General features: G+C 36.1%; 1 protein-coding gene across 5 annotated transcripts; it reads right to left on the bottom strand.

The window, feature by feature from the left end:
- Nucleotides 1-57,019: 57,019 nt before the first annotated feature.
- On the bottom strand, nt 57,020-115,869 carry LOC131062522 (uncharacterized). Of its 5 annotated transcripts, none has more exons than XM_057996222.2 (6): nt 115,038-115,865; nt 113,984-114,154; nt 113,793-113,870; nt 58,402-58,467; nt 58,170-58,235; nt 57,020-58,053 (listed from the first exon to the last, which is right to left on the bottom strand). In XM_057996222.2, exons 1-6 carry the CDS (start codon nt 115,392-115,394, stop codon nt 57,124-57,126), a joined length of 1,668 nt encoding a protein of 555 aa, XP_057852205.1. In that variant the 5' UTR covers nt 115,395-115,865; the 3' UTR covers nt 57,020-57,123. The 5 variants fall into 5 exon arrangements, with proteins under 5 accessions (XP_057852205.1, XP_057852196.1, XP_057852218.1 ...); XM_057996213.2 differs by having other exon boundaries at nt 113,984-114,160; nt 115,038-115,859; XM_057996235.2 differs by having other exon boundaries at nt 57,020-58,038; nt 115,038-115,858.
- Between the last annotated feature and the right edge of the window lie 28,310 nt (nt 115,870-144,179).

The following is a 144,179-nucleotide window of genomic DNA, read 5'->3' as shown; positions in this document are numbered from 1 at the left end:
TGAATCAGTATCTAACTGGTTTGATGAATTTCTTAACTTAAAACATGTGGAGAAAATTAAAACTGTGTACCGGTAAACAGACAGTAATGCAATAAAAAGAGATAGAAATAACCACATGAAAAACACACCATAACACAGTAGTTTAACGAGGAAACCTAGTGTGGGAAAAACCTTGGTGGGATTTGTGACCCACAATATTCACTTACTGGCCAATAAGAGAATATTACTACTACAAGAGGGGCCTGCACATGCAGGAAGGCCAAGTGCCTAGAGCTCACTACTCAATTACAAAATGGGAAGTCTCACTGACTTACAAAATGGATTATATAAATCCAATGTGATGTACTGCTTCAAAATAGCATCTACTATGCTAGATCCAGTACCGGTTTATAGCTCTACTTCTTACATAAAACCCTTAACCTATAATTCGCATAATAGGTCTACCTTATTTCACCTAATTACATTCCTCCATACATACATTATTCTTCCTCTTACAATGTCATACAATGAACTCTCTTATATAAGAGTCATTTTATAACTTTCCAAGCTGGCTTACAATGATTTTACAATAATAAACAAAATATATAATCAACAAAATTCTTGTCGGCCTCTGTGTCAGTATGCTTCCTTTCACTATCGGTGTCAGTGTCTATGTGTTGGTGTAGAATCTGATCTTGCTAGTGTCGGTGAATTGCCTTGCCGGTGTCATAGGATTGTAAGGTTGCCATCAATGACAAAACTTTCAATCACTAACAATGTCTCATTGGAGTGTGCATTTGCCAACAGGAATAACATATTTTCTTGTTAGAGTATCAATAAGTATTTCATCCTGATTGGAATTCTTGAGAATAGGAAAAGAGATATCTTTTGCAGACATCATTCGGGCTTTTCCAGAATGAAAAATGAAGTTACAATTATCACATTTCATTAGTCCATTTTCTAGTTCAGAAAAGTGAACATGAGTGCAGGAGGATGTACCAGGTCCTAACATAGGGTCTTTGCCTTTTGGTAAGAAGTTAAAATTACAAGAATTGTGACCATCAGGAACCCCTTTGTGTATTAAACCCTTTGGGAATTGAAAAATGTGTTCCCAGCCAGGTGTAGTCTGAAAATGATCTTGAAGTAATATCAAAAGACATTATTGCAAATGGAGCTCTATCCTAGTTATAGTTGAATACTCTTCCAGCCCACACAGACTGGCATCGAGTAACAGTTGGGACTAAAAAATTTAAGATGGCCTTATCATCAATTTCCTGAATACTAACCCCTTGTAACTATGAAGGTTTTTTGTGTTGTGCTTCTTCACTCCATAACTCAAGTGCCATGAAGTTAGCATCTTGATGTCTTTATGTTTTATCATATGCAGAGCTCTTAGCTAGGTTGTTGGACTAGTGGACTTCCAAACTGTGGAAAAAGATTCTTCAAGAGATAGAGCTTTCCTTGGGTTATTCATTAACAGAAGGGATTTTTTATATCACCGGTAATGGACCAAGAAAACTAGGGTATGATCAACAAATTTGTTTTTCATATACAAGTTCATGGTTTTAAACTAGTATGTCGGGACATCGTCAATATTTGCATCCTTTAAACTGATAGAATAATCCAATAAATAGTAAATATATATTGGACCATTTTCCATAGAGTCACAGGCTCCTCCTCAGAGTGCATGGGAGGTTTTGGTAATTTTAGTATCCTTTAATAGCATCAAGACGATGATAGGTAATCCTTTTCTGTAATAACCTATGATCCCTATTCTTACATATGACAAATGCATTTATTGAAAGTTTCAGGGATCAGCTCTTGCCTAACACTGGAGCTCTTCGATTTTGGTTTCAATGAATAACTTTAAGTTCCCTTTGTTGGTATTTTGGTATGGTTTTGTCATTGATGTCAACACCTACTAAATACACCTAATTTGGAGATCCAGCAACATTCACCGGCAAACAGTAAATTGTGCAACAGTTACCAGCATATGGTTAACCGGCAGAATATAATGTTCACCGGTACCTGCAATGACATGGAAGACACTTGGTAATGTCGAAGACATCATGTGGACACTTTATTTTGAAGTAATAATCATTAGTATATTCTTATTTGCATATTTGCTTTTACCTGCAAATAGGTCCAGGTTATCTAGGGTTACACTGGCAGGTTTATCTTTTCCAGATCAGCATGGCACGCTATGGAGATGATTTATTATTGTTGTAAATGCATTAAGCCGACGTGTTCAATCGGTTATTGCATCGGATATTGTATTGTTTGTAAAATGTTTTTATTGTAATATCTTGTAAAGCCGACCTACTAAAATTGGTCTCAGGGTATGATATAAATGTAAGATCTTATTTGTAAGATCAAATGTGGAATGCGAAAAAGATTTAAGGAAGGGTATATGCGAGTTCAAGTAGGGATATACACGAAGACATCATTTGAAGGTGAAGTTAGGTTTTTGTAGAAGCATATCAGCACTACACCGGTACTGAATCCAGCATATGAAGATACTATTTTGTACAGTACATTCTTATTGGATTTAACCATCCAACTGTAGTCAGTGTGACTCCCATTTGTGATTGAGCAGTGAGCTCTAGGCTATTGGCCTTTCTACATGTGCAGACCTCTCTTTGTACACTTACTATCTGCAGTAGTATCATCTGATTGTGGGTAAGGTTTCCCACTATGGTTTTTCCCCTTACAGGGTTTCCACGTACAAATATTGGTGTCATGTGTTGTGGATGACTTTGTGCTTATGTTTCATGTATTAATTCTTACCGATATAGCAATTTTCTATTATCACTGTTTACCGGCATACTTAACTGCCTTACCAATATTAAGCATTAAGTTGGTTAATAAGATTTTGGTTTGAATTTATTTGACAACTGATTTACACCCCCCCCCTCTCAGTTGTCTCTGGGACCTACATTTGGTATCAGAGCTTAGTCCTCTCTTTGCAGAAGTTTAACAACTTGAGGAGATCCAATGTCTACTAATTATTTCAGAAAGGATAGTCCTAAACTTGATGGAACCAACAATGGGATATGGAAAATCAGAATGGAGACACATCTGAATTGCATTGGTAAAGACGTCTAGGAAGTTACTAAGAATGGTTATACTACTATTGTAGTTGGTCAGACTGCTCCCATTACTTTAGCTAAAGATGAAGAAAATGATTGCAAAGCAAGAGAAGCACTTTTGAGCGCATTATCAGATCAATAAATCATGGGATTATCAGATAGGTCCACTGCAAAAGCTATCTGGGATCATTTGGAAACATTGAATGAAGGGGATTCCATAGTCAAAATTGCAAAACTTGAAAGCTTCTGAGTCAGGTATGAACATCTGAAAATGGAAGAAGATGAAAGGATTTTTGCTTTTATGGAAAGAGTAAATGAAATTGTTTTGGGTATCAAATTTTGTGGAGGAACCTTGAGTGAAGATGAGATTGTTTCAAAAATATTAAGAGGTTTGCCACCGGCATATAAAATGAAGGTTACTGCTATAAATGAGTTGAGAACAATGCCTAATACATCAGTAACTAGGGATACACTGATTGGAAAACTTTCAGCTTTTGAAATTGAGGAATTTGGTCCTGTTCCTACTATAAAAACTGATTTGGTCTTCAAAGCATCAACATCATCTGCTCCATCCTTTGACAAATCAGACTGGAGAGCCTTTTTATGCAAGAGAACTTAAAGAAACTAGGAAGGAGAATGAAGAGCTTGAAGAACTTGAAGCACTATTTGCAAGAAAAATGCCAAAAGGTCCAATTGGAAGTAAGTATGAAGGTAAAGCACCCTTTAAATGTTTCAACTGCAATAAGATTGGTCATATGGCTTCAAGATTCCCTGATAGACATGCTAGACTAAGAGAAGAAGCTAGAAAGACATACAAACCTAATCTTGAATATCAGATATACAAATTTAAGAAAAACAAAGATAAATCTTGTTACATTGTTGATGAAGGTGTGACTGATGATTCTGATGAGGATCCAGTAGACAACGGATGGGTCTTTGTTGCTATAACAGAAGATCAACTGGTACCTATTGCTCAACCGGTAGAACAAGCCCTAGCAGCTAAAGTTGAATCAAAGGATGAATGGATTATTGACTCAGGATGGTCACATCACATGACTGGAGACAAAGGTAAATTCTTGAACTTTCAAGAATACAATGGAGGTTTAGTAAGATTCAGAGATGACAAAGCCTATTCAATCAAAGGTAAGGGTTCAATATCTCTTGATGGTAAACATAACACTGACAATGTCTACTATGTTGAAGGGTTAAAACATAATCTTTTAAGTGTTGGTCAATTAGTCGAGAAAGGTTTTCAGTTACAATTTAAAATAGGAAAATGCAAAATCATGAATAGAACTAGTTTGGAAATTGCAACCGGTAATCAGACTAGAGGTAATATCTTTCATTTGAATAACAGTGAAAAGGCATGCTTAATTGCACATATAGATGAAAGTTGGCTATGGCATAAAAGACTATGTCATGTAAATTTTCATTGCATGGTAAAAATCAGTACTTCTAAGGCAGTTAGAGATCTACCTAAAATTGTGAAACCTCATAATACAATTTGCAAGGAATGTCAATTTGGAAAACAAGTTAGAGCTAGTTTCAAAAGTATTCCAGAAAAATCCAATAATGCCCTTGATTTAATTCATACTAATTTATGTGGTCCAGCTAGAACTAAAAGCTTACAAGGTGATAGATATTTCATGCTAATTATTGATGATTATTCTAGAATGTGTTGGGTTAACTTTCTCAGAGAAAAATCAGAAGCACTCGGGAAGTTCAAACTATTCAAAGCAATGGTTGAAAATGAAACCAATAAGAAAATTAAATGTCTAAGATCAGATCAAGGAGGAGAATTCACATCTAGAGATTTTAATACATTATGTGAAGTAAATGGAATCAAAAGACAATTATCAACACCTTGGACACCACAATAGAATAGAGTTGTTGAAAGAAAAAACAGAACTATTTTGGATGCAGCAAGAAGTATGTTATCAGAAGCAAATATACCACATGTGTACTAGAGAGAGGCAGTAAGCACTACCATCTATACATTCAACAAAGTTCACATCAAAGGTGAAACCGGTAAGACCCCTCATGAACTATGGTTTGGTAATACTCCTACTCTTAAGTATTTCAGAATTTTTGGAAGTAAATGTTATATTAGAAGAGATGAGTATATTGGCAAGTTTGATCCTAGAAGTGATGAAGGAATATTTCTTGGTTATTCATCTAAGAGTAAAGCTTATAGATGTTTTAATAAAATATTACAAAAAATTGTTGAGAGTACAAATGTAAAGATTGATGAACAATCCAGAGGAACATCAAGGTATATAGACTCTGAACCGGTAATAGAAATTATAACAAATGAATCGACAATAATTCCACCGGTACAGAATGATGATCTAGTTACTCCGGTATCATCAGAAGATTCCACAGTAATTGAAGAACAACAATAGACTAAGACACCCCGGTATGTAAGATTGATTCATTTTGAAGATTAGATAATTGGAAGCAAATTTAAAGGAGTCATGACAAGAGGAAGATTGGCAAATGAAGAGGTATGTCTTATTTCTCAAATTGAACCATTATCTATCAATGGGGCATGTGAAGATAAATTTTGGATTAAAGCTATGGAAGAAGAATTAGGACAAATTGAGAAAAATAATACTTGGACATTAGTTCCCCGGCCTAAAAATAAAAATGTAATTGGAACCAAATGGGTATTTATAAACAAACTCAATGAATATGGTAAGGTTGTCAAAAATAAAGCAAGACTAGTGTGTAAGGGATATTCTTAGAAAGAAGGAGTTGATTACAATGAAACCTTTGCACCGGTAGCCAGAATTGAGGCAGTTAGATTATTCTTGGCCTTTGTAGCTCACAATGATTACAAAGTTTATCAAATGGATATTAAATGTGCATTTTTGAATGGAGATCTTGAAGAGGAAGTCTATATTGAACAACCTTATGGATTTTCCTTGACAGGTGACAATGATATGGTTTGCAGATTAAGAAAAGCTCTGTATGGATTAAAACAAGCTCCAAGAGCTTGGTATGCAAGATTGGATAAGTATCTTTTAAAGATTGGTTTTACTAAAGGAAATGCAGATAGCAATTTATATTACAAAGTAACTAATGATGACATCTTGATTATGGAAGTATTTGTTGATGATATAATCTTTGGAGGAGAAGATGGATTATGCAAAGAATTTTCTCTTGAAATGCAACATGAATTTGAAATGTCTATGATAGGAGAAATAAAATTCTTTTTAGGATTGGAGATTTTACAGACTGATAAAGGCATATTTTTGAGTCAATCAAAATACTTGAAAGAACTACTTAAGAAATTTGGGATGGAAAACTCTAAACCGGTAAGCACACCTATGACTACAAATGACAAATTATCTCAAAGGGATGAATCTACATCTATTAATCCAACTAGATACAAATCTATGATAGGAGGTTTACTATATTTGACACAAACCAGACCTGATATTAATGCAGTATGTATAGTTTCTAGATTTCAGAGTAATCCTAGGGAAAATCATGAATCAGCAGTAAAAAGGATTTTTCGGTACTTACAAGGCACAGCAAATCTTGGATTATGGTATCCTAAAGATGAAAATTTTGATTTATATGCATACACAGATGCAAATTGGGCAGGAGATGTGGATGATAGAAAAAGCACCATTGGAGGAGCATTCTTTCTTGGAAAGAGATTAGTTTTGTTGGTTAAGTAAGAAACAGAGTTGTACATCATTATCAACAGCAGAATCAGAATATGTTGCAGCAGCAACAAACTATACATAGGTACTTTGGCTTAAGCAAATGTTGAAAGACATAAAGGTAAAATGCAAGGAACCTATTACTATATATTGTGATAACACTGCAGCAATTGATATATCTAAGAATCCAGTATTACATTCTAAAACAAAACATGTTTCTATCAAACTGAATTTTCTAAGGGAAAAAGTTGAAGAAAAGGAGATAAAACTGGTTTATGTGAATACTAAAGAACAACTTGCATATATTTTTACAAAACCTTTGCCTAAGGAAACTTTTGAGTATCTCAGAGATCAGCTTGAAGTCTTACCTCCACCGTTAGAGACTTATATAGTTGATGATTGTCATCAACCGACAGAATTAAATGGACAAATCTTTTATTCCGATATTTGATGAGGAAGCTACTTCTCAGGGGGAGTAGTTGGTATATTGAATTGGTTGGTATTTTGTATAAACTTGACTTTTTTGTGACTTTGGCATTTTATGTCAAAGGGGGAGAGATATATGGAAAAACATTGGGGAGAGATGTATGAAAAATGCATTATCTTTTTTAGGAGAGATTGGTATAAACACATATCACTCCCAAGGGGAGAAATGGAGATTGTTGGTTTTTGTACTTGACATTTCTGAATGGAGATTGTTGGTTTTTGTACTTGGCATTTCTGTTTTGGCACTTTGATGGTTTTACCATCTTGTGTTGCCATCAATGCCAAAGGCGGAGATTGTTGGTATTTTGGTATGGTTTTGTCATTGATGTCAACACCTACTAAATACACCTACTTTGGAGATCCAGCAACATTCACCGGCAAACAGTAAACTATGCAATAGTTACCAGTATATGGTTAACTGGCAGGATATAATGTTCACTGATACCTGCAATGACATGGAAGACACTTGGTAATGTCGAAGACATCATGTGGACACTTTATTTTGAAGTAATAATCATTGGTATATTCTTATTTGCATATTTGCTTTTACCGGCAAATAGGTCCAAGTTATCTAGGGTTACACCGGTAGGTTTATCTTTTCCAGATCAGCATGGCACACTATGGAGATGATTTATTATTGTTATAAATGCATTAAGCCGACATGTTCAATCGGTTATTACGTCGGATATTGTATTGTTTGTAAAATGTTTTTATTGTAATATCTTGTAGAACCGGCCTACTAAAATTGGTCTCAGGGTATGATATAAATGTAAGATCTTATTTGTAAGATCAAATGTGGAATGCGAAAAAGATTTAAGGAAGGGTATATGCGAGATCAAGCAGGGATATACATGAAGACATCATTTGAAGGTGAAGTTAGGTTTTTGTAGAAGCATATCAGCACTACACCGGTACTGAATCCAGCATATGAAGATGCTATTTTGTGTAGTACATTCTTATTGGATTTAACCATCCAACTATAGTCAATGTGACTCCCATTTGTGATTGAGCAGTGAGCTCCAGGCTGTTGGCCTTTCTACATGTGCAGACCCCTCTTTGTACACTTACTATCTGTAGTAGTATCATCTGATTATGGGTAAGGTTTCCCACCATGGTTTTTCCCCTTACAGGGTTTCCACGTACAAATATTGGTGTCATGTGTTGTGGATGACTTTGTGCTTATGTTTCATGTATTAATTCTTACCAGTATAGCAATTTTCTGTTAACACTGTTTACCAGCATACTTAACTGTCTTACCAATATTAAGCATTAAGTTGGTTAATAAGATTTTGGTTTGAATTTATTTGACAACTAATTCACCCCCCCCCCCTCTCAGTTGTCTCTGGGACCTACACCCTTCAGACCCATTAGTTACTACATGTTGTAACTCTTCTACCTTACAAGGACTAGCGTTTTTATAAGCAAATAACTCTCTAAGACCCTTAGGGATGTCTCTGTAAATATCGATTGATTTTTTTCTAGGAACTCTAAATTCTTTATCAGTAAATATCATTATTATCTTCTAAAGCATTTGAAGAAGAACCTTGCAAAGAAAAATCTTATTCAGATTGTGCAAGGAAGTGCGTGAAACTTGCCTCGGCATTTCGTGCATCTGTCTAATCTTGATTACTTGTAAATGGATCCATAATCATCTTGAAATTTGCTTGAGGTATTGTGTTGTGGTTATTATGTTTAAAGTTATTTTAAATCTGATTTTATAGTCTTTGAGCTATAATACTGGATTTAGAGATAGTAATCAACATGTTAATTAGAGAAGGTTTGAAATATTTGAGCTACAAACTTTCTTTCCTTTATAAGTTTGAAGTTTTAATACACTTGAAACTCTTTGTGCTGATATATATTGCACATTTGTTATTTAATTTGTAATAAAGGGTGTAGAAGTCTTTCAGGATCTTGTGTTAGCTCTTGAAATCATATATTGCACTAGTACACACTATTGGAAAATGCACACTCCAATGAGAAATTGTAGGTGATTGAAGGTATTGTATTTGATGACAACCTTAAAATCCTATGGCACCGGCACCAACAGACTCTACATCGGCAGATAGTTTATCGGCAGTGGCAAAGATGATTACCGACACCCCAACAGACAGGATTTTGATTATTGCATTTTGTATTTAATTGTAATATATTTTTGTAAGCTGACAAGGTGAATTGTAATAGGACTCATATATAAGTATGAGATCTTATAGATCATTTGTGTAAGAATGTAAGAGGTAGATGCGAACATGCAAATATTAAGGCAAATTTTGGAGTAAGGTTTATGGATATTGTATGAGCTTAAACTGGTACTGAACCTAGCATAGCAGATGTTGAACCGAAGTAGTACATTATATTGGATTTGCATAATCCATTTTGTAAGTCAGTGAGACATCCTTTTTGTAATTAAGCAGTGATCTTTAGGCAGTTGACCTTCCTGCATGTGCAAGCCCCTATTGCAAGTAATATTCATTTATTGGCCAATGAGTGAATATTGTGGGTCACAAATCCCACCGAGGTTTTTCCCACACCAGGTTTCCTCATTAAAAAATCTTGTGTTATGGTGTGTTTTCTATGTTGTGCTTATTGTTCATATTTACTGCATTAATTATGGTTTACCGGTACACTGTTTTGGAATACATTCTATTTAATAAGATCAGAAAAATTGTTAACCAGCAAGATACTGATTCACCCCCCCCCCTCTCAATATCTTTGGGAATCCTAACAATTGGTATCAGAGATTGGTCCTCTTTTTTCAAAAGCCTAATAGCTTGAGGGAGATTCTGACACCGGTATAGATGGATAATTTGATAAAGCAATTGGAAACAACTCTTGCAGATTATGATGCAGAAAAGTTGAAGAATATCAAACTTGAAGATGATCTAAAGGCTGCACAAGAAATCATTCAAGGACTTTAGGAGAATCTTATTGTTGCTAGAAGCAAAAGAAGAGAACTTCATGAGAAGATACATAATGATGATGATGAAAAAGAAACTCTTAATGATCTTGTAAGCAAGATGAAGTAAGAAAACATGACCTTGAGGAACGAGATGCAAGATATGACTATGAGATTTTGTAAAGGCATTGAAGATAGAAAGAAGAATGAAGATGACGTGGCTAGGAGAATCAATGATGCTGGAAATGAAAATCTAAGAGTCAATCATGAAAATGATATGTTGAAGATAGATCTAATTCACTTGGAACATGATAAAACTGAACTCATGAGATAGAAAGATTTCTTGGAAAATGAGTTGGCTACTACAAATCAACATAAGGAGAAATTCAAGAAAAGTTCAGAAGAACTAGATGATATGTTGAAAAATCAGAAACCTAATGGAGATATTAATGGAATTGGCTTTGAAGTTGGTGAAAGCTCTGGTATTACAAACAATCATGATCATAGCAAACTGATAAGACAACCTAATGCTTACAAATTTAATGGGAAATGCTTTAACTGTAACAAGTATGGTCATAGAGAAAATCAGTGTAGATCTAGAAACTATCAAAACACTAATGCACCAATAGGTCAATGTTCTAAATGCAATAAAATTGGTCACAATTCAGAAAATTGTAGAATGAATGTAAGATGTTATTTTTGTGGAATATTTAGACACTTATCTAATCAATGCAAAATACATACCAGCATAGGATATGGAAAAGCTATTTAGAAAAATAGTGTGACTTGTTATGCTTGTAACAAGATTGGACATATTGAAAAAATTTGTAGAAGTAAGGCATCACTAACAAATAAAGGACCCAGTTTGAAAGGAAAAGAAAAGGTTGATGAGGTAAAGCAAGAATTTTCAAATAATGGATTAGAAAGACAGATCAGAATGTTGACGAGGCTATTCCTTCACTGGTAGAATAGAGTATCACTCCGTCGGTAGGAGATTATTCATCTAACTGAAAAGAAATCCCTTGGGGGTATGGCAACAAATTGAAAAAATACTAGTTTACCCTTAGTTGATGGTAAGAAGATGAAATGCTTCTTTACAGGCAAATGAGTTAAGTTTTCAATTAACCGGCAGGCATTTATTATGGTAGTTGGAGGAAATAATATTATAAAGCAAGTTTTTTTCACTCTTTTTCACTCATCAAGCATGCATATTTCCTTAGAACATGAAAAACCCGAGCGAAGGCATCCACAGCGAGAAGTGAAGCAAATCTATCAAGCATTCAAACCTAAAGGAAGATTAAGGTATTTATACAATGGCTTCCTCCTCTACATCTGAATTCATTGCAAACTACTGTAATTGAAGTGGTTAAATGTCCTAGGCCCATATTTAAGATAATACCTGAAGTTTTGAAGCAAGATGATACCCTAGGAGCATTTTCCAAAATACCCAAAGGAGTTGCTTATGTTGAAGACCCTAGGATATACATACATTGTCATATTGAGGAACTCGGTGCTGATGAGATAATGAACATGTATAGGACTATAATTTGTGATGAGAATGGTAATGTGAAACCAAAACACAAGATAATTGAAACCCTAGGTTTTGTGGAAATACTTACCATTCCTGATTTTCCCAAGGAAGTTATAAGAATTATACTTAGCAGAGTTCATGGGGAGTTCTTTTGCTTAGATTCCGTCCATAAGATTACAAAAGAAGCAGTTAGGGTAGTGACTATCTTACCTTCCACCGGTAGTAGACCAGAAAAAGGAAAGAAGGTCTCTAACGACACTGTGATGACCCTAACCGATGCAACCCATGACAATAGATCCTTGAGAGTCAATGATGTGAAAGATATAAACGTAAGATTCATTAGCATGATTCTAGGATACAAAGCTACACATGCTAATAGATTAAACTTTGTTTCTAGTTTATGTATCAAGAGTTTTTATGACATGGTGAATAGTAATACTAAGATTGACATATGTGAATGGTTAAAAGATGAATTGACTGATAATCTAAAGAAAATCAAAGGAGAAAAGAAAGGTACTTTCAGATTCGGTAATATACTTGTGTGCCTATTTCTATACATTACTAATAAATTTCCCGGTATAGGTAGAAAAGAATTTGGTTTTGACATACCGATAGGGAAACAACTTTTGGATATCTTTAACAACATGGGAGATGATAGGGAAAAGAACATAATTGAATACTTTATGGCATTTAAGGCTAGAATGAAATCTAGGGAAAGACTATCTCAAACCATAGTTGACAAATAGCAAAAGGAGACATGCTTTGTTATAAAGAAGGATGAAATCTGGATGGAAGCCGTGGTTCCTAGAACAATTTGGGTAACTAAAATAGGTTATGAGGTAGATGAAAACATAATAGAAACTATAGCTAGGAAATCGGAAATCATCACAAGCAATTCAATATAAGTCATAGCTCAATCACAAAAGCAGATTGCAATGATCAATCCTAACACACTCAATAGAGACATGAAAAGCAAAACATTCAAAACTAAAAACTAAGCAAACCAGATGCAGATTCGAATGTCTCCTTCATGCGGCTCCATTGTCCTTCTTTCTTCTCCAAATAGCCTTTTGTTTGTGGATCTCACCTTCAAGTGCATAAACCTAATGTGAAAGCAAGATTGACATTGGCACAAGAGTACTCAAAGCGTGATTGATTCGACAAAGTAATTATTATTAGCCGAGATTGAAGAAATTCATCCAATTTATAGACAAATTGGAGAGATGATCAAATTAGCATGATTCAATTCAAATGGAAATTGTAAATCAAAAATGTCAATTATGACAAATTTATGACAAATTATGCACTTTCTATGCAAAATTGATTGATTGTCAATTTATGACAAATTATGACAAATTTCTATGTCAAAATTGATTGATTGTCAATTATGACAAATTGAAATGTCATTCCCATGAAATTAGGAGAAAAATAGGAGGAAATTGAAATAAGGAATTAGAAAATTAGAAAATTGGGAAAATAGGAAATTAGGAATTAGAAAAAGAGGAAATTAGGAATTTAGTGAATTAATTAATAATTTTTCATTTATTAATCAATTCACAAAGAGGGAATTTAGAAATTGATGAAAAATTAGGTAAATTAATTAATAATTTGTCATTTATTAATTCACAAAAGGAGGAATAATTAGTTAATTAAATGAACATTTAATTGCGATGAGAAGACTTAGGATAAATAAATAATTTATTAATCCTAAAGTGAGAAATGACAAACAAGGTTAAATGATTAAATCACGAAACCCTAGAAGATGAATTAGCAATGCAAGGATGACAATTAGGTCTTGATGAAAGATAATTGACTCGATCATGATTCTGATTAACAGAGGACCAATGTGATAAAATGATTTGATTGATAAGTGTGCCAATTGATGAGGAATAATGACAAATTGATCCAAATTGACATGATTGAGAAGGACGATGATCGATGACAAATCGATCGCAAAAATGACAAAATTGACAAGAAGACAAGGATCAATGACAAAATAGATTGCAAAATGACAAGATTGAAAATGACAACGATCGATGACAAATCAATCACAAGATGACAAGATTGATAAGAGGACAAAATCCTAATTAGGATTGACGATGTCCAAAATGATGACAAATGAGCACGCACATTGATGCGACAGGATAAGATCGATCAAAATCATGACTGGATAGTGTTGTCGACAAGACCAAATTTGAGAGCGAGACGAATGAAGAATGTAGAAGAATGACTCGATGCTCGCAAATGATAAAAACCAAGTGCGAATCATAGGAGAAATGTTAATGCGACGCAAAATCCTAAAATGAGGCAATGCACAAATGTTAAAGTACGATTCCGCAAGCGTTGACCATTTTTAGGTGTCTACATTTTGCCCCTCTTTCAGACAATGCGATTTTAGCGTTCTTTCAAAGAACAATAATGACAATTCCCTAGACAATAACAATGACATATGCATGCCCCCTCGAGGAATTGGCCAGAAACATGCAAAAAAAGAGGCCAATTGATCGATAAAAATGATAGGATCGAACGGACTGACAATCGGAGATCGGATGCATAAAGGACAAGCAATGAAAGATGCAAAAGATCGTGACCAACATGAGATGGAGAGAGTGCACATCCATCTATGCACTAACAAAGATCTATAAATGAGGCAAAGAGAATGAAATTTGCTCATTTGCACTAGCCCAAGAAGAGGATTTATTGCTCTGGAAAAGGACACTTACAGAGAGATGGTGAACATTCCAAGGGAAGATCACCTCGGAGAATGTGTACGCACGTACAGATGACTGGACGATGCAGGAGCAACGGTATGTATCTCAAAAACCCATGTTTTCAATTTGATGAATTTGACTTGCTTGCGGGACATTGCGGGGCCCACAGGGGATGCAGAAAGGGACTCCTGTGCTTGTGTAGGGCGAATCTTGCACTTGTGTGATGTCTTCTGTGCTTGTGTAGGGAGACACAGGCGCAGGACATGTGACACAGGTGTAGGACTCATAACACAGGCGCAATTGTGCATTGGCAACCCTAATTTTGGTCAAAACAACATGTAAATGATCCGGAAAGGGGGGATAAGGGTAGGATAGGTCATAATAGCTTAGAAACACCCTCATTTGTGGATGAAAATGAGGAAATGCAACCTGTGGAGAAAACCCTAAAACTGACAAAATATGCCCCAATTGTGATGCAGAGTCGACTGTATCCATTGATCACACGGGAGAACCGACCAGACTGCTTCATGTTACGACATAGACTCAGAAGCACGGACAGAGATACATTAGCAAGACAAGGGATATACTATGTCACATTCATGCCCAAGATTAGGGCAAACAAAGGACTGCTTACCGCATTGGCAGAGCGATGGCATTCAGAGACCTCCTCATTCCATTTGATGACTGGATAGGCGACTGTGACTCTAGAGGATGTATGGCGTATCCTCTGCATTCTGATTCATGGAGAGATGGTAGAGTACGACCCAATGACAGGGAGAGATGCATTGTGTAGATTATTTGAGTGCGACGCAAATGATCTGGATATCGTAGAGAGGGAGATCGGCTAGGAGACCATGGCATCAGAGTATGATCGACGATACGTGGTGATAGCAGTGGTGATAGCATGTCTACTAGCAGGAGATAGACGAGGACATGGATTCCCTATTGGATGGGGAAGAGTGCTAGAGTGGATGGCGACAGAGGGGACAGTGTATGCATGGGGACCATGTGTACTTGCTATGCTATATTTTCAGTTGCATCAGATAGCATATCAGGGAGTGCAGACTTTGAGCTATGGAGTCACACTGCTACAGGTATGGGCATTCGAGCACATAGCCATATGTCGACCGATTATAGAGAGATAGGTAGTACCACATCCACCATATGTGTATTGCTATGGGGGAGCACTGAGACAAGGTCCTTTTGGATACATATTGTATTGGCGACATGAGCTAGACAGACTGAGAGAGTTCACATGGAGGCCATATCTTGATTGTCCGAGATGGTCAAATGATAGTGATGAGCTACCATATTGTAGACAGGAGAGGTACTTGATTGGGCAACTAGTGAATCGCCAGAGAGTGATTGAGTTGTACTTGCTAGAGAGAGTCAGACGATAGTTTGGAGAGAGGCAGGATGTACCTAGGAGGACTGCACACTTTGCCTGATCTCACAGAGAGACGAGTCAGTGGGGGAGTATGATTCAGCCACACATAGCATATGCTGACTTCTCAAAGCTACAGCAGAGACAATGGGATTGGAGATCAGATGTAGTGGATGTCGGGACGACAGAGGAGTATGAGAGATGGTTTGCACGACGGCGGCCAGTGCCATTGACAGATCCAAACATTCCAGTACCTAGGCGACGGGAGGACTTCCCACTCACTGGAGAGGAGGAGGGAGATGATGAGGATGAGGAGGCTAAGGGTGGTGATGAGGATGAGGGGGATGACGAGGATGAAGATGAGGATGGGGATGATGAGGATGAGCTAGATTCAGGCGAGCAGGAGGCATTGCAGGATATACCCATAAAGCCGGAGACAGCTAGCATAGAGGAGATGGAGATGTGCAGGGCTACCATAGCGAGTCAGCATGATCATATTGCGACTTTAGAGAGATAGAATGAGCAGTTCAGAGCGGAGATAGCTAGACTCATAGCAGCTCGAGATACAGCAATTGCTCAGGCACAGCGAGAGGAACAGAGAGTCACTGAGTACATTGGATCGATTCGGGATGCCAGTGCACGCGAGATGGCACAGATGTTGGTAGAGACCGGAGAGGAGATACACCATTGGAGGACATTATATGAGAGTGCAGTTCCACTAGAGCAGAGAGCAGCATCATATCGGGCACGATCGATGATAGAGAGCAAGGCATGCTCTCGGAGGTCATTGAGCAGCATGGGGGTGAGTGGACCTATGAGACCACCACAGCTAGGACCAGGAGGGACATCATCCGCGAGACATGGCAGGGATGAGGAGGACAGAGGGAGCACCCAATGATAGAGGCACATGCTCCTTAGGACAAATAGTGGACATTATGTAGTTTGACATTTTGTAGTCAGCCTGCGGGCCATACTTAGGACAGACAGTCCAATTTTGTACTCTGATATTATGTTGATATATGATATGATATGCATCGATATGATGGGATGCAATGTGTTATGACTTATGTTATTTTCCATGTATGGATGACTTATGCACTGTTTATGTATGTTTATGGATGTATGGATGTATTTTTATTTTTTTTTATGTGTTTTTGATGCATTGATAATATGAAATGAATAAAATGCTTGATGTGATGTTTGATATAATGCGAATGTACTAACCAAATGGATGCAGGATGCAGCATATGTGTTTGGGGAAATCGGAGCACTAGATCGAGCTGACTATCCGGACTGACGAAAGAAATGTTAGTAAGAAGAAAATGAGACAAAGAACAATTAGGGACGAAGAAAAACTTGCTTTCAGTAATGCACTTTGTAGGTGAGAACCTTTATTTTAATGTAGCAAAATGGATGCGTAGCATCATGGCATTGAAGGCCAGAGCTGAAATGCAACCCTTTTTGCAAAAGACAGACACATCACAGACAAACAACAATCACAACAAAAAAAGAAAAGGACCATGAACCATCCCGATCACTCTAAATCACTCAGTGACATCATCGAGCAACATAGGAACATGATCGAAGCCAAAGATAAATTAGTAAAAAGATAAGATGCACAAATTCCAACAAATCAAACAAGCATCTTGATCTTCATTGTCAAAAGTTGAAAGTGCTGATAGGACGATCATGCTATCTGGTTTTAGGACATGCGGTACCCCGTCTAAGACATGACACAGTCTGGTTTCGAGTATACCATACCCTGTATAAGACCCATGATAGTAGAGACAAGGACAAATGATTTTGAGGTTGATTGATATGACAATTTTGATCAGTTTGAATGTCTGGTTTGATTGAAAAAGTTCATCTGTTAATGCATGATTTCATTAAAGCACAATGTTGGATTACGTGTCGTTGGAGGTATGCTCAGTGATCTATCGTATGCACAGAGGGGATCATTTTATGTTTTTCTTTTCAAGATTTTATAATTTTTTGTTTGTTTTTTTAGGACTTTATTTGACTTTGTAGGGATTTTTTTCAGGACATTTTTTTATTTTTAGGGATTTTTTCAGGACATTTTTTTTATTTTTTTGAATTATTTCAGGACATTTTTCAATTTTTTTTTGGATTATTTCAGGACATTTTTCTTTTTCTTTTTTTTTTTTCTTTTTTTTTGAATTATTTCAGGACATTTTTCATTTTTTTTTTAATTATTTCAGGACATTTTTCAATTCAGAAGCTCCAGTGATTGATCATGACAAAGGGAGCGTACCCAATACATATCGGAAAGACATATATAGAAGCTCAGACTGAAATATATGCACAAGAAATAGAATATGCAAGACATTGATGTTGACCAATCACAAGCCTGGAACAGAACATTGGGTCAAGACAACGATAGACATGATAAACCGGCCAAGAGAAAGCATAGCTAGAGGTCATGACAAATGACGGAGCAATGATCTTGTTACACATGGCGCCTATTTGCCAGGTTTTCACAATGGTACTTGCCCAAAGCACCTATTTGCCAGGTTTTCACTAGAGGGCGAATCATTTTTCTTTACTTTTTTGCTCTTTTTCCTTTTTGCTTTTTTTTTCACTTTTTTGCTTTTTCAATTTTTTTGTATTTTTTCAAGATCATGCTTGAAGAAGTACTGATAGAAAATTATGCCCAGTACTTGCGAAGGTGCATGCTATTTACAAGATCGGACAAAGGTTCACCTTCTGGGGTGGCAAGCTGATATGCCCCCGAGCCATATGTTGCAGTTACTATGAAAGGCCCAACCCAATTAGGTTCAAACTTGCCTTTGATGATGTCAATAGACTGTGCATTCTTGGGGTTTGCCTTTAAAACTAGATCTCCCACTTCGAAGTGTCTCCCTTTGACCTTCTTATTATAAGAGCGACGAAGACGGTTTTGATATGCTTGCAAATGTGTCAGGGTTGTCTGACGTTTCTCATCTAACATTTCAAGCTGGTGCAACCAAGAGACTTTGTGTGTCTCATCATCAATCAGATGTTGCAAGGAAACACACAAGGAAGGAATCTCCACTTCCAAGGGTAAAATGGCTTCCACACCATACACCAAGGAATAAGGTGTTGCACCAGTAGGTGTGCGGATAGAAGTGCGATAGGCCCATAGTGCTGGATTCAACTAAACATGCCAATCTTGACCAGTGTCATTGACAACCTTTTTCAGGATCTTGATAATGGTTTTATTTGATGCTTTGGCTTGACCATTTCCCTGTGGATAGTAGGGACTGGAGAAACGGTGTTGGATATGAAACTTTTCACAGAGTTCCTTGACATCTTTATTCTTGAAGGGACGACCATTATCTGTGACTATGGCAAGGGGAACCCCATACCGGCATAGGATATAATTCAATAGGAATTTTGAAATTTGCACACCAGTAATATAGATCATGGGGATAGCCTCGATCCATTTTGTAAAATACTCTGTGGTTGTGATGATGAACTTGTGTCCATTTGCAGATGTCGGGTGAATCTTGCCAATAAGATCCAATCCCCATTGAGAAAAGGGCCACGAAGATATAATAGAATGAAGCTCTTGGGCTGGCACATGAATATAGTTTCCATGGATCTGGCATTTGTAGCACTTCTTAACAAAATCGTGAACATCTTTTTCCAAAGTGGGCCAATAATACCCAGCACGAATCAACTTTTTGGCTAAGCTCAAACCATTGAAATGGCCCCCACATATACCATCATGAACCTTGTTTAAAGCCGTTTGTGCTTCGTCATAATCCAAACAGCTGAGGAGGGTATGGTCAAAAGAACGACGGTAAAGGGTGTCGGCGATGATGACATATTTGGTTGTCTGTCGGATGAAGGTTCGGCATTGGTTAGCAGAAAGGTTAGGTGGTAAGATTTGGGATTTCAAATATTGATATATATCATTGTACCATGGGGAGTTGGGACCAACAAGAATGCACATCTCATCTGCTATCAGAATGTCAAAAGAAGGAACCAGCAATTGTTCAACTAAAAATTCACATTTGTCCATATTGTGGGGCATATTCAACATGGAAGCAATCGTAGCCATCGCATCTACCGACTTGTTTTGCATTCTTGGAACTTGATTGAAATGGATAGCTATGAATTTTGTCTTGAAGAAGTCTACCATATGCTTATAAGGAATAAGCTTTTCATCTTTTGTTTCGCAGTCATCATTCACTTGTTGGATGACTAACTGAGAATCTCCATAGACTTGTAAATGTGTGATATTCCAGTGGACCGCTACTCGGAGTCCTGTGACTAGTGCTTCATACTCTGCAATGTTATTGGTACACTAAAAAGTTATTCTGTAGGACTTGGGAATAGCATCACCTTGAGGGGTGACAAACAATATGCCTGCTCCAGACCCGAACTTGGTATGGGACCCATCAAAGTATAACTTCCATTCATTAGAAGATGTAAGAGCAAAGACTGATTCATCTGGAAAATCTATCAACATGGGATGATCATCATAAATAGGAGCCTCTGCAAGTTGATCTGCGATGACTTGTCCTTTTATCGCCTTTCGCTCCATATACTCAATGTCAAATTCACTGAGAATCATAACCCACTTTGCTAGGTGACCTGTCAAAGCTACTCTACTAAGCAAGTATTTTAGGGGATCAATTTTTGCAACCAGCAATGTTTGGTGATTTAACATATAATGTCAGAGCTTTTGTGTTGCAAATACCACTGCTAAGCATGCCCTTTCAATAGTAGAATAATTCAACTCATAGCCTACTAGTGTCCAACTGATATAATAAATAGCTTGCTCTTTGTCGTTCTCATCTTGTTGGGCCAAGAGAACTCCTAGTGTCGTTTCAATTGCAGAAATATACAATAAAAATGGCTTTCCTTCTATAGGAGGCATTAGGATAGGCGGCGACAACAAATAGTCTTTGAGAGCTTGAAAGGCTGATTGACATTGCTCAGTCCATTTAAAAGCGACACCTTTATGCAATAGATGCTGGAATGGGTGACATTTGTCGGCCAACTAAGCTATAAAGTGGCGGATTGACTGTAGCTTTCCTTGCAGACTTCTTAATTGCCGGAGATTTGAAGGTGGAGGCATATCCATTATTGCTTTAACCTTAGCAGGGTCAACCTCAATACCTCTGTGAGAAACAATGTACCCTAGTAATTTGCCAGCTGTGACACCAAACACACACTTCTTTGGATTGAGTTTGAGCTTGTATGTCTCCATTCGGTCAAAGATTGGGCCCAGGATGGCTAGATGACTATCTCTTGTGACAGATTTGCATAATAAGTCATCAACATAGTCTTCCATCAAAGTATGCATGAAATCATGGAAAATTGTCGTCATTGCTCTTTGATATGTTGCACCTGCATTTTTAAAACCAAAGGGCATCACATTCCAGCAATAGGTACCCCAAGCATAGGTGAATGTTGTCTTATGTTGATCTTCAGGAGCAATGCGAATTTGGTTATAGCCGGAGAAACCATCCATCAATGAAAGCATCTCATATCCAGCAGTCATGTCCACTATGATGTCTATGTTTGGTAGTGGAAAGTCATCTTTAGGGCATGCTTAATTGAGATCCCTAAAATCTATATAGATTCTGATGCCCCCAGTTACCTTGCTAACTAGTACTAAGTTTGAAATCCAATTTGCATAATCGATGGGTCTAATAAAGCCCACATCCAGTAATTTTTTCAGTTCTACCTTGACCAAAAGAGCCACTTGGGGATGCATCTTTCTAAGTTTCTGTTTGACAGGCTTGGCATCTGTTTTCAATGGCAAATGATGAAGGACTAATTCTGGATCGAGGCCAAGCATATCTACATAGGACCATGCAAAGCTAATCTTCTTCTCAAGAAAGAAATTGACAAAATCTATCTTTTCATGTTGTGATAGAGAAGCAGCAAAATGAATGACCTTAGGGTTGTCAAGTGTACCCAAATTGGTTTCCTCGATCATTTCCACAAGCAATGTTGATTTTTCCTGACTTGATAGGGGTATGTCCACTCTTCCACCTTTGGGCGCCTCAAAGAGGTTTTCACCCACAGGTACGTCTTTTATTTTTACTTTTGTATGATCAGAGAGTGCCTTACGGTTTTCACTCAAAGATCTATTCTTTTGACTTTTTACTGTTTCTTTTCTTTTTTTATTTTGATGATTGGAAGATGGAGTTGACTCCCCAAAATATGTTGTGGCATCTAGGTCAATAGAAAATCCTACCTTATGATCACCTTGTGGCATGCCTTCCCGTAGTCCAAGGAATTATACGATTGCTTCGTCATTTTGAAAACAGTCCAATGTGAGTGGTTCTTGTTGGTCATGTTGGATAAGCTAGGGATAGATGAGGGGCATGTCATCATCGATTTTCAGGAGAGAGAGGGCTTATATGGTAAAGATGTAAACATCTGTGGTATCACTGTCTGAACTACTTGTATCTGATTCGGAGCTTGGATCCCAGAATGACTCTATCCAAGCATTAGGGCATGTTTTAGGAAGAGGAGTTATATCATGTTTGTCTTCCATAGGCAAATTATCAGGGTCAAGGAAAATATTGTCAAGGGCATAGGAGCTAGAAGAAAAAGAACTCCACTCCCATTCATTGGAATCCATTTTGGGTCGGGTATCCTTAGGTGTTATTTCATCATCAGAGTCACACCATTTTCTACACGTGGGCACTTTGGTAGATGAGGATCCAATTCACAATGGTACGAAACCTAACCCTAAAGTTGGAGGTCGCATCTTGGGTATAACAGGTTCTAGCCTTCCATTGTTGTTCAGGCCTAAGCCACTGTAGCCATCATATCCTTTCTTTTGCAGCATAGTGAATCCTTTGCCGTATCGTTCCACTGGCAACTTGATAGGTGGGCTCTCAGTTGGATCTTTGTAAAGCCAATCTATGACATCATCATCTAAAGTTTCTTTGTCAAGTTCACCCCATCTTGTAAATGTAGTGGGAGGCTGATATTGAATAACGACCTTAGGTTCCTTTTGCAATAAATGTGGTTTGCCATATGATTTTGGAGATATTGGTAAATTCCCTATGAGGAATGTTTGATCCATTGAATATTCTCCACATCCTTGGTCCTGTATCTTCAATTTTCCTTTGACAGCATCTAACAATTCATTAGGATCCACATAACTATGTGATTTGGCCTCTCTATTGACTGGGACTTGCTGCTGAGGGGTATTCTTTAGAGTAGCACAAAATTGAAATGGATTAGGATCTCCTGGAATTGTTATCTCAATTCCATTGTAAGGATATTTTTGTTAGGGTTTCAAGCAGATCCGAAGCAAATATGAACTAACAATTATATGCAGATTTAAATACAAAAGATAAAGAAATAAAAACAGGACACAGATAACACAGAGATTTAACGTGGTTCACCCAGAATGGGTTACATCCACCATACACAATCGTCCAATCTTTCTTATTATCCAGCAAAAATAGTACATCAACCTTACAATGCCTTAAGCATCCCAGCCGCTTATAACATGCATTTTTAGGGCAACAAACAAAGTCAGCCTTTTTTAGGGTTTTATTACAATGTCTGTTTTCATCAACAAAAACCGGCAAAAAAAAAATTTCTCGGGGGCTGCCGCCCCCGAACCCCCACTTTCTCGAGGGCTGCCACCCCCGAAACCCTGCCCGGGGCCCAGCCCGACCCCGGACCCCGGCGAGGATACGTGCTGAGTGTACAGTACTTTGCTGATCAGTCACCACATTTCAACAATCTCCCACTTGGAGACTGATCAGGCTCCACACCGAACAATCTCCCACTTGGAGACTGATACTACACGACACCACTATACATGCAACATCCGCTGGATAAAACACTAGGACTTGACTGGTATAAATTCCATAATTATTAATCAAGAAGACCAACAGAAACTGATGAAGAAATCAGCTTCTCCTGTGGAACTGCCTTTGTGAACATATCGGCAGGATTCTCACTTGAGTGAATCTTCTCAAGTCGTAACTGACCCTCCTCCAAAATAGTCCGGATGAAGTGGTACCTGAGCTGAATGTGCTTTGTCCTTGAATGAAAAGCAGAGTTCTTTGCAAGATGAATGGCACTCTAGCTATCAGTATACAATGGGCTATCCTCTTGTGTCTGACCCAATTCCTTCAGAAAACATTGCAACCAAATCATCTCTTTGCTGGCTTTTGTAGCAGCAACGTACTCAACTTCAATGGTTGAAAGTGCAACAACCTTTTGCAGCCTAGAAATCCAACTGACTGCAGTTCCCCCTATAGTAAAAACATACCCTGTAGTACTCCTCCGTGAATCAATATCACCCGCCAGATCAAAGTCAACAAATCCACTTAGAGCAGCATTAGATCCTTTGAAACATAATGCCTTCGTAGTAGTTCCTTTCAAATACCAAAGAATCCATTTCACAGCATTCCAATGTTCCATACCCAGATTACTCATAAACCTGCTCACAACTCCCACTGCATGTGCAATATCTGGCCTTGTGCATACCATTGCATACATCAGACTGCCAACAGCTGATGAATACGGGATGTTAGACATTTTATTAACCTCTTCCTGTGCCTTTGGACACATCTCCTTAGTCAATTTGAAATGACTATCCAAAGGTGTACTAACTGCTTTTGCATCCTGCATGTTAAATCTTTTCAACACCTTCTTTATATACTCACTTTGGGACAAATTTAAGGTTCTATTTTTCCTGTCTCGTGTAATCCTCATACCGATAATTTTCTTAGCTGCACCCAAATCCTTCATAGCAAATGACCTGGCTAATTTCTGTTTAAGATCATTTATATGTTGCATGTTAGACCCAGCAACAAGCATGTCATCAACATAAAGCAACAAGATAATATAACTATCATTATCAAATCTCTTAAAGTATACACAATGATCAGAATGACATCTATGATAACTGTGTTTAGCCATGAAACTATCAAATTTTAAATACCATTGTCGGGTGCTTGCTTTAGGCCATACAGACTTTTCTTCAACCTGCACACCAAGTTCTCCTTACCTTTGACCTCATATCCCTGTGGTTGCAACATGTAAATTTCCTTCTCCAAATCTCCATGGAGAAAAGTTGTTTTGACATCTAATTGTTCAAGATGTAAATCATCTGCAGCCACAAGACTAAGTACAGTTCTAATTGAAGTCATTTTTACAACTGGAGAAAATATTTCATCATAATCTATACCCTTTTTCTGTGCAAAACCTTTTACCACAAGTCTGGCCTTATATCTTTTCTGACCTCCTTCCTCCTCCTTCAGTCGATAAACCCATTTGTTAGGCAAGGCTCTTTTTTCTGCAAGTAAAGGAACTAAGTCCCAAGTCTTATTTTTCATCAGGGAGTCCATCTCCTCTTTCATGCCTAGCTGCCACTGTTGTTTGGCATCCACCTGCATTGCTTCTTCATATTCTTCTGGTTCACCAGAATCTGTTAATAAAATAGAATACAAAGAAGGAGAAAATCTTTCAGGGGGTCTACTTGTCCTCGTAGAATGTCTAACACTTGTAGGATTTTGTGGGACAATCTGTTGTTGCTGAGCATCAGGTACCTATGGCATTTCATTTTCAGGAATCTCATCCAACACCACATATTCTTGTTTGTCCTGTTCATGCTTCTTTTCCTGCATCTGTTCTTTATACATAACCTTCTCATTGAATATAACATCTCTACTTCTAATTATTTTCTTATTTTCAAAATCCCATAATCGATAGCCATATTCATCTATCTCATATCCAATGAAGGTACATTTTTGAGATTTAGCATCAAGCTTGGTTCTGTTTTCTTTATCAACATGGACAAAAGCTTCGCAACCAAAAGTTTTTAGAAAAGAATAATTTACCTTTTTACCAGTCCATGCCTCCTCTAGAATACCACCATCCAAAGGGGTTGAAGGTCCTCTATTTATCAAATAGACAGCAGTATGTACAGCATCTGCCCAAAAATGTAAGGGCAATCCAGCATGCAATCTCATGCTCCTCGCACGTTCCATGATGGTCCTATTCATTCTCTCTGACACACCATTTTCCTGTGGAGTTCCTGGAACTGTCTTCTGCTTTTGAATCCCATTTAAGGAATAGTAATCTTCAAATGCTTTGCTGCAATACTCACCTCCATTATCCGATCTGAGACACTTCAACTTTTTTCCTGTCTCATTCTCAACCAAAGCTTTCCATTTCTTAAAAGTTTCAAAAACATCTGATTTTTTTTTTAGGAAATATACCCATGTTTTTCTGGTTGAGTCATCAATAAAAATAACATAATAACAAGAGCCACCAAGAGATGATACCTGAGCCGGTCCCCATACATCTGAATGTACAAGCTCTAACTTCTCACTCTTCTTCTCTTTCCCAACCTTGAGAAATTTGACTCTTTTCTGTTTACCATAAACACAGTTTTCACAGAACTCTAAATCAATCTTCTTTAGTCCTAGCAATAGATTTTTGGAGTGAAGGATTTTCATCCCTTTCTCACTCATGTGCCCAAGCCTATGGTGCCACATTATCGAATCTGTTCTTGCAACATTTATTGTTGTTGTCCCTGCAGTAACTTTATCTGTAGCAGCTAAGGTAGAGTAAGTGTTACCAGTACACAAATATAATGTGCCTACCTTCGCACCTTTAGCTACTACTAATGATCCTTTAGTGACCTTCCACATACTGTCTGAGAAGGTAACTATGCAACCTTCACTACCTAGTTTCCCTGTAGAAATTAAATTTCTTCTTAAATTAGGAACATGTCTTACCTCCTGCAGAAACCAGTCATTACCATTCTGCAACTTGATCTTTATCTTTCCTTTTCCAACAATTTGACAGGGCTCATCATCACCCAAATATACCTGTCCAAAATCACCTTGAACATAATCTAGAAAATATTTTCTATGGGGTGTAGCATGAAATGAAGCCCCAGAATCTATTACCCAGGAATCATTAACATTATCCAAACATAAGATTAAAGCATCTTGTAAAGTATTACTTGCAATATTAGCTTCCTTACTATCATTTTCATTTTTATCTCCTTCTTTGTTTTTCCGAGACCAACAGTCTTTCTTTAGATGACCAGGCTTTCCGCAGTACCAGCAATCTTTCTTTCCTCTAGATTGAGAGCGTCCTTTCTTTGACTTCCCTCGTGACTTCTCATTCCCAGGGCCTTTTCCTCTTTCCTTTGATCTTCCTCTGTTCTCCACATTCAAAACACTACCTGATGATGTTGGAGTCTCACCTGTGTTTTTCTTTCGCATTTCCTCGCTTAGGATAACACCAACAATATCATCAAATACCAAAGTATTTTTACCAGAGACAGAGTTACTTACAGCCATAACCAAGCTATTCCAGCTTTCTGGCAAAGAACATAAAATCAAGAGAGCCCTAACCTCTTCTGCAAAGGTAATTTTTACCGAAGACAATTGACTGGTAATTGTATTAAATTCATTTAAGTGCTCCGCTACAGATCCTCTCTCACTCATTTTCAAATTAAACAAACGCTTCATAAGAAATACCTTATTCAAAGCCGAGGGTTTCTCATACAGCTTAGCCAATGTTGCCATCAAATCTATAGTCATTTTTGCTTCTGTTATATTGAATGCTACAGATGACGCAAGGCACAATCGAATGGATCCTAGTGCCTTTCTATCTAAAATGTCCCACTCTTCATCTGATATTGTGGTCGGTTTCTTTGCCTTTCCTTCCAATGGCCACCACAAATCCTTTTGATACAGGTAATCCTCCATCTGCATTTTCCATAACTGATAATTCTGGTCGTTAAACTTTTCGACCTTGAATTTGGAATCCTCCATTGCTCCCACTCAAATCTAAAAGTCCTGCCAATTTACAGAAAACCTCGCTTTGATACCAATTGTTAGGGTTTCAAGCAGATCTGAAGCAAATATGAACTAACAATTATATGCAGATTTAAATACAAAAGATAAAGAAATAAAAACAGGACACAGATAACACAGAGATTTAACGTGGTTCACCCAGAATGGGTTACGTCCACCATACACAGCTGTCCAATCTTTCTTATTATCCAGCAAAAATAGTACATCAACCTTACAATGCCTTAAGCATCCCAGCCGCTTATAACATGCGTTTTTAGGGAAACAAACAAAGTCGGCCTTTTTTAGGGTTTTATTACAATGTCGATTTTCATCAACAAAAACCGGCAAAAAAAAAATTTCTCGGGGGCTGCCGCCCCTGAACCCCCGCTTTCTCGGGGGCTGTCGCCCCCGAACCCCTGCCCGGGGCTCGGCCCGGCCCCAGACCCCGGCGAGGATACGTGCTGAGTGTACAATACTTTGCTGATCAGTCGCCACATTTCAACAATTTTAAACATTGATGATAAGTGGACGAAACTGCTTTCATTGCATGGATCCATGGATGGCCAAGGATCATATTATAAGGGAGATCAAGGTCTAGGCCCTGCAGGAAAGTGTTTTCTGTCACTGGACCGACTCTGATAGGCAATGTAATTATCCCTTTGGATGGGCACTCAGCATCATCATATGCTTTTATTGTTATTCTTCTGGAAGCATCAATGTCATTTTCTGTATATCCAAGGCCAATGACCACTCTCAAGGTACAAATATTAAGACCCGCTCCGCCATCTATCAAGACTCGTCGGATTTTGCAATTATGGACAAAGACTTCAAGGTGTAAAGGATCATTATGAGGGAGCTTATCAAGTGAGATATCATTATCAGAAAATGCGACATTTTGGGAAACAGCTAGATGTCCAATCCGGGCTTGAAACTGGTCAACATCAATGTCTGTCGGGATAGTGGACTCAATTAAAGCTTTATCCAGGACTGCACGATGCATGGGAGACATTTTTAATAACTCAAGGATTGATATTTGTGTAGGTGTCTTTCCTAGATGATCCAAGAGATTATACTAACTTGCAGGAGTTGGTTTGGAAGGAGATGCAGGAGCTCCTTTCAGGACTATTTTAGATTGATGAGTGGTAACTACGCAAGAAGGATCTTGTCCCTTTATTCTTAGGGTGGAAACATACTCATTTGACGCGTGAAAACAATTGATGACATTGTTATAACCAGTATTTGCATAATTTGTTGTTTGGGTAGAGTTTGAAGAAGACGCTTTACCCTTGTCATGATCAAGCAAAGGAGTTTTGAAAATAGTATGATCAGTGTTAGAGGTTGCATGGGGTGGATCTACCTCAATTACTCCTTGCTCTAACAAATCTTGAATCATATGTTTCAATTGAAAACATGACGCGGTTTTATGTCCTTTGGACCGATGATACTCACAGTATGCATTATCATTCCACCAATGCGGTTTTACCACTGGTTCTGCCTTGATATCTGGTAGCTTAATAAATTTTGCTTGTATTAATTGCTTCATTACCGACTCAATAGGCTCTCCCAATGGCGTAATTGTCGAGGAGGCCCATCCCTTGATCGGAAAGGTTTGCATTGTTGGCTTTGTTGCTGGCCTTGTTGTTGATTATATTGTTGAAGATGCTGTTGGTATTGCGGCTGAGTGACATTGCTCGCTGGTGTTCGATTTTGTTCCATAGTTGACATATTAGGAACACTCAATTTATTGATCGTGAATGGGGGTTGATTTGTATTTACCTCTCTTGCATCAACAACTCCATCATTAGTGACATTCTTGTTCTTATACCAAAATCTATTTTTGTCCCCTGAATTGTTCGTGTTGTCACTGTCTTTGTTAAGCTTAATGATTCCTTTAGCTACAAGAGCAGTTTCAATGTTCATCCCTTTCTTAATGATTTTCTCTATAGTACTAGGACTTTTCAATTTCAGTTCATACATCATTTCTAGGACCAAATTTTGGATAAACAGATTCACTTGTTGTTCTTCAGGTATATCTAGGGAAGAACGACTATACAAGCTTCGCCATCATTGCAAGAAAGTCACTAATGGTTCACCTTGCTTTTGCTTGGTGTTGCATAAATCTGACATGGTCACGTCACTGTCGATGTTAAATGCAAAGTGAGATATAAACTTTTGAGCCAATTCAGACCAAGTCTTTATATTTCCTGGCAGATGCGAATACCAATCCATGGCTTGTCCCGTGAGACTTCGTGCAAATAATCGCATTAAATATGTCTCCTCATAACTCACTTCAGTACATGCCACGAAAAATGCTCGAATGTGATCTTTTGGATTGCCATTCCCTTTATATTTCTCAAAATTAGGTGCCTAAAAATGTTTAGGGAATGGAGGCATGTATAAGCTCTTATCAAATGGATTAGGACACAAATCCTAATCTGTCTACAACTTCTTTGTTCCTTTAGTTTCCAATGCGTCAACTTGTCATTGCAATTTCTCAAGTTGTTGCGCAATTGTATCAGATTTTGGAGGTCCATCATTAATCCCGATGGGTACTCTTTGTCAATACATCATATTTCCAATCGGTTGTTGATGCTCTGAAATGGCCGTTTTTGGTGTCTCCAGCATATAATGTTCTTGGTACATCTCTTGTTGTTGTGGTTGTGCCATGCCTTGATATCGACCTTGTTGTTGTGCTTCTTGTAGCCTAGGTTGATATTGCAATTGAGTATGTTGTTGATATTGCACAGGCGCCAATTGCGATTGTGAAGTATGATAGCTTGTTTGTCTTGGCACATATTGAGGCACATGTTGTTGATGTTGACGAATCGGAATTTGTTGACTTTGTGCCAATTGTTGTCGCGGTGTATATCCCATCATTTGCAAAAAACTTTGTTTAGGTGGTTTTTGTTGTTTCTCCTTAAGATGGGGTATAGCACTTGCATTAACTTGTTGTGTTGTTTGTCCAATCCATTGTGATGGTTGCAAGTTTGCATTAACTTGTAATGGTGCCAAAGGTGCTGCAATTTGTTGTCGAATGCGATATTGTTGTTGTTGTACATTGCTTGTTTGCACATTCGATTGTACCTTTTGTGTATTACTCAATTGTTGCAACAATTGTTGTTGGTGCAAACCACTATCCGTAGCTCTTTGTGTCGCCATTATTGAAGGATCTGTCGCAATATTGTTTGGCAAATATATTGAGCTTAACGGGACATAAGAACTTTGTTGCATCGTGGAATTGTTTTGGCCATTGGTGATATCAGGCATTCCAGTCGTGAAGCTTTCTTGCATCTTAGATGTTGATCCAATTTTATGCATGTAAGGAACCACTTCTTGTTGAGGGATAGTTGTCAATATTTGTGCGGTCTTCATTTGATCTTGTTGCACAGGTGTTGTGTTGAATAATGGATTATTTATTGTTTCAAATGGTGACTTTTGAGGAATAGTCATTGTCAATGCTTTTGAAGCACGTTTACTCATCAAGGTAGGTTGAGTTTCTTATTGCATATTTCCTTCATTTGGATGTGGAGAGAAACTTAACAGCTCACCACTTTGTTGTGTTTGCACATTAATTTGCTCGTTTGAGGAAGCCACATTACTCATCATGTTAAGATATTTTTGTGGGAACATCTTAAAGACCTTGTTCAAGAATTTATCCATCTTTTTCGTCAACTTTGGATCTTGAAGGAACATGTCAACATCATCAGAAGCATTGGAATCTGATGAAGAATCTGGTTGGACATTTGGATTCGTTTCTTGTTGAATGCCTTGATCTGAACCAAATCCTTGTGAAAGAGTTTGTTCTTCATATAATGTTTGTATTCCATGTTGCAAGTTTGGTTGATTCCAATCGAAAGGTGCATTTCCTCTTGGAGTTGGTGGAACACTCCCATGTCCTGGTTTCATAGGTACAAACACTGGTTCATATAATGGAGGTGGTCCAAGTTGAACCATTCCATATGGTGGTAGTGATGTGTTTGATGAACCTTCAATTTGTACTATTTGACTGGTTTGAAATTGCGAATTTGATATGTTGTCAATGGGTTGATACGCTGGTTCACCCATCTTTTTAGATTTTGATCTTGTTTCAATAGGCATGTCACTTATGCAAATGCAATATTTTTGAAATTTTTCAACGACAATATATGATATGCAACTAAATGTGAACTAAATGAATGAGAATGCAATCTATGGCAAGAATGCAACCTATGTTTTTGGTTGTTTTTCAAGATTTTGACAAACTTTTTGGAATGCAAATCTAAGAAAGAGACCCTTAGGAAATTGAAATGATGTCTAGACTTCAAAGGACAAAAGGACCAAGTGACAAAAGGACAAATGAAAAAGTCTCCCCTATATGCTTGGATACTAAGCTAGGTTTGACCAAATGACAATAATGACATAAAGAGAAAAGGTTTGATAAGGTCTAGACTTCTTAACAATGACTTAGGGTTTATCAAAGATTTGGATTACTCAAGTATGACAAAACTTAGTTTTGGCACTATATGCTAAGGGACAATTACTATGCAAGTGACCCTAATATGATATGATAATGACCTAAGCTTAATGAAGAGACCTATGGTATGCAAATATGAGTGTATGACAATGGTATTACTCTAATGCAAGAGGACACATGCAAATGAATGACCCTAAATCTAAGTGACATGAATGTTGAGACAAGATTTTGAAAAATGTTTGACAACCATGTTTGAAGGTGTTTTGAACTTTGTTGGATGAAATGTTCTTGGGTTTAACCTTGTTTTGAATCAATTTTGTCTTGTTTTTGGAATGAGACACAATTCAACTTTTGACAAGAAAAGAAGACAAGATATTTCAACTTAGACTCAATACAATCATGCTCACTCACACATTTCTTATGGTAGGCAAGGACATTAGGTACTTGAGAGGTAGACTTGTTATGGGATTCAAGGAGAATACATAGATGCTTGACCCCACGGGCTCCCCTCCACGGCACTCACTTCTCAGGGCAGCCAAGCATCAGTCCCCATGGAAATCTCCCCATGGCGAACTTAGTATCTCTTCCAAGTATCTGAACTTGTCCTTCTCAAGCAACTAGAAGGATTTTTGGCCTCTAAATACAAGGTGTTTAGTAAGGATTTCTGTTAAGTGTTACTCCTTGATGTCACACAAGCGTGATTGAGACATTAAGCCCATCAAGATACCAAAAAAATGTAGTCACGCAAGCACGATTTAGACCGTGAGGTCCTACTTAGATGTTGATATGAGAAAGAGTTCAAGGGTCATCACTTCCCAAGTAACTGCAATTCCCACGTAACCCTTCCTTCAAAGCTTTTGCTCATCAGGTATTTTTTTATAGTGAGTTAGAATGCCAAGGTATTATAGCCGTACTCACTTTGGGTCGTTCCCTTCTCACAATTATCACTTGCTTGTAAAAGCAAATGGTCGAGAAGGTAGACCCTCTAAAGGTGACACACAATCAAAGACATGAGCATGGTATTGAAGATCTGGATTTCTGATCACCCTAAGAAGGATGAGAGCATACTCTCCTACTCCAATGTCAAACTCAACAATCAAATCAAGCATAGATTCATTCCATCCTATTTAGAAATCACTAGGTGCCTAAATGTTAATTACAAACACAAAGTTTAGTTGTATTCCAAGGCAACCTGCAAAACCCAAGTCAGAAGTTTGATATGTTTAGTCTTTGACTATCGAACTTGCACAAAAACATGTTAGTAGTTTCATTTGTTTGTCTTTTCCATGTGCATGCCAAGGTTCTGCACAGAGAATTAGTACCAACAAAACCAAAAAAGCAGAAATAGAATACAAAAGAAAACAACTTGCAAGTGAAAAACACTGTCTTTTACCTCTGTTTCTGGACTTTACACAGGCGCAGAAGTCTTGACACAGGCGTAGAAGTCATGACACAGGCGTAGATTGTCTTTGACTCAGGCACAGAATGCATAACACAGGTGCAAAATGCTTGACACAGGCGCAGAAGTTCCCAGAAAGTCCTGCACTACCCTATTTCTTGGGTTTTTGACCTGCAAATCAACTCAAAAGCATGATTAGGGGGTTAGTTCACGTCGGGTTCCCCAATTAATGTAGCTAGGAAATCGGAAATCATCACAAGCAATTCAATATTAGTCATAGCTCAATCACAAAAGCAGATTGCAATGGTCAATCCTAACACACTCAATAGAGACATGAAAAGCAAAACATTCAAAACTAAAAACTAAGCAAACCAGATGCAGATTCGAATGTCTCCTTCATGCGGCTCCATTGTCCTTCTTTCTTCTCCAAATAGCCTTTTGTTTGTGGATCTCACCTTCAAGTGCATAAACCTAATGTGAAAGCAAGATTGACATTGGCACAAGAGTACTCAAAGCGTGATTGATTCGACAAAGTAATTATTATTAGCCGAGATTGAAGAAATTCATCCAATTTATAGACAAATTGGAGAGATGATCAAATTAGCATGATTCAATTCAAATGGAAATTGTAAATCAAAAATGTCAATTATGACAAATTTATGACAAATTATGCACTTTCTATGCAAAATTGATTGATTGTCAATTTATGACAAATTATGACAAATTTCTATGTCAAAATTGATTGATTGTCAATTATGACAAATTATGACAAATTGAAATGTCATTCCCATGAAATTAGGAGAAAAATAGGAGGAAATTGAAATAAGGAATTAGAAAATTAGAAAATTGGGAAAATAGGAAATTAGGAATTAGAAAAAGAGGAAATTAGGAATTTAGTGAATTAATTAATAATTTTTCATTTATTAATCAATTCACAAAGAGGGAATTTAGAAATTGATGAAAAATTAGGTAAATTAATTAATAATTTGTCATTTATTAATTAATTCACAAAAGGAGGAATAATTAGTTCATTAAATGAACATTTAATTGCGATGAGAAGACTTAGGATAAATAAATAATTTATTAATCCTAAAGGGAGAAATGACAAACAAGGTTAAATGATTAAATCACGAAACCCTAGAAGATGAATTAGCAATGCAAGGATGACAATTAGGTCTTGATGAAAGATAATTGACTCGATCATGATTCTGATTAACAAAGAACCAATGTGATAAAATGATTTGATTGATAAGTGTGCCAATTGACGAGGAACAATGACAAATTGATCCAAATTGACACGATTGAGAAGGACAACGATCAATGACAAATCGATCGTAAAAATGACAAAATTGACAAGAAGACAAGGATCAATGACAAAATAGATTGCAAAACAACAAGATTGAAAATGACAACAATCGATGACAAATCAATCACAAGATGACAAGATTGATAAGAGGACAAAATCCTAATTAGGATTGATGATGTCCAAAATGATGACAAATGAGCACGCACATTGATGCGACAGGATAAGATCGATCAAAATCATGACTGGATAGTGTTGTCGACAAGACCAAATTTGAGAGCGAGACGAATGAAGAATGTAGAAGAATGACTCAATGCTCGCAAATGATAAAAACCAAGTGCGAATCATAGGAGAAATGTTAATGCAACGCAAAAACCTAAAATGAGGCAATGCGCAAATGTTAAAGTACGATTCTGCAAGCGTTGACCATTTTTAGGTGTCTACAGAAATATATGCTAAAGCCCTCCTCAAAGCACCTAGAGAACTTGAAGAAGAAGTATTTGGAAATGTTGAAACCATTGAAACCAAAGTACAAACCATGAAACAAAGGAAGAGAAGAGAACAAACAATAAGAAAAGTAACTAAATAGGCAAAAGAAATCAAGGAAGACTTGTTGAATAAGATTGGTATCAAGGAAAGTGACCTGGAAGGGTTACGACCGGAAGCACATCTTTCACCGGTTGGCACCTCCTCTAATAGTGAAATACCAGTAGAGTTTCAAAGAGTAGAAAGAAAAATGAAACCTTCACCAATATCCTCTCCTGCACCCAACAGAACAAGACAAAAACAATAGGCAGTAAGGCCTCCGGCAAAGAAAATAACACCAACGAAGAAGAAGGAAAAACAAGTTATCCCTCCACTTGATAATCTTCTAAATGAAATTACTAAAGAAGGAAACTTGTCCAATGTCAACAAGTTGTATAATACTTTCACTAATGAAGAAAAGGAAAGCATAGAAAACAGTGTCATTCTACACTTAGATATTTACAAGATATTTTTTACAGAAGTTGTAGATGACTTACCAAGTGATTTGTATAGGAGACTAGATGCAAAGAGATTAGAAATTATGGAATTGGATAAGAAGATAAAGATAGAAAAACTACTTGCAGTTCACCCAATGAAATCTGCAAAAGAAATTGATGAATTGATAAGTGAGGCTAACACAACTGTATTTTCCACTAGTTACCGACATGTAGCTTTAATGGCTGGTAGAGTGAATGAGATCACTGAAGAGACAGGGAACAAATGGGATATCTTATTTGTGGAAAAAGAAAAGCAAGAAGAACTTAAAAGGCCCAAAACATTTAGAGTCTATCAAAAGGATAAGGATAAAGGTAAAGGCAAGGTAGGTGGTCCTCCAAGAATAAAAGTAACTTAGAATTTTCCTCCTTCTGATACACCACCGGTTACTGATAATATTGAGAGTATGGAGACTACACATGAAGACACCAATCCTGATTCAAAGGTGTTCTATACTATGAATATTGACACACAAGAAGTAAACATTGTGGTTGATAAGGAAACCACTAAGAAAAAAGATGTGGTAACTAAGCCACCGGCTGAGGATATTGTTGTAGAAACACATGTTGAGGATACAATTGGAAATATTGAGATTGGGACTGAAACACATGTTGAACAATCAGTTGACCCCCCTGGAGCTGAAACTGTGATAGATACCACTGGTGCACAAACTGAGAAACCTACTGAGTTAGAGCAACAGGCTACTGATAACACAATAAAATCTATTGAGATACTGGCAATGGACAGCTTTGAGGTACACACAGAGAAACCGGTAGAAAACACGGAGACTTCATCAGAGAAACCGACAGAAGATAGCACAGAGAAACATACTGAGATACATTATGAGAAACATGAAGAGAAAAAGGTTGAGACAGAGATAGTGCCACCGGCAATAGCTGAGAAACCCAAACCTTTGCTAGTTGAGATGCAGACTCAGACTGACCTACCAGAGGTCACCATAAGCAAAGAGGTTACTCACATCGACGAAATGTAGATTGTTAAAGTAGTTGGACAATCTTCTAGTTCCTCCTTAATAGAATTTAGACCGACAAATGTAATAGAGGTATTGTTGGATTCAATCGAGAAAATCACATATTGCAATGCACTTGCATACACGACAATTGATGATAGCATCCCTATTTTGAAATTGATAGCACCCAAGTGCAATGTGGACAATAAAGATTCTTTGAGTCAACTAGACACATTGTCTAAGTATATCATCGACAACTTATTAACAATTGATCAAATTAATGAGGAAACTTTCAATGAGAAAATGAATAAAGAGAAAGAAAGATTCTTTGATGAAACAATAAAATGATGCAAGGAACACAATGACACCTTATTACTAGCACTAGGAAAAACAATAATGGAATTTAAGGAGTTGTACAGGGATACATGCAAGATTGATGTTTTGACAATGGATATAGACAAGAAAATCAGTGAAGCATGGAAAGAAATAAATAATATTGCTGATAATCTCATTGGTTCACCTGAATCATTATCGGCAATAGAGAAGGAAATAGGAGAATTTGAGGAAAAACTTGAGAAGTTGGAAAAGGAAAAGGAAAGAATAAAGTTCAAGGCTAAGGAACTGAAATGTAGACTTGGTCTGAAACTTGACATCCTCATCTCTTTAAGAAAAGAGATATTAGGGGCACTTGTTCTTGGACTTAAGATAACAAAAGAGAAAATGCACATACTCATCGGTACAATACAAAGGACGGAAGCAACATTAAAAGACAATGAAAGGTTCACTAACAGCTTAAATTTTGTATTGGCAGATCTATTTCAGATTGTAACCAACCGGTTATAGGGATCGAGCTGAGAACTACACTCAATTGACATTTTTGACAACCTTTTTCATTGATGTCAAAAGGGGAGTAGTTGGGATGAGAAAAATTATGACAGAAGAGATCATCTGCTCAGGGGGAGCACACAGTTTTGGCAAATTTTTGGACAACATATTTTGGATACATTTTTGGATTTTTCTCATGAGTGTTACCATCAATGCCAAAGGGGGAGATTGTTGGAAAATGCACACTCCAATGAGAAATTGTAGGTGATTGAAGGTATTGTCATTGATGGAAACCTTGCAATCCTATGGCACCGGCACCAGCAAACTCTACACCGGCAGTGGCAAAGATGATTACCGGCACCCCAACCGACAGGATTTTGATTATTGCATTTTGTATTTGATTGTAATATCTTTTTGTAAGACGACAAGGAGAATTGTAATAGGACTCATATATAAGTATGAGATCTTATAGATCATTTGTGTAAGAATGTAAGAGGTAGATGTGAACATGCGAATATTAAGGCAGATTTTGGAGTAAGGTTTATGGATATTTTATGAGCTTAAACCAATACTGAACCTGGCATAGAAGATGTTGAACCAAAGCAGTACATTATATTGGATTTGCATAATCCATTTTGTAAGTCAGTGAGACTTCCTTTTTGTAATTAAGCAATGAGATTTAAGCAGTTGGCCTTCTTGCATGTGCAGGCCCATATTGTAAGTAATATTCATTTATTGGCTAGTGAGTGAATATTGTGGGTCACAAATCCCACCGAGGTTTTTCCCACACCAGGTTTCCTCGTTAAAAAATATTGTGTTATGGTGTGATTTCTATGTTGTTCTTGTTGTTCATATTTACTGCATTAATTATGGTTTACCGGTACACTATTTTGGAATACATTCTATTAAATAAGATCAGAAAATTTGTTAACCGACAAGATACTGATTCACCCCCCCCCCCCCCCCCCACTCTCAGTATCTTTGGAAATCCTAACACACATGAGGTTTTTATTTCATTTAATCTCGTGTTATCGGTCATTATTATTTATTACTATTCTTATTTGTAAGTCTTAAGGAAAGAAATTATTCTGAAAGAAGAGAATAAGAGGAACATCAATCCTAAAACAAGAGGAATTGGTGAAGGTAACACCCAGGTAATTAGTTTAGTTTTAGTTCCTAGTCAAGAGTTAATTGGTTACAAGCAATGAGAAAGTAGTCTCCCCTTTGTGAGGAGAGATTTAATATCACATACTATGGATGAATCTACAATTTTGTAAACCTTACAGCTTACAAAATTTTCACCCAACATGATCAAGAGGTCAAAGCATGATGATAGTAAGCCACGAGAGTTGAGGGAAGTATTTGACAGTGTCAAAGTGCTTGAAGAGGTTGTAACATTCATTAATGAGGTTAAAATTATAATTGGAGAAGAAATTGAAGATCATTGATCATATGGAGTGTAAAGTGTTGGCCAACATAAAGGATGATCAAGGAACCCCAAAGTCATTAGATCAATGGAAGTCGAAATTCAGATTATTGTTGTCAAAGACAATTTCAATTGTGTATGAAGAAAATGAACTGAATGTGGAGAAGTTGAATCAGTTGTTGAATGCAATTTATTCTTTTGAAGTCATGTGTGAGAATTATTAGAGAGACTCAAGGTCAATCCTAGATTCAAAATATACTGGTCACCTTGAGAAGTTGAATGCAATGTTGAAGTATCCATGGTTTGCTAATGCAACATTTACTAAATGGGATGAGAAGTATGGAGAAGACTAAATTTTGAATCAATAGTCAACATACTATTTTGGGCAGCATCAATATTTATTCTCCACAAGAAACAACCAACACTATATTCTGAGGGTGGACTTTGGTCAACAAGTTGTCATTGAAAGAAGATTTTTCCCTCTCTCAAACTTCTTTCCATTTTGATCCTCCGCTATCTTTTGACCTCCTAATTCTTAGGATGGTGCTCATTAATGATTGTCAAATGAATAAATAATTGACACTTGCAACTGTCTTGAATCTATTTCGCTCCCTTGCTTCTATAAAAGGGAATTTAGAGCCATTGTATTGGTTCTTCTTAGCTTTTGAGAATTTTGATCTCTACAAGAACTTAGAGTAGCTTTTTTATTAGGTGTTGATAGTGGAAAGACATATATATCACTCTACAAATTGTAAAGCATATTTCCATATCAGATAATGAAATGTTTTTTTATTAGGTGTTGATAGTGGAAAGACAGATATATCACTCTACAAATTGTAAAGCATATTTTCATATTAGCTAATGAAAATGGAGTTTGGGTCTATTTGATGTGATTTTCTCCTTTTGTTATGCTTAACCCTTTTGGAATGCTTAAGTACGACTTAATGGTTTCGTCTTTGTAATGCAGTGTGTGTCTTGGTTCCTGTTGTATTTAAAGGAAATGGTTAAAAGGTTGCAATCAGGATACAAGGGATTGAATGTGATATTAAGGATCTTAAAGTAGAATTACATTTCAATTAGCGATGGGAAGTTTAATGTAACACATTGATTTAGTTAGCCCTTAGATTTGAAACATATGTGTAAAGGTTGTAGATGATAATGTTATGATTGGACCCTATTGCCCTATAAGGCATTGATCTAAATTATTTCTGAGGTTAGGGTTTTAAAGGCATCTTTTAAATTCAAAAAATCCAAAAACATTTATTTTCTTTTAGTTTATTTTATTTTAGTTTATTTGGTTAAGGTTTGTTATTCTCCTATCAAAAAGAAACAAAACCAAGATAATCTAGCCTTGAAGAGCATAATACAAACTTTGGATTTCATATATGAGAAAATATTTGCATAAGGATGCAATATCAAAGTTTGAAAGATGACTTGTAAAGATATTGTCATTAGGATCACCCTCCTTGGTTTGTAGAGAAAAAAATGCAAAAGGTTTGGGCCTTAGGGTTTAACATTGTTCATTGGCCATTGGCCTAGAAGTCCTTGATCATAAGTGAGGGATGGTCTTTAGAGGATTCTAGGGAAATCTGTTGGAAAAACACCAGCAAGAGAGACCATAGGAAGTTTAGTTTTAGATTTTGTTGCCTCATGGTGATGTGAGCTTTGTTGGGTTGTGCACCCTTCTTGGGATAAGTAGTATCTAAATGGAGTTTCTTAGCACTAATGGTAGTCCCTAAGTAGGAATTTATTTGTTGGTGATTCTCTTTAGGACCATGTAGTTGGTACTTGCTCCCAGCTGCAATGATAACTAATGAGGGTAATGTGGTAATCTCGATGGTGGTTGCACCTAGTGGCTAGCATCCACTTAGCTTGTGCACCCTAGAGATGTGTGAGTTTGTTATGTTGTGGCTTGGACTTGTAGAGAGTCTAGAATTAATTCTTGTGTGTTTGGTGTGTTTGAAGTATTAAGTAATAGGTGTACCCTATCCTTGGCTTGTGTAGGCTTTCAGGAGTATTCCTATTTTTCATAGGGGAGGATGTAAAACCCTTCTTGTTTGCAATATGGAGATGTGTAGATCTTGACATCATTTTTTTATTGTGTTGTAGGATGCATAGGTCACCTTCATGCTTATGTTTCTTAATGTGTATGGGCTATAGTGGTTCAACTTCACCATTTTATTTATGATTTATGTTCTTGCCCTCCTTAGCATGTGTGGACCAACTACATGTTCAAGATGGTGTTCCTCAACATGTTGGTCATTGGTGTTATGTACATTGAGATGTGTGTATTTTGTTGTGCCAAGTTCTTTGTGAGGACTTGATGTATTCATTTGTGGTGGAATTTTCTATGATGCATGTGACATGGTAGCATGCTTTATTATGATTATGTTGCAATTCAACGAGGTGTGAGATATTATTTAAATGTGTTTACAAATTTATGATGATTTGAGGCATTAATATTCATGTTGAAATTAAATGGTAACATGATATATATCAGTTAAATGCAATGAGATTATGAATATGATGTGGAATCCCATCGAGTGATGTTGATATGCTTCTACTATTATGTGCATGCAAAATTACACTTGATGATTGTGGATTGATTAGAGGTATATGGTATTTCTCCACCTGACTCCACAAGTTTGAGTTATACCTCAATGGTGGTTATAGGGAGATATCACATTCGTCATACCCATTCTACCTTACCCATATACTCAATTCATCATACCCATTCTACATTACCACAAGTACCATGGTTGGTAGTATTCTAGAAACCCTAAACCCTATGTAGACATCTAGTAATGAGTGTTTGGATGTTTTATGTTAATTTAGATTTTTTCATAAATTTAAATGAGAATGAATTTTGTGGTTTTATGATTTAAAATCATAATTTAATGCTAGAATTTATATATGGCATATGAGTACTTGTTGATTATGTGTTTTGGGAAATCAAGATAAATTAGATTGATTTGAGAATTAAAATTAATTATTTTATCATTTTATTTTCAAAATAATGAAATTTGGGTTGAGTGTTAAAAGAGCAAAATTAGACTTCATTTGGACTTATGCATTTTTGTGTGAATAAAAATATTGAGAAAAAACCCTCTTCTCTTCAAAAATTTATTTTGTGATTGGGAAAGGTTTAGGAAGTAGTTTAGAGTGAAATCAATTGCAAGTGGATAGGAATTAGGAAGGGAAGTTGTGTGTGGGAGGAATCAGACTTTTGTTTGGTGCATGTGAAGCGGCTTGCATTTGGATGTTTCACAAAAATTTAGGTAAGTTGATCATTTCTCTTCTATTTCAATTGATAAATGTATGTAAATGGATTTTATCTATCAATAAAGTAGGAAAAGTGTTTATTTTTCATTTAAATTAGAAATTATGAAGTAGGGCAATAAATTTAGATTTATTTTGTTATTTTCCAAAATGCGTAGTTATAATGTTAAAAATTTTATTTAGTGCTCAAAATTTGAAATTGATAGTGTAGAATGACTGCTAGGCACATTTAGACCCAAAGTGTATCTTTCAGTTTTCAACTTTCAAGACTTTTGAAAATCATGAATTTTCAAGCTTTTTTTATGGAGTTTGAATGAATTTCTGGTTTTTGATTTTTTAGAAAATTATAAAAAAATTGAATGTTTTGAATTTTTTTGGCATATGGGAATGTGTGAACAAAACTCTCTTCATGAAATGCTAAATTAGATCAATTGGAATTATGTTTTAAATTTTCATGAGCTTTTATTTTGGCATTGATTTTCATGCCATGTACATGGAAAAATGTGAAAATGGGAAAATGAGAAAATGAAATGTTAATGTGATTTAAGAAAGATTGGAATGCATGAAAAGTTAAAACCAATATCTTGAAAATGTGTTATGAAAATTGGTAGAAGCTTGTATTTTGCATTGTTTTTCATGCCACATTTGTTGGAGAATGTGATGAGCCTAGGTATTATACAGGTTTGGATGTGGCTTCCAATGAAGGTTGGGTCACAAAGGGGATGCCCCAAAATACATTGTTGGGAATTCATGGTAAAAATTGAAAACTAATAAAACATGGGTAATTAATTAACAAAGAGAATGGATCTCCCTTTCCTACTTTGAGTGCTTGTAAAGGATAAGGATGACTTGGGAAGACCTAGTCATCTGTGGGAAGTGGATTTGGTATGATCCAGTCTCCTTGACTCTTAGAGATGAAATATCGGTTCCACATGAGTCATTCCTTTGAGCTACACAATAACACTCCCTCTCTAGCTCTTTAATATCTAGCCCTTGTGTAGTCTTGAGTAACATCAAAAAGATGAGATATGCCTTTTTGCATTGGTGTTAACTTTATTACTTTTGATGTTGTGTATTCTCTATGATTGTTGTGGGTATATTCCTTTCTCCCCATTGTATTATGTGAGTGTTTGTGTGTGTTTTAATCAATGACAGTCCCAAAGACACTAAGAGGGGGGGGAGGTGAATCAGTGTCTAACCGGTTTACAAAATATTTATACTTATTTAAAACTTTGCATCCCAAAACAGTGTACCGGTAAATAAGAATTAATTCAGCAAATAAGAACAGAGACAGCATAGGGAACACACCATAACACAAGATATTTAACGAGGAAACCCGATGTGGGAAAGACCTCGGTGGAATTTTTGACCCACAATATTTATTCACTGGCCAATGAATAAATACTACTTACAATGAGGGGCCTGCACATGCAGGGAGGTCGGGGCCTAGAGCACACTGCTCAATAAAGAGTCACACTAACTACAAAATGGATTATCAAAATCCAATACAATGTACTGCTTCAAAACAACATCTCTCATGCCAGTTTTAGTACCGGTTTAAGTTCAATCAATAACCCAAACCTTCGATGTCAACTATATCACCTTATACAAAATTGCCTTATCTTCACATCTATCTACATTCCAAAATGACCTAAAAGATCTCATACATATATGAGTCTATTACAATGTACCATGTCAGCTTTTACAAAAGACAATTACAATTCAAAACAATAAATAAAAGTTTATTCCATGTCGACCTGAGTATCGGTATGCATTGTTTCTAATATCGGTAAAGTGTTTGTCGGTGTATGTAGAAATATAATGTCGGTGTTGGTATCTGTCAATTGGTTGCCATCAATGACAACATCAATTATTCTCCTAAGAGTGTAGAATGCCAACAATCTCCCCCTTTGGCATTGATGGCAACACTCATGAGAAAAATCCAAAAACTGAAGTCCAAAAAGATGTGCTCCCCCTGAGCAAGTGATGTCCTTTGTATAAGCATTTTTCTCCTCCACTACTCCCCCTTCGACATCAATGGCAAAGATTGTCAAAAATAGTCAAACGAGTGTAAAAATTTCACCTCAAGGTTTGTAACCGGTTGGTTACAATCTGAAAAATATCTGCCAAAATTAAATTCAGACTCTGCATAAACCTTTTGCTATTATTCAAATTTGCCTCAGTCTGTTGGATCGTATCGGTGAGATAATGCATGTGTTTTTCCGATGATCACTCTCCTTGAAGTAATGCCTTAGAGATTTCATTTCTCTAAGAGATAAGATTGTCCAACTTAGGACCAAGTTTATCTTTAAGTTTCGGGACATTTGACCTTATCCTTGCCTTCTCTTTCTCAAGTTTCTCTAATTTGTCCTCAAAACTTGCCATTTCCTGCTCAATAACTGATATATGTCTGGATGAACCAATTATATTATTAGTTGTCATCAATTTCTTTATGTGTTTTACTGATCTCCTTATCTATGTCCTCTGCCAAAAGGTGAGGTTTGCAGTTTCCCTATATAGCTCCTTGTATTCCAAAATTGTAGAGTTAAGTACCGGTAATAATGTATTCAAGTGTTATGTGCACTTCTTTATAGTGTCTTCAAAGAATTTGTTTTTCTCTTTTTCAACTCTCTCCTTAATTGTGTCCTCATTCACCTTGTAAATAGTTATTACATTATCAACATTAAATTTGGACAATGTGTCCAATTTACCTAAAGAATCCTTAATATGATCTATGTTACAATTTGGTGCAATCAACTTAAGAATAGGTAAAGTGTTGTCAATTGCCTTGTAGGCTAATGCATTGCAATCCGTTATCTTCTTGATTGAATCCAAAAGTACCTCTATAACATTGGTAGGTTTGAATTCACCTGTAGATGTGTCGGATGTCTGGCCAATTATCTTTATTACCTCTTTGCTTCCATCAGGTGTATCCATTTTTCTTGCATTTTTTTGTGTGGATCAATCTGGGTTTGCATCTCAACCTGCAAAGGTTTCTCAGACTGTTTCAATGTCGCAGTGATTGTCAGTTTCACTGTTTCTGTGTGTACCTCTGCCTCAGTTTATTTCTCTGAAAGTTCAACTGTCGATATCTATATCTCTAGTGGCCCTATGCAAGTACCTTTATCTTCAGTAGGTTTTTTAGTCTCTGACGGTTGCTCTGTTTGGGTTGGGATCTCACCTTCCTGAGAGTCAATTGTCTGTGTCGGTTCCTCTGAAAATTTTTTATTATCAACAATGTCTACTTTAACCTCTGAATTATCTTTATCCACAATAATGTTTACCTCTTGAGTATCCACATTCATTGTAAAGAGTATCTCTGATTCAAGATTAGTATCATCATGTGTAATACCTTAAGTGTTAATAACCGGTGGATCTTCTGATTGTACTGGTGCAGTATCCAAAGGTGGTGGTGAAAGATTGTCAGTAATCTTAATGTTTGGAACTCCACCAATTTTTCCTTTACCCTTGTCCTTGTCTTTCTGATACACTTTGAATGTCTTTTTAGGTCTGTTCATTTCCTCTTGTTTTTCATTCTCCACAAAAAATATATCCTAGTTATCTGCAGTCTCATCTGCAATTTCCTTCACTCTTCCAGCCATCAGGCTTACCTGTCGGTGTCCACTAGCAAATACTGATCGATTAGCCTCAAAAATAAGTTCGTCAATTTATTCTTTGGAGTTAACTGGGTGAACAGCCAAGAGTGCTTCAACCTTCAATTTATTGTCTAATTCCATCACTGTCTCATGTAGAGATCATTTGGTAGCTCCTCAACAAATTCAATCAAAACTTTCTTATTATAAATGTCTAAATGAAGAATAATGCTTTCTTCAATAGTGTTTTTGTCAGTATCATTTGAAGAAGTATACCATTTGTTCACATTAGACAAATTACCTTCCTTTGTTATTTCATTTAGTAAGCCATTCAATGTGGGGTTTGTCAGTGTCTATTTTCTCTTTGGAGTAAGCTTCTTCTTGGGTTCTCTAACCGCCTGTTGTTTCTTCCTTAATGTTCTTGTTTTCTTCGGAGAAGGAGAGGGTACCGGTGAGGGTTTTCTCTTCCTTTCCACTCTTTTGAACTCAACTACCTTACTATTGTCACTGTCAAAAGATGTGTCAACCGATGAAATATGTGCCTCTGGTTGAAATCCTTCAAGCTCACTAGCCAATATGCCACTAAGGTTCATGACATTTTCTTTGATTTCCTTTACTTTCTTGGATGCATCCCTAATGTATTTTTCTCTTCTCTTAGTTCTTTTGTGCGTAGATAATTTATTCTCTATGGTTTCTGCATTTCCAAATAATTCTTCAAATGGCTCTCTTGGTGCATCAAGCAGTGCTTTTGCATATGTTTCCAGAACATGTAGATCAACCTCATCACCCATTTCAGTAAACCAAATAGTTCTAGGGCTTACTGCTTCCATCCAAGTTTCATCTCTTTTAATGACAAAGCAGATTTCCATGTCATATTTCTCAACTATGCTTTGAGGAATCCTTACCCTAGCTTTCATCTTAGATTGGAAAGATTTAAAGTAATCAGTTATGTTGTTGTCTCTAGTAGTTCCTGTGTCAATAAAAGCTTCCCGTAGTTGTTTTCCTACCAGTATATCATAACCAAATTCTTTGGGTCCTGTATCAGGGATCTCTTTGGTGAAATATAGCATTAAACATACCAGAAGGTTTCCAAAGTGAAAAGTACCCTTCTTGTCTGCCTTAACCTTTTTCGGGTTGTCGATAAGCTCATCTTTTAACCATTCACAAACATCTATCTTAGCATTGTTGTTTATCATTTCATGTGCATTGTAAATACAAAGACTGGAAAGAGAATTGAGTCTATTAGCATGTGTGGCTTTGTATCCAAGAACCATACTTACATATCTCACATTGATGTCCTTAATGTCATTTACTCTAAGTGATCTATTGTCAGATGTTGCTCCAGTTAGGCTTGTCACCATTTTGTTGGGAATCTTCTTTGTCTTATCAAGTCTACTACCAGTTGAGGGTAAACCAGTAACTGCCCTAATTGCTTGTCGGGTTATCTTACAAACAGAATCCAGCCATAAGAATTCTCCATGTGCTCTACTCAATACAATCCTTACCACTTCCTCTGGAAATTGAGGGATATTTAGTATATCCACAAAACCTAAAGTCTCCACAGTCTTGTGTTCAGGTTTAACAATTCCATGTTCATCACAAATGACCTTATTAAACATTTTCATTAACTCCTCAGATCCTAGATCTTCTATATTGCAATGTATATAAATCCTAGGGTCTTCTGCAAATGCTACTCCCTTAGGCATTTTTGAAAAAGCTCCTACAAAGTCATCTTGCTTCGCAATCTGGGGAATATCTTGAAAACGGGCCTAGGGCGTTTCACATTCTCCACAATGGTAGGATTCAGAATAAATTCAGGAACAGAAGATGAAGCAGCCATTATGAAAAATACCTATTATCTGAGTGCTTGTTGAATGCTTGAAAAACACTTTCCAGATTTGTCTTGAATGTCTTTGCTCAATTTCGAGCTCACAGAAGGTTTGAATGCTCGGTGAGTTTGAAATGAGGGTTTTCTCGGTGCTTTATAGCCAAAAAGTTCTTCAAAGCATCATTAAATGCTCGTCAGTTAAGTGAAAACTTAACACATCTGCCGATAAAGAAGAGATGTATCTTCTCACAATTAACCGAGGGTAGAATGCATGTTTTTCAATTCGCTGCCATACCCCCAAGGGATTATTCCTCAGTTAGATGAAGAATCTCCTGCCGATAGAGGATTACTCTATTCTGTCGATGAAGATATAGTTTCATCAAATCTCTAATCTCTTTTCTTAATCCATTGTTTAGAAAATTCTTTCTTTACTTCTTCTACCTTCTCTTTTCCCTTCAAGCTAGATCTCATATTGTTTGTCGGTGCATTCTTGCTTCTACAGAATTTAGCAATATGTCCAATCTTGTTACAAGCATAACAAGTCACATTATTCCTCTGAATAGCCTTTCCATATCCTTGACTGGTTTGTGATCTGCATTGATTAGATAAATGTCCAAATCTTCCACAAACATAGCATTTCACATTCATTCTGCAATTTTATGAATTATGACCAACTTTGTTGCATTTGGAACATTGACCGGTGGGTGAGTTTGTATTCTGATTATTTCTAAATCTACACTGATTTGCTCTATGACCATATTTGTTGCAATTGAAACATTTGCCATTAAATTTGTAAGCATTAAGTTGTCTTACCGGTTTCTTATGATCTTCATTGTTTGCAGTACCAGAACTTTCTCCAACTTCAAATCCAAGTCTATTAGTATCTCCATTAGGCTTCTAATTTTTTAGCATGTCATCAAGCTCCTCTGAACTTTTCTTGAATTTGTCTTTGTGTTTATTTGCAATAGCCAACTCATTTTCCAAAATTCCAACTTGTCACATAAGATCAGTTTTATCATGTTGCATGTGAATCAGATCTGTCTTCAACATGTCATTTTCATGACTAAGTCTCAGATTTTCATTTCCAACATCATTAAGTCTCCTAGTCAAGTCTTCTTCATTCTTCTTCATGTCTTCAATATCTTTACATGACCTCATAGTCATATCTTGCATTTCATTCTTCATATTATTGTTTTCTTGTCTCAACTTGTTTGCAAGTTCTCTAAGAGTTTATTTTTCATCATCATCTTTCTGCATATTCTCATGAAGTTCTTTTCTTTTATTTTGTGCTATAGCAAAGTTCTCCTAAAGTCCTTTAATGAATTCCTGTGCAATCCTTAGATTATCTTCAAGTTTGATATTCTTCAATTTCTCTGCATCAAAATCTTCAAGAGCTCCTTCCAATTGTTTTCTTAAGTTCTCCATTTGTACCGGTGTCAGAATCTTCCTCAAGTTGTTAGGCTTTTGAAAATAGAGGACCAAGCTTTGATACCAATTGTTGGAATCATTGGCAGTCCCAAAGACACTAAGAGGGGGGGGTGAATAAGTGTCTAACTGGTTTACAGAATATTTATACTTATTTAAAACTTTGCATCCCAAAACAATGTATCGGTAAATAAGAATTAATGCAACAAATAAGAATAACAGAGACAGCATAGGGAACACACCATAACACAAGATATTTAACAAGGAAACCCGGTGTGGGAAAAACCTCAGTGGGATTTGTGACCCACAATATTTACTCACTGGCCAATGAATAAATACTACTTACAATGAGGGGTCTGCACATGCAGGGAGGCCAACAGCCTAGAGCACACTGCTCAATAAAGAGTCACACTGACTACAAAATGGATTATCAAAATCCAATAAAATGTACTGCTTCAAAACAACATCTCTCATGCCAGGTTCAATATCAGTTTAAGCTCAGTTAATAACCAAAACCTTTGTTGTCAACTATATCACCTTATACAAAACTGTCTTATACTTCACATCTATCTACATTCCAAAATGACCTAAAAGATCTCATACATATATGAGTCTATTACAATGTACCATGTCGGCTTTTACAAAAGATAATTATAATTCAAAACAATAAATAAAAGTTTATTCCATGTCGGCCTAAGTGTCGGTATGCATTGTTGTCGATGTCGGTAAAGTGCCCGCCGGTGTATGTAGAAGTCTAATGTCGGTGCCAGTATCTGCCGGTTGGTTTCCATATGATTGTCAGTTGGTTGCCATCAATGACAACATCAACTATTCTCATAAGAGTGTAGAATGCCAACAGTGTGTTTGGGTCGTGTGATTATCTCCTAGCATGGGGGAGTGGATCTTTTGATTCCATGTGGCTGGATGGCATATATACCATCATTTAGGTCTTAAGGATAGCACACCAAGATCGGTCAAATGACTCTTCTCATCATGTTTACTCTTTTGTAATTTAGTTGATTTATTTTCAACTCTATTTTTTACAATGAAAGGACATTTGAGCCCTCTTGATGTAATTGTAATATTCCTTTATGAACTTCTCTATTGAGAATGAATGCATTGTAATCAAATTGGATCATGCTTGTGATTATGGATTGGAGTATGTGAACTCAATGTTAGAGCTGAGCACAATAGTATTAAAATTAATTTCACACTTATGCAATTCTAGTAAAATGAATATAGGAACATTTCATTTGGGCTTAAAATGAAGATAAATTCTTTTTTAATTGTGTTTGGGTGGTCTTGTCTTGTGTTTAGGAAACCCTATGTTACAAAAAATTAGCCTAGAATTTCCTACAAACTGTATAAGTTTGTTTGGGCAACCCTCTACTTAGTGGGGTGATCATGTACCCTATTTTGGCATCCTTGCAGCACATCACCTTGTTATAACTATTAGAAGTTGATTTTTGGACATCTTTGGTTGGGTGACCCTGCTTATAGTTGGGCGACCTTGCTTTGTGTTTGGGCATACCTCTTTCACATACAAAAAATAGAGAGTAAATGCTTCATACCCTATCTATTTGATGGTTTTCCTAGTCCATTTCTGCTATCAAATAATTTTTATACCTCATAGCTTGCCCATATCATTTGTTTCTATCATCTTGTCGAGCAGTGTTGGCTCCTAGACATGCTTCATCAATATCAAACTCTTGTGTGTTGTAAGTATTGTAAAGTGTGTTTTAAGTGTGGATTGGAGGTTTATGATTCCCTAATCACATCCTTGTGTTGTCTTGTAAGAGAACACAATAGTTGTTTTGTACCCAATCAACTTGTGGATGTTGCTCCTTCTCTCTCTCTCTAGATTATCGTGGTTGAGTTGTCCCACGATTGTTAGTGTTTTGTTGAGGTCATCTTAAATATGCAATGGTGAGGTTGTTCTTGTTGTCTTGACATATGTGTCATAGTATTCCTTGCAACACTTATGTGCACATTGTAGTGCAAATACGACAAGTCCTATCTTTGGTGTTGTCATTGGTTGTTTCAAAAAAAATTGTTTGATTGGTTTTGTGTTGGTCCTTTAGTTGGGACATTACATCAATTGTGCTATCAAATTTCTGTATTTTCAACTATTTCATTCCTACTAATTGTAGAACAAAGTGGCCAATTTTATGTCTAATTAAGGAGCTATGCTAGAGGATTTTACTTTGTTAAAAAGCAAGAAGATTAAAGAATAAGATAATTTACGCTATCATAGACTTGGATCAGTCAACCAAGGTTATTTAATGTAAAGAAATGTCATTCTGAAAGAATGAGAATTCATTATGATATGATGGTTGATTATAAGGGTAAAAATCACTCATACACTACAATAAATGTTAAGGAATATGAGGCGTTAGGTCATAATATTTTGTGGTATCATGATATGTATTAGTACTTGTTGGAGTGTTTTTTATTAGGTAAGCAAGGATTTTGAAAGGGCCTTGACCCTTTTACAAAGATTTAAATATAGAACCAAAAAGTAGAGCAAGACACCACATAACCACTATGAATTTACAAGAGACTATGTATCACAAAACCTTACAAAAAACTAGACCAATATTGGGATGGTTTGAATAAGTGTTCCAAAGATTTTTGCTTGACTATAATACAAGGATCCTTCTCTCTAATAATTATTTTCTTTGTAATAGGAGAACCAACATCTAACCCCAAATCATTGTAAGAGGTGTCCAACGAAGAACAAACAATAGGAGATTTCCCCCTATTATCAACCTTCTAAATCTCCTCAACAAAAGTATTAGACTCGACAAATGTAGTAGACATTTTTTCCTTATTTCCTTAGACAACTTAGTTTTTATTATTCCTTAAGCAAGTAGTAGTTGCATGTCCCACTTTACTTCAAGAATGACAAATAATAAAAAAGCCTTCAAATTCAATATTTTGCACCCAATTACTAAATTTAGAAGATAAAGTAACTTCAGAAAGGAGCACTCTGTTCTTTTCCACAAACACACAAAATCAAGCAAACAACAAGTGCTTCTTAAATTTAGTTATTGAATCCATGACACAATTGCCCAAAAGAATTGACAATGATCTTAAAAATCTTTTCATCTCAAAAATCCAATGGCAACCTAAGTAGACAAATCCAAAAATAAAACTTAAAGATTGAATCTTTCAAAGGGTCAAAACCTAGAAACCAATTTTGAAGATAAAAGTCATTCATCCCCAAAAATCAAATGCCTTCTAGAAGAATCCTAGAGAAAACCTCCTCATTTGAAATGGGGAAAAGAAAAAAAATTGTTCACCAAAACAGTGACCTTAACTTGTCCTTTGAGTTTCCAAATCTGAAGAACCCATCTTTTGACAATAGCAATATTGGGGTGATTACCACATAATCTTCCAACAAGCAAGCTCCTAATCCAAGTAGATGATTCCACAAGAGACTTAGGAATATCAATTTCAATTTGTCCATCCTCCATTACCTCAATAGAATCACCAATATTAGAACTCCCAACAACATAAGGTTCCTTAGAAACCCTAGGGTTTGGAATAGGAACAACACCATGGGGAGAAGAAACAACAACCACATGAGCACCAAATCTCTCAACAGGGCCATCATGGTCATAACCAATTTGCAAGCTTGAATTACCACAAGCCTCCTTAACACAAAGATATTCTGAACCCCTAGGGTTTAGAACAAGAACATCCTTCAAAACACTACCAACTGAGACCCTAGGGTTCATAATAGAAACACCCATAGGAGGTGAAGAAGCACCCCCCTCCTTCACAAACTTGGGCTAAATAATATCAACACATATTGATTTAAAAATATCCATCTCTCCCAAATCAAAAGAGACTAATTTGTAGGGGAAAACCCCAAAAGAAGGGAGGAGAAAACCTCTTCGTAGAACAAAGAACATATCATCCCCAAGGGCCTCAATAATCATCTCCTCAACATGCCCTTTCTTCTTCAAACGAGCTTCTAAGAGGATATCCAAGAATAGTTTGTCCTCCTCTTTGATGCAATCTAGAAAAAAACGCAAAAACTAGCAAAAGGCAAGCTACCATATGCAAAATGAGTAGGGACAACAAAATCCACATCTTCATATTCCTCAACATCAACCAATTTTGAATCAGAGTAACTCCTAACCACTAATGATTTGGATTGCATCTTGCCCCTTCCCTCCTCCTTCCTCCGCTTTGTTGAACCCAAGCATGCCTTATTCTCCTTCATACACATGCATGATTTGTTGTAGTGTTATTCTAGTTAATTTGGTTGAATTATATACATCAACTTGGGTGATTGGTATAAGGTTCTAGTTGCTAGTTTGTTACGATTATGCTTATTCGTGGTGAAAGATGAGTTGTTAGCAAACCCTTAAGCTAAGGCTTGATCTCAAGCCATCATGTCAAGTAGATTTTTAATGATGATAAGGTAGTTCATCTATAGTTGGTAAAGGTTATTTTAGGCAATGAGAATTTGGTTGATAATAATCATTTTAGATCATGTGCCATGATTTTAACAAATTATAAGCAAAAATTAGAAATATTACTAGAGAATACAATAATTAGGGAAACAACAACGAAGTTATAAATTTAGGTAGAGTGGAAAACAAGGTGAATTTTTTTTTTCTAGAGAGCCTAGGTATGTGATAGGCAAATGTGAGTGTCAATCCCTTGGGTTAGTGTTGGAATCTTCAGCTATGTAATTGCAAGAGGTGTAAGACCTACACGCAGATGGAAAGATATTGGAGGAGTTCTATTAAGACTTGAGAATGAAAATGAGGCATGTGGTAGTGTCTTTTGATAATGACACTCTAGAGTTGATTAAAGCTTTCACAATGTCATTGTTGAAGAATGGTTTGCCAACTAGGGCTACTAATCATGTAGAGATCATTAAAGGGATTGAGGTCCATAGTGCATTATTAGAGCTATAAGTGTTTTTCACCAATATTTGAAGTTATGTTAGTTTTATGAAATGGAGTTTATAATCAAGTTTCAAAAAAATGAGAGGAAAATGCCTCTAATGAGCTACAACCCTATGAACCTCTATAAAAATTTTGTTTAAAGTTATCTATTGCTACAAGAGCCTTGTATAGGTTTCACTTAATCTTGCATGCAAGTTTTTTTAAGGCATGGTATGCCTAGTTATAAGGTCTTCAATAGTGGCATTTAGCTTTTGTTTCATATTGTTCATAACAATAGGTTTAGGTGATATAATTACATGTCTATTAACTAGTGCGTGGTTGTTAGCTTCTAATTTTGTACTTGCTATCAATTTACGGTCATATGGTGCAATGTTTGTTCTATTGTTTGGGAAAGGCTCCATTTATAAATCCCTTAAATATATTTAGAACAACAAAACAAGGACTTTGTCTTTATATATATGTTAATAGTTAGTTTAACACTTGATCCATACAATATTAAGAAGCATGTAGCCCAAGAAAAAAGGTGGTTTACACATAATTATAAAAGCAAATCAAAATAATAGAAGATGGTGAATCACACTATTTTCCTATATTTTGGGCAAGCCAATAATATATTTAAAATACAAGACAAGGACTTTCTTCATATTGATGTTAATATATTGTGTAATACCTCATGCATCTAGTATGAAGTTATGAAGCATATAAGCCAATAAAACAAGGTGGTTTAAAAATATTTGTACAAGATAAGCAAATCAAAATAATGAAAGATGGAAATTGCTCTATTGTAAAGACTTTAAAGTAATCAAATTGAATAATATAATGGTGTTTGGTATGTAGCTTAAACAAAATATAATAGTTAGACAATTAATGAAATTGGAAAAGTAAGATTTGAAAATAATTTTGATGCAAAGAAAAAAGAACTTAATAGTAGATAAGAAAAAATTATGTGTAAATTTATATGTGAACATATAACAAATTCAATTATTTTATTTTAAAAGATTACAAAAATATTTCCAAAAGTAACAAGGACAAAATACTTATTATTGTTCAGGCGTAAAAGTATATTGATATGAGTAATTATTACTTTTATAAAATAAGAAAAATGAAATGGCAACAAAAGGGCAATAATTAAATATGATCCTATTTTTATAAAGACGTATTAAAACATAAAAAAATAGAAATTAACATTTAAATAATAGACCAACTTTCTCCTTTTTATATGTTTAACATTTTAATAAAAAGATACATAATCTTAAATTTAAACTATTAACTTTAGGCTCCACACAGAGTAGAGGACTTAGTAGTTGAACACACTAGCTTCACGCCTTGACACACTAACTTCATGCCTCAGCACACGCCTCTTAAAATCTTATGTGGCAATTTCAAATCACTGCCATTTTTACAACTTACTTGGCAAGTGCATTGCTTATAACTAACATCTCAGTTCCACATCATCAAATATGATGTCACATCGGGATTTTTTTGTTGGTGTCCAAGCAAAACAAAAGTTAGACCAGTAGTTATGCACTAAGTCAAGTTTTATTGATGTGTTGGTCTGGTATCACATTTGCTTTTCAGATGTAAGGAATACATTTCATTCAATTAATGGTATTCACAATTGACACTAACATTTTTGAAGTCAAAACTATTAGTACAATATTATAAAAAAATATTGAATATTAAATCAACTATAACAACTATTAGAAAATGTTCAACCAAAAGATTCACTCCTACATATATGAAATGTACAAAGTTATCCAGAGACTAATAAAACCCTTCCCTTGATACCAAAGGTTTAAAATATATAAATATTATAGAAGCTAAAACAAGAGCACATTGCCATATGCTAATGTATCTTGTGAATTGAGAGAATGTGGAAGTTCTATTAAGCCTTCCATGAATGCCAAGTGGAGCTAATTAAAGTCCCCTGGAAGTTTTAAGGTCACAGGTTCACAATGTTCAAGATTCCTTTTTTATTTGACCACCCCTTACACGTATTGGTTGAATAGTATAAAAAACGTGCTGAATTTTTCCATTAACAATTTCTTAACTTTCTTGTGGAGGTGCATGTTCACATGGGCTTGGACTAGCGAGACTAAGCTGCGACCGACATCTTCCAAGATTAGTCCCAGCCCCCTTTTTATGGAAAGAGTTTCTAATCTGTCATTGATTTGCACCTCACCAATGCTCCATAGAGTGCAAACAATAATGCATAGAGGCGTCCAAGTTATGCTAAAAGTTTGTTGGGATGCTTTAAATCCCATTATCATAGCAGAGCCCCAAACCAAGACATATGCTTATGTACAAAAATGCATGGTATACTGCATCCAATTTGAGATCCATAAAAACTTAACAGACGGGTTGAGGACCAAGTCATAGGTAAGTGTGATGGAACGGATGTACCCCTTGGTTGTGGCATCTAGGGCGGAGGTATGTCCCTACCATTATTGCAGAAAAACAGGCCAGTTTATTTAAAACCCAATAAGCATATAGCTGCATACACCATGAAAATGCTTTATCAATAGGCCAAAAGACAAACCCAAAGAGGGTTGTTTGTAGCTGGAGACAATGAATATTTATAGTATAAGAAGGTATCTGGAACAATCAAATCCTATCACTGGAAATAATGAATTTGTTATGACTTTTCTATGATGTTGTGAATATAGGTAATTATATTTAAAAGAAGTCTGAATGAATAGTGTTCAAACTGATTTCTGCAACGACTACAAGTAATCTGCCTGTGTCATTGACCCTTGTTTTCATACATCTCTTCTATAGGAAATGGATGAGTGGCAGAATCTGTTGAGGTAAAGAAGCAGCATACAAAAGAATATCAAAGACTGCAAAATGTAACTAAGACATAAATTGGATACTTCAGCTCTTTATTTTTATGAGGGGAACATCAAGAAGCTACTAAAAATTCTTTTGAATTTGAATCTTGGATGATAGATTAGTCAAACCATAATATTCAGAAGTGATCTCTGAAGATGCATAAAACTTTTCATAAACAACTGAACCATGCAGTAGTAATTTCTTCCATCCTATAAAATTGAAATATCGAGCCAAAAATTAATTATAGAAAAAAGGAATAAAAATTTCTACAAAATTTCAAATGCCATGTTGTCAACAGTGCAACTTAAGTTGCCGAGCTTGAATATGTTTACTTCTTGTAAGCTCTTTCCTTCTCTTCCTTGCATCAGATGCCGCTGCAGCTCCCATGAGTCTTTTTTCCAAATATAAGGAATCTTCTTGCACACAAGTTGGCAAGTTTCTCCCCATATTTGGGAGGCTGTGACAAATTTGTGGATTAGGTAGTTCTTTTGATTGTGAAGACCAATGTCCTGAGTGATTTAATGTATGCTTATTATATGGGATACCACCATAATGAACCTCATTCTCATTTGATAATGTTATAGAGCTTGATGAAATGTTGATTGGTAAAACTGAAATTGCCGTTCCAAACATACGAGTTTGAGGCTTTATGTCTGGTTTTTGCCAAGGGTTGTCAATGGAGCTTCCTTGAAGCATTTGATTTTTAGGACTATCCAGATCCCTTGATTCAGGCATTCTCTCTGCCTTAGCTTCCACTAAAATATTATTTCCATCTGCTCTGACATATGTATCTGATCCACTCTCGCATGCTGAGGAAGCACAAGCTGTTATTGCAGTAGGAGGAGGGTTTTTAGCATGTAATGCAAAAGGTTGAACACCTAGAGAAAATGGTAGCATGTAAGGGAGGACGAGTGGAGGCACATGTGATTGGCTGTTTCCATAAGGGTCTGTGCAAAAATTGGGCATCATGTTTCTATATGTTGTTGGAAGTGTATTATTTTCCATGGGTATTACATGCTGCTTATTTTCAGTAGCTAATGTTTGAGTAGCACTTGAAGCCTGTATAAAGGCAGATGCCCAAAGAAATGGGGGCAAAGGCGTTTCATTGTTAGGTGTTTGCTTTGATGGTAAATCTGTAGTCTGAATGTGTGATACTTTAGAATCCACTGGAGTTTTGTGCACTTGGTCCCTTGAAGTTGAGGACATCTGCATTGTGTAAACCTTCATTTGCTGTAAGATAAGACATCACGCAAATCTATCTGCTCTCATTGTAGTTAGGAATCATCCAAGGTGATTTATTCTTTCTTTTTCCATTTTTATTGGTTAAGCTTGTTTACCTGTTCTTTGAGTTGCTTGTTTCTATCTTTTAAAGAGTTGTACTCCTGCATAAACAGCTCCGTTTTCTATTTTCATTCCACAAACAAGAACATCATAAGAGATTTATCAGTTCATTTAAGCTAATAAGGTGTTCCTGCAAAATAAATGTTCCTCTGACTAGAATGATTACCAAAAACATGGCATATGGCTATCAGGTGCATCTAAAACTACTGCAATGTAAGCAAAACAAACCTGCTTTATAGTTTCATTCTCATGTGCAAGCTGAACAGCCTTTTGACTTAGCTCATCACGTAAGGCCTTCACAGAAAAGAAATAAATTGTTTAACTTTAAAGCATAAGAAAAATTCATCCAACACTTAACTGTAAATCAATTCTCGAGTAATCCTAGTTTTGTTGATGTAAGAGCAACAATGGATAGAAACTGAGATGAAACTTGGTAAGGCATTTTTCTTTGATAAGAAAGAGATGGATTCACAAACCTAAAGATGAAATAAATAATATAAAGGAATAATACCTCACTGATAATGTCAAAGGTGCCAAGAGTAACAGGACTGCCATAGAAGCCAATGTTCCTCAAAGAATGAGAGAGAAAAGGTTTGAAAAAACATAGAATACATTCAAGTTAAAAATTAAGTGAAAAATTTGGTGAAAAATTTAGTGAAAAATTAAGTGACAAAAACTTAGAAAAATACGTTATAGATTTTGTCTCAACTTCAAGTAAATCAGGGTATCCAATCATCTGCTTGGAGTTTGTGGTGTATTGTAAATTGTGTAAGTAGGTCTTATTGCATGTTATTTTATTATCTTGTAATATTTCTACACTTTCTTTGTGTTGTCCTCATTTTTGTTTCCAAAAATGAAGGACCACTATATGAAATTTTTGTGAAAAAATGAAAAAAATTACTCTATGGCACGCTTCCCGAGGCAGAATTTTGACGAATCCTTGGAATGGCTTAATCCTCAGTCCATCCTCGAACTACGTTTCGAATTTCGTCAAATTTTGGGTTCGTTTGCTATGTCTTTCCTTCAATTTCGGGTTTTAAAACCCCGACTGTAGGTGGAGAATTTTCTTCAAACTACAAGTTTAAATGATATTCATTGTTTTGGTTGTTGTAGGGGAATTTTTAGCTTATTACATGTGCATTTTTATTAAAAGATGTTACTTGCAATTTGTTTTAAATTTCCCTTTCTTGTTTTTGTCTTTTTTATTGTTTTTTGGTCTTGTGTAGTTAAAATATGGATTTTTTGGCTCAACTACAAGTAAACTTGCATTTTGGTCAAAAAACCCCTACTTTAATGGTTTTTGCATGTAATAGGGATTTTAAATCCCCATTACATATGTGCAAGTATTTCTAACTTGTTGTAGGGATTTTATTTCCCTTTTACAAGTAATTAAAACTTGCAGTTTGCTCCAAAAAACCCGATTTTGCCTTGCAAGTGCTTTGTTGACAAAATAAAACTTGTCATTTACTCCAAAAAACCCGATTTTGGCTAGTAAGTGAAAAAGTGAAAACAAAAACTTGTCATTTGCTCCAAATACCCGATTTTGGCTAGTAAGTGAAAAAGTAAAAAATAAAACTTGTCATTTGTCTAAAAAATCCCGATTTTGCCTTGCAAGTGGAAAAAGTGAAATTAAAACTTATATTCTTCTCCCAAAAACCCGATTTGCATTCCCTTATGCAAATTCGAACTCGTCTTTTGCTCCAAAAAACCCGAAATGCAAGAAAAAACGATTTTTGACCATTTCAAGGCAAATTTTGTGGAGAGATTGTTGGAGGAAGGAGGCGTTTTGGTTTGCATCCTATTTCCATGCATTCTTGGACACCTTTCGTGACATTTGGAGGATGCATTGACTGGTTTTTGCCCTATGTCACATTTTGAGGGATTAAATCTTCAACAAACTGCAAACTCCTAAATCGTTTTGCCCTTTCTCACCTAGGCGTGGAGTTTGGGGGAAGTTTGAGCTATTTAATGATGTCGTTGAAGATTGAAATGGTGGCCACGTTTTTCTTCATGTGATTCTTTTGGCTACGTTCTGCAACACTTGTCTCCATTTCTCCTACTCCTACTTAGGCATTTTGCTCCAATCCTTTTGGGCGTGCTCTCTCATTGGCACTTTGATCTTCCAAATTCGGAATTGCTGCTTCATTTATCAAATTCGGGCATTTTTGCAAAAATGTGTTAAGGGTTTGGCATTGTCAATTGCTTCTATTTTTTGGTTTTCCTTCTTTCCAAGAATTGGTTTCATTTCTTGAAGAGGCATTTTCAGTTTGAAGAAAGGTATGTTCTCTTTCCTTTCTTTCCTTCTTTTTGTTATTTTCTTGTTTTCTTGTTTTCCTTTCTTTGTTGCATTTTTGACATGTGTTGTTCTTCCCCCATAAATCGGTTTTTGTGAGAGAAATTTTCCCCTTGGTATGCAATTTTCGAATTGCATTGTTTTTCCCAAAATTCCCTCTTTACTTGTATTCGAGATTAAAAATCTCGAATACAAGTTCGTTGGAAATTCTTGTTCTTCTCCTACGGTTAAGGAATTTAACCATTTTTGGTTAAAATTCCAAGTTGAAAAGTGTGAAATACCCCTCCCTTGCAAATTCGGGTTTTGAAAACCAGATTACATGTTGAAGAGTTCTTCCCATTTTCATGAAAATGACTTTCCCGGATTTTCCCATTTCTATCCATTCATGTTCCCCATATTCGTACTTTCCATTTCCATCATTTCCCGTAAGTCAAAATCTCATTTTTCGTCCATTTCTCCATTTTCAAATTTACAAGTGTACTTGTATTCGGGTTTTAAAACCCCGATTGCATGTATGTCATTTCCAACTTGTATACTTGCGAAAATTCTCCCAACATCCGAAATTGGTCAAAGTCAAGATTTTCCCATTTCTACATATTTCCCCTCTTCCTCTCACAAAATCGTAAAGTTCAAGGATCAAAGTTTTACCCATTTGGAGAAGAAATAATGATATTTGCTGCTGACTATGATGTTGTCTTAACCCTTTTAAGTCTTCATCACAGTATTCTAGGTTCACAATCAATGTCAGATTTGCCGGCATCTCCAACTCCAAAGAAAATGAAATACAAATATGACAAATATCAGAATGAGGTTGCAACTTCCCAGGTTTCTGGTTTTGAAGAATTCATGAGGCAATCTTCATGCCCATTGGTAACTGAGAAAACCGTGGTCGCTGTCCAAACAGATATTCCTCCTAGGATGACCACGGTAATTCAAACAAAAACTGTTTCTCCTTTGCCTACGGCTGCTACTGGAAGAGAGCTAATGACTTTGCCTCCATGGCTTAGTTCTTTCACCCCGAAAAGGAAGAAGCAAGAGATCTCACCTGATGCCTTTGACTATCAGCAACTAAAACAGTCCAGATCTAAAGTTGCTAAGAAGACCAAGACTATCTCCAGAGTAACGGTTGACAGTAACAAGATGAAAGTAGCTGAAATTGTGGAACCTATTGCAGATAAGCCACTTGATGAAATGTCAACTGCTGATTATAAGGTTAAGAGGATAGAGTTGGGCAAGCAAACGCATGAGGTCATTAAACATGATGCTCAATTTTCCGTTGCTTCACTGGTGCAAAGGTGTGATGAGCTTCTAGCGAAGAAAGACAAGTTAGAAGAGGAAAACTGACAGCATATGGCAGCCATTCATAAAATCACAAAACCTGTTGCTGAAGGGAGTAACTCCATATGTTCTTCTGGTTCCCAAGAATCGATTCGTGGAGTGGAAAGGGCTGCTCAAAAGGTACAAGCACTGGATTTCTGGGTTGATCAACTTCATGATCAATGTGTACAAGTAATAAAAGACATATTTCAAATAATGTCTAAACTAGAGACTATTGAGCAGAAACTGGATCAGACTTCTAATACTTTCAAAAAGAACTTGGAAAGTGTTGAGAAAAGTCTGACAATCTGGCATACTATGCCCCAACAACAGCTGAGTATTTTGCAAGATCATGCCATCATCTCTTCCAGGGTCATGTACTTGGAATTTGAAGAACTCCTGGAAAACAAGACCCTTGTTCTTAAATCTCTCGTTGAGGAGATCAGTGATGCAAGGAGATTCCGGGGTGAAGTTTACCAAGGTATTGTCTCACATTGTGAAAGAGCCTCTTGCAACATAGTAAGTCAGGATGGAGAGCTAATTCCAAAAGAAGAAGTTCTTGCTGATTTACAGATGAGGATTCATAATGAATGGAGGAGCGAACAATTCTAGGCAGCTTCGATTCAAGCATTGATGAAACACCAAGCCTTTCTGCATGAAATCCAGTCTATCCTGGATAAAAACAATTCTGCGCTCCTCCGTTGTCATGACACTATTGTGAAGACTATGGTTGTTGCCAAAAACACCCATGAACCGAATCCCGATGAACTACAAGCGAGCATCCAAAAATTTCAAGGATTTGTGTCTTCACAAAATGCAACTTAAGTGTTTTTCAACACTTAGTTGAATTTTCCCTCTTTTGTAATCTTTAGTTGTAATTTAGTTTTGACAAGTTGCATGTAAAAGTATTTTTTGTAAAAAGCAAGTTACACATTACTTGCGGTTTTGTAATTACATGTAAGGCAACTACAAGTTGTGTCCGATTAGGACTGTAGTTGGAATAAGTCTTAGTTAGTTGGAGTAACTCTTAGTTAGTTAATGAAGTCTTAGTTAGTTATTGAATGAGTCTTGATGGTTGAGAGAGTCTCTCAAGTTAGCTAGGATCCTCCCACCTTTTTCTCAAGGCTCCTCTTCTATAAATACTTGAGGAGTTCATTGTAATTGATATCTTTTGGGAAAGGAAGCAAAAACTCTGCCAAATTTACAGCAAGAAGTCTTTGAGCTTATGTATGTGGATTGAAAGTTTTTGAAGAATAATAAAGAAGGATTACTCCAATAGTCAAGTCTTTGAGCTACATGTTTGAGTTTGAATCTTTTATTTCTTCTATGCCAAGTGTTTCTAAAGGAGCTTAGTCCAATCTGATTTGAAGTCTTTGAGCTGCAAGTAGAGAAGATTAATTAAAATAGGAAACTCTCTTGAAGGAGCAGCAAGTCTTTGAGCTTGCGTCTATTCTTGAGGAAAAATTACTGTTTGATAAGAAATAGCAGCAAGTCTTTGAGCTTGCATTAGTTCTTGTCTTTGTGTTGAAAGAATAGATTATTCCAGTCTTTGAGCTGTTATCTTTCATTCGTTGTAAAATTTAGTATAGCAAAGGGTAGATAGGACTTCCAATAGTCAAGTCTTTGAATTTGGTATTGCTGTCCCGTCCCGAAGGAAGTGACGGAAGTCTTTGCGCTTTCTGGAAACTTCATTTCCTTTCTCTTATTTCACTTAAAAGTGGTTACTGTTTTTATTCAATCGCTATCCTTTTCTGTGAAGAGAAAAGGATATTGTCTTTCTTGAAAAAAGAAGAAAGATTGCTGTCCCATCCCATTTTATTTTCCAAGTTGTAGTTAGATAGGGGGAGCCTTCCCTTAATTAGGAGAGTTTTTACTCGTGTGCTGTGGTTGAAACCACAATTTGTATATTTCCCCATGTGTACAAAATTTTCAACCAACACTTTGAATAAAGGATGGTGCTAAAAAATAAGTTTATTGGAGTGGCTAGGAAAATTTGAAAATAACAGAGTTTTCCTTTTTACCCAATTTTGCTACTATGAATAGGATCATAGAGTTGATAAAAAATTATTTAAAAATTGTCCTGTTGTTAATGGTGCTTTGCTTGTGCAGGCCAAAGACATCCTATAGGTTGTAGCCAATGTTTCCATTGAAGAGTAATACAGAGTTTGCATGACTCATATTACTAGAATCCTTTCCCAGTGTAATGTGGATAAAACATAAATGAACTTCGTTGTGCAAAATATGTTCATGTTATCACAGGTGTTCATTAGGAAACCTTAAAAAAACACATCATGACAAAACAAAAATACCATTATATTCATTGCTTCTTCCAATACATGTGGATTACAATCCAACCAATAGTATTCACCGACCTCCAAGCTCCTAAGAGGCCATTTAAAATGATCATCATAGATGTCAAGAGGGCTGCTTCATGGGTGACTCCATCTTTGAAAGGGAAAATGGCATATTAGAGCTTGAATTAGTAAGTAGGGTACATCTCCTTGCTTTGAATCTAACCAGCAGTGATCGACACATAACCGGACCCAATAATCTGTATTGCATGAAGGTCACCTTACAACTATTCTTTTTGTGTGACTATCATATCGATTAAAGACAAGTCCCAACTTGTGCAGATTTATGTCCTGTTAACTCCAGAAATTGCAACCCTTTCTCAAGCACCTAAACACTCAAGATCTCTGAAGAACATGGGATCAGTCAAAGGCGTGGGTAACCTATAACTAGACCGAACCTCCGGATTATAGGCCGGTTCCTATGTGATATAACACCTAAAAATCTTTATACTGTAACTAAATGGAGGGAAAAGGGAAAGATTAACATAAACTCTTAAGAACTCAATAATCATTAAAAAGGTGATACACCAAAAGTTAAATGGGGCAACACATCCCTTCACACAGATTGAACCTACAGCTACTCATATAATGATACAATATCTGATAAAACCCTCAACACATAAATATTTCAAAGGAAGACCAGTAATCAGAATAATATTTAAAGGACATTAATCACAATAAATATATTTAGAAATTTATTCAATCCCTGACCTGTGAAGAGAAATCTTAGTCACAAAGATGCCAAAATGAGACAAACTTAAAAGGTTTCAGATAAGAAACACAGAAAAGAAAAATCAATCACCCATCTGCATACAAATGTGACCCCAGAAATAGATCGAAAATGCTATATAAAAGCTCTCAAAGGCTCTGATAATGCATACCCCAAAATCTGATACAATACTTGGAACGAAATAGCACACTTTCTCCAGAAAGCACAAAGTCTTCTTTTTTCCTTACTCCCAAATTTTGCATCCATCTTAAAAGAAAATAAGGAAGAGAATAAGTAGGCTCAATCTCCCACCAAAAACCCAAGAAAAGAGGAACTGAATCCTGAATAAAGGGGTCAAATTTAGTAAAAGGCCTAAAAAGAAGGACCTCAAACTTATCAACAACCTATTCAAAATCAAAGAAAAGTCTCCTTTTTTTACTTTGAAAACAGAAATCTCTCAAAAGATGACTCAAAAGACTTAAAAAGGTATCCCATCTGTATGAAACTCTTCTCCTCATGAATGCATATGATAATAACTCAAATTAACTCCAAGATGTCTTCTTAAAAAGACTTAAAGAAGTTCCCCAAAATCTCCCCCAATCCAACAATTCATAACCTCTTTGATAAAGTCTTTCCACTTGGCATGAACATTTCGCCACATCTCCATATTTGATGCTCCACCACTTGACTAGGTCTTTACATTTAAATGACTTCAACTTGCATTAAAGCACTAATTTGCATTTAAATAATATCATTTATTAAAAATGATTAATAAATCACTTTTATAAAGATTTACAATTTTGACTTAAAATGCAAAAATTAAAATAAGACCCTAAGCTTATAAAAGAACTTAAAGTGGCAGCTATAATAGGATGAATAAAGCTTTTAATAAGGCAAGGCCAAGTTTCATCGAACTTTTAGGGTTTGAACCCTAAAATGAATGTAAAGACATTCATTCTCATTTTATTTCGAAGGCTTCTTGGAGAAGTGTCGTCATATTGCTGGAAACCCTAGCGGCCATCATAAAAATTTCGCTGGAAGGAGTGTTGTTGACAGGTTTCATGGAGCCTTCTGTGTGCACGAATATGTTCTTTACTGCATTCTGTTTCCAAGGTTCCGTTCTTCATTCTGTCATGGCCGCCATTTTAAGTTTTATTATTGTTTCCACTGTATTTAAATCTGGAATTTCTAACTTATTTTGAAGCTTTTTTCCAGCTTACTTTCAAATCTAATGCATCTTCATTATCTATCCGCAACCTCTTGTTTTTAGTGCCAAGATTATGGCTCTGCAGTTTATCCCCTAGCAATACTGACTACAAAATTTGCCTTTCTTTTGATTTTCCTTCAGCACAATTATTTTTATACCATTTACTGTATGTATCCGAATCATTGAATGGACATATAAACTCCTCCTTCAGAGAATCTGCTTTTCGCTTCCTAGGATAATGTACAATCTCAGACGAATCAGTATTTACAGACATGTTTTCATTTATTCCACGATCAAAAAACTTGCTGGGAGATGCTCCGTTGCCAATTTTTTGAAGTTAGACGAACTTGGGCATTGGAGTTTGAAGCCTTTCTGAAACCCATGATTATAGTTTCTTCCAGTTTGAGCTGACTAAAGTTCACTGTATTGTCACCTTGCGACTGCACAGGCTGCATACAAGGTGTAATCCCCTCTAAAACATGCATACTATGGTTGTTATTGGGCCAAAAGCTAAACTGAAACATGCTGTCCTATATGTTGGCATCTTCAATTCTCAAAGGAACCCCTTCTGATTGTGAATTTGATAAAAAATAGGCTGAAATATGGCTGCCCCTTTTCCTGGCACAAAGAATGCATTCAATGCCTCCACCATCAAGATGCATGAATAAATTGATAGACGAAATGCACCCACAATGGACACACTGCAGGATGACAGCTGAAGATTAAATTTTCCCTTTCCTGGAAGCTCAAACCCACTTTTTACACATCTTGCAGGTCCTCCAACTAGTATCATCTAAGTGAAATATTTCACAAAATCTCATTTGCTCAAAGGCGGACCTATTATAGAGGATTTCACGTTTTTTTTTTTTTTGTTATTCTGAGCATGTGTTTACAGGCCACGGCTAACCTTGCTTCTTCGAATGGCTCCTTTTCTTTCTTGTAACTCCCATAATCTTCTAGGGTTTGGTCTAAAACCTGTTGAGCGTCTCTCAATTTTCTTGAAAAGGCACGGATTGTATGACTCCATTTGAAATGACAGATTTTCTGAATCTGTTAAAAGCACAATAAAGGTTCTACATTTGCTATTCCTTGATCTTGATATTCTTGCAAACAGTGCATTTTTCATTTTCTGAATCAAATATGCAGCACTCCATTATTCACACTTGCATTCATATGTCATGAATTTTGCAAAAATCTATAAAATGCAATATAGATTTCATGTTGTTCATATTGCCTATCTTTTGATGAGCAAAACTCAACCCTTGTGGGAGCCACATTTCACTCCACTCATTCTGATTTAAGTTATGGCTGCACCTGTAGCTGCATATGAAACAAATAGATTAGAAATAAAATATTTTAAGATGCATGATCATTTCCTTCTCTCTTTTCGCTTGTCAGGAGTGACTTTTAACTTGCCTGATACATGTAAAAGACAGTTTATACATTAGTGGGTGGATATGTATATAGGATTAGAGACTGTTTATTGCTTAGAGCTCAGCTCTAACCATTGCAATTCCTTCGGATGCAGGATATGAAGATTTAAAGCTGCAGAAGACACAAGACAAGCAAACTGGAGCTGAAAATTTCACAGACAGGAGACCCAAACCAGCCTTCAGGCAATAACCAGTCTCCCTTCCTATATATTTATCTTATCTTTCTTTCCAACCCATTCTTGTGTATATTGCATTTTATGCATATGAGACAAGCTAAATCTCATGGCTTGTGTGAGATAGATTTTAACTTTGAATCAATAAAGACTTCTTTTCAGCAATTTTGTGTAATCTTTTCAATATTGTATACATTTGTATAAATGCAACAGTCCATTACTGAAAATAAAAGCTTCTTGATTCTTATGTTTATGCACCTGAATGCAATGTAGGGAAAACCAAAATTAAATGCACCTCACATTTTTCTCTTTTAAAACTAATGGCGATAAGCTCAACTCGATTTGAGCTGTAAGCAAAAGAAAAGGGTAACATGTCCAACTGCCAAGTTCTCCTCTTTCTTGGACTGTAACTGTTGCAGTTTATATTGATTTACTTGTACTCAGGTCAGTTTAAATTTCCCTAGTAAACTTTTCCCTTATTTGAATACTCACTAATGCCCTTGTCTAGATACTTTGTAGAAAACATTCATTCGGTTAATAAAGTACAATACTACACAGATGGTCACAACCCACACTCAAATCACTACTATGAAAGTATTGGTTGAGCAGAGTAAGGTTCTTCCTTTGAAGCAATAACGGAATCCTCTCCTACATTCATATAACCAGCATCAAGCCATCCACTGCAAGTGCCACCTCCAATCCCTGTTGTTATTCTAGGAGGCTCTCCACCTCACTCAAAAAGAGGACATGCTAGCCTACTATCAGCTCCCACAATCCATTTAACCTGTAGGATGGAGCAAGTGGGACGGCCCAGACCTAATGAAGCAAGGCAAAGAATCATCAGACAGAAGCGAAGCTTCCAAACTCAAGGATCTTTAGCTGTCGCCAGCTACCAATCATGACTAATGATGTCATGCTCCAATGATGAAATATCTCAGACCATTTTTTTCCAATTTTTTCAATTACAAAGAGTAATGCAACACACATCCGTTAGGGTTAGCACTTAAACCAAAACAATGCGGAAAACAACTCTAACCAAGAATGTACACCAGGATCCTGGGTTGGGCAAGGCGTGAGCATATGGTCAGAGGGTCTTAAAGCATTCTGAAAGTAACTCTAACCAAGAATGTGCCCAAGATGGACTAACATATGGTCAGAGGATCTTTACAATTACAACTACTGAAAGGAAAACTCGACACCAAGCATGTGCTTTCAAACCCAAGGTGGAAATGGAGCTACCATATGGCGGAGATGCTAAGAACTTAGAAATGGAATTAAATGTAAATAACAAGCGTGAAATGAAAATGAGAAGAAATGCTGCCAGTACTACTGTTCAGCTTACAATATGATGGTAAATGCTTGCCAAGATCATAGGATTAAGACTATACAATGTTGTAACAATATAGAAGGCTCTCCCGGGCTTAACAAAAATGATAAGTCCAAGAAATTCTACTCAAGGATCAATCTTAATATTCTGATTTATGACAGACCTGCACGTGAAATGCTTAATTAGCAACACATGGAATCACTAAAATGCTCATTACTCTCTCAATACTAGTCCGAATGACCCAAAACCAAAAGCAACGGCTTCCTATGAAGGAGGCGACCCAACCAATACCAAGAAATCAGACATTAACCCAACAGATTATTTATCACGAACCCCAAGGCAATTCCCAGTAGTGATGCCAGGCAAGAATGGAGATTCTTCTCTATAAAATAAAACACTTCATATTAGAATCTGCAAATTTGCACAAAGGAGCGCCCAGCCAAAACAAGAGGAAATATGCAATACCCAGAATGAATATGTTTTTATTTTGAAATATATGAGTGAAACTACAAATCTGCCCTGCTAACCGCGACTCCCGAAAATGAAATGAAATGCAAATAACTGAACTTCAAGCACAACTCAAGCTACAATGCAATCCCCACTACAAACTCTCACAACTACACTAAATCACCACTAGTTGCTATCTTTCAAGCAAGAAGCAATGCCAAGGCTAGGAGGCAATCATTCCTCAAAGCAACCCCAATACCATTCCGACAGAGTAACATTACAATAGACATAAGATGCCAAATGAAGGGAAGAGGCCTCCATTTATAAGCTTAACAAGGGATCTCTAGAGGCTTCTAGAAAGTGTGCCCTAATTTCACATTTGAATTTTCCTCCAAGAGATGGCGCCACTTTTAAAAGCTTAATTAACCTTTATTTTAATTCACTTCTTTTCATAAAGTTGGCACCCCTTTTCATAAGCAAGATTTTAGACCTTAGGAAATATTAAATCCCTTCCATGATGCGTCCACCCTTGAAGACCACCTTTTAAAACAACTTGAAGTGATGAAGCTAGGCCAAGGGGTCAACTTTAAAATATAACATTAAAACATAACATTATTTAAATGAAATGAACTTATCTCTCCAAAAACATCCCAAGGCCAAAAGTGTCGAAGCCAACTGTGTCGAAATAATCAGGACCACTGCCAGAAATAGAATTTACTAAAAATAGTAAATTCCAAAAAGTGCTCGGAACGCAAAGCCGGACATACCACTGTGAAGCCCTTTGAAAACCTAGAAAGAATCCGCGATCCAAACTCTAATTCACGAGCAACAACAAACTCCAAAATTGGAAACCCTAATTTCACCCATTGAGTAGCCTACGGGTCTCCCACATAGGCCATCGGTCAACTGGAACATTATGCCTGAGAAGGGGACATTACAGTCCGCCCTCCCCAAGATTGCTTGTCCTCAAGCAATTGCAAGTTTGGATGCTGCAAAATCTCCTCATTCTCCCAAGTTGCATTCTCCAAGGGAAAATTCTTCCACCTCACCAAGTATTCCTTGATTGTCCTTCTTCTCAAAGAACGCTCTTTGGAATCAATAATCTCCTCCGGAATCAAAATCAACTGCCCTTCTTCGTCCAAAGGTGGTAATTGTGAAGAAGCAATAACATTATGTCCAAGTGCCTTCTTGAGGCGAGACATGTGGAAGACATTGTGCACTTTACTACTCGAAGGTAGCTCCAACTCATAAGCTACTGCTCCAACCTTTCTGATGACTTGGAATGGCCCATAGAAACGAGGCTTGAGCTTTTCAGCTCCACTCTTCTTGAGAGTAGATTGTCTGTATGGTTGTAGTCGAAGATAAACCATATCTCCAACCTCAAAAAAGCGCTCAATGCGTTGTTGATCAGCGTACATCTTCTGCTGATTCTGAGCAATCTGCAAGTTGTTCTTCAAAGATTTCAAGATGTCTTGACTTTGCTACAACAAATCCTTGCCTTGAGGGGCTTTGCCATCACCAAACACCAAATCAGCAAAGCTAGGAGCCTCATAACCATAGAGAGCCATGAAGGCAGACATCCTTATTGACATGTGAAAGGAAGAATTGTAACAATACTCGCCTATGTGGAGCCATTTCACCCATGCTCTTTGCTGCTCCGAAACATAGTTTCTCAGATAGCCTTCCAACCACTTGGTCACTATGTCTGTTTGTCCATCGGTTTGGGGGTGATAACTAGTGCTTGGAGTAAGCACCGTACCACTCATCGTGAAGACTTCTTGCCAAAAGGCGCTTAGGAACTTGCTGTCGCTATCACTCACAATGTTTTTCGGCAACCCATGCAATCTAAACACCTCATGAAAAAACAAATCTGCAACTTGAGCTGCTGAAAAAGAGCTCGTGATGGCAAAGAAGTAAGCAAACTTTGTCAATCTGTCCACTACAACATAGATACAATCTTTGCCTTGGGCCTTTGGCAACCCAGTGATGAAGTCCATTGATATGCTTTCCCATTTTTGGTTGGGAATGGGAAGAGGTTGCAGCAGACCAGCAGGTAGAGTGTGCTCATTCTTGTTCATCTGACAAGTAGGACATCCCTGGATGTAGCGTTGAAATTCCCCTTTCAGCCCTTTCCAAGCAAATCTTTCCCAAATCTGCCTATATGTCTTGAAGAAACCCTAATGACTAGCAAGTGGAATGTCATGGAATGTCATCAAAATCTTCTTTTTGAGCTTAGAATCAGCGACCACAAAGATTCTACCCTTGTAGTGTATCAGCCCGTCAACCACCTTGTCCCTTTCATCATGAAAAGTACCTTCAATGATGCTGATTGCCAACTAATTTTTGGCATAATCAGTGAGCAACATGTCCTTCCAATCAGTAGTGAACTCACACAATGAACTCAGATGAGGTCTCCTAGATAGAGCATCAGCCACAATATTGTTTTTCCCTTTGACATACTCAATGTCAAAATCGTAAGCTTGAAGCTTACTCACCCACTTTTGTTGTCTCTCGTTCAAATCCTTCTGATGCATGAAGTGCTTGAGACTATTGTGATCAGTCTTGACTACAAATTTGCTCTCCACCAAATACTGTCTGAACTTAGCTAATGCATGCATGATTGCAAGCATTTCCTTGTCATAGATGGAGTAGGTCCTTTCAACACCTCTTAATTTTCTGCTCTCAAACACAATGGGATGCGTGTCTTGCATCAAAACAGCCTCAACACCTCCAGATGCATCACATTGTAGCTCGAAGGGCTTGGAGAAATCTGGAATTGCCAAAACCGGACAAGAGCTCATGATCTTCTTAAACTTATCAAAAGTAGTTTGAGCCTTTTCTGTCCAACAAAAAGCTCCCTTTTTTGTGAGGTCAGTAAGAGTAGCAGCGTTCTGTGAATAGTCCTTCACAAATCTTCTGTAAAAACCACAAAGACCCAAGAACCCTTTCAAATGAGTCAAGTTCTCTGGGGGTGGCCAATCAACTATTGCCTTGATCTTTTCGGGATCAACCTTCACTCCATCAGCATTGATTATGTGACCAAGGTAAAGTAGCTCCTTCATTCCAAATTCACATTTGGATTCTTTGGCAAACAGACTTTCTGATTCAAGGATGCTAAGCACTTCCTCTATGTGCTTGAGGTGTTCTTCCCATGTCCTGCTGTAGATCAGAATGTCATCAAAAAAGATTAACACGAAGTTCCTCAACTGCATCTGAAAGACTCTGTTCATACAAGACTGGAAGGTAGCAGGGGCATTAGTCAACCCAAATGGCATGACTAAAAACTAGAAGTGACCATAGTGACATCTAAATGTTGTCTTCTCAACATCAGACCCTCTCATCCGAATTTGGTAGTAGCCCGACCTCAGATCAATCTTTGAGAAGAACTTGGCTCCATGTAGCTCATCTATCCTTGGAATGGGGTATCAATTTTTGATGGTGCTTTGATTCAAAGCACGATAATCCACACACATGCGAATGGTACCATCCTTCTTCACAAGAACAACTGCTGAAGCGAAAGGACTCTTACTTGGACGAATGAAGCCCATCTCCAAGAGTTCCTTAATGTTCTTCTCAATCTCATCCTTTTGCTTCTTAGGGTACCGATATGGAGTTGTGATAATTGGTTTAGCCCCTTCCTTGAGCTCTATGACATGCTCTGAGCCTCGTTTGGGAGGTGGCCCAGGAGGTAAATCAGCAAACACTTTACTCTTCCTGGTGAGTAAGGACTGGATATCAGGAGGGTAGTCCCTCTTTATTTCAACCGGACTAGCTGGGAGAATCATACATTCCGCAGCCCACTCAACTTGATCATGCCGAATCAACTTTGCCATTCACTTGAATGACACGATCCGAGGTCCACCATTAGACATTCCTCTTAACACCACCTTCTTCCCATCGGATTGAAACTTGAGCTCCATGGTTTGCAGATTTAGGGAGATCTCTCCAAGTGAACGCAACCATTGAATGCCTAGGATGGCATCTGTATCTCCAATGTTGACTACATAAAAGTCATCCTTGACTTCGTAGTTGCCCAATTCCATAGACATATTTGGGATCTTCTTGGTGCAAGAAATGTGAAACCCATCAACAACCATAACCTTGAAGCCTTCAAAATCTTTTGTTTGCAGCCCTTTCTTTGCCACCACCACTTCATCAATGAAGTTATGCATTGCTCCAATATCAATCAAAGCAACTATTCGTTGCCCCTTAATCATCCCTCGAACCTTGAAGGATTCATTTTTTTGAAAGCTCAAAAGTTGAGCCAAGGTACCCCCACTTCCTTTTTCACCTTCAGATTCTTCGAGAACTCTTTCCACTTCATTGTCATCACAATCTGATTGCTGGTCTGAAGAATCAGAATCGCTTTCTCCAGCTGAATAGTATTCAATTTGATGAATTTTGACTCCCTTTGGGCAAATATGATCTTGGGACCATTTTTCTCTACACCGAAAACATAACCCCTTTCTTCGGAGTTCGTTAAGTGTCTCTGGATCCAGCCCTGTGACATGAGTGTTATGATGTTTGAAGTCCTTATGGTGAGGTCCCTTTCCTTTATCCTTTTTGTGAAATAATGGCTTGGATTGAATTTTTGCCTTAGGGGCAGCCCACTCCATATTTCTTGCTTTTTTCATTGCCTCTTATAAGGAGGGTGGATCGAAAGCTTTAATCCAACCCTTGAGTGGTTCCATAAGCCCTTCATTGATTAGGATCACCAACCGCCTCTCAATGATTCCCGTGACCATTACTGAAAGCCTCTGAAATTCAGCTATGTAAGCATCGACTGTGCCATGTTGTCTAAGTTGTGCCAATTCTCTGAAATGCACTTCTAGGTCCTTTTTCTCGAATCTCTCTATGAGCCTATTGGTGAACTCATCATAGGTAGTGATCGACCGATGCCCCAAGGTGACTAGACCATGGTACCACCATTCGTGTGCTACCCCATCTAAATGAAGGGTAGCAAACTTGATTGCCTCCTCTTCTGTCATGGGTCTAAGAGCATAGTTGTCTAACTTCTATATCCAAGCTCTAGCTGAACTACTGTCACTCCCGTCAAAATGTGGAAGCATAACCTTTTTGATTGCTTGATGCAAATCCCTCTATACTGTTGCTTCCCTATGTTCACGATGTCTCCCATGTCCTTTATTCTTCCTTTTATAGTCCACGAAATCATTGTAAGACATGTCTAACTTGATTCCATCAGGAAGAGACTCATACTCAGCACGATCAAGTCTCAACTGTTCCAAAAAAGATGCATTCTCTCCCGGATCGGGTTGAGGGTTTACTGGTGCCAAGAAGGTGGGTTTAAAAGGCCTAGAAGAAATGTTTGTTCTATTTGAGGTATGCGGAGCAGCATGTTCACTATGCTGGTTGGAGCCACTATGTTCTCTGGTGTGCCCTTGATTGTTCTGTGAATTAGAACTCTGACCCATTTTCCCCATCATGAGAGATACCATATCCAATAAGGCATCCATCTTCCTCTCGAACCTCCTTCCCGAACTTGGTGTTCTTTCCCTTCCTTTTCCACTTTCATCCCGACTGCTTGTAAACCTCTCAGTACCACCCACTGGCCTTTCACTGTCCCTCATTTCTGTTTCCGGAGAAGACTCCCAATGAGCCCTTAAAACCTCGGATGTTGTCTGACCTTCAGGAATCTGATACCACTGAAACTAAAACTAACTTGCAGCCTTCTTATCTTCCCTTGCTAAGTATCTTCTTTCTCTGTCACTCATAGAAGGTTTGTTTCACAGGATGGCTAGATGTGAGGCTCTGATACCACTGAAATATCTCAGACCAATTTTTTTCAATTACAAAGAGTAATGCAACACACATCCGTTAGGGTTAGCACTTAAACCAAAACGATGCGGAAAACAACTCTAACCAAGAATGTACACCAGGATCCCGAGTTGGGCAAGGAGTGAGCATATGGTCAGAGGGTCTTAAAGCATTCTGAAAGTAACTCTAACCAAGAATGTGCCCAAGATGGACTAACATATGGTCAAAGGATCTTGGTGCATGCTGAAAGCAACTCTTACCAAGAATGTGCCCAAGATGGACTAACATATGGTCAGAGGATCTTTACAATTACAACTACTGAAAGGAAAACTCGACACCAAGCATGTGCTTTCAAACCCAAGGTGGGAATGGAGCTACCATATGGCGGAGATGCTAAGAACTTAGAAATGGAATTAAATGTAAATAACAAGCGTGAAATGAAAATGAGAAGAAATGCTGCCAGTACTACTGTTCAGCTTACAATATGATGGTAAATGCTTGCCAAGATCATAGGATTAAGACTATACAATGTTGTAACAATATAGAAGGCTCTCCCAGGCTTAACAAAAATGATAAGTCCAAGAAATTCTACTCAAGGATCAATCTTAATATTCTGATTTATGACAGACCTACACGTGAAATGCTTAATCAGCAACACATGGAATCACTAAAATGCTCATTACTCTCTCTCAATACTAGTCCGAATGACCCAAAACCAAAAGCAATGGCTTCCTATGAAGGAGGCGACCCAACCAATACCAAGAAATCAGACATTAACCCAACAAATTATTTATCACGAACCCCAAGGCAATTCCCAACAGTGACGCCAGGCAAGAATGGCGATTCTTCTCTATAAAATAAAACACTTCATATTAGAATCTGCAAATTTGCACAAAGGAGCGCCCAGCCAAAACAAGAGGAAATATGCAATACCCAGAATGAATATGTTTTTATTTTGAAATATATGAGTGAAACTACAAATCTGCCCTGCTAACCGCGACTCCCAAAAATGAAATGAAATGCAAATAACTGAACTTCAAGCACAACTCAAGCTACAATGCAATCCCCACTACAAACTCTCACAACTACACTAAATCACCACTAGTTGCTATCTTTCAAGCAAGAAGCAATGCCAAGGCTAGGAAGCATTCCATCCTCTAAGCAACCCCAATACCATTCCGGCAAAGTAACATTACAATAGACATAAGATGTCAAATGAAGGGAAAAGACCTCCATTTATAAGCTTAATAAGGGATCTCTAGAGGCTTCTAGAAAGTGCGCCCTAATTTCACATTTGAATTTTCCTCCAAGAGATGGTGCCACTTTTAAAAGCTTAATTAACCTTTATTTTAATTCACTTCTCTTCATAAAGTTGGCACCCCTTTTCATAAGCAAGATTTTAGACCTTAGGAAATATTAAATCCCTTCCATGATGCGTCCACCCTTGAAGACCACCTTTTAAAACAACTTGAAGTGATGAAGCTAGGCCAAGGGGTCAACTTTAAAATATAACATTAAAACATAACATTATTTAAATGAAATGAACTTATCTCTCCAAAAACATCCCAAGGCCAAAAGTGACGAAGCCAACTTAACCAACTGAAGAAGAGAACCAACTGTGTCGAAATAATCAGGACCAATGCCAGAAATAGAATTTACTAAAAATAGTAAATTCCAAAAAGTGCTCGGAACGCAAAGCCGGACATACCACTACAAAGCCCTTTGAAAACCCAGAAAGAATCTGCGATCCAAACTCTAATTCACGAGCAACAACAAACTCCAAAATTGGAAACCCTAATTTCACCCATTGAGTAGCCTACGGGTCTCCGAAATAGCCATCGGTCAACTGAAACATTATGCCTGAGAAGGGGACATTACAAATGATGCCCAGATATGCAGACAAACCTACAACTTATAATTCTTGGTATTTGCTTGTGAATGGGCAGCTGAATAGAAGTCTGACATGTTTGTTAATTAGGTAAATAATCATTTTATGTATGCACCAATTCCATGTTGTTCCATTTGAGCTAACTTTTATTATTTTAACCTGGCCTGTCTCATTTTCAGCTCAATGCTTTTGTAAATTTTAGTCATTAATATCATCTTTTCTGATTATAAAAACAAATATACACACAAAACTTAACTTTGCTTTCTTTTGTGTCACTTTTATTGAATATAATGTCCAATTTTGGATCAGCAATTGATTGTTTCACTCTCTACATGCTTTAGCTAAACCACTCTAAACATACTGACTCCACAAATGATATGTTATTTCCTAGATACAACTTAGAATCCAGATCACAGGTCACAGGTTCTATGACTATGAGATAGAATCCACTCATCCAAATGTTGCCTCAGCCACTACACTAAAAAATTTAGTATTGATTACTTAAAATTGCATGTCTTCAGAACTTTTGACCACAGTTTCACACTATAGTAGAAATATTGCAAACCATTGCAGACATCAATTAACAATCAACTATTGAGTCATATTATCATATATGCTTGCCATTTTCGAAGCTGTGGCAGTATCCAATACTAAAGCCATATTAATTATCATTCTTAGTGTGGGAGCAAGCATATTCACTTTTTAGTAGTTTTTAATTTTTACTAAGAAAACTGTGGCATTGCAAATCATGGATCTCCCATGATACTTGGCCCTTGAAGTTGATGAATTCCTCAAGGATATGGAGAGGTTAAAATAAAATGAAAAAATTACTAGTGTTATAGAAGGCTTCTTCAAAGACAATTAGTAGTAGTAGGCATTGTGCCTTAGGCAAAAACTCTCTTCACAGGCTCTTAACATGGATGCAAATTGAATTTCAATCTACACAATGTGATTGTGTCTTGCCTTACAATGACTAATCAGTTTCAATCATAGAGAAGATATATTTACCTCAAAACAGTTTTGTTTGAGGCAATAGCCACTTCTAATTCTGTTATATGCTATTCATGCAGCGAATTCTCCGAATGATTCTGACTCTGGCAGTTTGCATCTGTCTGGTTGTATTTTCTCCCTACAAAGTGCTAGGTTCAAGAGATTGTCAATTCCATTATTCCCTCAAAAAAAAAATTATATGATTGTTGATTCCATTATTCCCTGAAATTGGTTTATATAGATTACATTCAATTCCATCATCCCCTGAAATTTTTTATATGCATATGCTTTTTCTTCCACTCCCTTTTTAAAATATTTCCATCCATGTCATCTATATTCTCCCCCCATTTCATCCGTTTTCTCCTTAGAAACTCCTCAATTATGATTTTTACTTTGAAGTTTCAAGTTTCTATTTACATATTAATTGGAAATTGTTTTTGCGAGCTCAGATTGATACTCCTTTTTGCTATATTTATATATTTCTTGAAATTAACTCTATATCCATTAATAAAGGGCTGTAAAAACTTTCCTCTGGTATGTATATATATATATATATATATTTGTGTGTGCGCGCGCGTGCATGCAGACCCATACTGAGAATAATTAGAATTTAACTGCAGTGATTAGGGAGAGTAGAAGATTGCATGTCAATGACATCACAATTCTGTTCTTTACAGGAACTATAGAACTTCGAGTCACATTTTACCACCATCATAAGTAAATGCCACTACAAATAATGATAAGCTTCCAGTTAAATCCGTTACTCTGCTATGCTCATTACCAACGGATCTTGTCACTCCTTATTTCATGTTAGCTTTCAAACGAGTATCCCATTAAATTGGTATTTTTTCCTTATGTGTTAAGCTAACCATTATTTAATTTGCTTGATTTAACATCGTTTCATACAATTTAGAAACCCCTTTCGCTTAAACATTTATTAACTACTGCAAATGACAGTTCACTAAAAATCAATTTAAATGATTTTCATCCAATCTTATTTTATGCCCTCTTGGCACGATACATCCACATTTTGTTTGCTTCTTGCCTAATTTATATGTTGGGCTTAAGAAAATGCAAATGATAATCTAAAGCCCATGCAAAAAGTAATGATTTGATTTTTCATATCATTAGGGAATCAGAATTTTCTTAATTAGGATGATTAAAATCAATTTGTGAGTCACCTTGGTTAGTCAATTTGTGATTTATAAACAAATGACCAGTTTTAACCAAAAGAGCTACATCTCCACCCCTGCAGCATTTTTGGAAATAATATCAAGATATATTTGTAAAGTAATAGAGGAAAGCCACAGCTATCTCCGATTATACTCCCTCCTCTAATCTCAAGATCATTTCATGTTACCCCGACAAAGCAATGTTGAAAGAGGACCATGGTTTTGTAAGCATTTCGGTGAATTTTGTAGAAATTTTCTAGTTTTCATTAGTTTATATTCCCACATAAAAAGACTACATTAGGAACAAGAATTATCGAAATTCATGCCTGCTTTAGTCTTGCTATATTGGATATTATTAAGAATATATTCTATTGGATAACATATTCCTTTGAGAATTTGACACTACTTTGAAAATATACATTCAAACTAATGAAACTGTTAAGACATTAACAAAATAGTATTCAATATCAATTTAGAATTACACAACGATGATCATCCTCAAAAGAGTTGAATTCTATTATCATTTGTATATGAAATACATTTATCCAGTAACAAAACCTCTGTAAATGTGTGTTTCAATATAAAAAAGATAAAAATGATTATGCGCACTATCCTATAGCTCAGTACATCATGTTTACAAAGATATTCCCCTCATCTTTCTAATGCTTCATGTGTTAGAACCTTATCATTGAGGGAAATGATGAAGAATAAAGTCGTCACCTTTGGCCATGTCATTATGTTCCATGATCTTATCCATAATTCATTCTCTACGTTGCAATAAAGGTGTACCGTTGACAAACTGTATGTCATACTTTATGTCCCTCTCAAATAATATCATTTACTGGAGTGTGAGATTCTTAAAGCTTTTAGATTAGAGATCAAAGGCTAATAGATTCCTTAGAAAGGAAAGATTTTATGCCTTTTATTGCTGTTCTCTTTTGTTGTAGAACCTCTGTTATATATGGGGAAAGTAAGAAACTCTTTACCGTTACATTTATCAGTCAAAGTTGTAATCTCAATATTCAACACTCACTAGAAGTTTACAGATGTAAATGATGTCCTACTTGAAATAACTTCAAATTAATTGAGATTAAAATGCATAAAGTGACAGAATTGACTCAATTAATATTCTTTAGTTGTTGGAAGCAAAACAATGTTGCAGGTGTATGAAACATGATGAAAAGAACAAAAATATCAACCAGAAACAAGATTCTTATAAAGATTTGAACATGGGAATCTCATGGTGGGGAAAACCATCAGGAAGAGGTAATAGCTTAACTTCCTATCCTATAAAAAGAGCCCTTGATTTAGCATATGCATTCTACGCCAATACATATACTTTTGCAAATGAGCTATGGTTTTCCCCATAGTTGGAAAAGTAGACTGACGAATCTTCAATGGAAGCAAGAAACTCACCTCAGGATTAAAGTTCAAGTTTGGAGCAAGTACTCACCATTTTTGCATGGATTTCAACTCCAAAACTCAGCAAATCTTGGGCTTGGACTTACAGTCCTCATTGTGAACTTGACTACACCCAAAAAATGAAATCTAGGGTTTCAAAACCTAATTTTGTCATTTTTTCATCCTTTGGTCTTCTACATGTGCAAATTGAGCAAAGAAGAATGATTGTTGAGTGATTGGAGATCAAATTTGAAGATTGAACCAATGATTGGAGATATTTAGCATTTCCTGTTCTTTATTCCTTTCTTTAAACTTTCAAATGCTGAAAAATGAAAACCTTGATGTTATGCTTACTAAATTTTCTATTTTTTAGATTTCCCAACCCTCCCTACTAGTATTGTGTTTGACTTTGTTTTGTTTTATAATTTTATTGTTATAATGTCTTTCCTTTCTTCTCCTTTCTTGATATTTCATTGTCATATGAATGAAAACCCTGCTGAATGTTTTTGTTATTTTCAATGTCCAAAATCATCAACAATATATAAGACCCTGAATGGAAGCATAGCACAGCAAGTGAGACCAAGGGCATGATGATCTACAATATTTGCAGCTTTAGTATGAGAGAAGAAATCAATGGATTTGCATTACACTTTGCTCAGATTGGTGATTGGGATGTATAGTTGTGTCCTTAAGTGTTAGAAGAAGTAAGGAGAGAAACAAATGCCCTGCTTTCCACTTATGGGGAGAAGAAAACATAAAGAAGACAAGGGAAGCAACGGCATTGGTGTTGAATTCTGCAGCCAACCCCAAATCATCTGGAGATTCTTTTATTTGCACACATATTTGGCAGTCCTCCATTGAGGAGAGTCCTAGTTGTCTACATTATCCACCAACGTTCTTCATTTCTCACAATGTTCAAGGGGCAAAAGATTCACTTGAAGGTAACACTTGTAAAGAGAACACCAAGGAGCTAGGATGGTCGAGAAAACTTTTGGTACAATAATATTATACCCTTTAATGTGGCGAACAACCCACATTGAAGGGTTGGTGAATGCATTAACAGTTGCTCGTGTGAATTTTAATTCTCCAACTGTGAAGGGTTTTAGTGGCCCATTGCTAGAGGAAATCATACAAAATATAAACCTTAAAGTAGATGATCAATAAAAAGAATGGAGGAAAAAGGACCGCAATTTTTTATTAGATGGATAGACAAATGGCAAGAACAGGTTGCTAATAAACATTTTACTGGCTTTGAGACACAAATTGGTGTTCTTAAAGTCCATAGATACCTCACAAAAAGTCAAGGATGTTGAGACTGTGATATCTATTGTAGGTGGTGATCCAGAGGATTAGGGTGGTATCATGGACAATGCAGCAGCATATGTAGTTGCAGTTTTAGGAGAGATGTATCACCATTTTTTGGAACCTTTGTGCTACCCATTGTTTGTATTTAATGCTTGAAGACATTGGGGAGACTGTATGGATCAAAAAATGTGGTTGAAGATGCTAGAACTACTACCAAATATGTATACAGCCATACTTGGGTCCTTGGTTTGATGAGAGAGCACACAAAAGGCAAGGATCTTGTGCAATCCAAGGTGACACGATTTACCACTAACTTCCTCACTTTGCAAAGCATTAGAGCCTCAATACATCCTCTCAAGGAAATGTTTGTGAGAAATGCCTAAATGGACTCTCCATATTCCCAAAAAAATGCGGGGGCTGGGGGGCTGTGTTGTGGGGCCAGGAGGGGCAGGCTACAAAGGCAGTTTTTGATTAAGTGTTCTTCAAGAATTCAGAGAAGATACTCATGGTAAGTACTTGAAAGAACAAATCTAGCCTCTGATATGTTGTTTTAAGTGTAAGTTTATTTCTTATCTAAGTAATATTAAAGCATATTTATCTTATCTAATTACCATGTAAAGCATATCAGATTTCAAGTAAGATTCAATAAAACTGTAATAATTAGATCTGTGCTAAATATAGATCACCACAAAAGCTGGGAATGGAAATAAAGATTGACTAAGCTATTGAAAGGCAGAGAATAAGGTTAGAGAAACATGTCTAGACAAAGATTTAATGTTGGCAATGGGCTTGGGAAGGCTAGAGAAAGGTTCCCAAAAACATTCAATTGATTTTAACGTTCCTAGACAAAAGCACTGGAGATGGGCACCAATGTTCATGCGTCTATCCTACCAAGGCACTCCTATCTACATGTTGTCCTACCTAGAGTCACTAGGACCTTCTCAAGCATTGGTGTCCTTTTCTTTGATTGCTTTGCAACTTTCTAGAGTTGCTCGCTATTTTTGTAATCTTTTGAGTATTCTCTTTGTGTAAACCTCTAACATGTCTCCAATACTAAGAAAATTATATAGATCCAGCGGAAGAAAATTCTAGTTGGCTGTATGAGGAATTCACTCAGTAATCCCCTATTTGGCATGTTTCAGCCTCTACAGTAGCAAATAAAAATTGGGATGTGTGATCTTTAAGTGTGGTGTTTGTGGTGTGTGCAAACTTTTGCAGCTACCAAATAACCCTAGAGAGATATCTAATGCTAAAGTGGTAGGTTCTTGAACAATGGCGGAGGTAAGGAGATGAAATCGCTAATGAGCCAAGGGAATAATTCAAACCAGACTTTAGATCTGCAACAATGGTAGCTTTAGATTAAAAGACTTATTTGCAACAATGAAGGATTTATGTGGGAGATGACGGATAAAATCCTAGTGATGAAAGAACTATGGCAACTAGGGCAATTAGAGAAGCAATGGATTCTAAGATGGTGGAGAGAAATGGAGATCAAGGACTTTAATAAGGAGGGATTTGCAAGTTTTCATCCATGGACGAATGTAGGGAGATGATGGAGATTTGAAAACTTGGTATCAACACCTTAGTGAGAGCTTTTTGAAAGAGTACAAGTAAGAATGAGCAAGATATGGGAAATTTAAAGTACGTGTATAGTGTTTTAGGTCAAGTACTTGTTGGAAAATTTAATAGGGAAACAATTAGGATTTTGGATTTTCTTTTATTTTGAATTTGAGCACCAATTCTAGTGGGCATTGGTGTCTTTGAGGAATGAGGATCCCAACTTTCAAGAGTGGGTTGTTCACAAGTAAGAATGAGCAAGATATGGGAAATTCAAAGTACGTGTATAGTGTTTTAGGTCAAGTACTTGTAAAATTTACTAGTGAAACAATTAGGATTTTGGAGATTCTTATATTTTGAATTTGAGCACCAATTTTGGTGGGCATTGGTGTTTTTGAGGAATGAGGATCCCAACTTTCAAGAGTGGGTTGTTGACAAAAAATGATGTTTTTTCACCTATGTATAGCTTACTAGAGATGGGTTTTAGGTCAAGGAAATAGGCTGAATGTGACTTAGACATGCCTAAGGAATGAAAACCAAAATAAGTGAAAAACATGAGGTGAAGATTGTTAAGTATGCAATTTTTTACCTTACAATTTTTTCTATAAACATAAGTTTAATAGAGAATTTTGTGTTTGTTATTATTATTATTGCTTTTTAAGATTTCTAATAATTAAAAATCTATTTTCAGCTTTTCGCAATAGCCTTTGGCCAAAATTTTGTGTTTGGTTAGTGGAGATAACATGACAATGGCTTATTAGTTATATCTATGAGGCCAGTTGCATTATTGTGGTGATTGAAAAAAGAAAATTCAAAATTATTTGTCAAATCATTAATCATAGATTAGCAAACCAACTCCACCAACCAACATGTGCCATGGATTAGAACCTCAAATCAAAATTCTACTTTTCCGATTTGTTTAAAGCTAACGAAGAGGTAACAACAACCTTTATTGCATATGTAGAGAGGATGACACCAAAGAAAGGCCTCAAAGATATCATTCCAGATCACATGGAGGTAGAGTAATGAGAATCGCTAGGACTTGCCTAGACTTGGTGAGTCCCAAGTCCAGTCACCCTGGGCAAGTCCTGGGGGCTCATAATCAAACTCGGCCAAGTCCTGGTGAGACTCGCCAAGTTTAGAAAACTCACTAGACTCGCTGAGTCTAGGCGAGTCCCAACTCTCGAACTCGGCCGACGATGGCAATAAAAAAAGCGATAAAAAAATCATTTAAAAGCAAAGGTTTTAACTTTTTTATTTTTTGTTCTATATTTGCTCTACAACCCTAAAAGCAAGTTCAGTTCATTTTGTTGGCGAAATAGGAGAAAAGAGAGTTGTGAGGACAAATAAGAGTGCATTGTAAGGCAACCAGCTAGGAGGTAGACCAAAAATCCATCAACAAATCACATTCGGGCAGCTTCATACTCACATTTGGTGCATCGAGAGCTCTCTACCAACGATTGGAAGGAGTTTGCATTTTATTTCAAGTTTGATCTAAGAGGTAAGCTTGATTTTTTATTTTTTTTTGTGTGTTTTTTAACCAGAAATTGTATTTTTTTTTTTAAACATTTCAATTCATTTTTTTTCAAAGAAAGAACAAACCCTACATTCTTTTCTTTTTTGGAAGAAAGTTACAAACCCTACATTATTTATTGGAACAAATGTACATATTTTTTGTATTAGTTTAATAATTATAAATGGCAATTCACAAAAGTTCTTTTTTTTTTGTGATGATGTTATTGCAGTAGCCTTAAGCTTTCAAATTATAGTTTTCACAATGTCTACTTCTAGAACCCTAGCTAGAAAGGACCCAACTTGGAAACATGCTGAATGTTTTTTTCGGGCAGAAAAAAGGAGACAAAATGTAAATGTTGCAAAACAACTTTTCATGGAGGCATTAATAGATTGAAATATCATCTTGCCCACATACCTTTCCATGATGCCATGTTTTGCAATCAGGTGCCTCCTGAGGCTATTTGTGAGGTACAAGTGCAATTAGAAACATTTGAAATGCAAAAAGAATTGAAGAAGAGGCAAAGGGAGTAGTTGACGAGCATTGGTGGTGTTGGAGAGGCTTCTTCCATGCCTCCATTTTTTCCTAGTGCTAGTGCTAGTAGGTGTATTAGCATTGGTCCTAGAGTTTGTAAATCTAGGATGGATTCATATTTTGTGCCACGCACTACTTCTAGTACCCAACTATTACTTGAGAGCATGGGTTGGAACAAGGAGATACATGATGCAACTAGACGTACAATTGGAGACTTTTGGTACTATTGCACCATTCCATTCCATGCAACCATGTAATTCTTTTTTATTTGATTGTTTTAAAATTTATAGTTTAATTCTTTGTCTCATGAATTTTTATATTTAGATGTATGTCGAATTCAAATTTAAAGTTAAACTATCCATTTTACAATATTTATATTATTTAATTTATTTGTGACATGTGTTAGGTCTCCTTATTGGCAAAACATGGTTGATAACTCGATGCAACAACTATTTGTGGGGTGGGGTTCAAAGCCCCTAGTGAATATGACTTAAAGGGTCCAATTTTGGCACAAACAGTGACTGATGTAAAAGCCACAATATGGGAGTAGCGCTTGGTATGGAGCAAGAAGTGTTGCACAATCATGACCAATGGTTGGACCAATGGAAGAAATAGGATGTTGCTGAATTTTCTTGTTTCTTCTGCAAGTGATTAATCATTGTACTTCCCTCAATGCATTGAATAATTTGAATTTGATATATGATTAATATTTTTAATTTATGATTTATTGAATCATTGATTTTACTTATTTTTTAGGTGGCACCATGTTCATCAAGTCAATTGATGCTTCAAGGCATACAAAAAATGCCACATACCTTTGTGAGGCTATAGAGGAAGTCATACTTAAGGTGGGCAAGGAGAATACAATTCAAGTGGTGATCGATAATGCAACAAATTATGTTGTTGTAGGTAGACTATTGATGGAGAAGCACCCAATAATATTTTGGTCTCCATGTGCTGCCCATTGCCTTGACCTCATATTGGAGGATCTAGGCAAGCTTCCATGGATCAAAACATGTGTGGATACGGCCAAAAGTATTTGCAAATTTGTGTACAATCACACATGGGTCCTTATCCTAATGAAGAAATACACGGGGTAGAGGTAGTTGGCTCGTCCTAGCATGACTAGATTTGTCACTAATTTCATCACATTACAATCCTAGATTCAGTCAAAGACAGCTTTGAGGCAAACGTTTGTTGGTGAGGGGACTTCCTCATCCTATGCTACGACCACTACAAGGATTGATGTGGCAAATTGCTTTTTTGATGAATCAGGATTTTGGGCACCTTGTGCAGAGATTGTGAAGGTAAGATTTTAATTCTACATTATGTCTTAATTTTTATTCATATTTTTCTTTTATTTTCTTATTTTCGTTGACACTTAAGTTAATGTTTCACAATATTCGCAGTTCATCGAGCCCTTGGTAGTTCTATGAGTTGTTGATGGGGAGAAGCCTACAATGGGCTACATATATGAGGGCATGGATAGGGCCAAGGAGGCCATTAGATTCCTCTATGAGGGAGTTGAGGGTAAGTATCGTCCCATTTGGGAGATCATTGATAGGAGATGGCACCTCCATCTTCACAAGCCCCTCCATCCAACTGCTTATTTCCTCAATTTGGCATTCCAATTCCACCCTAATTTTAAGGTGGATGAGGAGGTTCTTAATAGGCCCTACTCAGTGATAGAGCGGAGTCGCCTAGTGATACCAGCCATATAGTCCACAAGATAGAGGCCTTTTCTAATGCACAAAGAGATCTCTTTTCTCATCAAATGTGCAAAGATAATCGAAAAAAATTGCAGTCAGGTAAAAATATATTTAAGGGCATAATTTAAGTTTAAAAATGTAATTAAATTTTCCTCCTTTTATATTATCATTAAATGTTGAAACTTGAAACTTAAAGTTGGAAATGAGATCGATTTTTTTTTCTATTTTGTCATCTTAGATAGATGGTGACAAATGTTTGGTGCTAAACACCAAATCTTCAGGGGATAACCATTCGCATATTGAGCCAACGAACGCAATTGGAGTATGTTTGAGCACATACACTCCAAAACGCGCAATAGACTGTCCATGGAGAGGTTGAATGATCTAATCTATGTTCATTACAGCCTTTGTCTTAGACAGACAGGTTTTGGACCATAACTCCACCCCAATCACACTAGAAGAGGTCAATCTAGAATCTAAGTGGATCATTGAGGCTATGGATCTTGTCTTTAGTGACGAGGACCTTGATTGGGTTGACTAGATAGATAGAGAGGCTGAGGTTGTAGCCATGGTGTTGTGACGTTTTCACACATCACCCATTGCAAATGGGTACCCCTACTTTTTTTGCTTGTTAGCATAGGTGTTTTTGCTTAGGTTAGTTATCCTTGCATAGCTTGGCAGTAGTTTCATCTCCTAGCTCTTAAGAGGGTGATGTCTTGTTAGTTAGGAGTAAATTGAGTAAAGAATTCAAATTTCGAGTCTGGAATCCACAAACAAAAATCAGGTTTTGGACTTGAAGTATGGAAATTTGTAATGTTGACGAAGTTGTTAAATTTTGTCAAAGTGCAAGAAAAGTTGTCAAAATGTTGTCAATATTGTCAAGTGAAAGTTGTCAAGGTCATCAAGACAAGTTGTTAGGAAATTTGTCGAGTTAAAATGCTAAGTGTGGAAAATGGTGGAAAATATTAACGATGTGACAATCTGGACAATCCTGGATTTTCCAACCTTGACAAGGTAAGAAAATAGAGAAGATTTTGTGAAAACCCTTAAGAAGGAAATTTCCTCTTAGTATCTCAAGTGCACTTAAGATTTCCTTTCAAAACATTACAAATTCCTTGTCAAAGGTGAAATCACGCCTATAATTTCTTGTCATCTACAAAATCCATTTCAAGATTTCCTATCTATAGTGAAATTGCACTCAATTCCTGGAAGAACACGAAATTAAACTTGGGAATTTCCTCCTCACCTCTAATTTGCACCCTTCAAGAAGTAATTTCTTGGCAACATAAGAAATGCACTCGAGATGAGGAATTTCCTATTCACCTTAAAAATTTCATATCCACCATGCAATTCCGTCCAAGGAAGAGCAATAGGGAGAGCATAATTTCCTCTCTACTTTGCAACCCTGCCCAGCTCAAACAAATTTTCTTGACCACCTCTAAATCGCGCCCATTAGATGATCAAAAACATAGCAAGTTGACCAGGGTTAAGAGGAAGGAGGGAGGAATTTCCCCTCCTAAGTGCGATTCTGCTCTAAATTGATTGCCTTCCCCTTCCTAAATTCCGCCCAAGGGTTTGTTTGATAACATGTTGCAAGTCGGCCTAAGGTATGAGCCACCATTGAGAAAAAGAATAGCAAGTCGGCCCTATAAGGTAAAAGTAAAAACCAATTTAAATTTCAATTAGGACCAGACCTAAGTAGGGCAGACTTAAAGTGCAGGTCTGATTCACAAAGGCGGAGCAGAATTAATAATTAGAGGTAAATTGAAGTGTGGTGAACTCTCAAAGCACCACCTTGCATATATACCATTCAAACTTAACCCCAAGCCCAGCCAACTTGAGCAAATCAGGGAATTTTAAAAAGTTTTAAAGCCAAATTGAAGGGTTTAAAGACAGCCGACTTGGTGTAAGGATAATTCAATTTTAAAGTGCAAATAAATACTTGCTAAGTCGGCTAGATTAAAGGGAGGGTCAAATTCAAACTTAGTGATGCTATAAGTATGGAGATATGAAATGTTTTCAAAGTGCATCACTTACAATTTAATTCACGTTAAGAGGAGCAGACTTGAGACTTCTTTTCATCAATTACCTTGCAAATTGAGACATTTTTATCAGCTTATAGGGGAAATTTATGGATCAGACATTGGGCGAAGTTGCAAGGACCTGATTTGGTGCGAATTAAGCAGACCTGATTCTGATTTCGAGATCAGACCAGATTGAAAGCAAATTTCCAGCTGAGAGCATTCTGATTTGAACAAATCTTATTCAAAATTCAATCAGATTTCAAGACAACATCATAATTTCCAGGCTCAGATATTCATTTCCAGATCTGAAAGGGGGGTTTTAACACTTGATTGATGAAGGATTTATGTTATTTTCATTTATAAGATTGAGTTCATTTTATAACTATTGATTCACAATATTTCCTTTTTCAGGTTTGAGGCCAGAAATGAGCTTCGTGGAGCGTAGAATGAAGGGTTCAACATTTGCAAGTTCAGGATCCACACGTTCAAGCCAAAGGAAAATGAAGGACTTAACAAGGTGTTTACATTCAGGGATGCGAACAAATAATGCAACAACATGAAGGCTCAACACCACAAGGAGGTCAAATTCACACTTTATCAAGAAGAGGAACTCGACATCATGAAGGACTTACACATCAATATCCACAATTCAAGAAAGGAATCCAAGTTCAAGACAGGACAAGGATGGAGTTGAGGAACACCTCAAGAAATCAAGATAACATTGTTCTACAAGGAACTATTTTACATTGACCTTGGATTTCCACATGAGGACTCTACGACCTGTGAGATTGCTCTACATCATGGAAATCAAGGATCTTCAAGAACAATGTGGAGATGAGGACGACATGCACTACTGCAAGGAAAACAAACACATCAAGGACATGTTCCACAATTCAAGAACTACACCAAGGGAAGACAGATTCATGACATGATGAAGATGAAGGCTGGATAGGGACTACTTAAGGAGAATTCCCAAACATGAGAATGAAACGCAAAACATCACAAGGAAGAAAATTTCTCGAATATGAAGATGAAAAGTGAAATGTCATCAAGGGATAGACAAGATGGTTTCAAAAGAGTTAAGCAAAGTTAGAAACTTGATCACCAAAATGATGCAATTTGGGAATATGAATTATCACAATTAGTCAAGCTTGGAAATATTGAGTATCAAGAGAGATATCTATGTTGAGGTGGTGCCTGATCATCATCAACTAATCAGGAGATGCCATGTTGACATGCCCAATTTCAATGAACTTGACTCATCCTACAAGGAGGACAACTACACATGTGGAGGGCACTAAATTTAGTGTACCTAACCTCATTTCTCATTGGTCCACATTCAAAGGAGGACATGTGTTCAAAATGTTGCGATCTTCTCATTGGTCCACATCCAAAGGAGGACATGTGTTCAAAATGTTGCGATCTTCTCATCGGTCAATGAGGTGTTAGGTATAACTAACCCTAATAAGGGTTTGTCTTGAATTATCCCAGCCATTGATTTCAAATCAATCCAGGCCATTCATATGTAATTGATACCTCTATATAAGGCTCAATCCTCTCATTTGTAAAGGTTAATGGTTAGAGGTAAATAGTTAGTAAGCAATTTTAGTCTTAGAGTAGGAGGAGAAGACAAAAATTGTTGCCAAGCCTATGATTGGAATAAACATATGATTTCATTGAAGATATGGTAGATTTTGTGTGTTGATTCAACATATTGCTTGGTTTCTACTTCTCAAAGTTTAGATTTGTTTACATGAAGTTGCTTAGTTGAATGGAAGAACTTATTGTTGATTAATGGTGAAGCCTATATGTTCATACCATTTGTGTTTTGTTGATTGCAAGTTGCAGTGCTTGGTTAGACTGAACTTAATCAAAAGCTTAACTTGAATCACTCTATGCTCATTGTTCATGGTGTTGATGTGCATAAGTGATATGAAAATCATTCACGTTCCCTTAGGAGATTGCACCATCTTTGTGTAGTTGTTTCCTCATGGCAAAGCAAAGCTTGGTTTGGTTTCATCAAGTCAGAAATCATTTCTTGCATTGTTAGGTGTTAGCTTAGACTTCCTTAACCTTAAATCCTTTCGTCTTTTGCTTTTCCAAGTTAGTTAAGTATTCCACATTTCAACAAAACATAAGTCCCTTTGTGTTAACCAGCAAAATCACATCATATACACTGAGTCTATCCACAATATAAAGTTGTCTGTTCGCATTGTAAAACTTAGGTTTCCTTGTTTGATCACAAAGTTTAGCATTAGAGGTTTCCTTGTTCAAGAGAGGATAAAATACTTAAGTATTGTATTATGTGTTTGAAGCGTCATAAAAAACGAATCAACACATGGTGGAGGATAGAGCACGAGAAGACACAAGCATAGCTGATGTTGGTGAGGGTGGCATGGAGTCACAGGCGGAGATTATGGCTATTGCATCATCCAGGACCTACCTTAGACGCATTCGTAGGAGCAATGAAGGCTCATCTGAGCCATAGATTTGTAGTTATTGTTTTGATATTTGTTTGGAACATTTGATGTCATGAATTTTATATTCCATGAGTTTTGTATACATTTGACAATATTTATATATCTAAGTGTGTTATGTCCTTCAGCTACAATTTGTGTTTATACTTATGTGATTGATGTATATTTGTGTCTATGATCAGATTAGCTTCTATTTGATGATGTTATTGCATCTTTAAGGTTTTTTAATAAAGGGTGCATGAAACAAGTTTTAAATCCTTAAAAAACTCTAAATTTCTTGGGTTTTTCACTTTGTCAAGTCTACACTAAGTTTTTTTGTCGAGTCCCAAATCTCGAGTCCCAAGTCAAGTCACCCTCATCGAGTTCACACCAAGTCCAAGTCTCGTAACCATGGATGGAGGTCTACAAGGGTGAGATGCGGAAGCATTTTTAACCTTCAACCATTCAAAGGAGAGAAAACTAAGATCCATGTAGAAAAAATCAGTCCTTTAATCACACACATGTTTGATAAACACAAAGCAATTCACCTACTATTAGATACTTGAAATTTCTAAGTTTTGAATTCTTACTTAATAATTATAATTTCTTAAATGTTTTATTTGTATTTTATTGGTGGGAGATTTATAGTGCTGACACGCAAAAAATTCAAAGGCTTTATAGCACTTCTAGGTGTGAATGCAAATGGAGTTTATTTGAGAGCATTCACACCAAGAGAACAAGTTGACCAAGAGCATTCACAAACATGGGTAAACTAGCTTGAACAACATTTTTTGCAGCATAAACATGGTATCCACTTGAACAACATTTTTTGCAACATAAGTGCAGAATACACTATCATTTTTCTAGAGTTTGTGCTCAAAGAACTAATTTAATTGTTACAAATGCTCAATATTTCAGACTTTAAAATAATCTAAATCTATCCCAAAGAACTTGCTTTGAAAAAGGAAATGCTTAAAAGCTTGAAAAAGGTAGAAAGAAAGAAACCTAAAGCAAAACTAATCTAAACAACTACTAAGAATAAAAGTGCCTAGAATAGGCTCTCCTCCTCTGCCCAAAAATAGAACAACCAAAAATGGATGCTACTAATAATACCCATATTCCACATAATGGTGTCTTTCACACTACTAAACTTTGAAAGCATCCCTGATATGGCACTGAATACTACTCATGAACCTGCAAAAAGATTGGAAAAGGACCTACATTGTTGGCATATGATGAACCGGCATGATGATATGATGATAATGTATGTTGTCATTGATGTCAATAAGTACAAGTGAACCGATATGAAGAAGTTGGTGAACCGGTATGAAGAGATGTAGTGAACCGGTGTCAGGGTTTCACTAAGTGTGACTACCGGTTGGTAGTCTCAGCTCTAGGGTTTCCGGTTTGGCAATCTAGCTTGTGCAATGCAATTGATGACATTCTGTGATGAGTTAGCTAAGAGATGAGGATGAGATCGAGATGCCACATCAGTTTTGCACGGGTGAAGGATTTCCTTGAGGATCTTGCATGTGAAGGTTGACTGCATTACATGTCTACCTCAGGAATGAACATTCTTCTTAGCGGCATGAGAAGAAAGCGTGATGGGTTACTGATTCCTATGTGCGGTGAAGAATGGACGATGCAGAATGACTTGTGATCTGTTCGAGATTGTTTCATTCTATGAAGAGTGTTTGGACGGTCAGGATTAGATCGCCTGTAATTGTAAACCTAAATGCTTAGGGTTTAGGGTTTATGCTACCGACCTAACTGTTGTCTATAAGGTCGATGATGTTTGTTATTGTAAGTTGTTGGCAAATGTTGTGTGTGTATCTGAGTGATGAGATACTTGCCACACCAGTGAGTGGAAAACTGCAGAGTGTGATTGCAAAGTAGAGGAACTGAAAAGGATCTGCCTTGGCATGTAGTGTTGTTATCAGATCCGAGTTTTACCTATTGTCTTCTAACCATTTCAACAGAAGGAAAATCTCGTTGCCAGGTAGCTTTAATAGGCTTATTATAAATCCTCTAACCAGGTGACTCAAGTTCATTGAGTTCTTAAATCCTCTAGCAAGGTAACCTTTAACAGGGTATAAAGCCATCCCTTAACTGGGTGATCTTTAACAGGATCGGTTCCTAGCAGAACCTTATTGTAAAGTCTTTAACCGGACTAGGCTCCTAACAGAGCGAGCTTCAAAAGAGTTCAAAAACAAGCTTGTCGATATTCATCCCCGCTGTGGTTTTTCCCATTTGGGTTTCCACGTGAAAAATCTATGTCATGAGTTGTGCATTTTTTTTTCATGTGATGATTAAGTATTCTTTGTTTAAGTGGTTATGCATGCAGAGCTAATGGTTATGGTATTGTTGATATACCACATGCATATGTTTATGGGTGAAGTAGTTATCAAGTGTTGAATGTATTTGAAGTATTCAGCTTTACTGGTTTTGACTGTCTGAAGTCTTACTGTGTTTAACCGATATTGCCATGGTTAAGTTCAGTAGCAAAGACAACCGGTTAGCATTGTTTTAACTTGATAAGTTGCGGAGAAGTTTTTGTATGTACTGATTCACCCCCCCTCTCAGTACCAATTAGGGTATCTGTTGTTCATCATTATTCATCATACATCTCTACTAGAAACACCAAAAACGAATTTGTTTAATTGTAATGATGAAGAACCTGCATATATAGTTGAAGGTTCTAATGTTTTTCATGCTTTTAAACAATTTTTTTTTTTACGGCCAATTGCATAAATGTGGCATCGCCTTTTGTTTTACAATAAGGTGTAATGCCTCCTTCCTAACCATTGACAACATGATTACCATTAGCCTATTTAGCGGGTTCCCGCAGGCTAATGAGTTAGGGTTAGGGAACACTTGGGGTTTGGTGACCATTTTGTCTAGCTAATCTAGCATTATCAGGGGTTTCTTCGAGCTCGATTGGTTAAGATTCGCATGACTCTTTCTAGAGGGATTTTGGACTTTTAGTGACAATCTGGACACTAACTTGGTCAATTGGCAATGATTATACCTTGGGTTAGTCGATGATTGCATTTTTAATGATTGCATTTGTTGATGTTACTTTGGTGATTAATGATGTCCATAGATATTATTTTAAATAACATGAATGTAAAAAATTAAATATTTAACTTAAACGTTATTTAATATTTATAAAGTGACTTTATGTGGGCGCCTGGGGGATATAAGGTGATATTTTAAAATGTTAATAAAGTGGTTCCTAGGGGTGTGTTCCTACATGGGAGACATAAGGAGATATTAAAATAAAATGAAATATTGGAAACCCTAAAAGGGGGGGCATGGGATTTGGAGGTGCATAAATAAGCCCCTTTAGCTCATTTCTCTCATTCATGTTTGGAGATTTTGATAACATGATTCTGCTGGTTTGGACGTGGTTCAACCAAAGCTTCGTGAGGACAAAAACCTTCATAGAGGATATCTACTTCAATGGTGAAAGATTATTCCTAGTATATTAGATTAGTGGTTTCATCCAGAGATCACATTTGAGCTTCATTGACAAAATTCAGCTTTGCATCTAATGTTTGAGATAATGTTTGAGATAGAGTAGATCAGAGGACAGACTTGTGAAGGCGAGGAGGATTCAAGGATTTATTTAAAATCAAATTTCACTATATGTGCTGGCCATCTCCCTTCCTTGCTGGCCGTAAACTTCTATAGGAGGGGCATGAACATCTAGGCTTGGACACCTAGGTTTTGAGACTATTTTTTGCAGCATTTTGGGCGCCTTGGTGATTGATACGTTTGATTGCAAGTTTGAAGGAGCGGTTAGGGTTTGAAGGATTTGACTTCATTTTTTGGAGTTCCAGTTTGCTATTTCAGACCTACATCAGTCCCATTTTGCAACAACAGCAAATTGGTATTCTTTTATTGTGATTTTAATGTATTTTGGCCATCTGGTTATTGTTCCATTTGATGATATATTGTTGTCCATAAATTGTAATGAGACTAATAAACATTTCCAGTTGTGGGTTTATTTAATATTGAGCATTAATATCTTTAATCTTTTCAACAAATATTATTTTTGCATTTCCTATTTGTATTGTTTTAAAATTCATATCATTCAAGCACAAATCAATAAAAAAAGATAAAACACAACAAGAAGTAAGGGTGTATATTACATAAGGCTGATCAAAGTGGTGTGCTCCAAGGAGAATTATGTTGGCAAAGTAGATGTAGGCAAAGGTTTTAAGTATTTTTGTCAACCTTAAAACATGGGTGGAGATTTGTGACGGCTTGACCCAACGAAAAGCATTCAAGTAGAAAGGTTAGATGGTTCAATCACCCTAGTTATGTGCCACAAAGAGTTTAGCCATATTTGGACTTGGTGCAGATGCTTGTCACTTAATAAGCCCAACCAAGGATTGTGATGGTTCTGCCATAGAAAAGTACTTCTAAGTCAACATGAGTGCAAATATCTTCCACTTTTTCCACCTATAATAACTTGGGTGGAAATCCTTAGTGGCTAAATCCTATCAAAAACATGCCCAAGCTGAGATTTATTGCAACATTAAAAGATACTAAGCAGAACTTCATGCTGACCTTGCCATTTTTATCATTGCTAGACAAAATTCTTTAGTAGCTTAATCACTTGAAAGATGTGTTGAGCTCATATATGACAACCTTTTCCAAGGTAGAACTTCTAATTTTTCAAACCAAGGCCAAAAAGTTAAGTGGCTAAGCCATTAGTAATGTACGCCCTATTTGTGAAGAGTTTTTGGTTGTGTTGCCACTTTCCAAGCCTTAGGTGGGATTCACTTTGTCTTATTCTTAGCCCATTTGTGCAAAACAAATCTTCAAGGTGATGGTGCCATGGCAAAAATTATTTGCTAACCTTGCCCCAATGGAAGATTTCATTAACTCAACCATTCTTGTCTACTATTCTACTTTTCACATCTTAGACCTACTCCGCAAACATTGCTTTTATCTGTTGATCATTGTTTTTCTTTGGTATTCTACTCGAATGGTTTGAAGAGTTAATGAAAATAACAAAATAACAAAACAAAACAATATCAATTACTTGCGATCATATTCCAAGAAGATATATCTTTATTTTCATTTATTGGATATCGATGTATACAAGAACTTCATATGTGTGCTCCCCAACTACAAGAACAACAAGAAATATATAGTCAAGCCAACATTGGTTGAGAACGCCAACCATCAGAAACTACCAAGTAACCACCAATTGTTGGGGACTAAACTCAATTGCATTTTACCTCATCTTATTATTTGTCAAACCACATCAACCCCCCCAAAAAGAAAGTTGCCTTCTAGACGACAATGACAAAATTGGGGAATGAACATCATCAAGACAAGACCATTGAAAAGGGGGATGAGAGGACGTCCTTGGATGTACAAACAATGTAGGAGTGGACATAGGGTATCAAAGTTGCAACAATCAATTGACCTCCTCTATACATAGCTTCAGATGTTGAGTTGCTACCAACTCTCATTCCCATGTTGTCTTAACCATGTGTGCAACCTCAACTAGTTGATGCTTGGTCTACTCCATCACCTTCTGCTTCACAACTAGTTGTGCCACCTCATCTAATGTCGTCTCCATGGTTGTCACCCTAGCCCGTTCTACATCAACGAATTGTTCTTGTTAAGCTAGTTGGTCCTAGAATTTCTAATATGGTCAGCCATCTCGACACCAACTATCTACACCATCCAATGGGCCTCATCCCTGTGTTGTGCAATCTTGTCAATAGAGACAATCTAATGCTTCAGCCTAAGGAATAGGTCTCTGAAGAAGGTCTCCATGCCAAATAGAGCTAAGAGTACCCAACCATGCCTTTCCCCATTATCTTCCTAGCAAGGTGCCAATTGTCATCATCTCTGGAGTATCAAACCCTAGCCATCCATGAGTATTGACGCATCTAGCAAATTCCTCTTCACTCTCCATTTGCATAAATGCCAAGATGCATTGGGCTTCAGTCTCCACCAATAGAGAATGTTGCATGTCCAACTGCCTAGAGATGCCCCCAACTTCCTACATAACGACAACCATGGATCGTAGATCCTGCAGAGCCCATTGAACTATGTGAATTGGTTCTTACTCATTTAGCTTGTCAATCTCTATGATTATGCCTTCTAACCCACTCTCACTCAACTCCTATTGATCCTTAGATGGATCATCCATGGGCAATTCATGGGCTATGGACAGTGGCTATGGTACAATCTCCCATACATTATCCACCCTAGGTGGAGTTGCCTGTGTAGGACCAAGTTGGGCGCTATTAAAAACCATGACCGAATTTGTCTCCTATTGGTCAAGTCCCTCATTCATGAGCCTTAGATATGAGGGAAAGGCTGGAATCTCCATTGAAATCCCAAGTTGCAACCATTGGTCAATTTGGTTTGCTACCTCAACCATAGTAGTGTCTCTAGGCAACGCAGTGTTTGACCTTCCACCTTGCATTTGATGCACCATAATTCTTTAGCTTCTTTTGAAATTTCCCTCTCGTCTTTAAGTTCTCTCACCATTCTCATCATGTCTCATTAAAGAGCTTGAAATATCTTTGATTCTCCATTGTTGTTGTCTTATGTGCTCCCATCATAATCTGTCTTTTGCTTCCCTCAAAAGGATGTCTTGTCCTCACTGTCAATGTCCATCACCTGATTGTAGGCATCAACATACGAGGCACCACTTTCATATTTTTAAGCAATGAGTGTATCAATCCTCAATGAACCATCGTTTCTTCAGTCCATTGGCCAAATGGTTTTCCAACTTCACCAAGAATTCTTTGAGCCTATGATTGTAAGCTTGTACGTTCTCATGCTTCCCCTTCTTGGTGTTGTAAATATCTGCAATCATTTCATTGTCATCCCGCAACAATTTGAACTCTACCTCAAATGCTTTCTTTAGTTTGTCCCATGAGGCTATGGATTTTGCTTCAACTTCCTTGAACCAGTCTATGGCTACACCCCATAGCATTGCTAGAAACACTCCCAACCAATAGTCCTTGTCTTCCTAGCCGTTCATTATCCATATGGTTTCACATGTCTTATAGTGTCTCACCAGATCCTCAAACTTGTTCCTCGTGAACTTTGCAAGTTTTTGTCTTTCAACATTCGAACTCGCAAAGGGAGTCACCATTTTCCTCACTTTACATTGTCCTTGTGTGTTGGACCTGTGTGGATTGTTTTGACCTCTATGTTCTAGTGCTTTCTTGCACTCTCAACAATGTATGAGTCCTCTACATGTCATCCTTTAGCATCCCTTACACTTTGATTTTCTTCAAACTCTTTCCTGCACTCCCTTTGCCTAAAGGGCTTTGGATCAATTTCTCCAATTCTCGGTTCTTCTAAAATGAATAGCTTCTCAAAGTAGTGTATGGTATTCTCAAATGTCTCAATTAATTTGTTTCTAAGGTTTATTTCTTCATCCAACGTTGATTGTATGGACATAGTGCTTGCTTGGTTAGCAAGGTCTTGATATACTTCATCAAGGAGCGGTAGGTGTCTGGCTATCTCCTCTCACTTGCCCTTCATATGTTCTTTAGTGAAATTCTTCCTTTCTTCCCAACTATGACTATGACTAACACTTCGACTTTTACATCTTAGTGGGTTTGGGCTTTCTATCAAGAATACTTGGATTTCTTTGGCAATTCTTCTCAGTCACCACCATCATTCTCCTTGTTCTATCAATCAAAGGGATCTTCTCGACAATTCTTCTATCACTTTGTGACTTCATGGAATACATGTCTTGTCTTTGTTAGGCTACATGGGTATTAATTCCTAGGGGTACGTCTCCCATTTGTCTCACATTATTCCTCTTCTTGCTAGTTCCTTTCTTCATACCATTGCAATATTTGTGCCTTCGTTGCTCCCGATCCCTCTACTTGAAGGTCTTGAAGGATAATAAAGTGACATGCGATAAGCCTTGGCAGTTTGTGCAGCAAACAATCAACTTCTTCATTGACAATGAGATTGTCCCAAATGGCATCCTGAGAGACCTCTCTCTAGAGAGATTCCATCCAAACATGTTCCTTTGACAAGATGTCCCACAACTTTACCAAATCCTATATAAGTTGATCTTCTTGTTCCTCGTTGGCTTGTAATAGTTCGTTGACAGCTTATCCCATTACATTTTCATAATTCCCATCTATGACTTATACTTTGCCAAAGTTCGGATCAGTAACACCACCAAATGTTTACTTAAGCATTCAACTTGAATGATTTATAGAGTAAATGAAAATAAAAAAATAATAGAACAAAACAGTATCAATTACCTGCAATCATATTCCAGAAAGATGTCTATATTTTCATTTATTGGATATAAAATGCATATAGGAACTTCATGTGGTGCAGTCCCCGACTACAAGTACAACAAGAAATATATAGCCAAGTCGACATTGGTTGAGAATGCCAAGCGTCGACAACTGCCAGGTAACCACCAATTGTCGAGGACTAAATTTAATTACATTTTAATCCATTTTATTATTTGTCGAACTACAATCATTAATGAGAATAAGAATGACCAATTGTTTCAGCTATTAATACCAAAAAATGACATTATTCCCAATGCAAGTCAACCCAAACGTGACAAATCAAGTCAGCTCAATCAAAATTTCACTAACTCAGCCCAAAAACGTTCATCTTCATACCAAAAGGTGAAGCATCCTTCTCATAATGCCATTGACTTGGATGACATCTATCCATTTGCCAATTGGAATACCGAAGAACCAAATTTAACATTCATTGAAAAAGATATATCCCTAAATTATAGAGAGAAGCAATGGTGTTGGTGTATTGAAACTTTTTTCCCAAAGTGAAAAGAAGTTATCTTCTATAAATAGCCCTTTAAAATGAAAAGGGAGATAGAAAATAATAAGCCTTTAGTTAAAAAAGTAGATAATAATGAATATTTTTAATAGATTCCTTTTTTAAGGAGAGTACCAATTGTATTCATTAAATAATTATGAAAGAACACCTTTTATGAAAGTGTGTGATGTTTTGGAAAACGACCCCTTGAAAGTTTATATAAATTATTTATGTGAGACTTAGAAAAAGGCATGGAGATCACTCCAGGAAGAAGAAGGTGGTTTGGTGGGCTATGGAAATTGGAGGAGCACATAGTGTGTCCAACTTGGGGTACATTGTACACCCGAGATTGTCCTAGCCAAATATGATGCTTGGGAAGCATGTGTGTTGGTTCTAAATAAGAACTAGTTCAACTTGGAGTGTGCCATAGCTATGAGGAGCAAGACCACTAAAATCTCTAGGGGCCTTTCCAAGTGCCCTTATTCAAATAAGTATTGAACCTTTTTTATTCAATGATGTTTGGAACTAAGTATAAATAAGATGGAGTTACTCTAATTCTTTAAAAGATGTTATTTGTTCCATTGATATCTTGTTCATATTAATGAATGCTAATGAACATACTAATATTGTTGATCTTAATGTTCTTAAGTCTTAAACTAGTTAATGATAATAAATAAGCATTTTGGTACATTTGTGTTTGGATTATAACTTGTACTTTATAATCTTTAAACTTAGAAAATAACATTTATAACTTTGTTTCCATATAAAATAAACTCTTAACATATCAAATCTATCCAATTTTATACGCTAGAGCAAAGTAGCATTACAATTTGCATTTGAGCAATACATACTTGAGGAAACATTCACTCCTAAAGATTTACCTTCTAGTTTGAGGCTAGAGTACTAGTACTAGGAGGGGAAAAAAGTTATGGATTGTATTTGACTGTTTATGACATATTATTACTTATACAAATATTATTATAATTTTCTACAATGTTTGACTTTGAAAGTTTGAAATTTTGAATTTTAAACATTTGAGGGTCATATGATATGTAACCTTTGAATTATGATAAACTGATAATCAGAATAGACTCATGTGTTCTTTGAATGCATTAATTTCTTTTTGAGTTTAATTATGGGTTCTCTTACTGATTTTTGCTGAGTTTTGCTGGTTTTTGCTGAGGTTTTGCTAACAGAGTTTTTTCTATGAATTTGCGAAGTCTTGAGTCCAGTCAAAATTTTGAGCTGCAAGTAACTGCCAAGTCTAAGTTTTTTAACAATGGACTTTTTCCAACACCAGCATAGCCTTAAATATGGGAAGCATGTACTTCATTATGAGCAGAAGTCTACCATAGTTTGGCATACTTAGTTTTTCAACATGTAGATCAGCCCATTTTTGAGAAAAAATTCAGTATATCTGTCTGTCTTCAAATAATAATATATCTGTCCAAAATATGCATAGCATATGCTTCCTCAAAAGGCTTTTTTGTGAAAGGATTCATCTATGAAACTCTTGCCAAAGCTAATTTTTCCTTTGGGATAGATTACCAAGATAGCATATATGTGACTAAATTTGTGCTTCCTCTCTTTTATTAGATCAAAAAATGGAATTATTGAAGAAATGTCCTCTATTATTAGTCTCTTGCATGCTGCAAATGATTTTGCACTTGCACATGCCAAATACTAAAGAGATTTACAATCAATACAAATAATTGTTTATTTTCCCACCAAAGAACGCTTCCATTTCTCAATGGTTTGTACAAGTGCATAAATTTCTTTGTCACAAACAAGGTGATCTCTTACAGTTTTACAAAATACTTCTGGATGATAGCAAACTCATTTATCTCCCTACAAGAAACAAGCCATAACATACCAAGAAAATACTACTATATCTCCTCAAAATATGCTCATTGAGCATATGCCTTGTCACAAGCCTTTTTTGTGAAGGCTCAAGCTATGAAACTCTTGCCAAAGCTATTTTTTCTTTGGGATTGGTGACCAAGATAGCATATGTGCCACTAAATTTTTGCTTCCTCTCTTGTGCTTGAAGAAATCTTGTCTATGTTTGCTTGCTGCAAATGATTTTGTGCATGCAAATCCCAAATACTAAAGAGATTTATGACCAGAGTAAACAATTGTTTTTATTCCCAACAAAGAATGCTTGTACAAGTGCATAAATTTCTTTGTCACGAACAAGGTGCTCTCTTACAATTTTAGGCAATACTTCTGGATGATAGTATACTAAACTATCTCCTTGCAACAAAACCACCCCATCACGCACGCACTTGCATCTATTTACACTTCTAATGGCTGATGCTAATTAGGAACAGCATTCACTGCTACATGTCTGTTCTTTAACCCATCGGAAACTTTCACCACTTATTGCAATTGCATGCAAAGGTGCATCTATTGTGAAGTACAATAGATAAAGCTTCCTCATATACTAAACTACCCCTATAAAGCTCCTTGTTTCCATAACACCCGTGGGCATGGGCCACTTGGTAATAGCCTCAACTAGTGATTACTATGTGAACACACACTACCTTCATACTGCACAAGAGTTGTACTTCTTTGAAAACTGCAAGACTTGCTTCAAATGATTTAGATGGTCTTCCAATATAGCACTAAAACCCAAAATATTATCTACATACACTGTGACATGTGCATCTATGAATGGTCTCAATATATCAACCATAAACGTAATAGGTGTAGCAACTGTATTATATAAACCAAATGGAAGCACTAACAATTCATACTGTTGGAAGCAATCGAACCCCTATTACACACAAAGAGAGAGCAAGGCTATGGAGGCCAAAAGATAGATTCAAAAGGATGAATCATATTGCTTATTCCACAAACATCACAACAACTGAATGAACAATAATGTTACAGCATGTCCTTATAAGGGAACAAAAAGCTAAAAATAGCATAACCTAAGAATGGGAAAAGCACTCATAAGTTTAGCTTAAGTGAAATAGAGTATGGAAAGACCTAATTACTCTAATGAGATTTTTCAATAGAAGTAGCGTCCACAAGACCAAATACATCACTATGAATCACTTCCATTAACCATTTTTCTCTAGTATTACGAAAATTAAACTTTACTCTATTTATTAAACACATGGTGCTCAGAAGTAGGCAGAATAACCAAATGAACCATCCACTATGTATTCGATAACTAGGGTCTTATGCTCTTTTTTCACTAATGTGACCTATCTTGCAATGTCACAATATACATGAATTTGAGTTTCTAGTTGCACAGACTAAGTTATAATAAGTAGATGCATCATGCTTGAACAAGGTCCCACATCAAGATACCTTAACCAACACTAGATTCCTTCTAGCCAACTGGCAACCACTTTTGTCAATGCAACGTGCACCCCAACATCATTCATTTTAGAAAATGTAAGCAAATTACTTGGTAATTTTGAAACATGCAACACATCTATGAGAGAGTTTACTCTTCTATCATTAAACATAATTTTTACCTTCCCTTTGCCAACAATCCAATGCAAACTATTGTCACCAAGGAACACCTCGCCACCATCATATGCTTGGTATCAAGAAAACCACACCCTGTGAGAATTCATGTCATATGAGGCACCTGAATCAATCAACCAAATATAACTAGTAATGTTAGCTAAAATCACATAGTTTCAAAATTTTATTTTGCTCTTACCGGTTCTAAACCATCATTTTGATTTAGACCTCTCCTTATCCCCCTTTTCATCTTACCACATTTTATCTTGAGCATACCCCATACATTTAGTGCATCCTTAAAACCCTCATCCATAGATTTTTGTCTCATTTCTTTGCTAAGCAATGTGATGTCCCCATTTTTGGGTTCTCATGCTTTGTTGTTGACTTCGTCGTTCTGGGTGTGTGCCAACAATATCAATAAGGTTATTTGATGTTACCAATGAGCTCAAATGGTTTAGAGAAGATATATGACTCTTTTAGATGTTATTTTCAGCTTTCGATGTGTTCTCCAGAATTCTTAGTGTCTATTTTTAATAAGTCACCCATCATCTTTCATCATCAGTATCACTCATGCGTGGTTAGTTTTCAATTTTGATGCATTTCAACCATTGCTGATACGGTGTAATTTAGAGCTATATATATATATATATATATATATATATATATATTACACTAAAGTTGCCATTTAAATTAAAATAATTAATTAAGCACCTTAGTGTTATAGCTCGTTAGAAAGAGAATGGAAAGTGCTAAATGATGGGATGCTTAAAAAAATTTAAGTGCTAAAAATGTTTTAAAAATAATATAAATTACTTTTTAGGGATATAAGGTTTATTTAATTAATAAAGTGATTTAAAATTAAGTTTCTACAAAGTTCCCATAAAAGCTTATAAAAAGGGGGTTTGGGAGCTCATTTGGTAGGCTTGGTTTATTATTTTCTCTTGAAGAGCTCTCAAAGCATCTGGCTTTTGGTTTAGCAAGCCCTAGGGTGGAAACCCTTGGGTTTTGGATGGATTGAACAAAAACCCAATTCCATCTTTTGGTGGATTCATTTTAAGGTTTCAATTTGTTCAATTTGTTGGAGGTTTCATCCAGAGTTCTCACAGAGGGTTCTATAGATATCATTTCAAGTATTAATCAGTGTTTTCACAGATAAGTTTATAAAATTTGTGAGGTCTCCTTCAAAGACAAATTTGTGGGGTTCTGGATTTATTGCATATTCTAGAGGAATGGGAATGAGGACGCCTAGTTTGGTTTGATCTGTCATTGGAGTTTAAAGAAAATAAAATGTTATGAAGTTTAAGGCGTGGGAGTATTAGAGGCATAGGCACCTGTCTTCATTTTCTAGGCTTGAATTTGCTAATTGGGTGTGGCTTCTTTCCTATCCAGTAAGTAGTGGGTCTCTATTATTCTTGGTGTGAACTTTAGCTTGGTGGGGGTTCCTTTCCATGGTGTGAGCTTCTTATTTTGCGACAGCTTTTCTTCTTTGGCATGGACTCCCTTTTTCTATGACATGAGCCTCTATACCCTTGGCATGTGCACTAATGTAGAGCATGGGAGTAATTTGAATGCAGTCATGACACTTTCAGATTTTTATATGTTGTAAGCTGATAGCTATGTATTTTTGTGCTGCAATAACATTTTCTATAAAGGTCAGAAACTTGTGTGTCTTTACTTATGGTTTTGATTACAAATCTTTGTTGTTCAATCAAGTTGTGTTTGAAGTTCATTTTATGCAATAAATCTTCTATATTTTCTATCTATATCTCTTCCAATTAAAAACCATTAAAAAAATCAGAACATGCAAACTAATTGACAAAATTACCTATTGTGACCTAATCACACATCACCCCATTCCAAATGGGGCCCCCTACCTTTTAGGTCCTCTTGGTCTTTTGGCTTTTGGTTTGTTGGGTCTTTTCGCAGTAGTCTCGTCAGTCCTCTCGATTTGCAAGTGTTTGGGGGTCAATTTGATCAAGTTTGCAAGTCGTTTGAGTAATTTTGGCTAAGTCTAGAACCTGTTTTGTCCATTTTAGGGTTTTACCCTTCATACTTGGATTTGAGGCCTTTCCTTTAGGTTTTTTGAAAAATTGAACATTGTGTTGGAATCACAACCCTTCCAAGAACCTACCAGTGAAAATTAAGTGAATTCTGAGCAACTTTCTATTTTTAGAAAGTTCCTATTTTTTAGGGATTTCACCGCCTCCCGGATTGTCTTTATTTCACCAAAAATCAAACTTACTATTTCTAGCAATTTCTATTTTTGGTAAGTTTCTATTTTTAGTAAGTGTCATCCTGTCATGTTTTGCCCTAATTTTGACATTTTGAAATACTTACTATTTTTAGTAAGTCTATTTTTGGCAGGTTCTTCATAGGTAGGAGTCTCGACACTGAAGACTGAGCATTCCTTAATATTTGTCTAAATCCGGAAAGTCAAAAAAGTAGGCTAATGATCGAAAAATGGCTAAGTGTGGGAGTCATTCTAGAAGTGGAAAGGCATTGAAAATTTCCTAAGGCACAAAAATCCACTTCAATCCTGAAACAGCATCCCGATCTAGAAAGTAGTCAAAAGTGGCTAAGTTAGGCAAAGAATCATTGAAAATATTTACCTTGGTGAAAATCATGCCCAAATCTAGAATGAAGCACCAAATGAGTGTCAAGGAAGAATTCCTTGGAAAACGCAAAATCCTCCATGAAGTATGAATGAGGCTCTAGATTTGTGGAGGGCACTAAAACAAGGCCTTGGACACAAATTCCTCCACCTAGTCATTTCCACGCCCAAGCTTGAGGATGGATGCTAAAAGAGGGTTGTGGAGGAATTTTCTTCCACACCCAAAATTCCTGTAGCACCCCATTCCGATGCCCAAGGTCTAGGAAGAGCACTAAAACTGGGTGGTGCACCACATTTTCTTGCATCACATCAAATAAGCTCCCAAGGTCAAGGAAGAGCGCCAAATGGAAGGCATCAGGGAAAATCTTCTCGGGTGCAAAATTCCTCCACAGTGATTTTGGCGCCCAAGTGTGCATCTGAGCGCTAGGGAGAGGTAAGGAAGGAATTCCTTCCGAACATGAATTCCTCCATGAGGTAGATTCCACGCCCAAGGCAAGAAATGCACGTTGAAGTAAGGGTAAGGAAAGAATTCCTTCCGAGCAAGATTTTCCTCCACAAGGAATTCCGAGCTAGGAAGAAGTCAAGGAATTTCGAGCAAGGAAGAAGTCAAGGAATTCTGAGGCAAGGAAGAGGTCAAGGATAAGAATGCAGAAGGAAAATCCCCTCGGGAAAGATTTCAAAAAATCCTCTTTTGGGCATGAAAATTCACCCAAATTTCGAGACAATGACAAATTGGCCCAAGGGAGAGAATTTTGCCTCTCCAAGACCCCGGAACTCAAATTTTGAAAAACTCCTACAAAGTAAGAAAAGTGAAAAATTGACTAAGTAAAGAAAATCCTTCCTTCACGACAAAATTCCAGGAAAGGTGAAAAATTGACTAAGTGTTGGAAATTCCTTCCTTCACGACAGAATTCCAGGAAAGGTGAAAAATTGACTAAGTGTTGGAAATTCCTTCCTTCAGGACAGAATTCCAAGAAAAGTGAAAAATTGACTAAGTGTTGGAATTTCCTTCCTTCAGGACAAAATTCTTGGAAAATGTGAAATTTGGCTAAAGATTGAAGAAATTCCTTTCTCAGGGAAGAAATGTGCCCAAGGTGAAGAATTTCAAGGCACAAGGAAAATTGGCTAAGCAAGAAGATTTTGTCTCTCCTGAGCTCAGAACAAGACAAAATTCCTTAGGCATGGAAAATGGTTAGTGGTCAAGAAAATCTTCCTTAAGGATGAAGTGTGCACAGAAATTTTCCTTAAGGACAAAATTCTCTCGTCAATAATTTTCTCTCTCCAAGAATTCCAGATGTGTAGGATTCTTGCAGGAGCGGATAAATTTGTTAAAATTCTTCCAAGGTAGGAAAATCTTCCAAAATGTCTTTTGTGAGGCCGGAATGGAAAGATTCTTGTAAAGGATGAGTTGGCAACATGCAAAGATAATTTTTTGTATTAATGAAGCACAACCAAGAATTATAAATGACGGTGGGGTCCATTTGCATGGTGAGAATCTATTGAGTACATTAAGGCATAATGGCATATTTATTTCAAGAATATTTGACTGGTTGGCAGTTGGGTCAACGCATGCCAAGGTAGTGGAGCATCTTCTTGCATGTAGCCGTCGCATTTAAGGCATTGTGGCTGATTCTTTTTGCATGCAGCCATCGCATGTGGAGATGATTATGCATTTATGGCATAATGGGGCGATTTTTGCATGGAGGAATATTCAGTGCATGTTGGGCAAATTTAGTGAAGAGTGGTGCATTTAATGCATTTTGGATACCAATTGTATATGGGCATAATGGGCATTTATTATTGATTCCCACCTTGTTGCATCAAGTGTGGGGAATCTTTTAGGGAAAACCCTAATTAGGGTTTTGTATGCAGCCAAGGCATGAAGCCTATATAAAGGGGTGACCCCCCTCATTTGTAAGGGAGGAAAGATTGCTTTTGAGATTGTTGCAATAAGTTGTTGAAGCTATTAACTTAATACATTGTTCAATTTGATGGTGTATACTTGTTTTGTTTTGCAACTTGCATGGTCTCACTTTCCTCACATTAGAGTAGATTTGCTTTTAGTACTTAGATGAACGGGATTGACGAGATTGTTTGTAGTGAAACCCTTGCTCATACCTTATGTTAGTAGCTAATTGTTATTGACTTTGTAAGGTTGGTCTGAGCCTTTTATATGTGGAAACTTAACTTCGATCATCGGGTGGACATTGTTCGTTGATGGTGCTCATTGGTGTTTTGATATTATTTTGCACAACCTTTGAAGATTGCACCACCTTTGTGTAGTTGTCTCCTAGTGGCGAAGCAAAGTGTGGTTGGTTATACCCAAGCAATCATTGCCTCTTTGTTCTTAGGTTTAGCATAGATTTCTTAAACCCTTGCATTTTACTTTCAGCATATTTAAATCAAAAAAAAATCCTAAAAAAGAGAGATTCCCATCGATAAATCATTCGCAGGTAAATTCCTTGAAAGTTGCAAAATTATTTAAACTTCTTCAAGTGTACATAAGTCCCCTTGGATTACCAGCAATCACATTGGCCAACTGAGTCACGTCCATTGCATATAGGAACCTTGGAGTCGATTGTTTGAAGTTACTACAATCTTAGCATACAATCATACTTTGATCAAGAGAGAGTAAAGTGACCGTTGGGCAAATTTATTCTGTGTTAGGCACTGTCATAAAAAACACGCCAACATTACCCTAAGGTGAAGAAGTGAAAAATTTGGACAAGATTCCATAGGGAATCTTACAGACAAGTAGCAACAAGACCATCCATCTTATACTCTATTGTACCACCACTAATTGCAACTACTAGATTCTGGTAAAAAGCATAAAAGTAAAATGCAGCTATCTTAACATCAATACTTCCTAGCTGACTCAAAATAAGATTCGAGGCACTTAAATGCTTGGCTACAAAGTCCATTTTATTCATTTGTAAGGAATACTACTTTCTTTTTAAATAAAGCTTGTTTACCAAACTCTTCATTTCATAGATTTCACCAATCCTTCTCCACAAACTAAATGCAATAGTCTCCTAAGAGACATTGGAAGGATGGGAACAAAAAGACATGACCATATTGTCCCTCGATCCTTCTTGTCCATTTTTGTCCAATCCACATCAAACATCCACAAGTTTGTCCTTCTCTATCACAACTTTCCATTCATCAATCTCCCCCAAGAGATCCTCTATTCTCACTTTGCATAGCTCACACCAAAGCCATTGAACTTCTCAAACCCCAATCTTGATGTTGTTGGTGTTGGAAATAAGCCACACCTGGACCGACGATGGACTGGTCCAAGAGGGGCCAATAGCTTAGTGGTAGAGCACTCCAGCAGCATATGGAAGGTCCTAGGTTCAGATCCTAGCTGGTCCATGTCTCAACATGGTATCAGAGCCGGGTCCAGGCTAGGAGCCCCAAGCACACGAGAGGTGTGGCTTAAGGGGGTTGTTGGTGTTGGAAATAAGCCACACCCAAACCGACGATGGACTAATCCAAGAGGGGCCAGTAGCTCAGTGGTAGAGCACTCCAACAGCATATGGAAGGTCCTAGGTTCGGATCCTAGCTGGTCCATGTCTCAACAGATGTGTGTGCCAAAGCTTTTTTAACAACACTCAAATCGCAAATCGCTAAAATAATACTCCCATTGCAACCATGAATAACCCAACATTGCAAGAAAGGTGCCCCCTTCTACAATAAAGTTGTGTCTCTAATACCATATGTTGAAACAATAGGATAAATAGCATGAAAAAAATATTAACAATGTAGAGATTTAATCAAATTACAATGTGATTAAGCCAATAAATGTATATCAATGAAAACAGTAGAGAAGCAATATATTTAATCAGCAAACTCATGGAATGCAAACTGTAACACCAAATATACATGGAGAAACCCTTGTAGAAAAAGATTCACCCTAAAGAGACCCAAGCTTTTATTATTCTAAACAATGTAGTACACTAATATAATCCACTTATCCCTCTAATAGTAGTCCAAAAGCATAAGAATACTTGCCAAAGACACTTCAATCCACTATCTCATGCCTCTAATATATGGAAAAGTCAAAAACAAGAAACCATCAAGAAATATACAAAACTATGAGACGAAATGATAAACCTTAGCAACAAAAAAATGCCCTTATCGACATGGTCAAGCATCTTGGAATAGTTATTAATTCCACTTACACATCAAAGATGTTATAGATTGCATTGTAACAATCAAACTGACCAAGATCCTAATCTTAGGCACTCTATGAGTGCATTCAAAGTTTGTATCATAATATTGGATTGGGAAGATGCTTTGTAACTCTGAACTTTAACCTTCGTGATGTAACAAAAATATCTCAAGTATCTCAGAGAATAAATAATAATTAATGTCACCACCCACACATGGGCATTCCATTTTGCTTGCTCCAACATGTTTGAAGATCATACATTATTTATCATCTACTTAATTATATACAGTTAATCAAGACTTAAGATTGCAAAGTAATGGCACCACTTAGCCTAACACAAGCATTTTATTATGTTTGTAATATCATTGATTTCAAGGGATATGAATGAACCTACAAAAAGGCATTTACAAGCAGCAAAAAGAATACCAAGGTGTGTGAAAAGAAAAAAGGATCATGAAAGCTATTATTATTCAATTGAAAGGTGTTTAGTTATTCAAATGTAGATTGGGAAGATTCTTTGTAACTCTGAATTTTGACCTTTTTAATGTAACTTCCCTATTCAATGCCTTCTTACACAATATCTCAAGCAGTGTCACTATCATACAAACCAAAACAATAACTACTAATAATACCCAAAAGGATAAACTTGGCTCTAATACCAATATGATCTATAACCTTTCAACCTTAAAAAATGTTGTCCTAGTTGAATTTATTTCAAACTGATACATATTAGGATGTGTAAAGCGTATGAATTAGTCCTATTTAGTTGTTGGAAATGAAACAATGTTCAAATTGTATGAAACAAGATGAAATCAACAAGAAATATTAACTAAAAACAAGGTTGACACAGATTTTAACCTTAGAACCTCGATGTAGGAAAAACTGCTTGGAAGTAGTCATAGCTCAATGTCCTATCCTTCATTTAGCCTAAAGTAATTACAAAAGAGCTCTTGATAGAGGATATACAACAACCATCTTGTCACACTCACCCTTCCTCTCTACACCATACTAGTTCTACACCTCAATCAACCAAACAATTCCTAACTTTCTCTATCTTGCAGACATATATTTACAATTGAGCATAATCCTCATCAACTAGAATAATTAGGAGTGCACAAAACTCTCAAACATCATAGAACATGAAAATCATTGTTTTTTTTAAATGTAACTTCCCTATAGTTACCACCAAGAGAAATGTCGAATAAACTAGCATGCCTTATGTTTTAGTTCTCTTTCTTCTAAGAATAGGTATCTTTATATCTCTAGATTGACTAAATCCCCAAACAATGTAAAAAAAAGTGCAACGGAAGAGCAAGGGCAAGTGTGTGTGTGTGTGTGTGTGTGTGTGTGTGTGTGTGAGTGTGTATGTGAGAGAGAGAGAGAGATGCCTCATGGAGATATACCTAATCCCCAAGCACCCCAAGGAACATTCACAATTGGTGATCAAGAAGCCCAACAAGGCACTTTTACATTAGCATTGAAGTATGCACTAATATTATCCACTTAGGTTGACAAATTTATTTCAAGAATACTAAGCTGATCTTATGCAATGATATGCATTTCCATAAAAAATGTGCAATATGATCTAGAATAGTTATATAAAGCATACACTTAGAAAGATTTGAGGACTAAATCAGCCAAATGGTAGCTATCAGCAAAATTTATCCATATGATAATATTATCCACTTAGGTTGACAAATTTGTTTCAAGAATACTAAGCTGATCTTATGCAATGATATGCATTTCCATAAAAAATGTGCCATATGATCTAGAGTAGTTATATAAAGCATACACTTACCAAAGATTTGAGGAATAATTCAGCCAAATGGTAGCTATCTGCAAAATTTATCCATATGATCAAGAGTAGTTATATAAAGCATACACTTAGAAAGATTTGAGGACTAATTCAGCCAAATGGTAGCTATCTGCAAAATTTATCCATTTGGGTATGCACAAAAATACTTGACTAAAATATTGTCTTTATATGCAATCCGATTTAGAACCTTAAAATGTCATGAAGGCAAATGCCTAAGTTTTATAGCGCTAAGTGGGATTGGACATATTCGACCAATAATCTAATTTCTTTTGGCATATATGTTTTGTATTGACAAAATGAATTCGAGATTATCTATGTTTACCTCTTAATTATTAGCCTTTAAGAAGAGAGTTAGAATGTCACAAATCTTGGACCTTGGTGGGTTTATTTTTTCCACAAGGGAAGTGCCATTGGAAAGATGAAAATAATATTTATATGTGCTAAATGAGTCCCTAAGGAAGTCTCTTAATACTTGAGCTACTTTTGCCACTACATTTCTCTGTTGAGTGCTTCAACCATCAAATAGATACTTAGGGAGGTAAAGGATCTCCTTGTATCAATCGTCTACTCACTGGGACAATCCTATAAAACAGGCATTTACCAACATAGAAACATTGCAGTGGAGTACCAATATCATATCCATTTAGTCCAATTCAGAGTGAATCCAAACTAAAGAATTCCATCTATAGGTTCCCTTTATTTTGTTTAAGTCTGCAAGCACATCCAATTTAAGAAAAACACCTATCTACTGAATTTACATAAAATTAATTATGCCCAACTTGGACTCCTGTAATGACCCCCCTCCATCCTGCAACCCACTCCCCAGCCCCTCACTGCCCAACTTCCACCCCCTGCTCCCTTCCCTCTCCTATAATTTTTATTTTGGATCTAAAACTACAGGCTTGCTTCCATAGGAAACAATTTTATTCTAATTAGAGTGTTTCTAAATACATGAACATGTTTTAAAAACCTAACAAGGACCTCCCATGAGTAGAGCCAGTAACTTGTGACTGTTCTAAAGACAAGGAAAGAAAATGGCTAAAAATAGTTGGCTGCATTAGAATATTATTAGTAATTAGCAACTAAGTTGTTTTAAAGGTAAGAATTTGCCATGACTTCCTCTTATTCCTTGTAGAAATAGATGGCATCAGTATTTACCTGCTTTCGGCGTATCGTCTTCCTTGCCGATTCCCTATTTGCTTGAACCCTACGAAGTCTTCGAGCTTCTTTCTCAATCTGCCAATAAGCAAATCATATACGAAGCTACAAGTTTTCACAGCAAAAAACTGTTACTCCTGCTCAAATACAACTAAAACCAAAGTTCCAAGACAGCTCAGAGATTTTGATACCTCAGTCAAAGGCTGTCTAAGCTTGTTCCCATGCCGATATACAAGAACTGATATTTTAGGTTGCACATTTGGTATATCATACATTGGCTCATATTTTACATTTTTCAGCTGAACAGAATGGCATGTATTTGGGGATTTACCATCCGATTCTTCCTTCTCAGCAGCGCAAGACTGGTTCTAAGAACATGCCAGCATAGCAATTTAATTAGAATAAATGCAGCAGAAAATATTAAGATGATCAGTATTTTTGGAGTTTGTGATTGTATATGAACAACCTATTTAGCATCAACACAAACAAGCAAATAAAATCAGAGTTCTTTCCTGATAACAATGGACCAATTAAAGACTAAATGTCAGTAATAAAGGAGATGTGAGAACCTTGTATTTTGTTTTCTCATCATGTGCGAATTACCTCTCCCAACCTATATATCGTTTTCTTTCTTGGACTGTCTTAATTCCTCTCAAAAAGGTTATGGAATGCTTGCTCAAATTTGAATTTAGAGTTTCCGCAGACAAGAAGGTATTTCCTACATGTTGCCTAAATAATTTTGCTTCATACGGAGCAACTATCCCAACCTTCAAAAAGACCCTCATCAAACCTGCAAATTCACTGGGGAAAGGTGTGGAGAGAACTTGCACAATTTACATAGACCGTTCTGCAGGGGCAGGGTGGCCAGAATCTACTGCAGCTTCACAAAATGGGCAATAAACTCAAAACAAGAAAACAATTTCTAAATATAGATCTCAAACCAAAACTTCTTACAGAGTTGATAACTTGGTATCAAAAAAATTGACCTCAAATTTGGCTCTTAGCAGTTCTCACCGAATCAGGTTTCCTAAACAATACGCACTTCCACACAAAATAAATATATAGGTCAAAGTAATAGGGAGTTTTGGTACTTGTAAGATCAATTCCCATCCAATTCACTAATTCAAACAAAACCCACTTTGAATTTCTTGGGAAACTAGCATAAATATCTCAAAAGCTACTACATACTAACACCATTTATCCACCCTCGTACTTAGTCAAGAGAATCCAACACAAAAAACCTACCTTGGCTGCTTGTTGATTTGTCGAGCATATTTCCAACGGATTCTCTGCAACTTCTGGGTGGCACTCTTCCTTAACTGTAACAGAAAGTTGTGAACTTGACCTATCACTCCTTGAACCAGTCTTGTAGGATTTCCTCCTCCTCCTCCCCTTCCTTCCCCATTGCTTTACTAAACGTCCTTCACCATTCCTTTGAACCACCTGAGCAAACTCTGCCAGTGTATAGGCTGCATCCAGCTCAATTTTCACAAGCTCACAATTACTCCCTTCAAAATCGGCAGATGGCGAAGAACTTGACCTTCTTTTATTCCTCCCTGGAGCCATCGTTCTCCTTTCATTTTTCACAGTAGACTCTTCCATCTCCTGAATCTTAGTTACAATAGCCAGAGAAGAAAGAAAGTGCTATAAATTAGTCAGCAGATCTAACAGAGACGCCACAGAGACCACATCCACACCAACCAGCAAGAGGGCAAAAGTTTAATACAGTGTTGTTTCCAATCAAATGGGCTAATGCGGAAGAAAACCCAAGACTCAGAATTCCCTGACGTGTCTCCAATAAGAAACCCACAAAAACTGGTGTGTGTGTCCTGAAGCCAGCAGGGGCCAGCAGAGAGCTCTATGAACTTCTACCAAGTCAGAGTCCGGGCCAATTGAACCTTAAACATATTCCGCGTGGCATTCCAAGCAGATCTTTCGCGGACAAGGTGATTTGTTCCACGTAGCATTCCCAAAAAACTTTTGCCAACATGGCACTTTTTTCCAGATTTGGCGGCTTTTTACACGTGTAAACTTTCGAGCTACGGATGCTACTTATCTTCCTTTGTTCGCGCAAGTGAGCCAATTGCCACGGGACTTATGGCCATTTTTTTATAACTTTATTTTCCCTTGCTGGTACAATGAAGGCGGCTGGACCAATCTTGTAGACGCCTTGGCCAGGAAATTTAGGAATCAAATCAAATGAAGAAAGCAGCGCTTAAACTGGCTCCAAAATGACACCAAAAGTCAATAACATTAAATTTGTCAAAAATTATAGATTGTTGATCAGCAGATTTTTTTAATTTTTATGAAAGTCAATGACACCAAAAGTCAATAACATTAAATTTGTCAAAAATTATAGATTGTTGATCAGCAGATTTTTTTAATTTATATGAAAGTCAATAACATGAGTTCTATAACCCTGTTTTGGAGCTAGTTTAGTCAAGTCCGTGAAAAAATAGAAATATTTAAGAGGTATTCATGTTATAGGTGGTTTTTTGAAATATATCAGCGCTTCAAAACATTTAAGAGTTTTATAATTATGTATTTTTTTATAATGAATAAATCTAAAATTTTGAACTTTAAATTGTGGGGAAGCTCTGTATTGTGATTATTTTTGGCAATAATCAATGTTAAATCTATAATTATATAGAAAAATCTACAAAATTACTTGTCCAAATTTCAAAATTTTAGAAAATTTCTAAAAAATTTCCACTCAACAAAATATTTCTTATAATGAGCTTGTGAGTCTCTTTTGTAAGAGTTATTACAAAATAGTATCACTAACTTAAAAAATCTCACAAAATTTTAAAATATTGTTATTTACAATACTCTCTTGCTAGAATAATTAAGTATAGATTTATTTAGTTATGGATTTATTTACAATACTCTCTTCCTACAATGCTTTCAATTATGAATTTATTTACAATACTCTTCCTAAAATAAGCATATACTTTTATTTTATTATTTACTATTTGAAAGAAAAAAGTCTTCTTAGTATATAAAGTATAAATATTTCTTCAATATAGAAAAATAATGAATTTTATTTACTCTCAAATAATTAATTAAGCAACAATCATTAAAAAATACAATATATAAATTAATTTTTAAACGTACAAAATGAATTGATAAAAATTACTAGCAATCGCATCTTATTGTGCAATAGGTACGTCGAAAAGGTATGCAATGTTAATTATGAAAAATTTTGGTTTATTTTTTGCATACACTTGTACAATACGTGAGGTCAACTGGTAGGTCATTTGGAAAATGATGTTGTTTGTGCAAGAAAGTTCTTAATGGAGAAGTGATAGCTTCAAATAAACTATGCATCCACTTACATGATCCAAACGCAGCTAATACAAAGATAATCAGGATCCATTAGCAATAGACTCATGTTATGTTTGCAATAGGGAGAGAGAGAGAGAGGGGGGGGGGGTGAAAGAAGGAGAAATTTATTGAGATAGAGATAGAGAGAGATATTGAAGAAATATTGAGAGATAGAAATTGAGGAAAAGAGATATAGATATAGAGGTCTAGAGAGAGGGAGAGGGGGAGGGAGAGAAAGGGAGATATGTCTTAAAATAGTGGGGAGAGAGGAAGAAAGAGGTAGAGATGAGGATAGAATAAAGGTAGAGAGAGAGAGAGAGAGAGAGAGAGAGAGAGAGAGAGAGAGAGAGAGAGAGAGAGAGAGAGAGAGAGAGAGAGAGAGAGAGAGAGATGGGTAGAGAGAGAGAGGGGAGGAAGAGAGATAGCTAGAGAAGGGGTGGTATAGATAGGGGTGATATAAAGAGATATAAATGGATAGGGAGACAGATAAAGAGATAGGGAGATAGAAGTAGTGAAATATATGGAGAGAGAGAGAGAGAGAGAGAGAGAGAGAGAGATTGTAAATCTTGTCATCATCAAAATAATCAAGATTAACATTACATTAAAGCCAAAGTAAATTCAATCAATTTTAATGTATATATATTTTTGTCAATTACTCAGATTCATTCTTAATTAATCAATCTCAGTTCATATTAATTTAAAATTTAAAGATATAACTGGACACGAATTTTTGTCAACATCAAAATAATAAAAATTGGCATTACATTGAAGTCAAAGTAAATTCAATCAAATATATATATATATATATATATATATATATATATATATATATATATATATATATATATATATATATATTCAATTACTCGATTTTGTTATTAATTAATCAATCTCAGTTAATATTAATTTAAAAATTTAATTGTTAAACTAGACATGAGTGGTATGTTTTCTTGCCTAATTTAGGAGTCATCTAAAATCCTATTTTATTCACATGTATGACAAATTTCCACTAGAATAATGATCATGCAAGGTGAGACACTTGCAAATCTTGGACGACGTTACACGAAGCATTTTGTATTGCCAGTTTGGATATCAAACGTCACACTAATTTTTTTAATGGATTTTGACATAGTTCATCTTACTTAAGTAGAATAACAAGGGAGAGTGGTCTATTTCAAAAAATTTGTTGACTTGGTTGATTCAATAATTAAATAAAATAGTAAGGAGAGATGAAAGAGGGGCTTAGGTAATCAAAAGAACTTGTCTTCTCATATTGGTGTCCACCACTTCAAAGGTGTGACCTTTGTCAAGTGAAAAATCCATGATTAATATTGCTACATAGTTTAAATTTAACATAGTATTTTACAATTTTAAAATTTATCAAATTTTATAATTTTGATTTGTTATATTTTATATATAACTTTATGAACATAATAGTATAGATGATATTATTAGTAAAAAAAAATTTAAAACTATAAGTAAATATAATGTAATATTTGTTATGAAAACATATACTAATTCAAAATATTTTTAAAGATAAGATTATAAATTATTCTTTTTGTTTTAGAATATTTTAAATATTATCTTGAATATATTTAATTTCATTATAGAGAATGATTTTTAATTTAATACCAAATTAAGATTTTCTACGTTGTGTGCAAGTATTATAAGTTTATCATTTAAAATATGTTTATCATTTATCATATGTTTTTAAAGATAGGATTATAATTTATTTTTATTTTTTGTTATGTTTGCAATAGGTGGAGAGGGAGATAGATATATAAAAATAAGTAGAGAGGAAGGGAGAGGAAAGGAGAGAAAAGTAGAGAGATATAAAAGAAGGGAGTGATAGAGAGAGAGGGAGATATAAGGATAGAAAGAAGAGATGGAGAAATAAATATAACTTGAAAAATATTAAGACTGAAAGAGAGAGAGAGGAGGGGCATGGAGACATAAAAAGATAAAGATACGAGAAGTGATATATAGAGAGAGGTAGAAGGATATAGAGAGAGTAGGAGTGTTGGAGTGAATAAAAGTGAGAGATAATGTAGTATAGATAGAGAGGGAGAGGGAGAGATGGGAAGATATATCTAGAGGGAGCGAGAGAGAGAGAGAGACAAAGGAGGTAATAGAGATAAAGATAGAGATAGGGAGGGAGAAACAAGGAGCATGTGTGAAAGTGTAAGACATATTGAGATATCTATATGGGTAGGAGTAACAAGGAGTGTGTGAGTGAGAAAGAGAAATAGATAAATAGGGGATAGAGAAATAAAGATATATAGAAAGAGAGAGTGACACACATAGAGAGGAAGAGGTAAGGAGAGATAGGGATAGAAAGAGGGAGTGATAGAGATAGGCACACACACACACAGAGGGGGGGGGGAGCGATTTATCATATCTTGAATGATGTATTATGCAGTTAATTAGGGTATTTTCTCACATTATTTAAATCGGATCTTCATATATTATATTGTGTCTAATAAATTAACTATAAATTTGTCATTAATAATACATATTTTTTTTAAAGATAAGTATTTTTATGTGCAACTCTATTTCTATGTGCGCTTTAAGTATTATTGGATTTAAAATTATTAATCAAATCACCAAAAAAAATCTAAATTATAATAAATTTTAAGTTTTAAAATTCATAAAATAGTTATTATCTAACAAAACTAAATTAAATTAAATTTAAAAATAAATCAACAATGACTAATTATAATTACAGAATAGTTAAAACTAAAATCTAGATTTAAAAGCAACTTTCTATTCTATTTTATTACTTTTTGGTTGCAAATTATTTTATATTAGAATTTTTAAATGATTAATAAATTAAACTGAATTAAATGTGTATTAGAGAAATACAAACTAATTTAAAATTATTGTCCTTTTATGATATTTTAAATATTAGATCATGAATATGTTTTAATATCAATTTAGAAACTTACTTTTAAAATGATCCAACTTTAGATGAATATATAAACTTTTTTTTAATTTAATAGTAAATTAAGAATTTTATTTTGTGTGAAAGTTTTTTATATCAGTTTATAATATTTATTAGAAAAATACATGTACTAAATTACAATATTTTAAAAATAAGATTACAATGCTTTTTTAATATTTTAAAGATGAGATCTTGGATATATTTTAATATCAATTTAGAAACTTATTGAAAGTATCTAATGGCTCTAAACAATTGCAATCGTCTTGCAAGTCTCTCCATAGATATGGACCATTAATCATAGAAGTTAAAGGATTTAGTTCATATAGGGAATGCCTTTAGCATAAATATTGACTTTATTTTTTAATATTAAATTTTGTTTACAAAAGGGTCTGTGTCCAAGGGATAGAAGGGTGGGGTATTCGTTTTGGGCAGCCTATGAGACTTTTTGTGCATGAGACTAGTGTTTTGATACACTTGTGAGGCCTTTCTCACCGCATGGGTGGCTCTTATTCAACCATAAAGAGAGTCTTTGATTTGTTTGGTCTCAAGGGGGGTGATTTTCATTGGTGGATTTGATGTGGGAATGCTTTTTTCAAATTTTTAAAGTGTTGTGCTCTAGCTTTGGTCTCAATGGATGGGCTTGATGCCACACCAAATTTGTTGATTGGTGAGGCATTGGAGAGGGTGAATCCTTCTTCATTGTCACACACAAAGGTTGTGGGTCATTTGAATAAAGTTTCACTTGGAGAGGATTCTTCTTTTAATGAAATGCCCAAAATCAAGAAAGTGAATGTGTGTTCGAGAGAAACCAAGATCGCCTAATCTAGGCGATTCAACCAAGATCTATCATGGATGATTTAAATTACTTGAGCAATCATGTGTTGATATGCAATTTTATGGGGATTTAGGCTTCTTTGTTATTTTTGGAAGTGTGGGCTAAACGAACTTGGAACCTAGAGGGTGATATGGAGGCAATGTAGGCTACACACAATTACTTTATGGTAGTCTTTTCATGCCTAATAGATGTGAATATGGCATTTGACTGACTCCTACTAAGTGCAATAGGTTGATGCAGACAACTCAATGCATACTCTTAATAAACCAACAGATCCCTAAATAAAGTAACCTATTGTCCTAGAGAGGCTCATTTAAATATCAACCTAGGGTGTATCTTCTTTGATGATGTCAGCATTGTATGTGCACTAGGGAAGACTTCTAGGTTGTTTTATCGATGTGTATAGAAAATTAACTAGAAGTAACAAACTATATTTAAAACACAATAATGTTGAAAGTAAATCTAACTACACAGTAGTTGTTGTGGGCTAACTAGTTAATTGGCACAGTAGTGGTTGCAGGTGATGCAAATCTATTGGAATCAACTATGTTGCAACACAACTTATTCTAAACAACTGATCACTAACACTTAAGAATCTTAAACAACAGTATAAATTACTAAAGAGTCACAGTACCTTAAGTGACCCTTACTTGAGTGGATTTAATCTTAGTTATTACTACTTAATCTTCAAGCTATTAACTTCATTATCAAAATCATCTTCTTATTAAAAATCAAAGATACTAAATGGACTGATATTAGACTTGTTGATTGAACAAAGACATTACCAGTAAGACTCAACAACTAACTAGATACTCTCTTCCTTTCAGGTCAAATAGGATCTCAAATTTATACATGAGGCCTAAGAGTTGGATTAATTAGACACTTTAAACAACTTATAAAATATGTCCATTCTCCCATGACAATGAAGAGATAACTTATTATACCCATAACTAATAATAAAGACCTAACTAAAATGTGTTGAGAGTGTTTTGATCCTCTTTAAACTATTACAACACCAAAGTACAACTATGGCTAAAAATGTGTAGAAACATGTCATAATAATTTATGAGTCACAATATATTGCTCCACAATATTTTCGATTATTCTCTGACTTCAATTAATCCCAATCCAGGACATCAGCAAGAGGTGGAAGATTCAAAACTAAACTACAACACATTCTTTAACTGCTACCTTCAATCTCACCACTTTTGACTTGGTCAACTTTTGGTGAACACAAATCCTTTATTATTAGGAATCTCTTCAAACGATTTCTAATTTTTTTTTCTCCCCCTTTTAAGTTTTTCAGGCCATTTTGAAGATTTTAATTTCATTAAGAAACAAGGGAGATATGCTCATTTTACTAAAACTGCTTTTTGACTTTTTTTGCACTTTCCAACAACAACTAAATTTGACAAGTGTCAATGTATTTCTTCTTTCCAACTACATGAATGAATCAAATCTCTCACGAAAAACATGCCAATCCTTCTACAAATACTCATCATTTAATAATAACCATTCATCATAATATATTATCATAAATTAACATTTTACTAGCTAAAAATACAAATGCATATCAAACATCATTTATCATAGTTGATGCTCTATATGATCAAGGTAAAGTTTGCAAATGTATTGGAATGACATTGTAAACATGGTATAAATTTTCATGAATCATGAAATTAATAGGACAATTTATAAGCTCATCACTCCTCCTAGCTGAAATCCTACTTGTCCAAAAGCAAGGAATAAACAATGGTTATACATAAAGGCTACCATCATGAAATTCTATGAATTTATTTCGCCCTCTTCTTTTTCAATATTAAATCCTTATTGTCTCTCCATCCTGTCTTATCATATTCTCTCTTTAAGTCATTCTAAAATAACATGAATAAAACCATTTAATTCCATTGTCATAAACTTGGTATGATTGTTTATTTATCACACTAACATACTATTGCTTGTCATGGATAGACCTCTACTTTTCCACAAAACTTCAACAAAGACTATCCATCATCTTTTCTACTGTATATAATCAATTTGCATTGTTGTCACTACCATGCTTCATCTAGATTCATGATTGTCATAGTCTTAACGAAGTATCTTACCCTTCACTTTGTCACTCTTGTTTTGGTACATCTACACCAAACACTTCTATCTTTTGTCATTTTGATTCTTTCATGCATGTATGAAAGTGATAAGGAATCTTGTGGTAATACTAACAAGAGAATATTTTTTCTTAAACAGGTGGAAGAAAGGGAATATATGGTATAATACAACAATACAAGGCATGCATGTGTTACCCCAACTAAAAGGTAATTTCTCCTCAAATGATAATGCATATATGAGAGTGCAAGCATAATCGGTTATGAAGCATGTAATTAGAACAACAGTAATTGTTGAACATATTGTAATGCATAGATAGTCAATTAGCCAAAAATGATAAATATTATCAATGAATGGGAATCATAAATTTAAATACTTGAGGTGATGTAGTGAAAATCCGCAAACTTGGTGAATAGTTGAAAGTGCATGTCCCTAAATAGTTGAGTATTAGGTCCCTCTAAGAGCTTGGTTTCATATCTATCATTAGTATTTCTTGTAATTTGTATGGCAGTTGTTGTATCTATAGATTGTTCAATCACATAATAGTTGATGTGGGTTGACTATTCAATCACGCAACAATTGTTGCAAGCAACCTCAGGGGTAATTGCTACAAGCTTCCTAAATGGTTATTGCATAAAATTATCTCTATCTAATGATTTTTAATACAACTTTAGACAATTCCCATTATCATTAAATAAAATTTGATTATATCATCTAGGCAACACCATTTGAATAGACATTCTTGATCTCATAAAGACCCAACTACCTAATAGAAACTTTTTAACAACATATGCAAATACTCTCTTTCAAAATTGAATACATGACTCACAAAATTTAAAGATAAATGAATTAAAACATGACCAACCAATGAACTATGAACACCTCTAAAATAGTCATATAAACAAGAAGAGTGGGAGAAACAAACTATACTAGATAACACCTAACTAAATATGCTTCAATAACTAGAGAAAAAGAAATCTATTTAAAACATTGTGCAACAACACTTATTGAATGAAAACCTATCCTAACCTACACTAACTAGCAAATAAGACTTGTTCAAACAAAACCATTGAGTAGTTTTGTGAAATAGGTTCCCTTTTTTAGCAACTTACAATGCTTGACATATTTATGAGCAACCAAAATAAAGGTGCAACACAAGTAGAAACTCGTTCTACAATGATTTTTGAAAGACATAAGCAAACTTACTCTTGTTTTGAAGTGGTTAATTAGTTTGAAACCATTCCCCTTCAACTACAACTACAAATTCATCTTCATCTTTAATTGTAACCTCATGTGCAAACAAAACTTATGATGCTTTGTTTCACACTATCTTAGCTGGATACTTAGTAGGGCATGTAAGGACCTTTGTAATCAAAATATTAAACTGCATAATTACAATAGTTTCACACATAATTACGCATGATTAAGAACACATTTTATTAATTCAAGAAAGTTGCTCAATATAAAAAAGAATAGATACAAAATGTTATATTTCAACACAGGGTCTAAGTACATAAGATCAAAATGTAATCAAAATATAAGGAATTATTTCCTTTACAAGTGACAATGAGGTTGAATGCAATAATACACAATATACAAAGTTGATGATAATTCCTGACAGGAGCTCCCAATATCTATCACTTACAATCATGTTGAACACTATCGGATGCTGAGAGGTGGGGGGTGAGGGGGGGGTGGGGATGGGGGGGGGTGGGGGAGGGGGGGTGAATCAACATATATAAAAACAAAAACATAATTAACCTTTTTACTTATCATTCATTCCATATACTTTATGCATGAAAGTAACCAAGTGAAATCAAAAAAGAAACCACACAATAACACCAATATTTTTACATGTGGAAAGCCCAAACACAGAAAAACCATGGTGAAAACTATCTCACTATATGAATAACTGAGTTACAATATTTAGGCTAGAGGCCAAGGAGCTCACTACCCCTGAGTTTACTTATAAGTATAAGGTGCAAAACCTTAGGGAAAGATACAAAAGAGACTTTCAAACACTAAAGATCACTTCTTCAGGGAAAAAAAAATACTACAAATACAAAGACATCAATAGTGTTGAATTGTAGAGAACCACACCCATTGAGATATTGATCATAGTTCACAATTCAAAACAATTTTGAAACTATCTTCATCACCACACTATAACACTTTCGGACCACTATACTACTTGACATATACTTTGTACAACACATACAACTTATCTTTTTATGCTCTCCATAATGATTCCGCTCTTTATATATCAACCACAACCTCAAAGACACCTATTAGGTTGGCCTAATTAGGTGTAACCTATAAAAATAAAACAGTCAGCCATAAACAAACTCTAATGCAAATCTGAATGGGAAAATGAGATGTTTGAGGCTTCACACCAAGTTGTCACACCTTCCAGTCCATCCTATATCATTGCTCATAGGTCCACACGCAACCACATGAACCAAAATATTATAGGTCAAGTGAAAAAGATAAAATTGTCAAAGCACATTGTCACAACTTTACACAATCTGGATAATATGAATCATTAAGAGTACTTGTGGATGCCCAAGATAGCATCAATAAATAGTGCCAGTATTAACATTGAATAATCGAACTGCATCACTAGAATACTAGCAAGTATAAGAATGCAATGCATTCTTGTACATTGACACCAGAATGGTCACACTTATCTATCCACCAATTGTGGATTCTATAAAATAGCACCAAATCTCTAAAAAATTTAGGATACATCATTAAAATCCTTTTGGAGCTACCAAAACTAGACTCCACACATTCGCATAACCATACTGAAATCCCACTATAACTGTATTATACTAGACCATACCTAGACCATAAACTATAACCAAAACACTCATCTGAAACAAGAAGTTTGACATCAATGACAACAAGAACACATATCTTCAATAGAGCACACCATGTTAGGAACCAGAAGGACAACTGAGAGGGAGGGTGAATTAGTTGTCAATGAATTTCAACCCAATTATAAATTAATTCAACTTAATACTTAATATCGGTAGACCAATCTTAATGCCGGTTAAACAGATTAACAATGTATATCAATACCGGTGAAACTTAATGCATGGAATAGAAAGAGAAACAATATCCACAACATATAACACACATATTTTTGACGTGGAAACCCTGTAAGGGTAAAAACCACTGTAGGAAACCTTACCCACAATCAGATGATACTATTGCAGATAGTATGTGTATACAAATGGGGTATGCACATGCAGAAAGGCCAACCGCCTAGAGCACACTGCTAAATAATGGGAGTCGCATTGACTACATACCGGTGAAACTTAATGCATGGAATAGAAAGAGAAACAATATCCACAACACATAACACATATATTTTTTACGTGGAAACCTTGTAAGGGTAAAAACCACGGTGGGAAACCTTACCCACAATCAGATGATACTACTGCAGATAGTATGCATATACAAATGGGGTCTGCACATGCAGAAAGGCCAACTGCCTAGAGCACACTGCTCAATAATGGGAGTTGCATTGACTACAGTAGGATGGTTAAATCCTAGAATAATGTACTGCTTCAAAGTGCATCTGCAATGCTGGATTCAGTACCGGTTTAAGCTTTGATAAACACCTTTAAACCTTCCTTCAACCTTCAAATGATGTCTGCTTGATTTGCTCTATGATATGCTCATATGATCTTCAATATTTGCACATACCATGTTACAATACCATACCATGACCATGCCTTCATCTCACAAATGAGATCTTACATTTACCTAAGACCAAATGTGTAGGTCAGCTCACTAAGAATATTGCAATTAAATCAATTACAAATAAGTTTTGATGTGATACAACATGTCAGCTCAATATATTTACAACAATATCCAATCAATAAATCATCTCCATAATGTGTCATGTTGATCTAGAATAGATAACTTATACCGGTCCATAACCTAGACCTATATGTCGGTAACAACAAATATGTCAACCCGATTAGACCAATAACCAAAAAATCAAAACCAAGTATCCAAACCATGTCTTCGACATAATCAAGTGATCTCCAGATGATAACAAGTCATCATTAGTACCGGGGAACCATATAACCTGTCGGTGAGCATATACCGGTGACTGTGCATAAGTCACTGACTTTGCCGACGAACACAATGTGTCAGTTCAACAATAAACCAATATAACCATAGTGTCAAATCAATAATGTAGATCTCCAGAAGGATAAGTGTTGACATCAATGACAAAATCAATGCAACACATCCATAATACCAACAATCTACCCCTTTGGCATTGATGGCAACACTAGATGGAAAAACATCTAAGTGCCAAAGCAAAATGCCAAAAAACCAAAAACCAACAATCTCCAGAATAGATCAATACTAGAAATCAAACCCAAAATACAAAGGGTTTATATCTCTCCCCCAATGAATAATGTTTTTCCATAGATGTCTCTCCCCCTTTGACATCAAATGCCAAAGCAGTTAAGAAGAAATACTAGAACATACAACCAACTACTCCCCCTAAGAAGTAGCTCTCCTCCATCAAAGCCGAAAAAAGATTTCTCTGTTAGTTTCTGCCGGTTTGATGCTAATCTTCAATCATCTAAGTCTCTGTCGGTGAGGGTATACCGGTGACTGTGCATAAGTCACTGACCTTGTCAGTGAACACAATGTGTCGGTTCAACAGTAAACCAATATAACCATAGTGTTAAATCAACAATGTAGATCTCTAGAAGGATAAGTGTTGACATCAATGACAAAACCAATGCAACACATCCAAAATACAAACACACCTTGGTTGAGAACACTGCCGAAGCACTTTACAGCCCAACCACAAAGCATTTGTGCTTCCTCAGAGTTTTTTATGACACGAAGAGCCACCAACCCTGCACGAGGACACCTAGTGAGTCAAAGTAGCAAGGTGATGGAATCTAGTGTAGCATAGTGTATCTACAAGCTAAGATGTTATTTTATCAACACTATGATACGGAAGAAGGTGAAAAATAAAATGATTCAAATAGTAAGCATATACTAAAAGATCAATAGTAACTTTGGCCAAAGTTCTTTCTGAGCCAACTACCAACAGATAGGTTAAAGTAGAGATCAAGCATTCTTTGGAAACTTATCCTTCTTCTCTTGTATCCATACTCGACACTTGTCCAAAAAATACAATATACATTAAATCACACTAATGCATAATTAAACTTGCAAAAGAAACATAAGCATACACGAAAAACACAAGTACAATCAAGAGTACATAAGAGCATTGAAAAGAACATAAAAACTTATAAATGCATGAGTTATGCATATCCCCATGACCACTTAACGCATCTTAAGTCATATTGTTATTCTCAGTTATTCTATGACAATATATCATCAAATCAAGAGGTTATAAGATCATGCCAAAGTTTAATGAAACAAGACATAAACTTCCAAAATATAACTCTATTCAATTCACTATATGTTGAAATCATCAAAGGCTATTATTGATTGATATCCACATATAATATAAGATGATCCAATCTTAAGTGTATAATATGTGACAATTAGAAGAACAATATGCTTTAAAATAAGGGATTCAAAGATGTCCTAATCCAACATGTCACCTAACTACCATATGCATTTCTTATTATTTATGATTCATAATCTTCTTTCTAACACCAAGAAGTGTTTATTTGCCTAAAATAAGATGATCCAATCTTAAGTGTATAATATGTGACAATTAGAAGAACAATATGCTTTAAAATAAGGGATTCAAAGATGTCCTAATCCAACATGTCACCTAACTACCATATGCATTTCTTATTATTTATGATTCATAATCTTCTTTCTAACACCAAGAAGTGTTTATTTGCCTAAAACTAGAGTGAATCATCACTCTCTCTAAATAGTACTACCAAGAAAGAAAGAAAGAAAGAAAGAAAATATAAAAAAAAAAAAATATATATATATATATATATATATATATATATATATATATATATATATATATATATATATATATATACTTCACCCTTATCAAGGTAAGTAAACTAGATACTAAGAGAAACATGATGTAATTTATTCTCAAACTAATGAATCTTTTGACAAATATCTGTCCCTTTCTTCAAGAGGACTATTGTGGGGTGCAACAAAGTGGGAACAAGCTGGCCATGATTGTGCAATGGAACGTTCATTGGATGACATTTCACTTTGCTCATTCTTTGGGCGTGTGGACAAAATCCAAATGTACCTTTTTTTCTATATGTTCAAGTTCAATATTTAGGACTTTGATCAAGGTGGCCGATGCATCTCTCTCTATCAAATGTACCTTTTTTTCTATATGTTAAAGTTTCAACTAGTAAGATTTAGCCAAAGGGATTAATAGCTGGTCAAAGGAAAACTAGACAAAACAGATGAATATTTCATGCATACGATTTGAGGAACGTAACCAAACATGCGATATATTTAGAGAAATCGCCTCAAAGGATCATCCTTTACGACCATAAGCAATATGGCTTTAAAAATATAATCTCTCAGAGGTAAGCTGAATGGCTTTTCAACGTAATTTCCATAATAGGTGGAAGGCCATGGAAATTTTAAGCAAAATGTTCTTGACAAAATTTAAAGAAATTATAGTGGTATTTCTGCATGGAACCGGTATAAATGAAGGCAGTGTATCCACATAAATGAAATGCATGGAGATTACTGGTCTTATCGAAAGGCTTTAATAGATCTATTCATTAATATTTTAGAGTGTATACATTCCACCTTAAAATCTATTCAATATCGAGAAAGCGCTTCAAGCCAAATCCTAAGATATTTGTGAGTGAACTCCTTCCTCATAGAGAAACAATTGATTTAAAAGAGTAGTTGATTCACACTAGCGATTTGGATAGAGGAATTATCGATTGCTGTAATGGCAACGGTCTTGTTAGATCGGATGACTTAAATCACACACATTAAGCTTTGACTTCTAGGTTTAAAAGTGTTAAACATTTAGAGTTGATTGACATTTTCTAGACTTAATATGTTGCTTAGTGTGTGTGGTTTAAGGCTGACCTTGCTGGACATGTATGCAAAATGTGAAGCATAAATAGGGCACATGATATTACAAAGTGTTATCTAAGAAAATTTGCTGATTAGACTTGCAAGAAATAATAATGGAGGTTGTAAAGTAAAAGAAATGACAACCTTTGCCAGTACCTCCATGACTGTGCCAATATTGTTGGCATTAAATTGTCATTGATGTCAACGATTGAGAAGATGCATTGTACAGAGATGCAAACATGATGAATGTCCCAGAGTGAAGATCGGATTGGATAGAGATACAAGATGATGAATGTCCCAGATGAAGGCCAGATTGATAGAGATGGTGCTGTCTTAGGTTGGAAAAATTGAGCAAAGAATAGTAAGAACAATACACGCAAGTTGAATAAGTATGGAGTTTGCATATAGTCAAAGGCCACAAAGAAGATAGAGAAGATAAGCATGGACTTTCCTATTCAGACTTGAAATTGGACAAAGAGGACAAATGCAATAGAGTTGTGAAGGCACTGGGCGAATTGACTTGACTTAGAAAAGATGTTGCTGTAGTACAGTTTATCACATCGTGTTATTCACATGTTGTTACAGGGATAGCAAAACACGCTGTGTTTATTGCCACACATAACACACTGTGTTTATCACCATAGTGAAGACAAAGAAATGTGTTTCACAGTTTTGTAGGTGAAACATTAACTACTACCAAGGTTGTTGCGAAACCACGAGAAGAGAAATAGTTATCGTCATTTCGCAAGCATGGACCCCACCACAGCCAAGTTACTTGTGATATAGTGATGAAAGGGTCTGCAGAGAGAAGAGAAAGGGTTATCACAGTTTTGCAAGTCAACACACCATGTTGACCAAGCCGCTTGCGATATAGCAATAAAAGATAAAACTATCGTAGTTTCACAAGTCAGCATAAAGTGACTGCCAAGGCCTTTGTGATAGAGCGAAAAGAAGGAAAAAAGGCTATCACGGTTTCACTAAATAGGTATTTCACCCAATCCTCCAATCTGTGATATTGCAATAAATGGAAAAAGTGGATGTTGATAGAAATAAGGTCCACATGAGCATTGGCCAAGGGCAACCCAATGAGGAAGAAGGAGAAGCTGACGACGTGGCATGTATGCGGTAAATCAAATTTTGTTTGTTGAAAGAAGGGACATTACCGATTGAGAATAGCTGTATGAACACACCAAACCGGTGGTTAGCTGTCAAATCTTATCTGATCATAAAGATAAAAGTTGAGAGGGCAGTTGCATTTAATGTCTATGTTCAAGGAGAATAAGTAGATGATCAGTTGAGTGGCTTGCAAGAAGATCTACAATCTTCAGTTGATAAGATATCAAAATCTATGAGTAGATGAAGATTACTAAAGATAGCAATCTGAACATGGAGAATTCTTAGAAGATGGAACAGATGCATTTAATAACATGGCAGCTATCTGTTTGCAAGAAAGATGTAGAGGATCAAATTTTGTGCACATCAAGAAGAACATTTATTATTCTGACCTTGGTGAGAAGGTATGTGTGTGCTCGAGCCAGAGGTAGTCAATGGAAGGTAGAGATCGTTGAAAGTGAAGGAAGGTGGCATTTAATTTGGACAACTGTAGACTAAGAAGAAGAGACAAGAAATATTATTTAATGGCTGGAATAGTTTTTTTTTTAATTACGTTTTTGGAGGGAAATATTAAGAGTATGTAGATAACCACTAAGTGAAGCTAGTGGACATGAGTGGGGGTGGTGGAGGAGTGTGCAAAGATATAGAAGGGTGAATAATGTGTGTGAGGAGTAGGCATGCAAAGAAGTGAAGAAGATAAGTAAAAACAGAGCATGCAAAATAGAAAATAGAAAACAAGACACACAAGCAAATCTAGAACATCTTCATAAGACAGTGATGAGTAGTAGAGAAGGATGAGGGCATGTATGCTCTAAATAGAGAAGTGCATAAAAGAAAACAGGAAGCATGGAAGAGAGAAGGTTGCATAGAAAGCGTGAAAAAAATAGAAGAAATATGCAAGTGTGAAGAACTCAGAAGATAATACACACTGAGTGAAGAAGAGAAAGAGAACATACGATGAGGACTTTAGAGTAGAGGACTAAGAGTAGAGAGAAGACAAAGAAGAGAATAGAGGTGGAGAGTAGAGATCAAAGACTAGAGAGTAGAGAGCCAAGGTAGAGAATGCATAAGGTAATAAATGCAGAGTGGGATAGAGAAAGAGGACTTAATAGAGCAAATGTCAGAGAGTTGTGTGCAAAGATAAGAAGATGACAGAAGGCAAAGAATAGGGATTGATATCAAAGAAGAGTTAAGTCAATCTCAAGTGTAGATCATGAATTGTGAGTTACAAAATTTTATTTGTAAAAAGGTGCATAATCGCAATTGAATATTTACTTATTGTATGTCATCTGAGTGGGTGCACAAATAGGGGGTTGGTGCTCCTTTGGATTGGTGCCCATAAATGTGTAATCAAAATTTTATTTGTGAGGTTGGATTAGAGAAGTAGTCCCTAGCATCTTTTCTCATCAAGGTTTTTCCCCACCATGGGATTTCCTTGTATACCTTGTGTTATTTGTTTGCTCTGTGTGTGTGAATGTGTTTAATATCTCTGTTTATAGTTTCCTTGATTTATGTTATTAAAGCTTTGATTATTTTATAAAGTTCAAGTTTTTCTTACCACTGATTCACCCAAACCCCCCCCCCCTCCTAGTGGTCCATTTGTGTTCCTTCAAATATGTGCAGCTTAAAGATAACACATTGAAATGCTATTCAAACACAGTTGAGAGGTGCATAATTATAGAGAAAAGAAATAAAGGAAATCATAATATAACCAATTAAGAGATTTGGTTGGATATCACACTAGGGCGACTTAATGGTGGCTACTGACAATGCAAATTTTAAAGGAAATAACATTTGGACAATAGAAAGACCTAAAAATAGATGATTGGCACATATAGTTTAGAATGATTTTCCTCTAAACTATAGGAATGTGTCATGAAGGGGATTCATCCATATGTGCAACCTTGAGATGTTTCACCTCAATATTTCTATTAAAGCCCAAGTGGTATAGCTTTGTTGGAAAGGGCTTTTAGAGACCTTTAGGCAAAAGTGTAAGAATTGGCTATGGAGATAACCACCCAAGATCTATAAGCTAAATGAATAGCACAATAACAAGAGATAATATTAGAGACAAGAATAAACTGTATTCTCATCAATTATGCAATAAGAGCTAGACTATAATACATAGGAGACCTCCTTGGTTATATAACCAAGGTGAGTGAATAAGACAATGACAAGTAGAGATAAAAGTTATCACCCCACCTAAAGTGGAAAAGTGATCACATGATAATACCACTAAAGGTGGATCATCCACAAAAGGTAGAAAAGTGCAACCACAAAAGATGGAAATGATAATGTGATAAAGTGATATGTCCATCTAAAGTGGAGATGTTCCAACTACTCCTATGCAATTCCCTAAGTAAGCTTAAGTAAAGTGTAATTAGGACCTAGGAAAGAATAAACCAAGGAAAAATGCCTTAATTACACCAACACCCCCCCTTAAGTGCAATTTAGGGGGATGAAGTCTCAAGCTAACAATCCGAGATGGGTCTCGACAATCAGGCCATGATAGGTACCCATATACAAATGCAATGCAATCTCTCACAAATAGAGAAAGGGAGAGAACCTAGTGGGAAAAAACTTCACCCAAAAGAGAGAAGAAATACTAAAGAACTCTCAAAGAAGAGTGAGAATAAGAAAACCTTGAGTGAGTTAAAATTACACCCAATGATAGAGAATGGAAAATTCTGTTGACCCCCTTGATAAAATATCCTACACCCCCAAGGGAGCTCACAACTAATGAAACTTACTCTCAATATAGGGTTTGGTGAAGAATTTTGCAACTTTCTCTATTATAGAATAATATTGCAAATCAATGACCTACTCCTATATCAAATCCCTAATGTAGTGCATATGGATCTTGATGTGTTTAGTTCATTGATGGTGAACTAGGTTCTTCGAGGTTTGAATGGAACTTTGATTGTCACAATGAAGGAGTGTAGGTCATGGAGTGATGAAACCAAACTCAAAGATAATATTTTGAAGCCTAATAGCCTCAGTGGTGGCATTACAACCCCTTGATACTCAACCTCAGTCAAAGAGAGAGCAATAGATTGGTGTTTCTTGCTTTGCCAAAAAATGGGGTTGAAACCAAGATGAAAGTTGTAGCCAGAATTGGACTTATGATCATCAAGATCGTTAGCTTAATTTGAGTCTATATACCTAACCAAGTCAAGTCCTATACCTGTTGCATAGTGAATCCCAAAGTGATGTCTACCCTGTATGTAGTGCAATATTGAGACAACCAACAATCTGACGATACAAAGTGGCATCAACAAGTGGAGTGGAACACTTAGCCTCAAGCTTGACTCTTGAAAGAAAGGGAGTCAACCTAGGCTTATAATCAACCATGTGGAACCGAGTAAGAAGGTCAAGAGCATACTTGTACTGAGCATGTGTGATCCCAAAAGAGGACTGTGAGGTCTTATTCCCAAGAAAAAAGTACAAAATGCCCAAGCCAATCATAGCAAAACTCTCATGCAAGGAAGATTTGACACTGCCAATGATGAATGAGGTAGCCCCTATTATGATCAAGTCATCAACATAGAGAACAAGTAGAAAATGAGATTAATCTTATCACAAAATATAGACATTTGGATCTGAATGACACCTAGTGAATCCTGCTAAGAGAAGAAAGGAATCCATCTCGGCGTACCAAGTCCTAGAGGCCTGCTTAAGGCCATAGATAGAATTCCTCAATCTATAAACCAAAGAAGAATCCTCAATGAATCTCTATGACTACTCCATGTAAATCTCCTCTTGAAGATCCTCATGAAGAAATACATGAAGGAACACAAACAGTCCACTGAGAGGGGGGGTGAATCAGTGGATAAAAACTTAAAATTTTAAAACACTTAAAGTCAAAGATCAAGACTATTAATGAAATAGAAATCTAAATACACATGCAAACATAAAGCATACACATAATACCACAATTACAAGTAAAACCCATTGTGGGGAAAAACCTTGTTGAGAATAGTTGCTAGAGTCTACTATTCTAATCTAGCCTCATAGTGAAAAATTATTGATTACAAGTTTATGGGCACCAACCCAAAGGAACTCCAATCCATGATTTTATGGGTACCAACCGAAAGGATCTACAACCCCTAATTTGAGCACCCACTCAGATGATATACAATAAAGAAATTTCAATATCAATTATGTACCTTGCTACAAATGAAGTTTTGTAACTCTTTGTATTTTAATCGACTTGAGAATACTCCTATATTCTCTATCTTGACTACTTCAAATAAGCTCTCAAATTCTTCTCTAGACCATCTCCAAATATTGTCTCTCTCTGTGTCTTCATTCACTCATTGTCTGCAAGTATTCTTTGTCCTCATCACAAATTCTCTGCCTTCATCGGTCCTCACACTTGATCACTCCATGTGTATTCTCTTTTTGGGTTCAGACACTCGCTGGTTGCATTAGTCTCCACTCCTTAACACCATGTGTTCTTCTTTTATATCCTATATTGTTCTATCAGAGTTCTCTCTATTTTACACACACTCACAATTCTCTCTTCTACTCCCCCATCATGCCATTCATTGTTGCATTTCTTATATTTTATGGTCTCCAACCCTAATTCAAAAATCTACTGCCATCCTTGAGTCATTTCTCTTCTCGAGCCACAAAAAATATTTGATGTTCCACATGCCTTCCAAACTATTAGTTGCCAACATTAAATGCACTATTTCCATAGTTTGTCTCAAATTTTTGCATGTAGATTTGGTTCAAGCCAAAACTACCACATTTAGTAGTTTCACTTATAACTATGCCATGTAGACATTCATTCAATACTGCATATTGCAGGAAGCCAACAAAGAAGGATATATATAAAAAAATATCTCTTTGTGTAGTGCAGATCCCCTTCATCAAATGCTCGAACATACCAAAATAAAATCTCTTCGACAAGAAGTTTTCACATTGATAGTGATCCTTGACAACACCATGCTTAACACATCCATAGGATAACTTGGTCAACTGTCCTATCAGAACATTGAAATTATTTCAAATAATTCTCCCTAATGATCTCAAGTCTCTTCGATGAGGCTATGTTTCGCATAGTCATCGAACCATCGATGAGACTCCAACAAGCTCACCTAGATATCCCAAGTCTCCTCAATGGAGATGGCCTCATTTTTCCTTGACTAATGGGTGAGACATACAGGATGTCTTATCAACATATCAATGTCACACCAATGGTAGTCCATAAGTCTCCCACATGCACACTTGCTTAGGTGATTGATGAGACACAAGATATGTCTCATCAATATACCGGTGACCTTCTTGCCTTTTGACCATGGCGGTTCCACATGCCACCTCATCTGCCATGGTGTTAGTCCTTGTGAAAACTCTACTTGCACTGGATCATCCACATCATTGGAAACATCACCTTGTCTAATCAATGAGACATAGAAGATGCCTCATCGATGAACTTCCACAATAATCTTTCAACTCTTCATATTGGTGTGACATTGGCATATCGATAAGACTAAGATCGAATCTCATCTAAATCACTATGTCTCATCGACACATCTTGCACTGAGCACACTCCAAGTTGAGCGAAAAAACCATGTGAGTTATTGCTCATATTAACAATACACAATAGTCTATAAAAAGACTCAAAACCACTACCACTTGCCAATGTGGGATAAATGGTTAAAACCATTACATAAATAGGTTTATTTATTAAATGCTCAATTTGTTTGGTCTACCTGATTGAGATAAATACCTAATTCAGCTCTCCTATGAATGCACATAGCTGCAACAGTGAATTAATTCATCCTTATGGCATTACAAGATCTTTTCTTCTCTGTTCGAGTCTACTTGTTCTGTTTCGTTTGCTCAATGCCTTCTCATCTCCGTGACACTCAATTGCTCAAAGTTGTCATCAATGATAGATATGCCAACAATCTCCCCCTTTGGATTGATATCAACTACACACACCTTTGGCATTTTTCTGTGCTATTTTCTCAATGCCTTCTCATCTTTGTGACACTCAATTGCTCAAAACTGACATCAATGACAAATATGCCAGCAATACCCCCCTTTGGCATTGATGTCAACTACACGCACCTTTTCTCCCCCTTTGACAACAATGGAAAAGGGTGTACTTGCTACTACAAGCTCCCATTTCCCCCCTATGGAACATAAAATCTATTTTCATTAATTTTGTGATGCAAGCAACATTTATTCATCCACCAATATCATGTTGTTCTTAAGGAGAAATCATCTCCCCCTATTAACTACAAATTGTATACTCCATCTCCCTTGGAGAGAAAACCAGTTTAGGGATGTATGATGAAAAGTATGAACTCCCCTTGTACCAAAGGCCTCTATATGAATTTAAGTGTTGAAAGAGGAGGGACAAGTCCCAAGCTCAGTCTTGAGTATTCAAAATTGTCCTTAGGCAATGATTTTGTGAAAATATCTACTACTTGCTCACCTATGCACACATATTCAAGCTTAACTTCCCTTTTAACCACTTTTTCCCTCAAGAAATGATACTTAATGGCTATATGTTTGGTTCTTGAGTGCATGACAGGGTTCTTTGAAATGTTAATTGCATTAGAGTTGTCACACATAATGGAAAAGGGGTCTGAGTATTCTACTTGAATATTTTTGAGTGTTTGTTTCATCGATAGAACTTGTGTGCAACATGAAACAATAGCTATGTACTTGGCCTCAATAATAGATAAAGATATATGGATTCCTCTTCTTACTAAGCTATGAGACTAACCCATCTCCAAGGAAGAAAGCTCCACCACTGGTGCTCTAAAAGTGAATATTTTTTTCAAAATATTCATATAAGTGTCAAAGTTAGTCAAAAAGTGGGAACCGGTATTGTGAGTTCACCCTGAGATATTTGCAAACCAAGAATATAGGACAACTCTCCTAACATAGACATTTCAAACTCTAATTGCATTTGATCAACAAAGTCCTTGCACAAGTAGTCTTTATTCCCAACGAAGATAATATCATGTACATAAACAACAACTATAATCATATGATTACCTTTAGCTTTAATGTATAAGTTGTTGTTAGCACATCCTTTCTTGAAGCCCTGTTGATGTAAATACTTGTCTAGTCTAGAGTACTATGCTCTAGGGGCTTGTTTTAAACCATATAGTGCTTTCCTCAATCTGTAGACAATTTCTCCTTTCTCAGATGACTGAAATCCTTCAAGTTGTTCAATGCATACTTCTTCCTCAAGGTTTCCATTTAGAACACTAATTTTACATCCACTTGGTATACTTTATATCCCTTGTAAGCTAAAAAATACTAAGAGCATCTTAATGGCCTCAAGTTTGGCAACAGGGACAAATGTTTATTCAAAGTCTATGCCCTCTACTTATGAGTATCCTTTGCACATATTCTAGCTTTTCTTCTTATCACCTTTCCATCTTCATTTACTTTGTTCCTGTAGACCCACTTTGTAACAATAACGTTTTTATTAGCTGGCCTTGGTACCAAATCCCAAGTTTTATTATTCACTATCTACTGTAGTTCTTCTTGCATTGCCTTTACCCAATCTTTACTCTTTTTGGCCTTATTGAAGTTTGTTGGCATTTGCATGAAGATTGCATTAATGTAATGCTATGTTGTCATTGATGTCAATTGTAACTAGTACTGATATTGTTATAATGATATTTGTAACCGGTAGGAAGAGCTAGTGAAAGGAATTGGAACCGGTAGGTTAGTTTGTGGAGGAAACTGGTATTGCTAAGTAATGGGGAGTTGAACCGGTAAACCCTACTTGTTGATATGATAAACCCTATTTGATTAAGTTTGGTAAGTTTATTATATTGCTTTATGATATGATGTTGAGCGGTAATGATTATGACACGTATGCATGTTGTATGAGAAGAGTTTCAAAGTGTTTTTGGCATGTTGAGATAAGGATTTTTATCTTGGGAATGAGCAAGTATATTGCATGTAATGCAAACCATGTGATGATTTATTGAGTTTGATGAAGTGGTGATCAAGGAGCAGTCGAGGCTATCTTGAATGATGTGCATAGATTGTTATGTAAATCCAACGGTCATACTTGAATCGATTTGTTTTGTAATCTCTATGAGAGAATTAGGTTTTTGTTGTGTTACCGACCTATTGATTTGTTTATAAGGTCGATGAGTTGTTTTGTTGAAGCATTGGCAAAGTTGTAGTTGAGTGTGGTTGCCAAACCGGATGATGTATCTGCAGTTTGTGTAAAAGCAGATAGGAGCATGAAAATGATCTGAACTAGCAAGTGTAGTGCTATTCAAACAGATCAACAAACCCCTGTTGTTTTCTAACAATTACAACAGTTAAATCCCCTAACCAGGTAAGCTCTAACAAGATTAGTGTTATTCAAATCCTCTAACCAGGTGGTCCATTAGCTTAGATTTCAAATCCTCTACCGAGGTTACTCCTCATGGGATATTCATAGTTCCTTGCAAGTTTTCTTCTTTTTCTGCACACCCTCATCCTTGTTGCCTATGATTTTATCTTCATAGTGATTCTTTTGCACACACTTGTTTGGGAGCTTCTTAGTGATTTCTTCTTCATTTTGTGATTGTTCTTCTTGTTCATAACATGGTTCAATTTTATTTTCAACATTTAGCTTTGATTTTTGCAAGTCTTCATCGATCCTTACATTTACACTTTCAACAAATTTATTGAGGTATTTGGTTGAAATATTTGTATGCCTTGATATGAGTTGAATAGACTAAGAATATGCCTTCATCACACCTTCCATCAAAACTTTCTAGCCCATCCTCATCTCTTCTAATAAAACACTTACTTCCAAATACTTTAAAGTATATGACAAAGGGTTTCTTACCAAACCACAACTCATATGGTGTCCTCTTGTTGTTCACTCTTAGTTGAACCCTGTTTAGAGTGCAAAATCTTGTATGGATAGCCTCCTTCTAGTATATATTAGGCACATTTGATTCATTTAGTAGTGTCCTTGCCATTTCTTTGACCAGCGAAATTTTTAGTGGCTAATATTCGCCAATTGGCTATTTTTTGAAATTTAGGAATCAAAATTTGGCTATAAGTTCAACCTTTAAGGTGACTCAAATCACCACATTTTTACAAATTTTTATTTAGTGTTATTTAAATGGCTGGCGAATTTATTTTATTAATTTTTTTAACTCAATGATTCACCATAATATTCAGTACATGATTGGATCAAATTCGCCAACATTTTATAATTTATTGTAGAAATCTAAATTGATTTGCCAATAATATTTCATAATTATTAGTTACTGTAGGGTTATATCAACAATCTTTAGTTACCACCATTGATCTAAAATATAATCTAGTAACCTTCATTGTATTCCATGAGGTAAATTGTACCTATAAGTTGTAATGCTCATGGGAGTTGAAATTTCTTTTGATTTGTTAACCTCAATAAAATTCAATGGTCTAAAATTTTTTTTGGGCCCATGAGTGTTACAAATTGTTGGTACATTTTATCTCACAAAATATAAAGAGTGCTATTAGATTATTTTAAATTAATGGTAGAAACTAAATAGAGTCTACTCCTTAATTTCATTAGTGATTTCCACCTTCAGGCCTCTACTTTTCTATACAAAAAACTATTTTTTTTAAATGAAAGGATTTGGAATAGTAATTAATGCATACTCTTATTATTTTCCAGTATTTGTGAATAGTTTCTACCAAAATTATTTAATATAAAAATATTTGTCAATAAAACTAATATTTTTCATTAAAAAAGGAAATATTCGCCAATAAAAATGATTATTTTCTTCTAAAAAAATAAATATTCACCAAGATTTTCTACAATTTTTGAGAGGGGGGTTCTTAAATTTTTCACTGTCTTTGATTGTCTTATTCTTTCTCTCAACAACACCATTCTGTTGAGGTGTTCTAGCAACAAAGTATTATCTTTTGATTCCATGTTGTTCACAATATTCTTCAAAGTCATTGGACGTAAATTATCCACCTTGATTTGATCTTAAACATTTCACCTTGAATCCACTCTCCTTCTCAGCCATTTTTCTAAAAATTTTGAACCTACCAAATGCTTGTGAATTTTCCTATAGATTGGTTACCCAGGTCATTCTTGAGAAATCATCAAATAATAGTACGAAGTATCTTTCACCATTGAGAGATTGCATCATAATAGGACCACATAAGTTTGTGTGTACCAATTCCAAAGGCCTCGTGGTTGAGTATTCCTTTGACTTGAAGCTTACCTTAGATTGCTTTCTTTTTTGACACTCATCATAAATGGTGTTTTTTGGTTTAGTAATCTTAGGCAAGTGTCTCACATATCATTTGAACTTACTTTGACAAGATTGTCAAAACTTATGTGGCCTAACCTTTTATGTTTATAACTAACTTTCATCCACCTACCCCATCATGCATTGTGACTCATGGAACTCTTTCAGATTGTGCACATTTCCATAAGTCCTTTTACCTTCAGCCACAAGCCTTCCACTCTTTTCTTTTCTAATTTCACAACCTTTAGAATCAAACGTGAACTTGTACCCATTGTTTCACATCTGATTAACACTAAGTAGATTGTGTTTCAACCCTTCCACATAGTATACATTGTGTGTAAGTAAATTTCCATCTATACTTGAAGTTCCTTTTCCTTTTATCTTGATTGAGGAGTTGTCACTGAATCTTATTGAACCACGATTCCAATCTTCAATTTTTGTAAAATTATTTTTGTCTCTTGTCATATGATTGGAGCAGCCACTATCAATCACCCAAAGATTTTTCTTTTTGGCATGAAGTGTTGTTTGTACTAGCAAGTTTGACTCACTCTTCTCTTCGTCCTTTTCTTTCCAAACTGTTTTAGTCTCTTTCTTCTTCTATGTTGTAATTTTTGGTTCAGATTTGTTCTTTAGTGAAGCATCTACCTTCTCTTCTTGTTTTACAACTTTTGTTTTACAATATTTTGCAATGTGGCCAAAATTATGTCAATTGTAGCACACTATGGTCTCATTAAACATGGGAGTGAGGAAAAATTTACTTGATTGATTTTTTCTTCTTCTATAATCAATACTTCTATGTCCTAGCTTGCTACAATTGTAAACATATAATATAATAATATTTCTTAATGAATCAAAAGGATTTTTTCTTGTGAAGTCTAGGGCTGGTCTATTGAAGATTTTACAATTTGAAAACTTGTGACCATAGCATTATACTTATAAAAATAACCAAAGAACTCAAGTACATGTTGGTTGCTAAAGTGCCAATTGAATGTTGTTGAATTTCTTGCAACAAGAGGTCTTCTAAAACTTCTTATCACATCTTTAACTCTCATGAAGCCATCATTACTATGCTTGGTCTTTTCTTTAGAACCACCAGTCTCTCTTTTTGGAGCAGCAATATTTGATCTCATGTTGTCAGCAGAGGAGTTCAGATCAACCTTCTTCTTAGGAGTCTCCTTTACCTTTGAACTTTCTCCTTGATCATATCCTAGATCATGATTGTCTTTGCTCTTCTACTACTTTATGAGCATGTCGTTTAAGGCATTAGAATTGCTTTCACACTTAAACCTCATTTCGAGATCTTCCTTGCATTTCTCAAGCTCTTTTCTAAGACTTACTACTTCTTCTTCTAGCTTTTGACGCTCCTTTTCTTGTGCATCAATCTCTTACTTCAACTCCTTACCAATCCTCTTGGCTTCTTCCAACTGAGTTGTCAAAGTAGTGATGTTTTTATCAAACACTTCAAGTTTCTTACTTAGTAGGTTTTGTTATTTTATGGATGAATTCTTGTATTTGGTATGCTCTTTCTTTAGTGTATCAATTTCTTCACGAGCACATATTAGGTCTACTTCAAGGTCAACTTCATTTTCCTCAACACTATCAAGTGAATTTAGAGTTTTGGATTGAGCTTCACTTTCATTCTTTGAAATTTGATTCATTTAAGACCTCTTGAGCCATGAATAGATTAATCTCTTTTTCATCCTCACCATTGTCTTCAGGTGACTTATTGCAAAGTGGAAAATTGGGGGCTTGGCCAACTCTCGCCTTGGAAGGGTGCAAATTTGCTAAGATCACTTTTCACTTGGGGACAATTTTATATTCAAATTAGAGGGATGAATCTACTAGATCCAATCCCAAAGGATGCAAGGATTGAATACTAAGTAGATTGGTTGTGATTGGAATGCAATTGACCCTCTTTTGTAAGTTGATTGATTGAATTAAGAAAAAGTGTTGTAAATGAAGACAAAGTATGCGAAAATAGTGAGGTACAGGTTTGGGATTTAGTTGTGCACTTGGATCTAGGAAGCTTGAGATGATTCAAAGCCACTCTGTGAAATCAAGCAAAAGTTGCAGAGACCATGTGTCTATATAGGGGTTCCCTCCACTTGGTCCTTCAAACTTTTTGTGAGTCGACAAGGGTTTTTCAGTCTCTACGAATAAAGCTTAGTTCTAGAAGTATTGTTGCACACCTATTTCCTGCACATAGAAAGAAAGGGAAAGGTGTTGGGAATAGGGGTTTGCCTTCAGGTCAAACCCCGATTTTTGAATTAACCAAGTGGTTAATGTAAATGAAAGGACTGAAAGTAGAACTCCTCCTCTTTGAGGGGATGTTGAATTGCTTGAAAATGAAATTCTAATACCTCCTTGTGAAGTTTTGCTTGTCTCCACATGGAATTATGATTTCATGAAATAGAATGATGATCTCCTCTTCAATGCTTGAAATCTTCACTCTATTGCTACTCCAAAGCTTGAAGGAAGACTGAAAATGCTCAATTTCTCTTGAATGCTTGAATGCTTGATCTCTTGAATGCTTTAACACTTGATGTAATTTATGATCTTGTGTGTTATATCAAATGAGAGGGGAAATCCCTCTTATATACTTGCTAGTAGGATAAATTGATCGATTTTCTAACTTGGGCCGACATAGGGGGGATTTTCCCACTCCCTTTTGAGATAAGACAAAGGGAGGGACCCCAAGATAGTTTCCCTTTAGGGGATCCTAGGGCGTCATGCCCTAGACCTAGTGGATCCTAGGGTGCCACACCCTAGTCGTGCCCTATTTTGGGGTAGGATCAAGGTGGCTT

The sequence above is a fragment of the Cryptomeria japonica genome, chromosome 5 (genome assembly GCF_030272615.1).
Source record: "Cryptomeria japonica chromosome 5, Sugi_1.0, whole genome shotgun sequence".
Lineage (NCBI taxonomy): Eukaryota > Viridiplantae > Streptophyta > Pinopsida > Cupressales > Cupressaceae > Cryptomeria > Cryptomeria japonica.
Note: the sequence above shows the minus strand (reverse complement) of the source record. Positions and strands in the feature narration are given on the sequence as shown.

Bases quoted from the DNA above. Each gene is read 5' to 3' on its own strand.
- LOC131062522 (XM_057996213.2), bottom strand. From the start codon at position 115,394: ATGGAAGAGTCTACTGTGAAAAATGAAAGGAGAACGATGGCTCCAGGG. The intron at 114,161-115,037 runs GTAGGTTTTTTG...GCATGTTCTTAG, and splicing joins CAAATCAACAAGCAGCCAAG to AACCAGTCTTGCGCTGCTGA. The intron at 113,871-113,983 runs GTATCAAAATCT...GCTTATTGGCAG, and splicing joins TTAGACAGCCTTTGACTGAG to ATTGAGAAAGAAGCTCGAAG.